Source organism: Buteo buteo, chromosome 5 (assembly GCF_964188355.1).
Source record: "Buteo buteo chromosome 5, bButBut1.hap1.1, whole genome shotgun sequence".
Classification (NCBI taxonomy): Eukaryota; Metazoa; Chordata; class Aves; order Accipitriformes; family Accipitridae; genus Buteo; species Buteo buteo.
In genome coordinates, this window is record NC_134175.1 from 18947748 (window position 1) to 19091037 (window position 143290).

The window sequence follows — 143290 nt, forward strand, 5'->3', positions numbered from 1 at the left end:
GAGGGCCACATTCGGTTTTCCCAAATTCTACTCCAGTCCTTGTGTCCAGCATTTTCCACTAGAAAAGCCTACAGCCAACCAATCAAAACACTATCACTTAGTTGCAATTTGGATGGCGTGAGTTTGGCCCTACATAACTTCCTCCAGGATGATCGCTGGGGGCCATAAGAACCCTTGGATGGAGTCTTAACGGGGAACTTATCCTGACTGATTTTTAGAAGGCAGTCTGAAAGGAGAAAATGAGGGCTCTACAAAACATGAGCTTATGCTGTTGTAGTGAATAGCAGGTTGTAGTAGTAACTGAAGGAGGTACTCACTAGGAAGGTGAGAATCATTCCAAATCGTCTGGGGGAACATGCCTGTCTTCACAATTATTATTCCTTAGATAATTAAACACATGGAAATTGGCTGTGGGATTCACTGTTTGGAATAAAATGGTTCAGTTCTTTAACATTTTGTGTAGGTGCCTAGACTTGGAGATTTAAAGGAAGGCATCAACAGAAGTATTTCATTAACTAATTTGAGACATGAGATTCATTCTTGTGATTCAGCTTTGTTAGGTACAGCCATTTAATTAGTAAAATTACATAATTATGCTCTGATTTATCAAATTAACAAATGCAAGATGCATTCAATTCAAGGTTTATTACTTTCTCTAAAATGCACAGGCCAAAGACAGGACATAAGGGAACAAGACAGCTGGACAAGTAGGAAAGGACGGGGGAAGAAAGAAAATTCAAGACTGTACCTGCCAGTGTGGACACAATCTGATCGCCAGTGGCACCAGCAGGAAGTAGAAGGCAAATAGGAAGAAAGCAAAAGAAAAAAAAAATGAGGCTTTGGCACACAGGAAGACAGAACTGAGAAAGAGACTAAATCCAGCGACTGACCAACAGGCTGGGTGCCAGGCACTTCTGGATTCTGATCTTAGATTAATTGCTGACTCACCATGTGGCCATGAACAAATGACTCCACCTTGTATGTTTCAGTTTCTCATAAGCAGGGTGATATTTATCTACTAGTCTCACGGAATGTTGTAAAGATAATTAATAAATGTTTGGAAAGTACTTTGAAGATGAAAGGCCAAATTCACAGTAATGGCTAGGAGGGCATCGAACTGACTTGCTCATTCCTTTTCAGCAAACCCAGTCTATACTTACAGAATGCATGCAAAAAAAAAATGCCAGCATGGATTTGTTACTGCTGTCTACTCTCTCCTCTACCTATTTTCACCTATGATTACACTCTATATTTAGCTAATGTTTGATTCAAGCAAATCATATGTGTACAACTATTTATCAACTAAAGTTAATCACATGCCCACCTGATTTGTCAGATTAGATTCCAAGACTAAATGGTGTGTAGAGGGCTATCTTTTATCATGTATCTACAGAAGCATCTGATATAAACACTTTTTCAAATACAAATAATAATAGCTGCTAAGTTATAAAAAAGTGACAAATACATTTAGCATTGGTCATCAGCTTTCTTAAGTTGGGACCATTTTTAAGGTCTATTTTTGTTCCTTAGCATCAAAGTACACTGTTGATGGTGGGTGTTCATTAGAATTTTATATTATTAAAATATATTTTAAAAAATCACCACAAATTATAGGATACATTTTTTATTTCATCTAATGTCAAAAGCCTACTACACCTTAGGCAGCTTTGTGTTTATTTGGTCACAATCAGACCAGAAGCAGACTAGTATTCTGGGCTGGCAAAATTCTGGTTACTTACTTTCCCTAATGACTCCTCTACTGAACGCTGAGCTCTTTCAGGAAGGCAAAACAGTCTTAGCTGTTAGGCCATTAGTGTCTTATGGGTGCCAAAATTCAACTGTAATTTCTATCCAACTTAATATGCCTGTCCTTTCTATGAGTCTATTTAAAGTTTTGCATGTCAGGCTTTATATATGCAACTATCTATGAAATCACAACTTAACCTAATTTGGTAATGTTGAGTAACAGAAGAAAGCTCAGTTGAGAAAGTTCACTAGCCATCCCTAAATGAAGTTTACTCGTAAACTATTCAAACAAATTATTTAACAAATATTTTTGAACTATATATTTAGTTTGCTGCCAATTAAAATTTGCTGTGTTTGGGTCAGATACTGCCACTGACTTAAATAAATTATGATGACCTAATACAGCAATAGAAAAGACTGCTATTCAGTGTGAATTAGTACATTAAATACCAGACATGCCATAATAATCAAGTGATTAGCCCACTTCTGCTTCTCCTGTACCTCATCAGTGAGTAAACCATTTTTTCCATCTAAGGAGAACAAAAAAACCTGCTGAAAGACCGAAATACTGTTAAACGCTGAGACAAAATTTGCTTTTATGGCCTAATACATTTTTAGTTTTGGGCAACCAAGTGAAAAATAATTTATCATCTCTGCAAGGTAGGAAGCATGAGTGTGTCCTTTATTTGCCAAACAAAAAGAAAACTGGGTTGTCCAGCCCATTTTCAAGTGGGAACACAATCAAACACACACATAGGTTTTGTAAAAAAAGACAGCAAGTTGTAATTATTTAGCAAGCAAAATAACAGCTAGTTTAAAAACAAACACAGGCTGTGTCTCCAAACCATAGCACACGATGGCTAGTTTTCAAGAACACCATGTATAACATCACTTGAGAAGTTGCAAAAAGTGACATTACATCTAAATATTCACATCTGAATATGAAAGAAAAACAACAATATTTTCATGGCTTGAGTGCCTTAACTGAAAATTGGATGGAACCACCAATAATTCACTTCTTGCTTTCTCCCTACTGAAACCAAAATGAAATGATATAGCCGCTTGCTAATCAGTAATCTTGAATTCATCCTGCTTTGGGCTTTGTCACTGATACAGGGTGCACCTATACTGCAGTCTCTAATACCAATCTAGTTATGGCAGCACTGAGTTGAGCAGAAGCTACACAGTCTGTCTAGGAAACGGGGCACATGCTCAGTTAGTCCATGTCAAGCTTTATGCTGCATACCTACTGGTACTGATACTGAACTCATATCACACATGCTATTAACTCCAGGAAAAACATACCAATAGTGTGTCATATTTTCCTTTATGCTTTATCAGCAGCTTGATAGCTGTAGAGTGACAATCCACTGGTCCAAGTCTATTTTTGGTTCTATCACAGGTCTTTCGTGTATTCCTAAACAAGTGCACATTTTCTCTCAGTTTCCTGTGCTACAAAGAGAGACAGATTTTCTAAAGTCTTCTAAAATTTGTGGATGAATAGTGTCCTGCACAGTGAATTCAGGGTGCTGTCATATAGTCATGTCTAGTTTTATATCCTCCAATTTCCTCATCTACAGATGAGGATTATTTTATGTGTTATCATTAACGGGTCACTGAGAGGTTAAATTCATGAATGTCGGTCAAGTATTCTAGAAACCTGAAAACGGAGGCAGTATTCAAAGAATATTATTATTAGTTTCACCACATGCATATTACATAAAGCTTAACTCTACTGAGAGGCCAGGGAGCAGGAGACAGGGAACAGTGATGTTATTGTGCCCAGAGTGATATTAGAACAATGACCATTATAAGCTGATGATACTTTATCAACTGAACAGAACAATGACCAAGGCTTAGCACCCAGTACTAAATTAGTCGTGACGTTATAAATCAGAGAGATCATAAAAATGAGGTCAGTTCTCTGGGCTTATTGTGTTGGCTATTTGCTGAGCATTGTTTGCATAGAAAAAACATGTAGTTCAGTTTGCAGATCTACTGTACTAAAAAATGAGAAACTCAAAAGGCCTAAAACTCAGCTGAAGCTCCTCCCCCACTGGTACCAGTCAGGTTGATTTGTGGCAGGATGCTAAGCACTTTTAAAAATCCCAGTGGAAAGTGTGCAGTTTGCAGGATTCACGTGTCATGATTTGTGCTTTGGGAGGAAAGTCACACTGCTAACACCTAAAACATATGTTTACACACTGTCCACAGTACTGGGTGCTCCTCAGGAAACAAAGCAGTTGGCCAAAGCTAAGTATTGGGGCTACCACTATGTTTTTCCTCACCTACTTGATTACTATATACATGTATATATTATACTAGATGTTTGGGTAATTCGACCACCATTTCATATATATATATATATATATATATATAAATATAGCTAACAGCACTGGACTTGTCACACTGAAAACTATTGACCAGCTAATATCCAGTGTATCTAACCTTACTATAGTTCTCCCAAGGAAAGAAGATCCTTACACAGTCAGTGAAGAGGTGCTGAAGTTCAGATAGATATCACCTTCCTTGAAGGTCTTCAGAGCCCTCTCACCACTGCATGCCTTCCCAACATGTTTACCACATGCTTTCTGATGTGAAACAGGTTTTTGGTGACCAATCTGCACAAGAATTGTGGGATAAAGTACAGCTGTTACAGCTGTGACTGAGCAGCATACAGCAAAGAATGTAGCTGCAGGAGCAAAGAATGCTTGTCTGTTGAACAGAGGGACACGAGGGGAAGCAGAATTAGTAGAAGTAAAATCTGAAATGTAAGATGTGATTCATTTATTTTAGGTGTTAGAGAAAACATGGGAATTACAGAATGGCTGGAGCAAAAGGATGAAAGTGGTTTAACTGGCCAGGTCAAAAAGTTTATTCTATCGCAAACAGTGTGATAAAAGCATGAAAGGTAGGAAAACAGGTTAATTGATCACATACAGTACTATTATCAACATGAAAGAGGTAAGGAAATTAACTTCAGTAGTTGAGCACACTAAAGAAAACAAGACTTCCTGCAAATATAATAAATATGGTGCACACTGTCCTTGTCCTCTCCTCTATCCAGTGTAACTTCATGGAAGTTAAACAGAAATTCCATTGCAGCCATGGGGACAACTGATCAGTAAAATCTTTGGACTGGAGTCTGGGGCAGATCAGTGCATATGGGAAATGGGGTTTAGGTAGCCTTCTACACCAATGCAGGTCATCTAACAGAAGCAGATGTGAGCAGCCTCACTGGAAAGAAGGGCAATCAATTAAAGGAAGATGTTGCAGGTAAATATCAGGCCAGATTGTGGCAGGTTTTATGGGACTTGTGAGATGCTAGACACCTTCAAGCTTTTATTCATCACAAAGATTTGAATAATAGGACAATTCAGGTTGGAAAGGACCTCAGAAGGTCTCTTGTCTAATCTGCTCCAAGCAAGGTCAGCTATGAGATCAGGTTACTCAAAGCTTTATCAGGTTACTCAAAGCTTTATCCAATCTGGTCTTGAAAACCTCCAGGGTTGGACACCGCAAAACCTCTCTGGACAACCTGTTCCACTGCTTCCCTGTCCTCATCTGCATCTTCTTTTATCTCATCTGAGAAATTAATTAATGCTTCCAGTTGCCAAATATCTCCTGTATCTGTTCCAGCTTCATCCGCATTGATATTGACACCCTGGAATTGCTTTTATTCTGCTAAGGAAGTATAACTAGCTTAATTTTTTTTTTTTACAGAGTTCATACAGTATGAGCTGTGGCAATGTGACAAGAATAAAATACATGGGAGATGATGCTGTGCTATAAACTTCAGAAAAACCACCTTTGTTCAGGGGATTGTAAAGCATTAGCAGATGGCACTGCCATGTAGAATCATAGAATCATTTAGGTTGAAAAAGACCTTCGAGATCATTGAATCCAACCATCATCCATGCCCACTAAACCATGTTCTGGAGTACCCTGTCTACTCACTTTTTGAATATCTCCAGGGATGGTGACTCAACCACTTCCCTGGGCAGCCTATCCCAATGTCTGACAAACCTCTCAGTAAATTAATTTTTCCTAATATCCAACCTAAACCTCCCCTGCTGCAACTTGAGGCCATTTCCTCTTGTCCTATCTCCAGCCACCTGACAGAAGAGACCAGCACACACCTCACTACAACCTCCTTTCAGGTAGTTGTAGAGAGCTTTAAGGTCTCCCCTCAGCCTCCTTTTCTCCAGACTAAACAGCCCCAGCTCCCTCAGCCGCTCCTCATCAGACTTGTGCTCCAGGCCCCTCACCAACTTGGTTGCCCTCCTCTGAACACGCTCCAGCACCTCCATGTCTTTCCTGTAGTGAGGGGCCCAAAACTGAACACGGTACTTGAGGAGCAGCCTCACCAGTGCCGAGTACAGGGGAACAACCACCTCCCTGCTCCTGCTGGCCACACTATTTCTGATACAGGCCAGGATAACGTTGGCCCTCTTGGCCACCTGGGCACACTGCTGGCTCATATCCAGTCGGCTGTCAACCAGCACCCCCAGGTCCTTTTCTGCCGGGCAGCTTTCCAGCCACTCTTCCCCAAGCCTGTAGCGGTGCATGGGGTTGCTGTGACCGAAGTGCAGGACCCGGCACTTGGCCTTGTTGAACTTCATACGATTGGCCTCGGCCCATCGATCCAGCCTGTCCAGATCTCTCTGTAGAGCCTCCCTACCCTCAAGCAGATCGACCCTGCCTCCCAACTTGGTGTCGTCGGCAAACTTGCTGAGGGTGCACTCAATCCTCTCATCCAAATCATCAATAAAGATATTAAACAGAACAGGGCCCAACACCGAGCCCTGGGGAACACCACTAGTGACCCATTGCCAAGTGGATTTAACCCCATTCACCACAGTTATGAACAGTCTCAGGGTATATTTAAATTCTGTAGGCTAAAAGGCTCTAGTGTAGTGATTTTGGGAGCTCCCATCCGACTTCAGTGCAAGCTGAAAACATTCTCACTGTCATCAGAACACAGACTTCAGTCCCTAGGGATGTTTTATGAAAGAAGTGAAGCAGCTGTGCAAGCATTCCTGCCAAAATAATCAGCAAACCAGTAACTAACAGTAACTAGAGTAAGTGGCTGTATATTTTGCACCCTGAGAACCGCAGGCAAAGTGAGAGCAACAGCTGTGGAAGACGTAGTTGGGGAAATAGAAAAGGACAGCAGGATACTCCATGATACAGATTTTTATTTATTCTGAGGTATGCATGTGTGCCTTCTGAGACAGGGGCCAGGATGCTCACCTCAGAGAATTAACACTCAGCAACGTTGTTTGTGTCCCAGACAAAGCAATGATAAATGTTCTTCCCACACCTATGCACAGAGGTGTGGCACTCTGGTCTTTCATCAAATCTCTATTTGCAGCAAAACAGCTTGCTAGATAAAGCTACCGCATAGTAAGAGCCTTTCATAATGCACACTCTAAACCTGCCTAGGTTACCCAGGAAATTTCCTCCAATTAATAATCCTTCATGTCTGAAGATGGCTTTTTTGGATAAATCTGTAGAGAGTGCAATGTGCTCAAGGGCAGAATATTGGCCTAATTACACCACACTCCCTCCTCAGACAAAATGCAAAATTTTCAGTCAGGATGTTGCAGCTGTTCCACCACTGTGCACAGTGATATCACACAATAATTCAGGCCAGGAAACGGAAATTAATTCATAGTAATGCAGAGCTGGTGATGATTTTTAAAAATTCTCAGAGGTGAAGTTTTATTTCACAATAAAATGTCAAGAAAATAAATACATGAAGCAATGGCACCAAAGTCAAGCAGGAAGCCTGCTTAATAACTTTCAAATATGAAGGACTAAAAGTACAGTCTAACATAAAATTACAGTAACACATGGAACAAGTAAAAATATCCTCAGCCTACTTACCTCAACTGCTGAGTTTACAAAAAATATTTAGCCTGCTATTGGATCATAAAGAAGCTGCTCCATAGTCAGTAAGAACTACTTGATCCAAGCATGCACCACACTCTGATGAGAAATAAACTATTAAGAATTAAATAATGAAATGCTGCTAAATAATTTTTCTATGCATGAGGTCAGTAGTATTTGAAAACAACTGCCACCTATTCTGATAATCAGAAACTGACAGACACATTTAAACCCTTGCAAAAAGACCTATTTACTATCTACAGCTATATTATAAAGTCTTTTAAAGATGAACTAGTTACAAAATTATTAAAAATGAATCATATTAATGCCTAAGCAGAATTCCCTTTTGTTGTATCTTTCAGTAAAAACTGTAGCAAATGCTTCAATGGACGAACAAAAAAACCATTCTAATGCTAAAGTGCAAATAACTTCAGCGAATCCAGTTATTTTTAATTAATTATGCTAATTAGCATAGTAAAAACCTCAACATTGAAGATGATAACCAAAGGCTAGCATTGCCAACTACCTATCTTCCCGTACAAGAAGACAACTCAAACTACACTGGCATTTGTGAAATTGTTTTATTACTTAACAGCTAGTAGCAGTTAGGTATAGCACAAGATACTGTGCCATTTTGTTGTTGTTGTTGACTTCTTAAAAGGAACATTTGCTACTGGAGCATAAGATCTATTGTATTCATCTAAGTGTCTGACATTCTGGCCTTGCTCTGACCAACAGCCAGTACTACAGAGCAGATTTCAGTAGATGTGCAATTCACTGTTGCATTTGGACAATCTAGTGCAGAAGGATACTTAAGGGCTTAAACCAATTCCTTTCTGACACCCACTTATATACTGAAGCATGAGATTTGGTTCTCCTTGTTCTGCTGTATCCTATGACAAAATATATTATCAATGGTCACAAAATTAGTCTATTTAAAAAAAAACAAATCAGCATTTTAAACTAGGAATTTCTGTGGCATTACATTTCACCCACCAACTGGGTGCAACATGAATATTTTCAGTTCTAAATATATTACAATGCCACCACCCATCCTTGCTTTTCTGTTATAAAACTAAAGAGACAACAATCCCTACTATTTGGATGTCTCATTCAACCATTTTTCCAGTTCTAACCAATACAATTGTAAATAAATTCTCTCACATGTCAACCATATAGTACCAGTGAAGTGTTAGATCAGAAAGATAATTAACGTCAACACTGTTAGCAATCATCTTGCTAATCATCTAGCAAGTATTTCCTCATTGTTGTTCTGTGTAGGGCCAGACATGTAGGCAGAATAGATGGCGCAACCTGTCATTAGAAGCTCTCCTGGGAAGAGGCTGAATACTGCAAACCTTCTCCTCCCCCACTCCCCCAAATCACTTCCCTATCTACATGTTAGAACAGAAAATCTTTGCCATCAACATCCTCAGCTTTGTCTTTAGCATCAGAATATGAGACACACTCACAACTTTGCAATGGCTAGAAACTGAATTGTCCAGTAAGTAGAGTCAAATCTTCATCAGCCACGTGCATGAGGTAGCCATGTGTTCTGCCTTGTCAAACAAAAATACCTTCAGTTTTGAAAATCTAAAAGCAGCTTGAATAAGACTGAATATAGTATCAAGATAATAGATTGAGGTATATATTGAATACGGAGTATGTTTATCAAGATAAATACGAAGATCTTCTGCATGGTTTTGGAATGGAGTAGTGCCTGAAAGAAAATAGTAAACTGCAGTGATCTTAGATGTATATTTAGGTCTGATTCATTACATGTGACATGGAAGCTGCCTCCTTTGCTGTTCCATTTCCACTAGTGTTTTAATTCACCTGAGTTTAGGCTTTAATGACTTCTGTAAACTTGAAAAAAATATTAGTTGGGTTATCCATGATGATTTAAAAATCCTTTTCAAAACAGGATCTAGCAAACTCAGAGGTCATCAAACCTAAGAGAAAATTTATCAGTAGGCAATGCAGATCAAAAGTGGAGTAAGAACAGCATCTATTAAGGTATAAAACTAATTAAAATTCTTCCTGTTCTCCTTAAGTGTTTTGGTTTTTTTTTCTGTTTGGGTTTTTTTTAAGTGTTTAGTATCACCTAACTTCCTTCTTTAACTTCTAATTAATTGTTAAATATTTCAAACAATGTTGGTTCACTAAAAATCCAGACTCTTTTCGTGAGTAACGTCTAGATTCTTCATCCCGGGAACAACTATTCTTGTCACTTAGGGCTTCATCCTGAAATGAGTTTATGCTCTAGGATAAGTCTGACCTTGTCACCTACACAAAGCACCAATTATTCCCATATATTCCACTACCCATACAATGTTTTCCAAATAGTTTACTGTAGTTTTGCTTTTTATACATAACATATCAACAGAATCTAATCAAGTCCAAACTTAATTCTGAAACTAGCATAGGTTTCAACACAAGAGCTTGCTAAAACCTGTGGGCACTTTTCTACAGATTCCTAGTGATTTATACCTGGACCTAACTGAAAAGTCACAAAAATCTAGAACTATTTAAGCAGGGAAGCTTTTTTACAAACCAATTCAGCATCTGCGTTGCATCATCATCTCTGCTTTGCCACCTAAAGAGTCTCCTAATCTCTTCTTAGTGTATAATTTTAATACACAGTTCTCGACTTCCAAACTCTTTTCTCTAAGATGATTCAGCCCTTGCCAATTTTTTCACATTATTCTTGTTTGATTTTCACTAACAATTTCTTAAACTTTTCTGTCTACACTTCCAATATTTTATCTCTGCTTCACTCTTTCCTAGGAATGACACTAACTTGGAAATTATTCTTCTTTAGACTTTAACTACAAACTCCAACACCATACATATGTATGAAACAGAATTCTACAATATAAAGAATTGCTACTAACAATAATTAGAATATCTAGGATGATTATCTAATACAGTATGCTTATGTGCATATATATAAACTTGTATTTCTGTACTCACACAAACTTGCACACACTTAAATTTATACGAATGAGACATGAAGTTCCATTAAAGCTAATAGAAATCCTCCAGCAACAAGACTTCCAAGACTGTGTTGCTTATATTCCCTACAGAAAGAATGCAGTGACTCAAATAGTTCTTTACCAGCTAAGTGTTGCTCATCTGGCTTTGTAATCGACAGTCATTTGATTCAAATTACCTACAAGAGGAAGGCAGCAGAATTTGGGTTTGTGGACTACTATTCATTTAAACAAGTAAGATGCAGATTACATGTCCAAGTTCTTATATAATAAGATGATCATGTCTTTTATTACAGTTAAAAATATCAAATATGATTGCAAACTAAAAATAAATCCATTTTCCAATTATTACTCAGAACAAGAAATGCTTTTTATTCCCCAATATCATGTATGAACAAAATTTTTCAATTTTTCAGTCATACAAATATGTATTTTGTTCTCCAAGGTGTTAGCTGTTTTATTAAAAAAATAAAGGTAGAGGAAGCATACAGTCTGCAGGAGTCTATTCTAGTGCATGACTGAAAATAAGCATGGCAAGTCTCCAGGCAACACTTTGTGTAAAGACACAGTAAACAAATAAGTGTAAGTTACATGCACAGTAACTGAATGCTAGAGCCTTCATTTCTTATCCAAAAACATTTTGAATGGTTCTATGTACTGTTAAGGAGCTGTTGCACCCATTTCAGTAGCAGACAATCCATGAGGACTTATTTAACAGAGGATTAAAAGTCAATTAAATACTTCAGATAAAAAGTAAAATGCAAAAAGAGTAATAATAATCTTCCTCTGATTTTTTAAAAATATCATTACCTCCTTCTAGTTAATGTAATTTTTAATTAGATATCTTAATGTAATTTCTGCAGTAGCTGTTTAACTAATAGAGTAAAACTGATAGTTCTAAGGGCTGGCTACAAGGCCTTTTCAGCAGGTTATTTGCCAAACCTGTCCATTCTGCTTTAATTCTGCTGAATACTTAACAGTTGTGACAAACTTATCACTTAAACTCTGCTCACCAATAAGCCAGGCACAGCCTGTGACACTACTGTTCAGGGGCTTGGGTGTCTTTTTTTTTTCCCCACTGGGACAGATACCTCAAGAGTCCTTGCAGTGCGACTGTCAACATCTTAACCATACTCTTTATGCCTAAGGATTGCTTTAAATTTTGAACTGCCTTTTGAGTTTTGAACACTGTTCCTAAGAGGATTTTGACCACACTTACAGACTACAACACATGAAGTCTGAACAATTCTTCAAGAGGAAGTAGCACAGTCTTGTGCATTCTACACAGCAATAAATGAGGGACTAAATTGTAATGCTGACATTGACATGAACAGTGAGAATGGGGCAGATCAATTTACCACAGTCTCCTATTTAACCTATGTTATGCAGAAATTACAATAGTCTCCAGCAGCCATTTTGGGGATTAATTACTTACCGCTTACTACTTTCTGCATACTATAAACATGCATTATTACTGCAATATAATTTCGTTTGCAGATTGTTACTGAAAGAAAATGTGGCTTGCTTTTCCTTTTTACCATGCACTTGTGCTAGAAAACCGTAGTTCTCCTAGTGTAATAAGCTAAAAGAAGCAAAGTAACTTTTATTCCTTAAAAATTCCTCCCAAATCCTCAGCTGTCCACCTGTAACAACTGAGAAACAAGTTCCCAAGAGATTCTGTTACACACTGGGCTTGCTTTCTCTACTCTGAGAAAGTACACACCCAACTTCTCCTTGATCAGCAAACGGTAGGAGATAAATCCATCTCATCTTGTTAAAGGTGGCAGCATTATTTCAAAAGACAAAAGAACTTCTGCCACATAGATCACATTTTTTAGTGCAATCAGCATTTGAAACAATTTTTTTTTCTTGTTTATACTTCTTTGCATGTTCTTTCCTGGGTTTCATTTATCAAATAGAGATGGAGACAGCCTATAGAGCTAGATGGACCTTTGACCTGAGTGCCTGCAGCCACTTGTGTATCATCTTATGTTCTAACCTACTTTTCTTTTTGCCCACAGAGTGCCATGTATCAGAAGTAGCAGAATTTTCATCATACCAATTTGATCCTGTAATTCAGAGGTAAGTATACTGACATACTTTTATGACTGAGGTAACTTTATTGACTATTTTTGGTTCATTACAAGGAAGAGCCATATCCATATAACATACACATAGTCCCCACTAGAAAAATCTACCACATTCCTCAAATACCTATTTTCAGCTTCCATATCATGGACTGAAATTTATTATCTCCCTGATAATTTTTCAAGATTTCACTGAGGATGGAAACCAGCTGAGAAGGCTAAGAAGATACAAATCAAGTGAAAAACAGTTTCCAGTTTTCCCTTCTTTTGAGAGAACCTTCATCCTTTTGGACTGGAATAATTCTAGAAATTTATGTTCCTTCATCACAATTCATTGTCATGCCTCTTTTTTTGTTCTGGTCCGAAGAGAATCAAATATAGTCATATCTTGTTCACGTTACTCGCAATTCTACCAAGAAAGGGTAGCTCCATAGTTTAGTTTCATACGCTACTACTGCTAGGCCACTCTAAATTTTCCTCCTTGATGCCTATGTAAACTGATACTGACATTACTGTCACCTGCAACCTATTGAGACCAAAAGCAAAATTTGGCAAAGGTTATTTATGCTAAATGCAGTATTCTTATTTCTGACTTCCACTGCTATCCAAGGTCACTACTTCTGAGTATGTCTGTTAAGTTACACTGATACCTTCATATTTTTAAAAGGTTTTAAAAGTTTACTCCAACAGCATTAACTAAACTTACAATGTGTATAGGCTGAGATTTTAACTTACAGCATTCTAATGTTAGTTTGGGGTGGGATTTTTTTTCCAGACAGCTACCTTAGTGTCTTGATTTCAGAAGTGCTAAATACCAGTATCTTTCATTAAAGAAATGTTGGAATATTTATAAAGATGATAGGTTACTCAAACATTCAGTGCTGCAAAATTATATTATTTATCTAGGCTACCTCACTCACGTATGCTCATGTATGTCACTAGCAGGAAGACCTTTTTTAAGCTTTCTATTACCTAAGCTACTGTTAAATTCTGAGCCATGGTCAATGTTTTGCTAAATATCCACCAGTTAAAATACACGCCAGGAATTATGTAACAATGCCTCTCCCTCCCTTGTGGTTATTCCTGCTCCAAATGACGAACTATTGTATTAAAAAATCAGCACTGTGAAGACTAGGAACTCAGTCAACATTACTGCATTTCAAGTAACTGTATCAGCTACAGATAATACTATTAACATTCAAAGCCTACCAACATTTACGTTGCTGGTTTCTTAGCTTCTAGTGGTTCTGCCTTGGAAGAGAAGGAAACCTTTTGAGGGCTATTATACTATCTAAAAGATGAGTTTCTTGCACATCACAGTAGTTATAGTCCTTTTGTACTACTATACATCCTTCTTCCTTAATTGTAACAGCTGTAATTACTCCAAAAATTGTGGTAAGAGTGGGAAAGAGTATAGGATCAGTGATGGTGTTTCACAGGAGGATAGTTGGGGAGAACAGTTAAATCTCAGTGACGTTTAGACTTTACTAAGATGACAATCATAGTAATGCATAGGACACAGCAACTTGCAACTAGTGAATTTTGCCTTTCTTCAGGCTTTACATCAACATGACAAATGGAAGATGCTTTTGTCCTGTGATATTCCAAAATAAATGTTTCATGGGATCTATTCTGTTAGCTTTTCTGTCAGAGCTCACAAATAAGTGAAGCCCAACAAACTGTCTGATAACATGGCCTCTGGCACTTTAGAATTTGAAAACCTAAGAGTTTCCTTTCAGTTAACTCCCCTCTCCAAACCTGGAAAAACTACATTTTCTCTCCTTGGTGTCCAAGTGGCTATATTTGCTCACTAGCAAGCACTAAGTCCAAATGTCTGTAGCAATGAGAACAAAGGGACAAAACGCACTTGAGAGCAACACATTTAATAAATCAATCTAGGTAAGATCCTAATCCAACTGGGTGTCTTAAAACAAACAGCCTTACCTTCACTCTTGCCTCAGAGAGCCTTGCAAAGGTATTAGGCATTTCCCCCTTTCCCCAGGCTACTCAGACATGTTCTGGTCTGCCCAAACTCACACTTAGGCAGGTCCATTTTGTATCTATGAGAACATGCTTTAGGGGACTGTAATCTCTCTCACCCAAAATGATCAAGTCCCTGATTCTATGAGACCCGTATTAGAGTAACACAAGCAGGCTGCTACTTCTGTACCTTCAGCCCATCCTGCTCAGGCCTGCCTACTCCTTCAAAGCAATCTAATCGGTGTGCTTTATCTTCAAGAAAATATCAGTTGTACATAGTATTAAACACAGTACTTACTGTCAGGGAGGCACTCCCAACAGGAAATAGAAGTAAGCACATAATTATCCCTCTAGTCTTCTCCCAGCTTCCTAGCTCAGCTTGCAAAGAGCAGGCTTACTGGGCAGGCTGACTCTTCACTCAGAGTGTATTTGGTGCAGTTGACTTTTCCTTTTCTCATTAGGCAGAAATATTAGCACTGATCTGATTTTGCATCAGGATGCCCCAATCCAAGGTAATGCAAATGAGGCATAGGTCCATCCAGTGTTCATGAGCAGTTCTAAGCCACTCATACACCTGCTCCTTAGTGGCATCAATGGAAGGGCTTCCATCTTCCAGCCACCAGGCTTCCAGCTTCATACTGCAAACAAAATGTTTGTTGTTGTAAGACAGAGCACTTGATTTTTTTAAGATCCCTGAACATTCACTGCTCCAAATGTGTATGTGGAAATCTGATCCCATATTCAAACTAGACTGTTGCTATAGTAAACCTGTGTGTTGGTTATTCAAAGCATGTGAGGGACTGCAGTGCCAGGTTATGTTACTCTGTAACAAAAGAGAGTTAATAAACAAGAGACAACCCCAAATCTCTTAGTTCTACCCTTCTAAGTCAAACTACCACTCACATGAACTTCTCAACTCTTTTAAACTCTAGGCAAAGTGCACAACAAGGTGCTCTGCACTAAGGAAGGAAAGATCATGAGAATTAAAGGTCAAACTGTGCTCTCAGCTACAGCAACGTAAGAGAGAGAGGCCCCTGTATTAATTAGAGTTACTTCAGTTTTACACTGAAGAACACAGAGTGGACTTGGGAGTAGTCTATTTTTAAACCTTCTTTTATTTAAATCATCAGACAAAAGACTATGCTGGGAGTATTTTACAAACAAGCTGCTTGGTTCAGCACTTTTAGAAGCTTTAAGGAATGCAATCAGATTGTAAAAACTAATAATAGACTGAAGCTATTCAAGTTCTCAACTATTTTCACAATAGCCTTAAAATCTTCCACGTGAAAGTGATGAAATTCTGCTTTTAATTTGAAAATTAACAATTTTATGCATCTGACCTGTGCAGAAGTTTTGTGCGAAGGAGTTCAGAGATTGCTGTAAGAATGTATCAGAAGTAAAAACTTAAAAAACTGACTGTACTTCAAGCTCATAAAAGTGCTCAGGCTTCTTGTTTCGTTTGCAATAATAGGACTTTTAAGGTGGAACAATTAGAGAGTTTGCAAGGTTTCTTGTGCAATTGATAATCTAGATACTTAACCTAAGGACACAAACCACAACTTTACATAGATTCCAGTACACAGATCCAGATCCCTGGTTGTATAAACTAACCTAACTCCCTTCAAATCCTAATGTCTCAATCAAATTAGCAGAAGGTTTACCATAAAGCAAACCCAAATAATTTCAACAATTTGAATTTTCTTAGACTGGTATGAGTTAGAAAGTTATTAAAAGATAGGTTCAACAGAGAAGTTAATGTAGAGATCAATGTTACATCTCAGAACTACGTTACAATGTCTAAATACAAAATAACCCAGGATCAGAATTGAAATTGTTCCCAAAAAGACAAAAAAACATAAATGCAAATACCCTCTGACCATGGTCTCCCCCTTCTAGAGACCTCATCCACTTGTCTTAATCCCAGGTCCATTTTTTCTTTGACTACCTCTGGATTCACCAAACAGCCAGCGCAGTTTTGGCTTGCTCTCTTGTGGCCAACGTAAGACCTGCAATTGTCCTGGTACTGTTCACTTCCAAGGACCTTCACAAGTGTTTTTTCTAAGGCATGACAAGTTTCTTCAGATTACAGTCACTTACAGCTGAACCTATTAAATGACTCGAGTTTGAACCCACAATCATGTTATCGTGGCTTAACAAGTTACCAAGCATCAGCTCAGATACAGAACTGAGTACATGCAGATTACTAGCCCACAGCAAAGCACAGAAATGTGGCACTGCTAAGCCCCAAAGGCACTATCAGTGCTGCCTTGTACCTCTCACATCTGTAAAATCATCTGACACAAGTGTACTGCCAACATCTTCAAAAAAGGTCTTCAAGACTGATAGTGGTTTTCAGAAGGATGGCCTAACATTTTCAGCATGCTTTTAACAACAGTCTGTCAGCACTTGAGCTTGGTTATTTGAGGGTACTGTTTTGGTCAGGTGTTCGGTAACACAGGATGGCAACTTCAAATATTTTCTGGCATCAGTAACCACTGCCTGTTTTGTAACTGTTTGCATTGCTTGTTAGGTAGTATGTGGTATTTTGTACATTTTTAAAGATCCCAGATGCTGAAAAGGTGAGGACTTTAAAAGACGGTGAAATATTCCTTGATCTTTATTAATATTGTGTCAGGCATTATTAATCTCCCCAAAATAGTTTTATGGTATAAATAGTTCAGAGCACCAGAGCTGGCACGAGAGAAGTGCACAGACACAAGCAGGTTGACCAGAGATGTATCACCGAACTACATCGCCCACTTAGTTGTCAGCCAGGTCAGCTCCTCAGTCACCTCCCACCTCTCATGAAGAACAGCGCAAGCACATCGCAAACAACGGAACTACAGCAGCCCTGAAATAAGGCTGAATTAAGATGTCACAGTTCTGCACGGGGAGAAGAAAGATGCCGACCTTTTCCGTTGTTAAGTTTTAAACACAGCTGCTCTTATTGCAGGTACAAATGTGTGTAATTTCAGGAGTAATGATGTCACAGGAATCCATTCATTTTAAAAAGGACTTATCAAAAGCGCATTCCATATCAGTAGAAGAATCAGCAATTCATGGTAAGACCAGAAGTTGAAAACATTCCACATTCGCTATTATGCCTCAAGACCATTATCATCACTCTTACAAACCAACTGATGAAACATGCTCAGGAACAGAGTGATGAATTTTTGATTAATAAACATTAACTGTATTTATTACTGAACATGAAAAGGATCATTAGTACAGGAATTATACTTTGACTATTGGGTTATTTGATCATCAACCTTTGTAACATATCAACAGCAAATAAAATACTCAGGCAGCAAAGGTTGGGAGGTAGTCAGATTAAGCAAATTACTCCATGGAACAAGAGTCATAAACTACAAAGCACACTGAGCAATAGCACCAAAACTGTTGTATGTGTCCCAGGCATTTGTATTCCTTCTAGAATTTGAAGGACAAGCCCCAGAACCTCTCCAACCCCTAGGGAACATTTCCCCAGCAGCTTCAGTTAATCTGCTTTGGGACTGCCAGAATCACGTAAGCACTGGTACACTGCAGAGAAAGCTGGATCAGCTGCCTCACCTGTCTCACCACACACTCAATCCCACAAGTGTGCTGATGCAAGGGTGGAGGCAGAAGTGTGTTGGTTGAAGGTGGAAGGAAGAGCAAGACGGCCCTTTAATGGAAGTGTAGTCTCAGATTCTCTTTCTGTTAAAGGCAAATAAGCATAACATTTGCAAGTTACTGTACTATTAAATATTCTTATAGCCAAATTGCCTTTTTTCGTGCTTCTATTAGGAACCAAAATCCTTATTGTCCCTATACCACTGCCAAAAATTCCAATCAACGTCACGGATATTCCAACCAAGCTTATGGGTACCACCAAAACAAGGTGTAATCTTGCTCACAAGCTCCAAGCATTATCAAAATACGTAATACGTATGATTATATGAGTCACAAATCACAAAGCAGCAAAAGTCAACACTTCTACCTCACCTATTAAAGTAGCAGATATGTCAAATAATTCATGAAGATTTGCACAATATTTGTAGTGCAGTCAGTAGCATAAGAACTGGTAGGATTTTATGAGACTTCTATCCCAACTGAGCTATCGGTAGTAGTCTCTAAGTTTGGAATGGCTCTTGAGTCTTTAGAATAATTACACAACAATATTTAAAAAGAGGGGAAGGGATAACACGAGACAAAAAAAATAACTGTAATGTTCCTACGTCAACTACTTTGACAAAGTCTCACCCAAACTCCCCACTGATATCCACTAATACTCATGAATAAATATATGATCTATTTTCCATGAAAATCAGCAGACTTCCAATTTCCTGCAATACGCAGTTCATTCACCAATCAACTCAGTGATCAGAGCATGTAATTCCTTTCATAAGTCAAACTCTACCTCAAATTAATTTTTTTCTTCCTCATTGGTGCTACCAGAAGACATTTTCAAAATCTTCTTGTCACAGTAATTGGCTCCTTTTACCATTTCTCAGCCAATTTATTCATGACAGCAAATCACAGTAATATTATTTGTCCTTGCGCTATCATCATCCTGCCGCTTAAACAACTTCTTCCCTGACATATTTATAAAGACGGGAAGACAGATGCATCACTGCCACGTATTGACAGTAGACTGGAAGAGACAGAGAAAGATTAAGACCATCCTACCAAAGAGGAAAACGTATAATCTTAATATCCGTAAATACTCTAGAATTCCTCTCTCCTCTGGAATTCCTTTATTTAAAGGTATTTCAGAGCAAGCTGCCTGACTCGGGCCCACCACCCCACCAAACAGTTCCGAGGCAAAGCGCTTCCTCTTCTTTTTCATTTGGTTTTTTTTTTTCTTTTTTTCCCCTTCACGCTCTACACGGCCCCGTCGTCTCCAGCCCTCGCTTCACCTTGGCCCTGCCAATGCTCTGACGGACGAGCAGACGGCTCACCGCCAGCGCATGACTCCCGGGAACTCTTTCCCTGGGCCGGGACGTCGCCCGCTGCCCGTGCGGAGGGCAGGCCGCTACCGGGAGGACCCGACCCCCCCCCCCCCCCACCACCAGCGGCAGCCGCCTCAGGTGCGACGGCGACGGCGACGGCCCCGCCGCACCCGCTCGCGCCTGCCGGTTGGCGCGTGCTCAGTTGCGCCTGCCGATTGGCGCTCCGCGTCGGCCCCGCCGCACGCATGCGCGCGCGCCGCCGCCTGGGCCGCCCCCGTCGCCGGTAGCCGCTGCCGTGACCGGGTTTGTGCGCGTGGTCCCCGGCGGGGCGCGCGCTGGGGGGAGGGGGATGTCGGGCCGCGCGCCGCGGCAGGAGGAGGGGGAGAGCGCGAAGCTGCGCCGCAAGGAGGAGCTGAGCCGGAGGGTGAGCCGAGGCGGCCTGCTGCCGGGAGAGGGAGGGGGCCGCGGTGCGGCTAACGGCGGCGCCTGAGTCCGCGGCCCCGTGTCGTCGTCCCCGCCCCCGGTATCCCCGCGGCGCTCTCGGCTGCGTGGAGCGGGCTGAGGCACATCCGGGGCCGTGCTGCCGACGGGTGGGGGGGCGGCGGCGGCCCCGCGAAGCCTGTAACCTCGGGCGTGATCAGCGTGAGGAAGCGGAGGGTGCGTCCTGTCGGGAAGCTGGGGCTCCTGTGGTACGGGGTTTGCGTTGTAGGGCTCGGAGGAGAGCCTCTGTCGTGTAGCCAGTTCTTGTCGGCGCCGCTGTTAGCTCTCTTGTCAGATTGGGGTTTTGGGGTTCTTATTGCTCCAAGTTGAGCTCGAAATGTCAGGTGAGTCGCAGTGAGGTTTTTCTCTGTAGTAGTATCTGCTTCAGCTGTATCTACCCAAAAAGTCCCAAAGGATTTCAGTCACAGAGGCTGGCACTCCTCATAAATCTGCTCTGGTTTCCCTGGTGCCAATAGCTTTGTTTAGTGTGAAATCTCTCAAGTCCTAGGGAACTGCTTTCCCTCAAAAAATGACATATGGCCGTATTGGGTGAAGTCAGTGGTATCTTTGATTGCCTGGGAAGCTGTAAAGCTAGAACATAAAAGCATTGCAGGTTGTAATTTCTGTTGCGCTAAAGTGGCTGGTTTAGTCTGTAGCAACAGATGACACTGCTGGAATTGTAAATACAAGACATTGATGTAGCTGCTGGAAAAGTTGTCTTTTCTGTAGGCCACGTTCAGTTTGGCTAACCTAGCTCTGTGGCAGCTTTCTGCTGTTGTACCAATTCTAGGAGACACAAAAGAAGAATGAAGAAAACCATATTGTTTGTTTCTAACAAAAAGCATTAAGTGCCTGATGACCAGATTTTGTTCTATTTTTAGCTTTTATGATGGTCCTCCTGATTATTCTTTGGCATTTGTAGCTGCTGCTGTAAAAGCAAATGGCAATACCTGCCACTTCTGCCAGTGCAGTTGACCAGAGTGGTAAATCCCACTAAGGAAGGTCGTGCAAAACTCCGGAGCAATAGAAAGGCCTCTGTTGCTCTTAATACAGTTTTAGGGGTCTTGGGGTTTTAGTGGTTTCATTTTGAATCTGGAGAATACCTGTAATATAAAGTATTGTAGATATTATGTTAAATTTTGTTTTCTAAAGTTATTTGATGTTTTATTAGTTGTGTGCATGTTTTCTTTTCTTCTGGGGGAAAAATGTGGTCTCTGGTTATAAATAGCTAGAGGTACTCTGGCTTCTCAGTGGTGATTGCTTTTGAGGGTAGGAGAAAATATCAATCCATGCAAGATAACCTGTTTTTAGAACAGTTAAGTGTTTCATTTTTATATCTACTTCCACTTTGTCTTTAACGGTCCATTCAGAGAACAGCAACTATAAATGCATGTAGCTGTCTTAAAATATCAGTGTGTTCACCACCAGGATTACAATACAGTAGTTTATTTTTAATTATTAAATTGAAGTGCATCTTTTGCCTTTCAGATTAAAGAGCAGAAGGTTGTAGTTGATGAGCTTTCTAATTTGAAGAAGAACCGGGTAAGTATTTACAAATTTGCTTTTGACTATGTAATTTTAGCATCAGAGAAATAAGCATAGAGACAAAAGGGGAAGCAAAATCAGAGCACGCTGTCTTTTCATTTAATATGGATTTTAATACAGACGTGGTCTGCTATTCTCAGAATAATTTGTCCTCCAAATTATTTGATTATGTACACTTGTGCAGTGTAATACAGTACCTTGTGGGGTTTTTTTGCCTCTTTATGTTTTATCAGAGTTACTTCATTAAGATGTTTGAGTTGATCAGGAGACTTTATGAAGTATTCTTACTTTCCATGTGTATGTGTTTTAAAATAGAATGTGATCCCTCATGTGTGAGGAAAAGAGAAAAGCAGAATAGTCATTGGTTGACCATGAAATGTTTTTGGTGGTACAACATTAGAATGTTGGTGTTGTCAAGGCAGAAGTTATCCTTCTGTCATAAAAGTGAAGGGGTATCTTGGTGGACCTACATCAGCTTTTGTTGCAGTGTGGTTGCCACACTTTGTTGCTTTGACTTAATGCAGTGTTGGTTTTGTTTTACAGAAAGTTTATAGGCAGCAACCCAATAGCAACATATTCTTCCTTGTAGACCGAACAGAAACGCTATCTCAATGCAAAAGTAAGTTTGCAGTGTAAAAGTTGATCAAGTAGTTAACTATTTAAAAGCCATATTTGTAGCTGTTAATGATTTCAAAGGTATATTAAAATTAAAACCTGTCAACTGTGTATCAAATACAAAGTAGACTTCAGACAGTGCTTGTTTTTCTGGATTGGATAAATATAAAAGTGTTTCCACTTGATACATGGATGTGATAAAAGAGCAAGTGCTGAAGGTGTAGGAAGAGGGAGAACATCTGCCCAACAAAGGAGTCGCTATTCTCAGTGCCCTTTGGGAAGCTGTACAGCACTTTGTCCCTTAAAAAAAACCCAAACAAAAAAAAGTCTAAAAACTGCATGGGATGAGTGGGAAGACAATGACAAATTAAACTGGAGGTTAAGATAGAAATCTTTAGGTAGTTGAAAGAATGGATGTGTGAGATTATAAAGATAGGAGAACGGATGATAAAGAGACTTGATGATGGAACGAATGTTAGAAATGTATAAATTTAGAAGTATAAATTTATTTTCTGCAATGAACAATTGCTACTTTCATTTTCTTTCCTTTGATTTGAGTTAATAGTGTTGACCCTTTAATTGACAGTTCACTCTTCTTATCATTACAAATGTGTAAATCATATTGATTATATAGGCAACAGTTGGCCATTCCCCTAATTCTTATACTTGTAGGGTAGCTTTCTTTGCGAGGAAAAAAAAATCATAATCTTTGTATAATTAAAGAGGAATAAGCTACAGTGCGGTATAGTATTGATGTAACACAAACATAGCACTTTTGTTACTTAGCGTTTCATGTTTATCTCTTTAATTGAACAAGTGGCTGGAGTTGCTCATTTCTTACATATGCTCTTAAACTTACCTATTCATAAATTCACTCATAAACTTACTAGTTTATGAAACTGATTATTTGTGTATTTTTCTCTTACACAGATACATTAGATGAATTAAAGAAGGCACATCAGGAGATGGAAAATTCAGAAAAGGCTAAAATCAAGAAATAGTCCATCTGAATTCAAAGTCACAATGTGTGGTATTTGTTGCGTTGTTACCTTGTGTAGCCAGCATGCTATTCATGATTTCTTTAACAAAGACATACTCTGCCGTCTTAGAAGAAGAGGACCAGACAGTAGCCAACAGTTGATAAAAACTGTGTCAGATCTCTCTTATGAGTGTCTGTTTTCTGGCCATGTACTTCACTTGAGAGGACTGGTGACTCCTCAACCTCTGGAAGATGCCAATAACAATATTTTTCTTTGGAATGGGGAAATTTTCAATGGCGTGCATGTAGGAGATCTAGAGAATGACACCGAAGTAGTGTTTCATCACCTTGCCTTGTGCAGTAGTGAAGCGGACATTTTGTCACTCTTTTCATCACTTCGGGGTCCGTGGTCTTTTATTTATTATCAAGCTTCTAGACACAGTTTATGGTTTGGTAGAGATTATTTTGGTCGTCGTAGTTTGCTTTGGCAATTCAGTAATGAGGTTGACAGTGCTTTCTGTCTCACATCTGTAAGTGTTTATTCTGAATCAGGTAACCAATGGCAAGAAGTCCCAGCATCTGGAATTTTCAAAATTGATCTCAGAGCTTGTGCAACTACTAAATCTTTGTCTTTAACATTATTTCCTTGGAAGTACAGCTGCACAGAGAAAACAGCAGAAGAAATATTCCTTAATGTTCTGGACCAAGTTTCAAAAGACTTACCGAACCACATACATCTTGTGATGAATGAATCAAAACTATGTCTCAGAGCACCAGTTATCCCCTTAAATAAAACAATTTCTGAAGCTTTAGGTGAATGTCCAGGCACTAATACTAGCAACATTATCCATGCAGTTTCTGTAGAAACCCTTCAAGGATTTCTTGCAGAGGAACCCAAGAAAAAATTAGTCTGTCAGTTTATTGATGTTTTAAATGAAGCGGTGAAGAGACGGGTTTTATCTCTCTTTAGAGATGAAGATCAGAAAACAAGAGAAGTTCCAAGCATGTCTAATAGGAAAGCACATGTTGCGGTGCTCTTCTCTGGTGGCATTGATTCTATGGTTATTGCAGCCCTTGCTGATAAACATGTGCCTTTGGAAGAACCAATTGATCTTCTCAATGTAGCCTTCATGATAAAAGAACAAGCTAAGCAAAAGGGCACTGCTAAAAAACATACCAACCAGGAAGTAAAGCTTGATTTGCTTTGTCCTCAAGAAAGTTGTCAAGATCTTGATGCTAAAAATGGTGCTCATTTATCTTGCTTTGATGTTCCTGACAGAATCACTGGTAGGGCAGGACTGAAAGAATTAGAAGCCATTAACCCTTCAAGAACCTGGAACTTTGTAGAAATTAATGTTACACTAGAGGAATTGAAAAAAATGAGACAACAATGCATTAATCACTTAATTTATCCACTGGATACAGTTTTGGATGACAGCATTGGCTGTGCACTTTGGTTTGCTTCCAGAGGGGAGGGTTTTATTAGTAACCAAGGAGAACTGAAACCATATAAAAGTCCTGCAAAGGTACTGATTTTATTGTTTTCTGCCTTATGTTTGACCTGTGAATGTAAAACCAGTTCTGTTTCAGAAATCAGCAGGGTTCTTTAATACTCACAAGGCTTCTGAAATTCAGTGGCAGAATGTAGAATATTCTGTAATTATAATCTTTGTTTAATTCTGGAGTTAAAAACTGCATTCAGTTCTTTTGTCATGTAATGTGTATGGCTTTTCATTGAGCTTGAATAAGCAACAATATGACTAGGAAAAAAATAATAACCATCATCTAGCATTTTTGGTGTTTGAACTCCAGTAGTGGGTAACAGCTATTCAGTCCAAACTGAATAGGTTAACAAATTTAGAGATAAATGTTAATGAATTATTAAGTAGTATTGTTTTGTGCCAGCATCCCATCCCTTGTAAAAGTACTAGCTTCTTATTTAGGCAGGCTACTTATGTGACAAAATAGCAAATAATAATGGCAGAAAAGATGACCACTTGGAATTTTTTGTAATTAGAGTATGATTGAAGGGCAGAACTAAAAAAAGTCATTCTTTCCTTTTTTGTAACTTATTTTGATGTATGTAGTATTAAGTAAAATCTTCTTACTAACTAGATGATTTTCTTGGGAATTTGATTCTTAAATTCCCATTTCTCGCTTCCCAATTTCCTGATGGGTTGTGTAGGGAAGAATACGCTATTTTAGTTTCAGGAGTTTGCAGTCCACTGCTGCCTTTGCTTTTTGAGGCTCCTGTTACTTTACTACTAATTGCTAGATCCTAAAACCACAAAAAACCAACAAAAAAACCTCCAACAAATGCAATAGTTTGCTTAAAAACTACTACTGTAGAACACAGTTGATTTAGTTGACTGATCTACTTAAGGATGTACATCTCAGATTTGCAAAACATACAAATTCATCTTAGGTCCAGAATATGTTGAAATGAGTCATGAGTTAATAAAACATAAAGCGAAAGTGTCATTTTCCCATCTGTTACTTACTACTGTGCACAGGTAAAAAATTAGTTGATCACTAGCTGGTGTCACACCCTGGTGGTAAAACACACTTGACTATTTATGTTAAGAGACTTCCACTTTTATAGTGAATTGCTGTTGAAGGCACAGTAATGGACCAGATATAGTAGTGGTTTTTTCTCTTCGTAACATTTTATGTACTTATTGAGTAGACAGAACAATATGAGACGTTTTTACTTTGTGTAATGCAGTTGTTACCAAGCCAGTAGCTGGTAAAGGAATAGTAATCTGGGTGTACATTTAGATAACTATTTAGAACATACCACATGATCTTTGGCAACAATTTTTTGATAAAGGCTGGTGTTTAACAAATGCTGTTTATTGTAACAGAAACTAACAAAGACATTCTTCAAAGATACTGGTGTATTGTGATGCATACATTATTTTGGTGTTTTTTCCTTGCATCGGTAGAAATGTTTGTAATTTAGGTCTGATTGTGAACCTATTTCAAGTTTCCAGTGACTTTATTTGGAACTGTTTCAGGCTCTGTAAATGTGTAAGGCATATCCCATCATGATAGGTAATGTATTGAGAATATGTCTATTAAAGTTATACTCCTTAAAATGTAGTTAAACGTCTATAAGATCTGTTACATATTATTAGCTTGTATAGATACTAAGAAAAATTTCTTTTATTCTGCTTTCTTAGGTTGTGCTTACAGGAATTGGAGCAGATGAACAGCTTGCTGGGTATTCTCGACATCGTGTTTGCTTCAAAAAATATGGCTTAGAAGGTCTGAATAAAGAACTTGAAGTGGACTTAGATCGCATTTCTTCTAGAAATCTTGGTAGAGATGACAGGATTATTGGTGATCATGGGAAAGAAGCCAGGTACTATTGTTTTAACATGAAGCAAAACTGGTTTTGCCAGTTAGATTCTGATTTTAACACTAACAGAAAGCTTAATTGAAACTTCCGTGCATTTTACTGTCTCAAGTTCTGTTGCAGTTTCATTATGTGTACTGTGTTGTGGGGTTTTTTGTTTTTTTAAAAAGTGGTCTGTAGTACCGTGGAAGAGTTACTTAAGGAAATTTAGCAACTTGAACATTGGATTTCTATCTAGAAGATTTAAGAAGCAGCAACAGATGTTGAAATAGGCAAAATCAAGTTGGTTTTATGATTTTAAGTGGAACAGTCATCTGTGCAACTTTGAAGTGTTCTGGTGTGGTTATTTGGGGAGTGACTTTTGGAAAATGACAACATAACATAGAAGCCACGCATTCCTGTCCATGCAGTAAAGGCATGATCAATATCCACTGCATTTCCTGGTTGTTAAGTCAGAGTAGTTAAAGAATCATTTGATTTGTGCTTACTTCCTCCATGCTACCACCAACTTGCAAAACATTCTTTAGGTGTAGCAGAGGCCACTCACGTGCATAAAAGGTCTTTTCGTGTTATCTTTGAGCCAGTGTTTTTCCAAACCTGTTCTTAGTTGCACATTTTCAGTTTAGCAAAAAAACAGTTGCAGTGGTGGACAGGCAATGCTGCTAATCATGCATGTGGTTAGATATGAACGCCTGGAATTTGGAATGTTGTCAGAATTTGTTGTGTAAATATTTTTGTTTCAAAATTACAGTGTAGCTTCATACAGTATTTTTAAATACTTAGAAGTTATCTTGAGAAGTGTTACTTTAAAATTTGTCTTGCTCTTCCATTGTATTTTCTGATTTTTCTTAACTTTTGTATGAACTCAACATTTCTGATGCTTGTTCTTACTCTTTTCTTTGCCTGACTTTTGAAAACTTTCAGGCTTATGAGTTTAACAGGATATATTATGTTTCCTTTCTCCAAGACAGTGTAACTGCTTTGGAGACTTGCCTCTGTACTGTGACACTAACATCTAAGGTACATCTATATTTAGGAATTGATACAGACTTTTAAGTCTTTGCATGTGGTAAAGGGGAAAACCAAGATTATTTGTATGAGGTTTTTAAAGGGTCTTTCCCCATGTATATCTTCCTTTCAGGTTTCCTTTTCTTGATGAAGATGTTGTTTCATTCCTCAATTCTCTGCCCATCTCAGAAAAAGCTGACTTGACTTTACCTCGAGGAATTGGTGAGAAGTTGATTCTGCGCCTTGCTGCTAAGGAGTTTGGCCTTACAGCCTCGACTATTTTGCCAAAAAGGGCTGTACAGTTTGGATCTCGGATTGCAAAACTAGAGAGGAACAGCGAAAAAGCATCTGACACATGCAGCAGACTGAAGTTATTTTCAGTAGATGAATAATAAAGCTACATATTGAGATGTTGCATTTATTCTGTATGTAAATTCAGTAAATCTTTGGAGTTTTTTTAGAATATTTGGTCTGGTTTTTTACACATTATTATTATTAATCGTCAAAGTAATACATGTAGGCTCACTTATCCTCGGTGGGGAAGGGAATACTGGGCTCTGGGGAAGAGTGAATAGCCAAAGGTTGGCTTTCCCACCCTTCCTAATCAATATCAGTGTCACAAAAAGCGTATTGAATCTGTCCAGTCTGTCACGCATATTGAATTCAGTACAGTAGATTTTCCTCTGTTGTAGAACAGGGCTGGTCTTGCAGCTATGCTTTAGGAGAGGGTTCAGGTTATGGTTTTAGAAGGGAGGGTGCGGTGAGGAGCTGGTCTGGGTTGCCAGAGCCAAAAAGAGCCGAGGGTCTCTGGCCTTGTCGCCTCTTGGAGATCTGCCCTCCAAGCATCATGCTTGCCCTTTCGTTACTTCAGAAATGGGACACCCCACACACACCCTGGGTGCTTTGGGGCCATCCTGTGCAGCCTCCCAGCCCTTGGCCAGTTCTGCAGGGCTGGTTGGTTGGTGGTCCCCAGCCTCAGGCTCCCTCGGCTCCCAGAGAAACTGGGAAACTCCCTCCAGACAGTTCTTCATCCCTCATTGGCTCCCTAGCTTGCTGACTGTCCTTTAGCTTTAGCTCTGCTACTTTTGCTTCTAAATTTGCAAAGCATCCATTGTTTACTTCAAGGAAGATCTCTTTTGAATAAAACAAAATAAAGATCTCCAAAAAAAAAAAAAAAAAGGCAGGCTGGGTGAGTATGTGGATACAATCATGGGGTTGAAATAAAAATATGAATGGAATTCCTCTGAAGAGAAGCTTGTCTTTCTAATTGTATATGGAAGGATTGCAAAGTTAATGTAAGAAAAACTGGATGCGTGCTCCAGTGTTTTTGGTAAGGTTGGAGCTTAGTATTCAACATGCTACCTTACAGTTGGTTTTTACGTATGTCCAATTAAGTAGAGAAAGGAAAAGTCCTACCAGAAAAAAGCGTAATATAAAGCATAATATAATGTATCTATTCCTACAAAGTATCTCTAGGGGTGTAAGTAGATTTTTTCAAAGTAATTTGTCAAGTCTGTGAAGAAATACTTATTAAAAAACCTTAAATTTCAGACTGCTTCAAAGCGCTGGCAGATTTCTTACTGGTGCTCTGAGGAAAACTGACTCCCTAGTACCTTACCCTGGGGTGTTTGCAAGAGTTCTTACATCATGTTCCAAAGCAGGTGGAGACTGGACCAAGAGGAACACTAGGCTGATGAAATGTGACATTGTTTATTGTTATCTCTGTATTAGTGTTGGAGTGATTCTAGAAGTTATGTGTCACGTAGGACCCTAAGCAAAAAGTTGTGCTTTTTGTACCCAGGCAAATCATTTATTTGCCAAACTGAGGCCTCATATTTAGAGAAACATGAGAAATAATTTTGGAAGGCTTCTAAATAATTTTAGGTAGTAGTTTTAAAAAGAAACCGTATCATTTGGTGTTGGCAATTTTTTCCATTTATCCAGTTATTCTTGAGAAATTAATTTATCGTTGTTATTTATAGTACACTTACTATTATTTATGGAGTTTCTTGACCAAATGTTTGGTTCCATAGGGGGGAGAAATTAAAGTACTTGATGTATTGAAGTCACGTTCTATAACATTTTGGAGCAACCTACAGGAATGTTACTGTCTTTTAATCTTGTCCTTAAGAATTTTATTCTTTTCTTGCAAATACTAGTACAGTTCTTTATTAAATAATATTCCCTCTCTTTCTTTATTTGCTAGCCTCTCTAAGTTTTGTATTTTAGAAACTGGAGAATATTCTTGAAGAATGCTCAGCCTTGACAGATGTTCCCCAGAGCTGAATAAACTGATGAGGCAACCTGCTTGTCAAACTTGGTAGCACAGAAAAATGCTAGTGCCTTGTTTGTGAAGTCTGACAGAAGTAGCAAGAATTAATTACTACAGTGTCCTCTAGTTGGTTGGCTTCAAAAGATGACATACAGTGCTCAGTAGAGCTTCCCAGTGAGAGGCTGCTGGGCCAGCTAAAAAACCCCATGTACCCCGACAGCAACTTTGCTAGCACTGATGCATTCAGATATGCCCTTGTATTATTAAGAAGTCCATCAGATTTTGTGAGAATTGGCTGTTGGAATCTGCTGTTTAAACCTGTCATCAGTTCAGATGCAAATTACCGTCGCAGCACTTCTTGTCAGGTTCCTCCAGCTGATAAATTGGACTAATTTTGATCAGTTTTGACTACATGGTAGAAGTTTGGGGCATGCATACTCAGGGAAATGTGTCTTAGAGTTTTGGTGCTTTGAAATGAACATTGATACAGATGGGAAATCTCAAACAGATGGAAATATTTTTTGAGTATTGTTCAGGAGGTAAGTAAAAAAACATTCCTATTAAAAAAACACCTAATATTGCATGTAGTTGATACGTGGCATTCCTAAAAGCTGGGATCATTACTTGAAAAACTATAGATCATTGGCTGTCACGCAAAATTATAAGCTGATATGAATTACTGTAAATTAACACATTTCCAAAAGACCTCAGCTTCCACTGTGATACTTAAGTGATTGGTCAGGTTTTCAGAAGTCTTCAGTTCTTGGAAGCTCTCTCTAAGAATAACAAGAGCTCTAGGCTTATGAATTCTTCAAAATACATCTCTAAAGATAGATGCTTCCCCCCCCAGCATTTTAAATAGTTTTATTTATATTATTTGTCAAATCTGTGTAATTAAGATTTAAAATTAGTTGCCTTGCTATATAATAAATAAGGTGGTGTTAGAGACTAAAGAATCTTTTGACTTTCTAACTTACATAGAACTAATAATTCCCAACATATTAATAAAAGTACTGCCAGGTTAGAGATGCAACAGCGAAGTGCATCTGACAAATACATTTTAAAAAATTAATAATGTTTACATTTAGATGGTACAAACCTATTTTTATGGCAGGCAACGATAGTGTTCTGAAGTGTTTCATTTGATCTTGTAGATTTTTGTACTCATTCCTATTTTGCAGGTCTAATTGATATTTCCACTAAACATGATTATGGGGAACCTATGATGAAAATACGAATGAAGATCCAACTTACAACCCAAACAATACAGGTGGAAAAAAAAAATCTTTATGCTATATGCTGGTAATCTGCTATTTAAATTGACAGTTGGCACTACACAAGTTGAGCTACGTGAAAATATATTTAGGTTTGATGCAGTGAATAGGTTCACCAATGTGATAAGATCAACAGAGGCCTATTAAGACACAATAACATACCAGACTGCAGCAGAGGTTAGCTCTTCAGCAAAAGCTTCTGAAGAAACAATTGGAAAAAATCATAGCTATCTGCAGGAATATAGAGTACCTCAAGTTAATGACCTCTGATTTCATTTTTACTGGGGTTTAGAAAGAAGATGGAAATCCCAAATTTAGTAAACATCTTCAGCCATATTCAAGTAAGAAAACTGTAAATTTACTGATTTTTAAAATTCAAATTTGACATTGATATTTTTATATCATCCAGATATATTTTGTAGATTTTTTTATGTTTAAATGATAATATATTTATATCTTTTATATATTAAGTACTAAAATAACTTTAGTGTTTTAAGCTATTGTTGCGTTGCTACTTCTAAAGAAAAAAAACCAAACACTTTTTTTTTATCTTGTGGAGTTAAAACTGAAAGAGAACTACCTCTGTGCAGGTTTTTTGGACCAAATTTCAAATGTCAGCATTTTCACGATGCACAGAATGAGTATTTTTATGTCCATGGGGGAACTGATTTTGATGTTGGTACTCTGTCAATAAAGAATATTTCATTAGAGATCATGATTCTAGTCTGCTGTCTGTCTTGGAATGGATGCATCTGTATGTCTTTACAGCTAATAAACTATAAGAGAATATTGTACTTGGTTAAAATTAGCATCAGAGATAAGGAAAGAACATGCTTGCTCCAGGAGTTAATGTTTGTCTAGATTTACATTGTTGCTTGATTATCTATGTAGTTCTTATAGACCAGGCCAATACAGAGTTCAGTACTTAATTCTCAAGTGACTATGCTGTAAGAATATTTGTTGCTAATACTGAACTGTACAAGCTGGCACAAGATACCTTAATTGTAAGGGCAGCATAGCCTTTAGGTGGCATTTCTGGATGGCACAATAGCAGTCTGAAGAATGATCAAAACAGATTCACCTGAGAAGGTTTAAACTATTCCCTGAGGGATGCTTCTCATTAGACATTGGTTTAATTTGCTGTGATGCGTGCAAATGATCTGTATAAAGAGGCAAAGCACTATTAAACATGAAATCAAAATTGTACTTCAGCTTCCACGTTTGCCGATCATTGGTAAGGCTTCTGAAGCTGCAATTCTATTGGTCATTTTACTGATGTAAGCAGTTAGGTGTTGATGTAAACAATCCTTATGGCTGATTTAGTAACTGTTTTCTCGTAGGTCGCCTGTTGTGCATCAGGCTATATAAAGCTCAGTTTTTTGACATGGATATGCCAGGTAGAGAACATTATCCCATTCCAGTGACGGAATTTGATGGTAAGAGGTAAGGGATGTGCACAGTAATACAGATACTGTAGTAAAGTCTTTAAAATAATACAGGTCCTTTCTGATTTCAGATTGGCATTTACTTAACTGAAATTGTTCAGTATACTATGAAGGTTTGAGAGGAATAAAGATTCTTGTAGCTTAAGAAAATGTATTTTGATTCCAGTTTTGATTATTTTTTTTAAACAAATTAAATGACACTTATTATCAAATACTAGTTAAAGTTCTGTACGTACAGTACTGTTGCTGGCAACATACAAGCTTGCTGGCTAAGTATTCTGCAACCATTTATTTTGTATAATGCAGTTACTTTTTCTGCAAATAATGAAATGAAAGTTCTGTAGAAACAAATGAAAAACATCATTGTTCATCAAAACAAAAACTTGGGGTTTTTGATGCTTTAAATTCAAGCATGAGGAAAATATCCTTACAAAAGCATTATAAAACCAAGGTTTAAACTGTAAACAAGCAGAGACACTGGTGGGATGTTTTTTAATTCCCTTGAGTGCTGTAAAACTTAAAATGTCCTATAGGAGGCAGCGGTTTTATTAGTTCATGTAAGAAAACTGCTCCTCTTGCTATAGATATGTTAAATTCCAAGTAAAAATTTTCCATTGTACTAACTACTCTAAAACTTACTCAAATGTATTTCATGAAGATAGAATTTCAAGATTAAATTATTTTTAGGTTTAAAATCTTACCAGTTGTTGACTGTTATGGTTACTGAATATACTTTAAAAATAAAATGACTCCTGAAGTGATATAAAATTATTACATTCTATGGGTTTTAGTAATATCCAGAAGGTTAACATGCAGTGAGGATAAGGTGTATATATTGTGTACATTATACCAGTGTGGGGCTGCAAGGCATCTCCAGAAGTCATCTAGTTTATAGCCTTGTTGAGTGAAGAATGAAGTATTTGCAGAGCAGTCTAAGTTATTTTAATACGTAACATGCAGTGATTGAGGAACCTGTTTCAATAGGTAACATACTCCATTACTTCCCTTCCTTTAAAATAGAAAGCTTTTCCTAATAGTTTTTTAAGCATTTTCTGCAAATTAAGCTAAATACTTTAATCCTTCCTGCAATGAAGAGCAACTGAACACTGGTTTTATGACACATTTTAATAGACTGAGAGTTCTTCAGTATTATCACCTTCATTGTTTTAGTTAGCCTGTGACTGCAGCAGAAAAACCCAGCCCTGTATTTTTCTCTTATGTGTTATTCCTATAATAAAGACCAAGCATAAATAAAGACTCTCTTAGCACTGTACTGTTGATTCATATTAGATTTGATTCCATTACAGTCCTACAAATCTATCTCATTATTCCTAGTTGGTGTATTGTATTTGTTTGTCTTTAAGTGTACTAGTCTACTGAATTTTATTTTTTTTTTTAAAACCAAAGATCCTTGTATTTTGAAGTAGGCATTCATAAGTGTTAGCAGTTCCTTTCAAAACAGTATAAGCCGCAATTTCACCACTTCCTTTTGTGCTTTCAATTTTCAAGCACAGTTTAAAATAAATGTAAAGAATGAGACATTGAAGCCACCCTTTCAAGACCTTGTGTGCTCCATAATCACAGTTCATCAAAAGGCCATTAGTAACTACTCACTGAGCACAGATTTTGAACCAATGGTGTAATCTGTTTTATTTCATTTACTGAGATCGGCCAGCAAATTGTCATGATAGCATTTCTAATCCCTTGTTACAAGACATCTCCATTTAAATATTTCAAAAAGTCTTTAATAGAATTACTTGGGGCATTGTTCCCATTTACTTGTTTTGGAAGATCTTTTAAGTATTTTTTTTCAATTTAAAAAAAAAATCATTTTTGCTCTATAAACTCCCACTTAATTGAGATAAACATAATAGTGACCCATTAACTTGTGTGTAGTATCACACAAGAAAGTTTCCGTGGTGTTAGAATCAAGCTCTTGGTCCAAACAACAGTAGTTTTGGGAGGCCTGGGATATACGGGAACCATTGTACCTCCAGTTCATAAGGCTGTGACCCTGAGGGGATATATGTATTGGATTTTATCAGCATTTACTCTATCATCTCAGAACACAGCTATATAGGGATTTCTTCCTCCTCTGTGTTCAGAAACTTTGGAAGCAGGGAGAGACTTCTGAGCAGCAAGACTGACTGGCTCGTTGGTCCCAAGTATGGTAGGACCAGCACTAAAAACTGGGATAACAGACAGATCAGTTATGATCTGGAGGGAAAAAAGGTTTTGCTCACTGTTATATTCACAAATTCCAGTCTTTCACCTATGTTGGAATCAGTCAGACAGATGTATAAACACACTGCTGGATAGGGCATATGAAATGTGATAGTTAAATTTATTAAATGGTATATTACTTTACCAAGAAGATAAAACTACTTAATGATATAAATTACTTTACTAAAAGATAGATTACTTGTAGTTGAAATCCCATGAAAATGAGACTCCAGAAATACTATGTAATAAAATGTAAATACTATGTACTGTTCCAATGCTTTCTGTTCAATGAAGGATCTTAAAGTTCTTCCAAAAATTTACTGGGAGAAAAGATAATGCACGTACCTTGTTAATTTGTTACATCTTGCCCTTGAGTTGAAAAAAATTTAAAAAGCAGGCAACTTACTCATCTGCTTGTAACTGTCCCACAAATCCCAATTACTTGTTTGTATTTAAATGGAGGCAATTTTAAACATACACATTATGAACTAGAAAACTGCTATCGAAGAGGTACTTAATACTTGAAGTGTTTATTCCAGTAAATACCACTGCAATGAATAATAATGTCTAACTATCAAAAGGCAAGGTCAAATAACCCATTATTCACATCAAAACTCAGAATTTGCATCTTAATAGCTCACTTAAGCTAATCACAGTGTTATTGACCTGCTTATAAAAAAAAAAAAAAAAGGGGAGAAAATTAAAAGGCACTAGCCCTATACCCCAAAATTTTAATTTTGTATAAGTAAGAATAGGCTTCTCACACAAGTAGCAGAAAACTAGGTACTGTTGAAATTCAGTTGTACTGGTACAGCTAACACATTGAGGTCTTGAAAATCTGTGCGCTCTTGTGTTTACTTTCTGTAACTTTTCAAGCATGGAAGGTATGAATTTTTTTTAACATGTAGTGTAAATTCTAAACCTTATATGAATTATATTGTTAAATTATAATATGGCATATATAATCGGGTTTCTATATTTATAAGTTATAAAGTGTAAACAATGGATATATTTTCATTTGCATAAGTTTATATTTATTAGAAAGTACACTTTTAATTATTTTTTTTATTGTTCTAATACCTAGAACTTAAGACAGTTGTGGAACAGTAACTGGAATAATTTTGGTGGTATGACACAGCATTTCTCTGAGGTGATTTTCAACACTTGTAAACTAAGTACTGTCAGTAAATGCAACAGCATTGAAACAGTTTTTATTGAACAATTTATAGTTGCATTTACTTTACCAAGTTACTTTTTAAGATACTAACCATCATATCTTTTTTAAGTTTTGGCACCTTGATGGAATCTTCTTCAACTCTTTTTGAAATATCAATTCCAAGGGGAGCTCTAGAAAATAATAAAATGATGTATTTGTTTAAAATAAATAACATTATTGCTGTATCACACACGTGCAAATTCACAGACCTTTTTTACAACGAGCATGGGAGTCAGAGTATTTTTAGATTCCCCGCACTGTTAGAACGTGTGACCATTAAAATGGTCCATCTGAAGCTGTACCTAGGAGCACCTTTACAATGAGGAAATGTTTGCATTTGTAGCCATTCCAAACTCAGGAAACACAGCTCTGATTTTAAAGCCAGCTTCTGGGGATGTGATTTATTTAGATTCTGATTTTAGTTGATAATTCATTTTACATCTCACTGATGAATGCAGGACACAATAGAGATTCACAGATATCTCCTTCTGTGATAATCTTAAAGAATGTATAGTCTACAGCAAATAAAATTTAGTAATTTATTCACTGAGATTATATAAAGCAAGATATTTTTGCAGAAGAGTACTTTATAGTTTTTCATGTGAAAATTATTTTTTTTTTTTTTTTTTGTCCTGAGACTTTCCAAGTCTGTTTTCCTGGAAATGGAAAGGGGAAAAACATGAAAAAAATTTCATGTTTAAGACCAGCTGGTACTTTTGAAATACTAGAATTTTGTTTGGCCTTAAGCCTAGGATCTACTTAAATCTGTAGAACAAGCCTTACCTAAGAAGTCATTAAAAAAAATAAAAAATAATCAGTATTATCAGTAAAAAAACCCAGTATATATGTCAAATTCTTTTTTTAGAGTGATTGCTCATTATGAACCCACAGTTTGACTTGGGAGCATTTTGACCTATGTCTAGAGTGACTGAGAAGCTAAAGGGAGCGTATTACAGCTTAACTTGCTCCAGTTTTCCCATACCACAATGGTAATAGGAAAATAAATAGAACTGTTATGATGTACAGTAATTTAAGTTTCTGAGCCAAAAACACCATAACTGTCAGACACAATCATTTATATTTCAGAACTACATTGAAAAGGAAGTGCTGGTAACTTTTAAAGCTCATGTGCACTGCAAAGACACTCCTCATCAGCTTCTGCTACGCTTTTTAGCCTACACATCCTTCCACTTTCATTGACCGTAGTGAATAAGTGAAGGAATAGGCTGTGAATGAATCAAGTCACTTACTTTGGTTCATAGCGGATGCCATCAGTACTATGTAGAACACCAAGTCCTGCACGTAACCTTTCAACGCCGTTCCTAAGGAAGAAAGCAATTATATAAAATGTATGTCATAACTATCTGAATATGTGTATGTGGTTCAGTCACCATAAACAGAAGTTCTTGACTCCAGTGTCAGCTTTTAAAGAACATTATAGAAACACATGAAAAGAGACAACTCTTACCATGCAATCATGACACCATTATCAGTGCACAGTCTTGGTGGAGGACACAGAAAAGCAAAATCATTTGCATCTGCCAAAGTCTGTAGACCTTTTCGGATGTACTGATTACTTGCAACTCCTCCTGATACAACCTGACAGCAGTTTCAAAAAGAAAAAAGGCATTAACTCAGAAGTACCGACAAGTCACACTCAACTAACGTCTTATTTAAAAAAAGGTTATCAGATGAAGTTCTGAAGACCGCAATAAAGCATTTTAAGATTAAAACATACTTTTAAGATGAAAACATACCAGAAAAAGAATATGGTAAGCGAACTTATTATGCTAAAAGAGATGCCTGAATAAAAGCATATTATAATTACAACAGCTGTCAAGTATTGGGGAGCACTAGGTCAAATTATGTGGCCTGAATTGTTATGGAAGGTCAGATTAGACAGGAAGAAAATCTCTTCTAGCTTAAAACCAAACTATGAAAGACTTTATTGTAAATATTTACATGACTATTACTTTAACCCTGGTATTTTAATAATGTAATAGATACTGACATCTTCCTCACCTGTTAAGGGAAAAAGTACAACAAGGCATCTGCATCTTCAAATGATGTTATACAGTCAAGTACAAAAAGGAAAAAAAAAAGTATACGCACCAAAGTTGCATTTTTTGATGATAATATGCTATTTTTTATGCAGAACAGCATGGCTCGATATGTCCGCTGGATAATATGAACAGCCACTGCATGCTGTACAGCAGCAGCAATATCCTTAACACAGGATAGGATCTCACCTTCTTGAATACCTATGAAAATGTATGATCAAATGGGTTTTCCTGAGTATAGGTCATCAAAAACATGGTTTGTATCTGACTTTGCTTAAAAATACCTTCTTCTTTTTCTTTTTGTATAATGGCTTTATTGGCAAGGTTCTGAAGTCCAGAAAAAGAAAAATCACAGTTACGATACTGTTGCATGGGAAGTCTGAACGTGTATTGTTGCCAGTCTCCAGTTTGAGCCAAGTGCTCTATTGCCTTCCCCCCAGCCATGCTGTGGCACTCTGGGTGCTTTCTTAAAGAGAGTCTTCTTGCTACCTAAAGAGAAAATAAACAAGGCTTGGAATAGAGAGCTAAATTAATACCTCCTGTAACTGCATCACTCTATTGTAGTCCGTGGAGTAAAACTGGACACCACAAAATCCAATCCAACGTGAAATTACGAACAGGGCACAATAAGGATAAGATATACATCAGTTGGATATTTTTTTTTTTCTGGAGTAATTAGAAATGCAATTCTAGAACAATTTGGGCAAACAAGGATCAACAAATTTAGCAGCAAACATTAATTACCCAATTTTTCTGCTATAGGAAACACACACACAGACTGCCATACTGTATTGCGCAATAAACAGGAACAAAGTTGATTTCAACTTTCGACAATCCCCTTTCTGACTCCACTCACTCCCCCACTTTTATAATTAATACACACAAATACTGTTTAAAAACTCTGCTTGTGTTTGAGAACAAAACAGTAAGTGACCAATTTTACAGATTTACTTGGTGACCCAGAAAACTTAGATTCTGAAAGCAAACCAGACTTTTCTTACCACAAAAAACCTGGTAAGAAATGTTTTAACATGTATTGTTTTAAACCTGACAGTATCCTTTCAAATACCACAATCAATCTTCTCTAATTCATACAGCTCGTTTGTATAACAGGTGTCAATGAAACTTCCAACGTCAGTTTTGGTTATGTTGTCTGTTTGCTAAAAATATAATTAATTTACTTATGTTACAGCTGATGCTATACATAGACTTTTAACAGCCTCGTGTGTCTTACACCTATGGTATTTCAAAATAGAAAAAAAAAAAGTTAAATAAAGCTTACACTGCACTGTATTACTGTCCTTGGGCTGATGATACTACCACCATTATGTAGTATAACTGCAATAAAAAGAAGAAAAAACTAGATTCACTGATGTAAGGAAGTATTACCTTATCCAGCATGTCACCTGGTGCTATATCTATGGACTGTCCAAGCAGAAGGAAATCTGAAACTCCCCGTGCTACTGCCAAGATGCAGTGGCCTCCAGAGAGTAAAAGAACTAAGAAGGGAAATTCCACGTGATGTGTTAGTCTGACGGTCAGTGCGTGAGCCTCCATGTGATGAATGGGTATGAACGGCTTCTGGTACTCGTTCACCAAGTTCAAGCTGTACTGCAGCCCCACTTCCAGGCTTAGTGCAAGTCCTGGTTTTATTGTAGTTGCAATAGCTGCAAGTTCATGTACAGAAACTCCACTGACACCAAGTGCTTCTTTTACTACTTGCTCGATGTTTTCTCTGTGAAGTTGCTGTGCCACCACAGGAATTATTCCACCTGCTCTAGCAAAAACAAAGAATTACAATACATTTGTATTTCATAACAGATAGAATGGCATAAAAACAGATTTCAAACACCTCTTAACTTTGCTGTGTCCTGCCTGTTTCCTTAGTACATTCTCAAATGCCTTCCTTAGCATAAAGGGCATCTATGCCCTGAAGAGAGCATAACTGTCACTGGGAGGTCAGAAAAGGATGTAACTTGCCCTTTTTTGGTACATGTACCTCTTAAATGTACCTCAACGCTGTTCCAAAAGGACATCTGTAACTTAATATCCACAACCCCCACTTGTCAGTTCACATACTTAGCCACCAATGCCTATATTTGATTAAAATAAAATTGAGACATTTGGTGGTTTTATCAGTACTAATGATTTCATCTTTTAATTCAAGCTTGGTCAGTAATCTGTCTCTTTTTGAAAGAAATTAACTGGAGGAAACTTGTTAAATGCACAGCATTTCTTCCTCCACCCTTAGGAATATCTCAAGCAGAACGTGTCATGGCCCAAGGGACAGGTCTTTACGCCTACCCGCTTCTTACTGAGTTTTCCGAAGAAGGCTTTTATATGGATGATAGTACAAGTAAGAATAACAATAAAATCATTATTAGGGTGAAAGCTCCGGGAGAAGTATATTCTTACTGTAAATGGACTTCCTTCTGACAGTGCAGCGCTTCTCCCAGAACATTGCCGGCATCGTCCACCACGGCAGCGCCGGTGTCGTCACAGCTCGTCTCTATTCCCAGAACTAGTTTCCGAAGATGCTGTTTTCCAGAGCGAGCAGAGCTGCTTCTCAGCCACGCTGCTCGGCCGTGTTTAACGGATTTCAAAAGGCTTTTGGCAACGCTGTTCATCGTAAAAAATCTACCTGGTGGTTATCTCTGGAAAAGAACTGTGCAGTTTATTATTACAGGAGGGTTTTCAAACACACACTCTGGTCCCGTTTTCTGAGGAGGCGGCGTTACTTTTAAAGTTACGAATGACCACAGCTGATAAATTTAAGGCCCCGAGGGAAAAAAAGGTCATTTAAGAGTCGGGAGCGAACGTCTTTGCTTCACCTCGGCGGTGCTTCGAGAGCGCTCCCCACCCACGCCGCTGCTCGCTGCGTGCGGCCGGCGCTTCCCGCAGTCCCGAGGGCGCGACACAAACCACAGAGCAGACCCCTCGCCCGCAGCGGAACCGCGGCGTGGGTTAGCCCCTCGCCGCCCGCCGCGCACGGCCCGCCGCCCCGCTCTCCGGGGCTTTGCCCGGCCGCGGCCTCTTTGCCGTTTCACGGCCAGAGGCTCACCTCCCTCCTCGACGGGCCCGGCCGCGCGGGCGGCGGGCAAAGCCGGCAGGCGCGGCCCGGCTGCGGCCCCGCGGCTGCGGCCCCGCGGCTGCGGCGGGCCGGCGGCGCCCACCCCCCGCGGGCCGCCCCGCGGCTGCGGCGGGCCGGCGGCGCCCACCCCCCGCGGGCCGCCCCGCCGGGCACTCGCGCCCTACCCTCCGGCCGCGGGCTATCGCCCCCTGACGCCCCCCGCCCTCCCCTTTTGCCGGCGGCACGTTCCCGCCCCGCCGGCGGACGCTGCCAGCCGGCGCTGGGCCTGGGGCCCGCCCGCCTGCCCGCCCGCCTTCCTATCCCGCGGCGGCGCCCACCGGCGGGAGGCGGCGCCGCCGCCGCGCACGGTGCCGTCCCGGCTCAGGCAGCGGAGCTCTCCCGCCCACCGGCGGGCCACGGGGCGCGGCTCCCCCGGGGCCGGCGCAGGCGCGGAGCGGGGCGGGGCGAGCTGCCCGGCCGTAGGGGAGGCCCTGCGCCCCCGCCTCCCCGGAAGGGCGAGAAGCAGAGGCAGCCGTGCGAGGGCGAGTGATGCCGATTCCGCAGGTCAAGAGCTTCGCCCAGCCGCCGCAAGGCAGCCCCGCCCCGTCCGCCGCGGTCCCGGCGCTGCCCGAGGCGCCTCGCCTCGCCTCGCCACCCCCCCCCCGCCCGCGTCGCGACATTCCGTCCGTGCCTTGAAGTCCTGGTCCCCTGTACGCGGGACCGGGATTTTCAAAGGGCCAGCGCAGCCGCGTGGCCGTCGTTACGTGAAAATCAACCAGTTAACCACGTTCTGCACAAATAAAGAATTACTTCCCAGTGCTAAAAAAAGAAATCGTAACTCATTACTTTTTTCTTTTCCTTTATCAAGAAAGCAAACAGCCAGAAAATTCTCTTAGGAAGAAAAGAAGTATGCCACTGTGGGCTTTTTTTCTTTTTTTTTGCTTTGCCTTTTTATTTTTTTTTTCCAGCTCACCAGCTGTTGCTGCAACCAAAGTGTAAATCAAGTCTTAAATGGAGTCTTCTGTTAAATCTGAGCTGGTTTTGGCTGGCAGGCTTCAAAATTAATCCTTTTTCCAAGACAGAGAAATAAGTGCTCAGAGCTCTAGATGTACCTCCTTCACTCTCGATCCAGACCTGGTAATCTACAAGATTGCTCCGTACTACATGGTACACCTAAAACACAGCATTCCTCCACATTTCTAAGACATGCAAATTATCCACACCTTTTTCTGCAAAAGCATACAGTTAGTCCATGTGATTTGCCTATTCACCTACTTCTAGCTCGGCTTCTATCCTAAATTACGACCTATACAGACCTTCTCTTCTGTGTTCTGACACCTGCTCTACAATGGAGCTGTTTCTCCTACAACAGCAGCAACCCTTTCCCCCACCATTAGAGGCCTCTCAACTACTGAAAAATAACCCATCAGCCAAATATCAGAGAAAACAGTAAAAAATCCACACCTTAAGAGACATTTCAATTTTTCAGGATGCCCCTTTTACACACAGAAAAGTCAGTATCCTGGTGAGCAAAATGAAATAAACACAACAGTGGCAACTTGTAAAAGCATACATAAACTGAGCTATCAAGTTGATGTAGAAATCCCCTGAGCTGACAGTTAAGGACTTTCTTCAGTCTTTGTGACAAAAAAAAAAATAAAAAAATCACAAGAACAGATAAGGCATGAATAACACCATCAGTTTATGCTAGCTGTCACAGTATTTACTGTGAGACAAACTTTTACAATGCAATAACAAGCACAACCACCTACAATCCACACAGCAGAAACTAGCTACTTTCACTTAACCTAAGAATGCGGCCTCACCAGTCCTTAGCATCAAGGACCCTGGATTTATATGTAAAGTTACCATTTGCATTATGGTTGGCTGGGTGTTTGAGAAACACTGCTCCCCGTTTCAGCTGTTACTCGCACCTTCTTTACAAGTCACTTGCATCAGCCAGGCATATATACAGTCTTAGCGGGGATTATGCTTTAGAGCTGGGCCTGCCCAGTTCTTCATGGAAATCTTTCTTATAGAGGTTTCCAATTCACATTTAAGTATTTGAAGTCATCTTATAAATTCAACTTTCATCCCAGATGCTGCTGCAGGAAGTAGGAACTGTATCTCAGATGTAAAAGCATCTCTCATTGAATACGATTAGATACATGGCACAGCGGACTACTCATTTCCTTCACCTGGGGAGCAGCAGTAGCCATGTCGGGGTGGTCAGCATCAAACCTTCTGCTTAATATTTATTGATGCCAAAGATTCGAACACCATGCAACTGTGGCAGCTTGGGGATAAGCACGGTCAGGAGAGAGGTGGTGTTGAGGATAAAGTGTGTTGGATCATACTTTGTGTAGAAACTCGCCAGGAAGTACCTGCAGGAGGAAAGGGAGCAAGCTTAGCTGATGACACCCTGGACTGAAAAATAAACAAACAAAGCATAATTGAAAGAAGTGCTTTAGTAATCAGTAGTATTTTACTGGGTAACAACCGATCTATTCCTGTATTAAATATCTCACGTGAGGTTCAAGAATATCTGCAGCAAAATTACGGACTAAGTCTTTTCTTCCCATACTTCTCAAGGTGCTAAAAAGCAACTCTCAGCTAGTATTTGCCTCCAACATTCTCCCTGCCCTTCAAGTTCTCTGACTTCTGCAACTACAGGCCTGATTTATGATAGAGGTTTTAAATAGTGTAAGATCTGTTACCAAAACACTTGCAGTTCTGCTACACTAGCAAGCTCAGTGACAAAGCATTTGACATTTTTCAGTGCAAAAATAATTTATGCTGAACACATCTGTGACTGGTGTGATTTTAAAATGCTTCCCGTCTGGCAGATGTTTCCAGCACATTCTTCTTTTAAGCTAGTCCACAACCTGTTCAACTGCAACAATAAGGAAATGTGCCTCAGAAAATCCAATTCACTACCGACTTCTTTACGCTTTGAGCCAATAATTTCATCTCGTTCCTTGCAAAAACTAGTCACAGAAATGAGGCTATCAGATTGTTTGGTTTTGTCCCAGCAAAACGGAGACGTGTGCTCAGCTACTTATGCATTACTAGTGCATTAAGAGAACTATACACAAGTGTTATGAATACAAAATTCCCACTGGAAAGCGGGAAGCAATCTTTGAAGAGGATTTTTTTTGAGGAGTTATATATATATTTTTTCAGTTTCTATCCTTTGTGAACCAATGTTCTAAACCCGATGCCAGATCTTCCCTTTGCCCCCTGCCATGCAAGTGGACAACGTCCTTTAGGGAAAAACAGAAAGCCTTTTTGGAGTTGGATATTAATACGTATCCGATTTCCTTTAGTTACACAACCATACTTTGGCTAACAGAGACAGGCAGTGTAGAATTTCTAACCTATTTACGTAACTAGTGTAAACAGAAGACAATCCGTACAAAGCAAAACCAACATGCAAAATCCTGGACCCCACTCAGTGACAACTGCCACACTCCTCCTAACTCACAAGTTGCAAAATGGTTAATATATGCTGTCATGTGCTAAAGGCAAATAGTTTCGATTTTCAGTATTTATGACTTCACAATCTCTTAAAGAACTTCAAGAGTTAATAGTAAGTTTTCCTCACAACGTTTCTAATCTTTAAAACCTGCCCCACTGTTTACAAACTTCGACTTCAGTATGTGAACTGGAGTGTCAAAAGCTGCAGGAAGAAAGATTGTTGATTATATGACCTGTAAATATGTACTCCCTACCTCTGTGATGTAGTAACAAACAAGCAAAAAAAAAGAAAGAAAATGCTTTTAGAATGTAAATTGCATCTCATTTTGTTGCAGCTTTTGAAGTCATGGTTTTGTGATTCAATTAATCCATAATACAGTTTTGAACTCACAGAATTATAGGAGAGATTGTGAAGAATTTTCTTGAAGATGTAAACTGTACTCCATAATCCAGTTGTTCCCAGTGTGTTAGTAGCCTAGCTTTCCCCTGATCAGGTGTTTCAAAAGGAGTTCCCTTCACTGCATGCAAAAACACATACATTCCCTGGGGAAAATAAAAAGTGAATACAGTGGCACTTTTAGCTGTATTTTTTAATAACTGTTACATTGTTCAATGCATTGTAAAAAAAAAGAGAGCAAATGAATCCTCACCCAGAAGAGCTGCTAGCCTGTAATGACAAATTATCGAAGACAAAGGAAGAGACAAGATTTTGATTTTGCCCAAGGTTGTGCAGTCAGTGGCACAGTCAGAATTAAAGCCAAAGTCTATGTGACATCCAATCCACTGCCTTCCACATTAGATGGCAAAAATTGCATGAAATCAACACAATTTTAACAAGCACTGTAACAAGTTTAGGGCTGCTGATTTATATTACCACTTTCCTGACACAGTGTCAATTAAGTTATGAGGTAGAGTCTGCACAAAGCAAAAATCTATCTGTGAATACTGGCAATATTACAAGAACTTTTGAAAGCTTTCTCAGCCCCCCAGCAGCTTCAAATAGTTAGAGGCTGACTATCAGCAATCTGTTGAACACCATCTGTCCATCTCTTTGCTGCTGTCCTTCACCACACTGGACTTTCTTTGTGATTGTTTCTGTTTGATGGGAGCATGCCATGTCTGGCCTGTTCTGAAAGATCAATTCAGGCCCATTGATTTCAGATAGGACTGCCTGCCCTCTTCCAGTTGTAACACACATTTGCTTTCTATCAAAGAGAGCACAGCAACTCCAATCAAGAGTCTCTATCAGAAGATATCAAAGACTTCCTTTTCTTTCTTTCAGGTTCTTATGCACATACAGAAATTGTTATAGAAAGCTTTATGTAGAAAAATCACATTTCTTCCAAATTCTTATAAAGGAGGTGAAATTTGAGCAAGTCACTTCACATCGTCTTCTACTTTTTTTTGGAACAGCCCCCTGACCGGAGGCCTATTAACCTGAGAGAATTAATTTGCTTAATTAATTCTTCAATTCATGATGTTTGCAGCGTCTCAGTTTTAATAACTTAACCAAAAAGGCACTTTTAGGACAGATCCAAATGCTTACTATATATTTTGTTTCGCACTGGTGTTTGCAGAAAGGACCACCAAAAATGCTTTCAAGGTCAGCTAAGTAGTTTTCCATTAGTGGAAATCCAAGATTTTTTTGTTTGTCAAACCTTTCAAGGATTTGTTTCCAAAAAAAGTACCATTTAAATGCTGAAATATCCAAAACTGCAGTTTATACTCATCTTCTAGTGTTTCACTAGTAAACTACTTGCCAGCGCATGCTCTCATCCCTGTCGTCATTATAGCTATTTGCAATGAATTTGGTAAGGCATTTGGGAAATATTCAGTAATACTTGTCTCTGCCAACATCTTCCAAAGTCAGGCATGTCTGATGCTGTCCAGGATAACGTAAAAAATGCTTTTATCATGCTTACAATCCCACTATTAGTTTTAAACCTATCTACAAAAATAAAAAGCTCGAATTAAAAAGATTATTTTTTTTAACAGGATTAAAGAGGCTATTATCCAACCTCAGTCTTAAAAGTGAACTATCATTTTCCTAAATAAGGAAGAAGCTATCTTCTTCTCAAGACTATTTGCTGTTAATCTTAGAAAGCTGAGTTAGCAAACCTCAAGTATGATGTAAATTGCTGGATTATGGCCCTCTTTTCTCTAAGCTTGGCAGGACCAGTACACATAAGTGCATTACTTTAAACGATTACAACAAAAATTATAGTATTCTGGGGAGAGGAGGCAGAAAGATTCTTAAGGTCTTCAGTTTCCAAATCCTTTTGCATACAAAAGTCATCATGCAAATCACAACCCACTGAATAACAAATGGTTTCGGGGCTTGGGTCAAGGTAGTCCAGTTTTTCCCACTGCTTTCAAGTAAGATTTTTCTTATGTCATGTGTAGTGACAAAGTTGTATGCTGAAGTCATTCTAAGCTAAAATGTATCTAGCTTGACCAGAAATCAAAGCAAGAAGAACAGAGATGTTTCTGTCCACGGAAACAGGTAAAGTGCTGAAATTAAACATTTTGGGATACTAACAGATTTATGTAGAAACGTTAGTAGATAATATCCAAGAATTAAAAATGTAATATATTTTTATGGATTCAGCACAGCTCTCTAGTAATATAAAAACCACTGTAAAAGTCAGTTGGCATGACGATTTTATGTTTGCAAGATTCTAGCTTAATTAAATGCCTTTTAAAAGAACACATAAACTACGTAAGGAGTATTTCAGGTCTTTTGTGCTTAAACCCAAAGTGATCACGTATCACTCCTCCTCCCAAAACCAGCCAACTCATTTAATAGTGGATAAGCCAAGTAGAGGTGGTGTTTTGGCTAGTTGGATTTCATTATCCGTACAGCCTGGCTATTTTTCTCTATGAACAAGTTTTAAAATTTTGTTACAAGACAGGGTACTTACCAGGTTGTGAATCACATTTGTTAAAGTCCAGGCAACAGGGACACTAAAGAAAGGAATGCTGAGCAAGACAATGTGCAGCATGCCGACTCCGAGCGCATATGTCAGCCACATTCCACGACTGTTCATCACCCGCGTGTTTGGATTTACCTCACTGTGGGCAACTCCTACGTTCATTTTTCCCCTATAAAACAGATCTGTCTGAAGATTGAGACTACTGTTACAGAGAAGTAGTTAACATATGCAATTTTCAAATTTGGGAAAAGGCTGTTTTAAATAAGCAGGTCTGGAAGGAACACAGTAAGCCAAGGTGTACCTCAAGATTTTCAAAGTATGGTTTATAGAGAAGTCAGTACAAAGGGGCTGTTAGGAACTATTTGTTTAAAAAAAAGCCCAAACAAAGAAAACCCACAGGCCTGCTACAGAAGGGATATTTAAAAAAAATAGTAAGCTGTGCTGTTAGAAGCTGAAGTTGCAAACCTGTAAGTAACCAAGCTTTGTAACTGTTGTCCTCTAAATTCTTTTCTCCATCCACGACAACATCTGCAGTTCTTCTCCACAATTTTCCTCTTGTTTCTTGTTCATGTAACGGCTAGTGAAGAATTCTGTGTATACCAATTGCCCAGCCACCTACTGCTAGAAAGAACGAACAGGGACTAATTTATGCCTGTTTTTTTTGCAGCAGAGTGCAGATTTCAGATTTTCCTCCTCTCCCCATCTGTTAGTTTTCAGAAAGACATTTCAATCTTTCAAATCTGGCTGAAATTAGCCAACGGGTTCAAAAGTTTTCTAAGTGACAGACGTACACAGAACAATTTCATAACATTGATTTCTTCAGGAGATTGACAGAAGTTACTGGAAGTGACACTCTCGTCCTGTTGTACTAAAATTTGTAATGATAATTAAAAAAACCCATTGTGTACTTTATACTCATGTGATCTGTGAGACTATTTATATTCATTTATGGGACTGGGATGGAGACTTTTTAACTTCCTTCTGAATCAGTCTACAAAAGCATCATTTAACCAGCAAGAATAGCTTGCTTTCGGGAGGAATCTTGCTTCTTTTACTTGCTTGGTGCTGTAGAGCACTGTAATACCCAACTATCTTGCGGTATTAACAGTAGGCTGTAAAATAAAAACAGGTGCGAAGAAGCTGAAACTGAACGGGAGCGATGCCGATTTTAACCAATACTTATTGCAAAGTATTTCCAAACGTGTACGTGCAGGGAACACGGTACCCGAGACGGATGAAGCGAGACTCTTCCTCCCTCCCCGGGATGCAGCACTGCCGGTAAGCCAGTCTCTAGACACACACCTTGAGATAATCTACCCTCCCTTCCTATTTTTTCCCCCCACGTTTCTCCACTAATCAGATGGGGACCTCCTCCCGGTTCGCTGTACCCCTGCCTCCCCTCTCTCCTCGCCAGGAGCCCAGCCGCTCGAAAGCAGCGGGACGCCGTGCCCGCAGACCCGGCGCGCAGGTCACCCCCCTCACAGGAGCCGGGGCCTCCCCGCAGAGCCGCCTCCCTTCCCGGCCACGCACCCTGCGGGCTCCCCGGCCGAGCCCCCTCTCGCCGCCCCGGCCCGCCCGGCCCCGCCGCTCGCCTCAGGGCCCGGCCCGGCCCGGCCCGCCAGCAGCCGCCGAGCGCCCCGGGGCCTGCTCGCAAGCACCGGCGCGCAGGCGGTAGCGGCGGCCCAGCCCGCCGTCCCGTCCTCCGCCTCCCGGGCGCGGCCCCACCTTTCCGCAGACCCGCCGGCCCAAGAGCCGCCGGCCGGAGCCGCCGAGGAGCAGGAGCGGAGCGCGGGCCGCCGGCCGCAGGTAGAGCCCGCCGGCCGCCCCGTGGGCAGGGCTGCTGGCGAGGGGAGGGGCCGCGCCTGGGCCGGGCCGCCCGCACCGCCCACGGGAGCGGGAGAGGCAGCGGCAGCGGGAGAGGCAGCGGCGGCGCGGACGCGCAGGTAGCGCGGCCCCGGGGCCCTGCGGGGGGCGGGCGCCCGGGAAGGGCGGAGGGGCCAGGGGCGGCGCGGGGCGGCTGCCCGCCTGCCGCCCGCCTGCTGCGGGAAACGCCGCCGCCTCCCCGGAGGCCCCGGCCGGGGCGGGGACGCCGCTTCCCCCGGGCAGCTGGCGGCACCGCGGCGGGAACCGCTGCCGCCCCGGGCTGCGCGGTAGGCCCGGGCCCGGGCCTGGGCTTGGGCCCGAGCCCGGGCCCGGCGCGGCGTCCCCCTGTGCGGCGCCAGGTCCTGCCGAGGAGCGAGGCCTGCTGGCTGGGGCGGGAGCCGCGCGTCCCTGGCGGCGGCGACTGCTGCCCTCCCCTCGCCTGGCCGAGGGGCGCGGCGACGCTGCTGTTGGCGCGGCACCCCCAGCTTTTCTTGACGGAAAGCTGAACCGGGGACTGGGGGCTGTTCGTGCGGTTTTAGGGAAGCTCGAGGGTGACCGTCCGCAGGTTCTATCTGCAGCCTTTCTCCCCCCCCCCCCCCCCCCCCCCCGCTTTTTTTTGTTTTTCTTCTCGTAAACTGAAGAATTACCTGAGTACGTGTGCTGGTGGACTCCTGAGAAAGGTGGCTGTTGGAGTTTGGGTTTGGGTGCTGCTCCAGAAATCTGTGAGGCCGCAACCATGAAGTTTAAGGAGCTTTGGTTCGCAGTTTACCTGATGGCGTGCAGTGTTACAGCTGTTCAGAGGGCCCCCGTCGCTGGGGTGTCTGACTTCATTCAGAGGGGTCAAAGGATTGCATCGGTGATGGTGCTCAAACACAGAAAATACTGTGCCTTCCCACGGAGCACGGACTGTAATATGTCCAGTCAGTGAGGAGTTATAGTAGCAAGGTGTCTTGAGCTGAAATACCTATCTTTAGCTAAAAGTAATCAAGGGCTGGATGCATTTCCATAGGTAGCAAGTACCAGAGGTCCCTCCCTCCCAGCAGGTGCCCCTGAGATGTGGCCAGCATGGCTGGCTGTATGGCCATGCGTGTCCTCCCTCTGCTATCCAGCAAGCAGCCAGCGGTCCTGCGTGGGCTGGTTTGGGCCCAGGGAAAGGGAGGGCACACCGGGAGCTAGTTCCTCTCCCAAACCGCCTGCATCAGTCACACCTCATAGAAAATTTGTCTTTGGGTTCTGCAACATTTCTGTTTTAAGACCCTCCCTTGTCTCAATTAGTGTCTTTTGATGAAGATACTCAGCTCTGATCTGGCACTTGTCATTAGTAAATCATGAAGCACTTGACATGGGAGTCCTGTATAATGCGTGAGGAAACTTGCCTTCCCGAATGCATGTACATGATTAATATTGGTTTGTCTTCAACAATACACGTCTTCCCATGCTCCTCTTCATTTCCAGTTTGTTTGGTGGAAAACTGATTTGTCAGGTCTTTTTATCACATCTGAAAGGCAAACTCCCTTTGGGAGTAAACAACAAGTATAAAGAGAAAACCTCTTTGTTGCTGTTCTTAGAATTAATGCTGCTTTCTCTTTGAAACACTGTACCTTCCCCCCCCCCCCCCCCCCCAAGTAACTATGTTTTTGCTTTGTCGTTTATGTTTAAAGACTGGCAGTCTTTAGAAGGATATTGCGGCGGCAAAGTGTCCTGTAGTTGTTGTATCAACTGCATATACCCTGCAGGATAGTGTTGCCCTGGGGTGCTGGCCGTAGTCCCTTGCTGTGTCCTGAGTCTTGTCAGGAGGAAATCTGGGTTTGCTCCATTCCTCCACACATGCTCATATCCTTGGGACGGATGCTGAGTGTGTGATCTGTGTTCTCCAGCAGATAGCTTGGACTGAATCAATGGGGAAGGCAGGACTGCCGGGATTGTTTGTCTTTCAATGTAAATAACATTATGTAACATAATCCAGTAAAGACTGTGGAGAGAAGAAACCCACGCTTTGAACCATTCTTGAGGTGCAAAGAGCTGTCTAGCAATGCTCTTTTTCCTCCCTTTCTCATATGCATGAAAAACTGTTGAGTTCTTTGCGTCTGGCTACAAGGATTGACAGATTTTTCCTGGAGATTGGTTAACTATGTCTACAGTACTTGGGTATACTTGGGTACTTAAACAGAAAGGCATGCAAAAATTTACAGATCCACTTACAGTCTCTTCATGGTAGACTGTCTCTATAATGCAGCAGGAATTTTATAGCCCTTTTTAAGTTTTTCAGTGATTAAAAAAAAAATCTCCATTGGCTTATAGTATGAGGCATCTCCATTTTCAAGTGGAAGATACAGAGACACAGAAATAAACTGACCTGCCTGAGGGCACACTGTAAGTCAGATCAGAAAGACAAGGTTGTAATTCAGAAGTTTTTTGAGTTGAAGTTTTTTGAGTTTTGAATACAACTTCTGCCTCAGCACCACTGTGCTTCCTCCCCACTTCTTTCCCACCTCCAAAACGGTTACCTTCCAGTTGTATTTCTTTGATGAATCATACACACAACACAGCAGTGCTGAGCTCAGAAATTTTAAATGTAGGCAGGGAAAAATTATGTGAGGAGTTTGTAAAAAAAAAAAAAAAAAAAAAAATCCCCAACAAAAAAACAAACAAACAAACCCAAAACAACAAAACAAAAACCAAACACAAAAAAAACCCCAAAATGTTGGGTGTTTGGTTGGTTTTTTTTTTTTGCATCAGTGCTGGAATTAAACTTGATGCTGGGTAAATATCCTAGCTGAAGACATTTCTGACTAGCACTCTGCATTACCATCTGGTCCGTCTACTCTGTTGTCATTGCAAAATCACAACCACATGTTATAGTAATTTAGAGGAGATGATGATATAAGTGTGAGATAATACACTGTTATGCTCAGTATACCTGAATTCTGAATTCTTGAAGTTTTTTATTAGAAATTTAATTTACTTAAATTAGTGTTTTTTAGTCTAGACCTGTGTTCTGTTTCTCCCACAAGTCAAACTCCCACTGACTACAGAGGAAGTGGGGCCCTTCTGTATCTTGAAATTTTACTCGTCAGCCGTAGTGTTATGTTTCACCTACATTTAAAAGTTGTTATGAAACAATAACTTAGAAATGTGTATTTGTAATGTGTCTTTCACATTCTTTTTCTGTTATCTTTCTATGCAGTTTCTCTGAATCTTATTGCACTATGAAACAGCTGTCGGCAGAGATTATTCGTCTCCTTTCAAGTTCTCAGGTGATTACATCAGTTGTCAGCGTGGTGAAGGAGCTGATAGAAAATTCCTTGGATGCCAATGCCACAAATATTGATATTAAACTGGTAAGTTCTCTTTCTTTCTCTTAAAAAGAATTGGATGTGAAATAAGATGCAAGGAAAGTTGTTCCGCTGCAAATGTATTTTTTAGCCTGTCATGGTTTGGGAAATGGAAGGGTATTAGTAGTATTTGTAGATATATATTTTAACTTCAAATAAAAATGGTCCAAAATCAGTTTCCATTAACGTTTTTGAGGCCCCACTGAAACAGTAGGGCATATTTGTGCTTCTGAGTGTATCTTAGGGAAAAACTGTCAACTTCTTTAATATTTCTTTTCCTACTTACAAATTACTTTTTCTGATTAATAGCTTGTTTTAAAAGGTGTTAGACTTTGTTTCACTGCTAGACTGGCATATTTAATGCTCATTACAAAATACTGTCAGGAAGGTGAAGATGGAAACAATGGAAAAGGTCAATGGCCATGCTAGATGTTTTTGTAATATAAATTACTACATGGTCCCTAATTAGCATGGTGAGCTCTGGCTACTTCTAACATTTTGTTTTTATAAGATATTAAAAAAAAGTTGGCATATCACTCAAGGATACTTTCTGAAAATAGAAAATATTGCTTATAATAAAGAACCTGTGCTTTTTTTCCCCAAATTGGGTAAAATGGCTAACTGATCAGCTTCTCTTGCTGCCATGAGCATTTCTTGTTTTGCAGTATTTTGTCAACAGCTGCGTAGTAGCAGTATCTCCTACTTAGTAAGAACGTGTGTTGTTATAGTCTGTATAAATGGCTGTATCCAGAATTGCATCCAATTTCCTTTCCTGAAAATAACAGTGAATGTATAAGCTATTCTTGAATTAAGTCTTAGATAAATGCTTTTAATTAGGTGGGCAATTCAATTCCTGCTTGTGTCTTTGTCCATGTCACTGCTACCTTCTGAATGAGTCTCAAGTGTTTTCCATCTGAGTATGGTTTCCTGCAGATTCCAGGGAACATGCTTATTTGTTATTTGCCCTAAGTGAGCTGAAGATACTCTGTCTTCACAATGGTCTGTGATGATCTCTGTCTTCTCAATATTTAGACTGCATAGTATCTTGCTTCATGAGTAACTCCAAAGTGAGTAGTGTGTACATAGTTCTGGGGGTGAGGGTATCGGAATCAGATCCTGTGAGCCGATCAAGAACTGCAAGAAATCAACAGAAGGTTTTGGAGCATTCAAAAATTGTTAGAACAAACCTTGTCTCTTTTACTGGAGTGCCAATGTATAGCCATGCAGATAGCCAGAGGAGAAAGCCCTCTAGTCATCATGGGTTTCACAGTGCAATAACCAGCTGTTTCCATAGTGAGAGGTCCAAAATCGATTAAAAAGAACATTTTCAACCATTTCCAGTGCATGAGTCATCTGCTCTGCTGTTATATTCTTTGTCAGTTCAGCCCAATCCAAATCACTGTATTTCTCAAACAAACAAACCAACCTGGCTTTACACAGGTTGTCAGTGAGTAAATGAGATTTGCTGATTGTTCTTCTGTAGGTACTAGCGGAAAAGAGAAAACCTGCACTTTGTACAGCTGTACACAGTAATACTGTAAAATAGTGGATTTCTTCTGGGATTTTTTGTGATAAGAATATTTTTATATCAAAATACTATTTTCTGTGCGTGAAATTTAAATAAGGTCGACCACATAATAGAGCTTAACAACCACATTAACTCTGGATTAGTTCAAAAGCATAATAGAGAACAGAAACTTTGAAATTTCATTTTACAGCTTGATGGTTTTTGCCTGAAACTGGCAACATTTTAATTGTTTTAATCTTTTTCAGATGGATTAGGAAGGCTAGCTGATTCATTCAGACTTGTTACCCAGCTTGCCTGAACAAAGACAGGAATGACTTTTTTGGAGACAGATAGGAGTTAACCTGCAGGTGGAATGGTTCTCAGGTAGAAACCATGGCAGTTGTCAGTTGTAGTGGGAAGGTTTGACTAGTGTTATACTCTTGTTAACTTCTTGGTTGACCAAACTCCAATAGGTGATGTTATTGAGCATCTTTGCACTGTGTATGACCTAGCTTTTACACAGCACTGGGGAAAACATCAGCTTATACTGTAGTTTTAGATAATGTGATATTACTTTAATTACAATTAAAAGCAAGTAATTTGATTAGAAACTGAACTGTGGCCTTTCTATAAGGTGTTGAGAGGTATCTATTTATTAATTTGAACCTCAGCTTTATTGCTTTTAGAAATGTAAACATGCTAGAGCTTGCCTTGTTAACAGTGGGGTCAACTGCCTCTGTGGCATGGCTGTGTGTTAAGCATCTGTAGAATGATGGTTTTATTCTTGACATGATGTCCTGCCTTCAGGTTAAAAGAATACTAAAAACCATTGATGCAGCAATATAATTGCTTGTATATGGATAAAGAAACTCCATGGGCATCAGTCTGTCAGTTTCCCTGACTGATCTCTAACAACAGGAATTTATGAGAATAATCTGCACAGTCTGACTGAGACCTGCATATTTTAATTAACAGAGAAGATGAGCAACAGCCTGTGTTAGTAGTTGGAGCAAAGTTGGGGTTCAGGAAGGATGAATTTTAGCTACAGGTTTGCTACTATTATATGAAATGGCTGTTGTAAAAGGCAGACACTCGTTTCTATAACTTTTTTCCAATGCATGAAGTGGGAGCTTTAATCCTTAGAACCTTCTCATAGCAAGTTTAGCTTAAGGTGAGGTTCTGCTGTACACCTGCTCCATCTCATCTCCTGGAAAGCAAAGTCCTATATCATCTGCACGGCATTGTTAGACATTTCTACCTCTCATGATCTGTTCGTCTTGCTAATGCAAAAGAAAAGTAACCCGGCAATCAAAGTGGATTATTTGTGCCAGTTTAATAAGCTGAATTGACCTTAGAGTTCTTATGAGTAACAGAGCTGTAGCTGAAACAAAGATGGGACCATGCAGTCATTAGTGAAAGAGGAGGGAGTTGAACCATATGGTTTGGCATCAGTGATCTGGTAGGGCAACTTAACTTCTCATGAGAAGACGACCTCAGTAGTATTTAGGTTGTGTAGCTTGGTGGAAGGTGTTACAGAATACAAAGTTTTAAGCATTGTAAAATTTTAAGTAAAATGTGTGCAAGTGAAAATGAATAATATTAGAAAAGAAATAGAGAATCATTCATGTAACATTTTGATGCAAGTTGAAGGAGATAAATCTCACTTTTCCTAAGCAGTTAAGTGGTCTGGAAGTAAAAATTAGAATAGAAAATAGGTGTTCATTGGAAAATGCTCAAATTCTTTGTTAGTGCATACGGCAGTGGGGTAGAAGGTTTCCCATTTATATCTCCTTATGTGTTTTTATGTTCAGTTGAAGTGTATTGCTTAGGTTCTGTTCTGCTTCCCAGTAGGAGGTTGACTCAAATATTAGCGAAAGCATTGTTTTTCACCCAAAGATAGCTTTAGCACCATTCACTAATATGGAAAGTGAAATGTACCCACATTTCTATTGTGTATCAGTTAAATAAGTTCTGTCCCTACTTCAGAGGCTTTTGGTGCTTCCTAATGCAGATTATGTGTGAATACAGGTATTATCTTTAGATCCATTCCATTTGGTTTTAATTGCATATTTTTTTTACTTCAAGAAATAACCCTGGGAGTACATTATATTTTTTGATAACTGTTTTCAGTATATGCCCAGATGGAACAATAAAATTAGTTCTGTTTAATCAGTCAGCTTTCTGTGAGCAACCATCACGTACTCTGTACAGCATCTGTGGTGGTAGCCATTCATTCAAGATGTTCATACTAAGCAAAAGCAGTTTTAAGGTTGCCTAGATGTATTACACACTATAGCACATTTTTCTGTATGTTATATCATAATCTTTTCAAAGAGCCAGGCATGCTACTGTAAAAGAAGTTTAGTTAGTGATTCTGCAGCTCTAATTACTTTCTCCTCCTGGCTTGTGATTCTTTTGGGTGCAATTTACATGTGCAGATTTTAATGTGGCTGGAAGGAAGCATTTGTTTGCTGCAACTATTTGAGATGTTATAGAACCTGAATTCCATCTTTCATTTAGCTCTCCTAAGTATATGGGTTTTCAGAGTTTTACCCTATTTATACTGGTGCTTATTGAAATTACATATTTAAATTGGAATTCTGTAAAATTGTGTTGCATGTATGTAAAGGTAAATCACAAAGATTGAACTTTGTTTCCTTGAAAGCTGTTTTTAAAAGAGCCTCTAGGAACCTTTATTTCTTTCTGTCAAGTATTGTACCTCTTCACAAGTTTTTTTATTTCTGTCCGCATTCATGCCTTGCCCCCATTAGAATGTCAGCATCTGTATATTGAGACACAATATAGAGACTGGAAAACTACTGAAGTAGTGGAATAACATAAATCAAGACTGAAATTGAAAACAATTCTAAGTGAGGGCCCACTGACTTTAATGGATGCAGGGCTGGATTTGTGGTGATTTCAAAAAAATTGATACCAAATAGGTAAGGGAGGTAAAAAGAGGTTAAAAAGTCTTTAGCTTTCCAGCTATAGATCTCTTTCTGAGCTTAGGTTTTGCAAATTTCATCATAGCTTAAAAAAATTTACTTAATTCCTGTTTTAATTTCACTGCATTTATATTAACATGCTGTTTCCAAACCACAGGGTATGAATTACATTATTTAATTAGAGAAACCATCACTATTATCCTAACATGTTGTATTTTTCTTTATTTTTCTTTTTTTTTTTTTTTTTTTTTAAACAGAGACATTAAATGGTTGCTCAGTTTCTCCAAATAAGCAAAACTCCCACTTCTATCTGGATGGCTAGAAGCTGTAACCTTAGCTGCTTCAAACTTGAGTCTTAGTTCATTTGGTTGTTTTAGTGCTCCATTATATTTTATTCTTTTTTTAGGAGAATTATGGGTTTAACAAAATAGAAGTAAGAGACAATGGCAATGGAATCAAGGTAGCTGATGTTCCAGTTATGGCAATTAAACACTACACCTCAAAAATAAGCTCCTCCGAGGACCTTGAAAGGTTGACAACATATGGTTTCCGTGGGGAAGCTTTGGGATCAATTTGCTGCATATCAGAGGTGAGCAGTTGCTGTAAGTGTGTCTAGTCTTTTGTGTTGTGATGTTTTTGTGTGTGTGTTTGTGAAAGTTTTATTAAAATATCAGTGCAAAGGCTTCAAATTGTTCCAGCAGCCTGGCAGGGATATGTCTTCCAAATAGTTTGGCTTGTGTATGCTGCCTTTCCCCCTGCTCCCCAGAAGTCATGTCATATGGTTAGGAAGCAGTACGGGTTTGTTAGTGTCAGTCCTGCCTTTCTCACAGCAGTGCTCTATTTATTTTCCTCAGTCAGAATAGGTCAGAGTTTGCTTAGTGTTTCCTTTTCTTTTGTATCAGGGTATAGATATGTGATTTCTTAGAACACTGGCTTATTCTCTTTAGTATTGTCAGCAAATATAATGTCAAAGAGTATAGCTGAGTTTGCTACTTGAATTAGGGTAAATCAAAATGAGGAACAGCAGATGGTAGCCAGGAGAAATAATTTCAGGGAACTGATGGCCCACATAGCTACCATTCCAGTAATGATTTCTGTCCTGATGTTATCTAGGTGATCAGCAGTCATGGGATCTTGCTGGGCTCCATATTGCTCCTTGACTTGTATATGACTGCAATTGCACAAACTTTGTTGTCCATATGAGTAAACAGGAACCTGCTCCCTGGCCTATTCGAGTCTGATCCATATGTTTGTGTTAAGAGGACTGACAGCGTACTGATATTTAGGATTTAACTTGTTGACTGAAAGTAAGTTTGTTCAGAACCATCTGAGAAGTGTTCAGGCTGTTAAGGAAAGGCACAGCATCTATCTGTTCCATTGTGCTCTGCCTTTCTGTATTCGTGCTGCGCCAAGGTCAAGTTTTGCATTCTTCTTTCTAAGTCTACCAAGGATTAGATCCTGCGAGAAGATGCTGATACCTGTGTCTGATTGGAACAGTCAACTGTCAAAGCCAGAAGAGATGTTAGAGTTTGACTCCTTGCTACCTTGGGCTACATTCACATTGCACTAAGCAGGAGTGGGTTATATGTTTGGATGGAGATTTCCAAAGATGCTTTCAAAAGTGTTGGCGTTTTGACAGATGATGACAGACCTCAATCATTGGTTCCTTCTAATGTGTCGTCAGAGCAGGATGCCATCTGTTCTGAGCTTTTAATCAGCTCTGTGGTACGTTTCATAAGAGATGGGAGGTGGCCTGAGTGTATTAAGTACTTTAATAGGTATTACTTTAATCCTTGAATCGGTAATTATGTTAATTAAACACTCCTGGCATTGATTGCATTCTGCCTACCCAAACTGCCCCCTGAAGTTTCAGTTAAGAGGTACTTCACTATTGGCCCTAAGTATGTCTTTAATATTGTTGTTTCCAATTAATCAATTACTGTTTTTTCTCTCCAGAGGCATGGCTGAACTCTAAATGATTCATATGAGACACTAAAATAAACCAAAATATCCTGAAGCTCTGTATGTGCAATAACCTTTGTGTCTTTTAGGCGGTTAAAGTGCAGTGGCTCTATTGTTCAAAATGTTGATACCTGAACTTAAGGAACTGTAGTTTTATTGAACTTCTGCTTTATGACTGGTCTTGCTAAAGCTGATCTGTGTATTGCCATAATAGCTTACGAAACATGCTACTACTGATTGCTAGATATGTTTGGGTGTGGAAAGGTACTGTTTGTTTGACAGTAGTTATTATGTTTGCGGAATCTCACATGAATTTAAGAAGTTGTCATAGTATACCTTCTCTCATGAAGGATGAAAATGCAAAATTATCAATTGATTTAGTTGTTTGTTTAACCTGTGTTAGAATAGAAGAGAGGAGTGTGTGTTGTAGGTAGTAGGGATTGCTATGCTTTGTGTATTAGTGTGATAGAAATGTGTGGCTTTTAGTTAAATGGATGGAAAAATAAGTAATAATGCAGAGTGTTTCTGTAAGAAACACCTGTAGAAAAAAGTTATAAACTAATTAAATGTAACTGTGTTGATTAAAATAATGCAATGGTAAGAGTGGTAGCAAAGCTTATCTAAGCTCATTCTGAACTTTGTGAATCCTTGATTAACATAAGTTTTTTAAATCACTCTTTTCAGGTTTTGATCACAACAAAGACAGCTGATGATGATTTCAGCACTCAGTATGCTTTGGATAGCAATGGGCATATAACTTCTAAAAAGCCTTCCCATCTTGGGCAAGGTAGGATATCATTGTTCTGGTGTTGTGCTGTGACAGAAGTATTTTATGTTTCTCTGAGGGTCTATTTGATGTTGAAATACCTGTTCTGTACTTGAAGGCTGAGTATGAAATCTTTGCAGCTATAAACATTTCTTGCCTTATGCCTGTTAACCGAGAATGTGTTATTATCGTTAGAAATAATATGTCTTGGAAGTTGCTTTAGATAGTAATTATAAACTAGTTTCTCCCTCTCTGACTCACTTCTTCAAGCTGACAGTGGAAATAAAAGCTATAAAAATTCAGTGCTCCAGGTCCAGGCAGACTTACTATATAAGTATGTGAAAGATTTGTTCAGGACCAAAATAATGTTTCTGTACACAGCAAAATCATTGTTTAAAGGAGTAAGAGTTGCCCTGCTGCTATATGAAGGAGTTGTTGGAAGCAGCATGGCTATAGGACCAGGCAAAGTCACAGTTCTTTCTAACTTGCAGGAAGGGTGTGTTGCTAGAAATCCTTCTGCATGCTTGTGTGAAAGATAAAAGGTTGCCCTCGTCTCAGAGGCAGCCTTGGTGGTTCAGATGTGGTGTAGGTTTGGGGTGGCATCTGCTCTACTTTGTGCTCTGCTCAGCTAATTGTTGCTCAGCAAGGAGGACTGTTAAGACCACACTGTGTCCTTGCATTCACACTCCAGCTGGTGTGTATTCCCAGAAGAGCAGTGCTCCTTTCTTGTGACAACAGAGAGCTCCTGAGGAAGCAGTTGCAGCTTTTCCATAAAGCTCAGCTTTTCCCAGCTGAGCCGCAGTGGCTGCTTGTCAATATTGGGCCCATAAGCTGCCCCCCAGCTGGCTGCAGTGCTCGTACAGCAACGGGGACCTGGCTGCCGACCCAGCTCCTGACCTCCTCAGTGCTAACTGGCTGCAGGGAGCCATTAAACCAAAAGAAGCTGCTGAGGGCTAGTCAGTGGGCAGATACTGAAGAAAGAGCTGAAGCTGAGAACTCTAATTTTAGCTAATTTTAACCAGGGACTCTTTTAGACTGTAGTATTTTCTATAGCCAGAAAGCCTGTGGGTTGCGTTGTCTTTTGTCAAAATTGTTGAATGATTGACTGAATTCTGTGACATATATTTAATATTTTGCAACATCCTTACGGGCTAGGAATTTATGTGATTGTGTTGGTTGATGAATATTCCTCCTCTTACTGTGTACTTTGCCTTGAACAGAGGTATCTGGCTCTTCAGATACTACCCTGAAGCAAATGCTTGTGAAGGGCCTTAATGGAGCACAGTGTTCCTTTGCCCCCAGATATGTCCGATTAGATTCTAGTCTGTTAATCACTTTACTAGTGAAAGTTAACTTAATATGCACTGAAAGAGTCTTCAGCTTTATTTAGTACTGATTCTCGCTATTGTCAGTGTGTACCAAAGAAAGCTTAATGCTGCAATTGTTACTCTAAAGGAGAGGAATTGCAGCTCTATCGGTACTTTTTGGGGAAGGATGACTGCTAATTTGGTATATTTCTTCTCATGCTAATATCTAATTTAGGGTTACTATGGTTTATTTTGTATGCAGTAGCATACAGACAGGTGTCTTCAAGTAAAAATGAAGTTTCCTCAGTATCCAGTCAGTGGCGTGCTTTCAGTGTAATTTCTACTTATTTTTTGTCACCTGCTTGCAGGTACTACAGTAACAGTCCTAAGGTTGTTTAAGAATCTTCCTGTAAGAAAGCAGTTTTACTCAACAAATAGAAAATGTAAAGAAGAACTGAAAAAAGTCCAAGACCTACTGACAGCATATGGCATCATAAAACCAGACCTGAGGATAACCTTAACACATAATAAGGTAACAGAGTTTTTCTCTATCAGCTATCTTAAATTAATCAGAAACTGATCCTTATGCTGTTCATGTAATACTTACAGAAAATACTTCATTCCTAGGAATTTTCTTTCATCATAGGTTTGTTTTTCTTCTTTCTTCCCTTCATAGGTGTGTATTTTATGATGGTTACAGATTTTGATCCTAAACTTCTAAAACTCAGGCTTGGATCTTTTTGGTCTGCTGCAACAGATGCCTTGGTTAGATATGTGAAGTATAAAAAATATTTTATATGCTAGTGGTATAAGAATGTTTTTACGTGCTAGTGGTTAGTAAAGATGTTGGTGGTCTGCAGAACAGAGAAGTGAGACCTTACTAGACCATGGGGCTTGATCAAGTGTTAACCTAAGCCAACTGAAAAAAACTCTCAAAACTTACTTGGTTAGGCTATTTATCTAGATAGACACTATAGCACATACAGGTAGCTTGCTGTATGCCGAGTCCTAAGAGCTCAATACATAATGATGGTTTTATTTAAAAAGACAAAAAAAATTCAAAACAATTTGCTACATTGGTGTAAGAGTAACAGTATAACAACAGGCTTGTAATTGAGCTAGTTGTTCTTTGTTTAGACTTGGGGGAACAAATTCAGAGGCTGCTTGGAGGCTACTTTGACTTCACAGCATACTCAACAGTAATTCTACAGCACAGATACAGAAATTACACACACAGCTACAGAAGTGACACACTGAGCAGTTCTCCTTTACCTGACCCCAATTTAACATAGCTAATTTTATTGGCTGCTTTTGACACCTCTGAGAGGAAAGTTATGCTAATGAATTTCCAAGTTGCCACAAAGTAGAGAGTGACATCTCGTGGCCAGATCCCACAGCAATTCTTTTTCTGTTCTAAAATAATTTTGTGTGTTGATCTTGTTATTTGGCCTCTTCTTTGAGCAATTTTGATCAGTTACTCTATCAACCAATCACTCACACTTCAGTTCCTTTTCAGTGGGAATGATGAATGACACCGTGCTTTTCTTGAAATGACAACAGACTGCCCATCACTTTCTGGAGTTGTATAATATGCTCTGATTATATTTATGTATGTATTTCTAAATATCAAAGTGTAGATACTGTGAAAAACAAAACCCAGCCTTGTGGCTACAGAATTAGTATTCCAAAGCTGAGAAAGTGTAGCTACTTTCAGTCTTACTTCATTGGGACTACAGAAAGTTTGAAACCAGAGATCTCAGGGGTGTGTACTTAGATTGTGTTAAGCTCCTTGACATATCTAGCAGTGGCTCACAGTATTGGTCTTAAATGTTGGTTAATAAAACTAATTTTGTCTTTTATTGGTGTTTGTTTTGCCCTCTCTCACAAGTAGCAAATGATTTTTTTAATGGTATTTTGATTTCATCCCCTTTGATTAGACTTTTACATTTCTTTATTGAATAGGCTGCCCAGGGAAGTGGTTGAGTCACCATCCCTGGAGGTATTTAAAAGCGTGTAGACAGGGTACTCCATAACATGGTTTAGTGGGCATGGATGATGGTTGGACTCGATGATCTTGAAGGTCTTTTCCAACCTAAATGATTCTATGATTCTATTCTATGATTCTGTGATTCTTGTTTTTCTTTTTTTCCTCTGCTTATTTTAATATAATGGCAATAATGTGCAAGAAGTTGGTCACATTTTTTTCACAATACTTACTGCAAAAATGGTGTGGAGAGCAGCATGATAGTAGCAATTGCACGTTTTTTGACTACCTATCTTATTAGCTTCAGAGGTAAATTCTTCAATATACAATGTGAGTAGGTAAAATAAATCAGTACAATTACTATCTGCAGGCAGTATTAGTCATTGTAATGACAGAGATGGTGCTGATTTTTTGGGCTCTTCATTTTGCACTGCCAGCCTGATCCTCATTTAATTTATTTAGGAAAAAAAAAGAAAACAAGAAAAAAACTGCTCAAATGTTTCAACACAAGAGGTCGCTCAGTAGCTATTGCTGAGCAGGGAAAATTAAAGGCTTAAGAAATCATACAGAAATTGTAGTGTGTCTCTGGGCATGTGTAAATGCTTTAAAATAGTCAGAAAATATTAAAAAACTTTGAATGCAGATTCCTGTGTTTCTACTGCTGTTGTCATTCCTTGCAAAATAAAAAAATACCTAGTGCATCATACCTTTTAAGAAATTTGATATTCTGAAATTCCAATGCATAACAACTTTCAGCAGATCTATGTGCATCCATTTTACCATATCACAGAACGTTAATATTTAGTTCTTTTACCTTCAGATGTTAAGTATTGTTTTCATTAAAATTATTAATTCAGCTCAGAAGGTGTTTTTTGCTATAGTATATCTGTGCTAGAATAATACTTTCTACTGAATAGTATTGTCTGTGATTTTTTTTTTTTTTTTTTTGCAGCGGCTGTTTTATTTCTGTTTGAAATGTACTAGGAGAAAGAAAGAATCAACTTCTTAGAATGGCTTTATTTTTCATGTAGTTCATAGATTATATATTAGTTTAAAAAATTGTATGTGCAGTTATTCAGAGGAGTTCCTAGAATCCCAAATTCTTGAGTCTGAGCCAATATTTTCTGTTGCAATGGAAGAAGATACACGTCCGGAGTAAGATCAGGTTCCAAGGCTTAAAAGAGCAAGAAGGTAGCAGAGATGAGGTATTACGGAAGGAGATGAGGAAAGACAGGTCGGAAGAATAGAAAGGGTAATAAGTGAAAAAAGTGTAAATAAAAGCGTATTTCAAAGAAATCTTCAAAATAAATGACAAAACCAGTACATTTAAAAAAACCCCAGTCTTTCAAGTCTTGTATTTTATAAGAAATTAAAGGACAATGAAAGACAGCATAGCCCTAGCTTTACTGAGGAAGAATGTTATGAGGCTGAGACTTTCATAGAAGTATCTGAGGTTAGGCATCAGAAAATGGTTGCCTAATCGATTCTAGCGGAAACTTGTTTTGGCAAGTTGGGCCTTTTATTGAGCTGTGAATGTATACGTGTTTTTAGGACGCACAATACATTGCATGTTTTATTTCCACCAGGTTTTTTTTAAAGGTGTATTTCTTGTGCTTCTGAATGACATTTCAAGAATTTTGTCTTGTTGTGCCACATTTTGTATGTGTTTTTGTTCAGAAAATATTACCATTAAGTGTCTGATTTCTTCTCTGTGAAGAACCATTATGCTCTTCCTGCCTTGGGTTTGTTTTTTAGTAAGTAAGAAAATAGATATCCTTTTATCAGTCATCCTAGGGTTCATTTATTGTGTACTCTCCATCAGTGGATTTCCAAGATAGGAAATACTCAATTGCTCTTTCTGCTCAGAATGTTTTGTTTGCATTAGCAATAAATAATGAATCACTTTGCAGATCAACCCTTGAAGTACTATTGCTATTTTGACAACTTGGATTAGCTAGTGCTCCTTCTTTTTATGAAGGTTTATCCTGCCAAGACATTCTTTGAATACTGATAATGTTGATCCTCTTGCCAGTATGGTTATGTTAGAAAGAGGTATTTTTCTTCTTTCATCACCATGTTCCTTGAAAGCATATTGAATAATGAGACAGCCAAATGGAAATAATTTACATGAGTATTCAGCAAGTTTATTTAAAGTTAACATTATCTGAAGGCATGCTAAGAACATTCCAAAGTCAGCTACCACTTAAACCGTGTCAAACTCTTCAGCCTGAAATGCCATGTTCTAGCCACCTATGAGCCCTGGCTGTATTTTACCTGAGGTGGTGTAGGGCTCTTCCCTGGAACAACAGTTTTCACACTCTTCACTGTTTAACACCAGTAGCCCTCAACTTAGTCTTACAAGCCACTGATGTTCAAATGCCTTTGTGTGTTGAAAAGCTGATGATACAGAATGCTTTAATTCTTTTCTAGTTGCCTTTCTTCCACAGACACCGAAATGAGAGAGGACACTCAGTAACTATACCTGTTTTAACCATTTCAGATATAATAAGGCTGAACAAATTATGGCAACAGGTGGTTTAGATGGTGCCTATCAGCAGTTCATACCATACACAACTGGTCCTATGTCTTTTGCAAAGCACAGGTGGGCCATATGTAGACTCAATAAATTTTCAGTTCCTGTTGAGGAAAAATCTGCATAAGGGAATATTTTTTTCCCAGAGTTTTTCACGCATAATATTTTGAAGCCTTGGTCACACACAGTTCTGCCTAGAACTATGTCTTGTTTGTTTCTTGAGAGTCATGGGTTGGAACTTCTGGATGCAAGAGATCCATTTTGAGGCTATTATTATAACTGTGGATGGTATTTTTCCCCAAACCCCCATTGTGGTTGGTGTAGACTTAAAGGATGCCATCTTCATTTATTTTTTTTCTTTACAGTAAGTCTCCTCTTACTTCCAAAGTTGGATAATTGCAACCTACAGTCTGTATCCGGTAGTCAAAAACCAGTTTGTTTTCTGTGTCCGAGTCCTCTGTAGTAAATGTGGGGGCTTTGAGACAAAGTAAGTATGTTGTGATAAATTTACCATTTTTAACAACGGGATTATACTTTGCATTCATTCATTGTGCTTCCAAACTCTAGTGTAGCTGCATGTTGAAAAGAAGTTTGCATTGAGCAGAAACAGCAGCACGTAAGGCTGCTCTGTTTAATGTAATGGTGATAAATTAAGTCCTTCCCTAATCTATGTGTCTTAAAATATAAAGAGGAATTATGATTAAGAATCTGCAGTGCTCTGCAGCCAACATGCTTTCATGCTAACCTGGAATATAGCTCAGTCTTTACTTCCATTCGTTGTTCAGTGGCTTTGCTGAGAAAGCCAAACAGAGAGTTAATTATGGTGTTTTTTTGTGCTGAGGACACCTGTCCACTAGGAAATTCGCTGAGACCCTCAACTCAATTTACATCAGCCAGAGAACAGCTGCCAGATGGTAACTACTTTTGGTCACTACCAACCTGGTTGAATTTGAACTGGTGACCTAGAGGTGAAATGCTTTATATCCTATTACTAATTCCTTGAGGTTTCCAGTTTCTCATCCATCACTTTTTTCAAATGACAGCACAGTATATGTATGAAATCTCAAAACAATTACTGTTTCACATATGCAGTGTGTGTTGCAGAATCTGAGATGTGCCTTTAGCTCTTGCAAGGCTTTCACACTCTGTACACTTAAAGTTTAACAGGAAAATGATGTTTTCAAAGCCGCCTGGGAGTTCTCCCTCTTCCTTATCAATGTACTTTGTCACAGTTAGGTATGCTATTTTTGTTAACCACTATTTTACAAAAGGCTTTAAATGTATTTAAATGAAATTTGCTGTGATGACGTACATCTTCTGAATGACAGTTTAGGATTAGAAACTGTGTTTTTTGACAGTAGTTTAATTGTTTGGGAGGTTTGGTTTTGGTGGGGTTTTTTTCCTTCTGCTATGGAGGTGGAATTTCTCTAAACACCTATAGCTGAATGTGTGTGATTAAAGCAGCCAAAAAACTCACAACTCTCTATAGTCTTTGTAATTCTTGAAAGGCTCTGAAGACATGTGTTACCAGATGAAGGTTCTTGATTCCTTGTAGTATCTGTTAGCTCCTCTCCTTACTTACCTCCCAGCTCCCAGATCCAAGCATTTCTCCACTGCATGATGCTCAAGAAAGCCTTTTCATTGAGAGGATGCTTTCATATCACAAAAGGGAAATCTGAGCAGGAAATATGTTGGAATTTGTAGGATGAACAGTGCTGTAGAACATTACTGTCTTTCAACAGATCCCCTTGATAGCTGTAATGTGTGATGCCCATGGGATAGACAGGTATGTCAACTGCAGCTGATGAAGGGAAAAATGGTGCCTTGATATTCTCTATTGCATACCTCCACTGGCAGTTGTCCCACCATCACTTATGAAAAGGATGGGACAACTGATTCCTTGGGGGCAAGTATGAAATATATGGGAAAAATAATTATGATTATTTAGATAGTTGCGTTCTTTCTTTTCAAGCTATATTGAAAAACTGCTGTGATTTCTGTTGTCAAGGAAAGATTATTCAAGAGCTCTTTTTTAGTAAAATAACTTACCATTGGTTTTAAAACAAGACACCAGTTATGGCATGGAGCTGATAAACAACATCAACACTTTTCAAGGCTGGGATTTTAAAGAATGTGGTTAAGACTTTATCTTGATCTCTTCTTGATCTTAGCTGATAGGCTTTCTTCCACTGCAGAGAGTGTGCCAGCCCTTGCAGCTAGGTGTCTGTGCATCACAAGCAAAAGAGGTTATACTTGTTGTACAGGGTAATGTCTTTTTGTTTCCCTTGGGCTCAATTCAAACTTTGGATATTGCTGCCTGGCTTTGTTCCTGGTTTTATACTCTCTTAACAGGTAGGCAGTGATGTTTTCCATTATGTTGGAGCCTAATAAACGATTAGGTTTTAAGTCAGGAAAGCTAAGGAACATGCTGACCCAGATAGTTAACTATCTGCAGTGAGATCTCTGGTGGCAGGGTGACAGGATTTTTGAAGCATCTAAAACATAATTAGAGAGACTATGAAATACAGCTCTCTCTTATAGAGCTAACTCATGTTACATTACCAACCTACAGTTCATGTACAGTGCTTGTTGTATGAGACTTTTACACCCTCAACCTTTATTACAGGATAAATAACACAACAATTATCACAAAACAAAAAAAGAAAATAGGTGGTTTCTGGGTAGTAAAAGTCCACTTTGTAAGGTAATACCATTAGGCAATAAGGTGAACAGGATGAATCTGTTTAACTTGTGGCATCATAGTTGCACTGAAGTAGCCACAGTCAGCAACAGCACCCAGTCCCCAGCTCTAATTAAGATTTTTGTATTCTCTGTGATTGCAAATCATTGTGGCTGCTGGTAGAAGGTCTAAAATATGAAGGATAGTTAGGGATGAGGAGTGGCTGCATTTTTTTCTCTGTCCTTCCTTGGTGTCTTTGAAGAGACAAATAATGAGCAGCTCTTATTCTCCTTAGTGCCATGTACTAGGGACCCCAGTGGGAAGAGGTTGCATGCTCTTTCTCCACTCTTCACACATTTTTCAAGGAATCCTTCTGGGCTACATGTATGCATCCTGAAATAACAGAGATGCCTGCTCCATGTGTGCACGTATGTTGTCATCTTCCACAAAAGTATGCATATGTCCTAGGGCTGGATAAGGGTGGAAAAATACATACACACAGAGACACACATACTTATCTTCTGTATATGTGCAATAGATTTTATATATGTTAAGACATTTTGTAAGGTCTAGATCATGTAATCCCCTTCAATGAAACAAGGAGGGAGGTGGGATATATTTGGCTAGCTCTAGCAAAACCTAAGATGGGCCATGTGTAATAATATATCTTTGAGTAGGCTGTTTCTGCAGTGTCATCATACTGACTAGAGTCAGATTCTTCCTTGGCTCACCCTGGACACCCGCTTTATATGACCTAGAAAAAAAATATGGGGGGTGTGTGTGTGTATTTTTAGCTAAACTAAAGGGTATAAGGAAGGTTAAAAAAATAGGATATTGCAGGAACCTCATGGAAACAGGCACTTTCTAAAATAAATGAAATGGAACAGGCATTGTTTCTTTGTGGATTTTTTTAAATGCCTGTTGATACATCTGGAGAGTCTAGAAAAATAATTTTCTTTAAATTACCAGCTATTCCTATGTTGTTGCTTCATACTGTGCAGTCAGGGCTAAAAATGAACGCACAATCTATTCTGTGTTTATACAGTACAGAAATTTAGGAGTTGCCTGGCCTCTTTAGTATGTAGGCTTGAATTTAACCTACAGTGGTAACTAGTTCCTAAAATTTTGTCTGTAGTTCTCAGTATTAATAGCTGGTAAATACATGACTAGTTAAAAAATACCCCCTGAACTTATTAACAGTATCTACTTTTAGCAATTTTGCATTTAATAAGTTCTCATTTTCCACAGCTTTCTTAAAACCACCTTACTGAAGTGATCTTTTCACAGTCCTGAGTATCAGCCATTCAGCAGGTCAAGCAGTGTAATAACCTTGCATTAATCAGCAGCTAAGATTTATATCTGTACCTGTGGCATCACACTAGTATAACCTAAAATAAACAGTATGATGTTTATGTTAGTCATGTAACAAGTGTCTTTCTCAGTTTGGTCACATGCATTTAATTTAAAATACATCCAGTAAAGAAAAAAATGGTTTGGCACTTTGTGTTTCCATTTTAAGTAATCAATTTTAAAATAGAAGCAGTACAGGATATGTTTTATAAGAGGAGCTGTAAAGAAGAGGACAAATTCTTTCATCACTCCAAAATGTCTTCGAGGAGGTTTACAGCAGGTGTAGAGGAGAGAGGCTGAGAGGCAGCATGCTTCGGGCAGCCCTAGACTGTCCTTTGCTGCTGCCTGCTGCCAAAGCACAGTGGAGACTCTCTCTGCCAGAGCTGTGGACACCCAGCCTGTGGCTCTGCTTGCTCCTTTCTCCTTCTCCCCTTTTTGTATTCGCTGCCCTCCCTGATGTAAATTGTCCTTTATGTTTGAGGGGTTCACGCTCGCTGTAGGATGACTGAGCTGTGAGCCAGCATGTACAAAGGGCTGTCAGGCTGATGTCTAGGGGGTGAGTTAGATTCAGGCAGGACTAAAAGGCCCCACTTCACAAACGCTGCAGAGTGTACGTGGAAATGGAAAATTAAAGATTTGGGGAATACTTTTAGGCTCAACAGTCTCAAAGTTTTACAATTCCACCTGTCCTGTAGGAAGGGAATATCATTTTACAGGAGCACCGTGTTCTTCCCTGGAATTCACCCCTCAAGGCCAGCAAATATTCCACTGGACAGGTGGAATTTTAAGGCTATGTATTGCATTTCTTGAGATGGGTGCTTGTGTATTCTTTGCTTGCTCACCATGCTTTCTCATGACATCCTGTACCAGAATACTGTGAACTCATTTTGAATTTATTGGACACCTAGCACCTATTTAAAACATCAATTTTATTTAGCACCGTAACATCAAATTTAAAATGCAACTTGCTGCATTTTTTTTCTTTTTGTGTTTGAATGTTGCACGTTGGAATACACTCAGTCAGCTAACAGTGACAGAAATAGATACGAAGTGGATCTCAATCTGGCTGTCTCAGTTGCCTAGAAGCAGAAAGCCAACTAAGCCAATTTTGTTGACACACAGCAATAAAAGTCAGCAGATTCAGAGTTAAATTTGTCACACTGTAGCATAGGACTTCTCATTAGTGAGAGACAAAATTTCGCTTCCCAAAGTAGCTAATACTTTCTGTATATGTAAGTGGACTTGACAGGTAACTTCTGATGCAAGTTGCAGTTCATACTGCCTTACTGCATTTATTAAATCTTTGCAATAGTATCGCAAGATATGTAGCTAATAGAGCAGATACCCTTTTATCCTTCTAACTTTTACAAAGTTTTCGTTAGACAAACAACTGCTTTCCTTATAAATACTTCCTTAGAAATTGCTCTTCTTTCTAATCAGCAGGCTTGTCATAGACCTAGAGTATCCAGATGAGAGCTATGAATGGACATTTAATAGCCTGATTTTACCAAAATGGCCTATCTCTTAAATACCATGAGCATTGCAGTGCCTACCTTCAAATGTTGACCACTATGCCAGGGACATGTCATAAACCCTCAATTTATATGCTCGGTGAAAACACAAAGCCTACTGCTATACAGCTGAGAGAAGTACTATTTTTATTGATTTGTTTCAGGTGCAGAAGTCCAGACTAGCCATGTAACATCCATAAATACAAGCTTTGCTTAATTTTCCAATCACTACGAGTCTAAGTAATATAATATGAGAAGTCATGCCAAAAAGTACCATATAGTGTGTGTTAACACCGAAAGTTGTGAATCTAAGAGCTTCAAAGTACAGAATGTTACATATACAGTATGTGTGCAGTTGCATATGCATGTTCATAGACATGACTTGAGTTCAACAAATATAATGTCAAAAATTTGACTCTGTGCCATTTGTTTCAGGCAGTTATTTGGCAGAAGACCAGGGTGTCAGATCACAAAATGGCCTGTATGTCAGTTCTGGGAACAGCCGTTATGGGCAGTATGGTACCTTTTCAACACTGCTGTGAAGATCCTGAGGTGAGTTTAAACTTCCTTCTCCCAAATCCACTTAAAGCCTGTCAATGAAGAGAGCTAAATCAATATTCAAAAAGGAGACTTTGCAACAGAGGGTATTATCTCCAAATTGATATCCAATTAATGCACTTGATTCTATTACTGTCCTCTCTGTAAAATTAATTGGTTTGGTGATTGAAAATCCACTCCAAGAATCATCTAGTCAGGACTCATGTGGCACTGATCAAATGGCAGTAAAAACAGTTGTGATGACAAATGCAGAATTGCTGATTGCTCAGAGCTGTCTAAGTTGGGATTCCTGGCCCACAGGCAGGTTGTGCTGTGATTAATATCTAAGCATTTGTATAGTTCTCATCCTCATGGCCTCTTAGCCTTATACTCTACAGAATATCCCCTCAATTTCAGTGAGGGGGCACCTGAGCAGCAAAAGAAACACGCACTTAGAAGTCAAGTTATGCAAAAGTTCCACTAAAGATATATTTCAAGGAAATACTAGTTAGTTTTCAAAAAAATTCAGTGCACTTGGCTTCCTTTGCCGTTGTTGAAATTGAGGGAGTTCCCTGTTATATTCTCCTTTGTCTAATACTTTCAAAAAAATTTTTAGTCTGCTTCCATTTTTGCTGGAGACGTTCTTATAAAGGGGAGTCTTGCTACTGCTGATCCTTCAAAGTTGCATTTTCCTGTATCTTGTAGTAATAAATCTTGACCAGTCACATAGATGAGATGAATCACCATCTGTAGAGTCACAGTGGCTATTAAACACAACTTACCATGCTACATTCAGCTACATTCAGCATGGTAAGTTGTGTTTAATAGCATTATTCAGACTTTAATGAAATCTGAATATATATATGTATTAAAGTTTAATAGCATTATTCAGACTTAAATCTTGAGTTTGACAGAATGCTTGTAGTATACATATGCAGGGAAATGAGGGGAAAAAAGCGAGGTTGCTTCTTGTAGTTTACAACGTTTTAGTTGCTTATGTCTGAACAGAACATCCATTCTTACCTGAATGCAGGTTGGATATGCCCCACAGGGCAAGTGCAGGGGACTCCGAAGGGAAGACATGGGGGTATTTAGAAGGGACTAGCTTGAAGGAGGCACTCAGGTTCTCACATTACCTCTCTGCTATATCATGAGGTATCCATATTCCTTGAATAGAAGTTGGGGAACATTCTATCTCTCTCTCTGTCTCTAAATAGTGTGTAAAATACCACGTGCATAATTTCTAGGTGTATAAGTGATCTATGCATATTGCTCACGCACAAATCTATGTTCAGAAACCATGGACGTTTCTAAATTAAGCAGCCAAACACTATGAAATGACAGAATTAAGGTTGCCTGTGCAACCTTTTCTTTCTCCCTTGTGTGCAGGTATTGGGATAGGTATTTAATGACAAGGCATATGCTGCTTTTTCCCTTCCCATTAGGTCCATGCCTCATTCAGTACTCAGACCAGAGGGTGGCTCTTTAATTCTTTTCCTTTCCTACTTGTTCGTTGTGTAGCTTCATACTCCTTTGCTGCAAAGCCTACTCTGAAGACAAAACTAATTTGGCTGTAAACAACTTTCTGTAACCTGTACCTTACTAACTGCAGAGTTAAAACTTCTGTAACAAGTGATCCAGGGCCTTCTTCAAAGCATCTCCATTATGAGCACCTGAATGAAACAAGAACACATTTCAAGCTGACTTCAAAGCATGCAAACTCAGGAGCTACTTGTGAAATAAAACAAAAACTAAGAAAATAAAGAATTGACACAATTTTTACTTGTACAAAACAGCATCTATGCTTTTCACATCCCATCTTGTAAATGAATGGATCTATTTTGGCTGAAAACTTTCACACAGGAAATGTTCCTAGTCTTTTCTTTTTCTGTGGAGGTTAAGTTTAGCAGATACATATGCCACTGGGAAAAAGGTAAGTCCTGAAGAAAGACATTCTACTGTCCACTTAACACAGATATATTTTAGTACGTATATAACTTGTTTTTTATTAAAATATTAATTTTGAAAACAGCTGATCTAATTTAAAAGCAAAAATTCTGTAATATTTTCCAGTCTGTAATTTTGTCTTTATATTTCATACACTTTCATATATGAAAAGTCTAATAATTAAGACTAGTTTAGAAATTGCTGCTAACTTTTAATGAGCATACTGATATTCTGTGTGGCTTTAAATAGTAACAGCAGTCAGCCATTTCTAAATCTGGAAGCTGCTTAAATGAGTTATTTAGAGACTTTCAGTTTTGCTTTAATGTTGTCTGTATATAAAAATATTGTTTGAAGTGAAAGACTTACACAAATATTTGGGAATTAGAAAAGGAGCTTGCAGCATAGAGGAGGAACATTCAGGGAGGATGTGCTAAGGCTGCAGAATAAAATCTAGGAGTGCTGCTTGTTGTTTTCTAATAATCATCCAACAGATATTTGACACCTCTTTAACTTGACCAGTGGTGTTTGGTTATGTGCGATGCTGCTGACCAGAACGCTCCAGCTTTAGCACAGAATGCTTATTACAAGGTCAAGAGGGAATAAGGGAGCACATGAGCAAATAGCTGGCGTGACGTAGATGAATGGGAAGGATAGGCCAAATCCCAGGGTTTTTAAATTCCATTTCAAATGCATGATAATTTGGATTTTAGTAAATACAAGTGGTTCTGCCAAGAGCAAAGCTAACGAGGTCTGATTTCTATGTTCAGTGATCCACCCTGCTACCAGAACATTCTCAAAACTTTCCTGTATCTCCAAAATCCCGATCCTCACGATGCACCAGTGTTCCTTCACCTTCTAGTTGGGGCAAGTGGCAGTGGGGCGATGTGTGGGGCAGTATGTGGGCTGGTCAGCACGTCAGTTCTTACATGCTGATGGATCCTGGCTTTTGAAAAATTACAATTGCCTTTTCCTCAGTAAGGTCATTATCATGAGGCTCTCCTCTCCAAACAGCTGTCAGTTATCACAGAAATTGTGGAAATATAATATCTTTTGGACTTCTGCTTCTTCATTGGATTGAATTCAAATCTGTTCAACAGTTTCCAAGTTGCTTGGTGTGGGAGAAGGGGAGGTGATGGGACAGGCAGCACAAGTCATCAGCCTCATGAAGACCTAAAAAACACTAAGCTAAAGAATCTCAGCAGAAAAATCTTAAAACTTGGAGTTAATCTTAGGTACTCGAATCATGTGGTTTTCTGAGGCTCCTTGGCAGTGTCGTGTGCTCACAGGTTCTGCTGCGGTCTGTGAATCATGGGTGCTCAGCACTCTTGAGAGTCAGATGATTTGGATACAGGTGGCGTAGGTAAATTTAGGTGCCCTGAATAAATGCCCTGTGACAGGCTATTTAAGGTGCCCTGAGTGTAGAACGGGAGGGATTGTGTGTTTTGGGCTTTCCCCGTAGGGGTAATTCACTGCTGCCTTCACCAGGTTGGGCAGCAGTGCATGCCTTTAGCTTTTACAGGGGTTAAGTTGGCAACCCTACAGTCAGCAAGCCTAAAGCTGGCTGGTGGTGTTCTCTGCAGCCCTCAGCTACAGACAGCAACCTGGTGCAACTGGCAGTTCAAATGGGAAATTTCTCAATAAATTGATCAAGAAAAATAGATGGGGATAGACCCATGCTTTTCAAACTTTTTTTTTAAAGTGCTTTTTTTGTATCATAACTTTCAAGAAGCAACGCATGCATTTGAATGACTTGGACTCCTGTACAATCCTGTGTTAATCTCTCACCTCATAAAAACCTTTTTGGGGTTCTTTTTTAAAGACTTTTGCACTTTATTTGTTCTATCATTGCAGATAAATCTTTCTGGATTTCTCCCAAAAGCTGAGTCAGACAGTTCTTTGACAAGCCTTTCAAGTTCAGAAAGGAGTTTCATTTTTATAAATAATCGTCCAGTTCATCAGAAAGAAATACTGAAGGTAACATGCTCTAGCTTTTTATTCAAGGAATAGAAATGTGACTTCTTTGAGGACAGAGACACCTATGCAATCTACAACCTTTTTCCCCACATAGAATAACTGGAGTATTACAGGTGAAGATACTAGTATTTACAACAGAAACCTCTTCCACAAGTCTGATGCTCCTGGTGCCTCAATTCTGTTCCATTTGCTGCAGTCACGACTACAGAGCCAGAGGTTATGTTTATGGCTGTTTAAAAAAAAAAAAAAAAAAAAAAAAAAAAAAAAACCAAAAAACAACAAACAAGTAATTTCAGATACTCTATGTGAAAGATCGAAATAGTTGATTCTTTCTTCATATTAGCCTGCAGAAACACACCTGTGCATTTTTCCATGAGGGAACTTTATGTGGTTTCTTGTAAGAGAATTCTTCTGAAATTAAAGTTTTGATTTTTTTTCCATTTCTTGCTGTGGGCTTATCAAGCAAATACGCATACTTTCCCTTTAAATTTGTGCATGCATTGGATAAAAATGAAAGTGATAGTGCAGCAGCATTGGCTACAGCTAGGCATTGTGTAGGCAGAATTTGATACTCTTGGGTTTCTCACACTACTGAACCTTGCAGCACCTCACTTGGAGCAGCCGTGCTGTTCTAATCCTTGCCCTCCCCAGAAAAGACAATCATGTTCATGCCAAAGTGTACATGAACGTTTTAAAGTGGAGATAACGAAGTAGTTTGCAGTTGGCAAGCAAAGCTTTGTAGATGTAAACTCTGAACTTGTGTTGGTACATTAAGTGCCAAATAAAGGTAATCCATATCCATGCAGTATTTGATGTGCCTTGTTCTTCTGGGAGTTCAAAGCTGAGCTTGAATCCCGTGACAGAGACAGCTTTTTAACCAGAGTGCAGAGGCCTAGATTCAAGGTGGGATGCAGAGCCCTATCATACAAAGTGAAAATATGTTGCCCTTCATTTAGGCTTGTTCTTGTAGTAGAGCAGGTGAGAGTCTGCCACTGCCTTTTTTTTTTCCTTTTTTTTTTGGTCCAGTGTTTTAATTGTTGGGGTTTTTTTGCCAGGTAAGTATAACAATACATCTGTAAGAATACATTTTGATGGGATTGGAAAACAAGCCATAGATCCCTTACTTTTATCTCCATGCTATGTATGGGGAAGAAGTGCTGGTGGACCTCTTATTACTACAATTGAGTGCCAGCTAAGGACAGACTGTGGAAATATTAAGGTTAAAATAACTTGAAAAATATTTCATTAAGTTTAATGTTATTTAAACAATATTTAAGAATTAAAAATTAATTAAAAAATTGAAATTTAATCTGCAGCAGCTCTTCATTTATATAAAGCTTTAAATTTTTTTTGTCTTATTAATGTATTCTTTTCTCCAGTATGGATGTCTGTTGAAGGATCCCTGATACTAGAGGGAAATGCAAGGATCTTTATTTGAGCCTTCTAGTTAATGAGACCAAAATTCTGAAACTACTAAATTATTTTGTAGTCTTTTGGAGGAGGTTTTGGAAGGATTATAGAGAAAATAGTAAGGGCAAGCAGAGTTTGAGAAAAGCTGTAGATTTCTAACTGGGTTAATAAAAGGAACAAACTGATCTTGTTCTGGGAAAAGGGCAGGTCTGTGGTGCAAGTGCTACTTTCTCAAACAGACTTTAGTTTGGCTGAAACACAGAGCAGCATAGTTGCATGCTATATAAGTAGATTTTCTTTAAAAAGCAAACAAGTAATAGTATTTGTGTTGACTGAGGAAGTAAGTATTGGAGTTGCAGTCCTATTTGGGCATATATCTTTTCTTCCAAGTGTGATCAATACATTCATTCAGAGGGTCAAATTAGCTACTATTAGTGTCTTGGAATTGGTTCCCCTTTTTTGTTATTTAGCTATGGAGACGTGGAAACCACCAATAACTGCCCTTTTGGTGATTATTCTGGCATACATGTATACCCACAGGGACCTTTTTAGCATTCCTTTAACTCCAGAAAAAAAACCCAACAAACTAGTTATGTTCATATAAAATCAAATTTTGTCTCTGTGCCTTTGTGTCTGTTTTATTGCCTTTACTAACATCTCTTTATTAAATCATTCTGTAGTTAATTCGACAGTACTACAGTCTGGTGATGCACAAGGACTGTACTCGTTTATATCCTGTTTTCTTTTTGAATATTACTGTACCTGCCTCTGCTGTGGATGTGAATTTAACACCTGATAAAACTCAAGTTTTACTGCATTATAAGGTAACTAAGGTTTTAATCTGTTTTTGAGTTGCCAACCTTCTACTTACGTAAGCATATGAAGGGCTTCTGGGGCTACTGAAATGTTTGAAGGTAAACAGTGCCACTGATTTACTGATATTTTTTTTTATTTATTTTATTTTTTGTTACATGATAGCTTGCCTTTATCACAGGACTGTTTTGTTTGAAAAGTATTGAACAGGCTAAGTGGAGGATTATTCAAAATTAATTTCCCAGTTGATTTCGAAGATCATTTTTACACTGTCAGATATATGTGTATCGCTTTGTTTTCAGATGGCTTGATAGTGGGAGAAGCTAAATGGAATTATGACGTGTGTCCCTACATAAATCTCATGCTTAACTTCATAATTACAATAAGAATCACTTTTTAAACACCACATATATTAAGGTGGGGGCTGGGGTGGGGGAGTTGATTTCTGAACAAAGCAATATTTTGCCATTATGTGGATAGATTATTGTTGGCATCACTTAAGTTTCAGGATATCATGTTTGTACTATCAGGACCTGAAATTTAGACCATATATGCCCATGTTTTAGAGGCTGTGTGGTGATAAATTTCCATAAAGTCACTCTCACTTATTAGTACTTCATACAAAAAACAGTGTCACAGAAATTAAGAAGACAGCGTAGGTAAGGTGGTTAGTCAAAGTGAATGTAGGTAGTCACACCAGTATGTTAATCCTCTTTTTCACTGAAAGTTTTTGTTTTGTATTTCTCTATGTTAATCTTGTAAATGTACTGCCTGTGAAGTGCCACTTGTGAGAATGCTGTGTTAATTTTCATACATCTGATCTAGTTTAAAATTTTCCTTTGGCATTAGAAAAAGGGTTGTTTTTTCTTTTTTCTTTTATTTTGTGGTTTGTTTTTTTTCTTTTTCGCTTCCATTGTTTGGTGCAAAGCTGTCTTGGAAGCATGCACCATAAAAGCACCTACACAAACATGCTTACATGAAATGGGATGTTGTTGGTGCACCTGTCTTGAGTATAAGCTTCTAATGCCACTTTAGGTGGGAGTAGCTTTACCTGATACTGGTTTAAGCATCAGTACCCTGTTATAAAGAAAGCAATTAATCAGTTTTGTGATAACCGGTGAAACAGAATAACTATCACAAAATATTTGAGGCTAAGGGTGTCCAGTTCAGAGTCTTTTTGAGTATGTGTGAACAACAGAAATGAAATAATCTGTCTAGATTTGTCTGAAAAATATTCTGAATAAGATCACTTTGCTTATTGTTCTATATTCTCAATATCTATCAGTTACATTTTCAGGTGTGCTTGTGTGTGTGGCTTTTCTGTTGGTTTTTGTTGGTTTTGGGTTTTGGGTTTGGTTTTTTTTTTCCCCAGGAATCTGTCTTACTTGCTGTTGAAAATGTGTTGAAATCGCTGTATGGGCCACTACCTGCTACCGTCCCTGGTGAAAGTAATAAACCAGATGTTACCTCAGAAGACATGTTTGTTCATAGAACAGAACCAACAGATGTGGTTGTTAATGAAATGGGACCATCTGGAAGTGATGATCTGGATGCTCATACTTCATTCCTTTCACTCAGCAGTGATGTGCAAAACTGTCAAGCAGGAAGAAACACAGAGATCTGCTTAAATCATCAGACATTTTGTGGTGATAATGTACGTAGTCACCTGGACAAAAAAGAGGTTTCTAAGAGTGATGCCTTTCTAGAGAGTTCCTTAAATTTAGTGTGTGAGGAGGAACAGAATGGACAGAATATGACTGATATTCAAAGTAACAGTGTTCCTGTGGACTCCAAATCTAAAAAAGCCGATGAGCATCTTTTGAGTTCTGATAATATTGATGAAATACAAAAAAATGAGGAAGCCTTAGTCCCTAAAGACTTACCTGAAATCTCTGCTGATAATTGGAGTATGGGAGGTGGATTTAAAAACCATCTAGGAGACAACCTGGAACCTGTTAAGATTTTGATTCCTGAAGTTGGGGGAACAATTAATAACCAAAATGAACATATTGGTGAACAAAGCAATGATCCACAAATCTCAAATCAAAGCGTAAAGAAAAGAAATGTGATAAGTGATAAATTTGGACATGTGACAGCTTATGACTTAATTAGTAGTAGAATAATAAGGAAACCAAAGTCTGCAATTGGATTTTTCACTCAAGAATGTCGTCCAAAATTGATAACTGATAATCCAAAGACCAGCATGGAGGACATCCTGCTGAAAATTGAAGAGCGGTGGAAGAATTTGAATGAAGAAGAAAAAAAGAAGTAAGTTTTCAGGCTGTGACTTGCTTCTAAATCTGGTAGTTACCAATGAGTCACCTGTAGTGAATTTAAAAAAAAATTTAGCTTCCCAGGTATTTATGAAAAAATAGAACAGAAAATTATTTTTGACTTTTCAAGATCAGCATCAGTATTGTGAGTTGTCATCTTTTGCTGTGTGCAGACGTGCACTGCTGATTTGAGTTACTCATTTTGCCACTGTGCCACGCAGCAGTTAGGTAGGGACGGTTTTGCTGAACTGTTAGTTAGAGAGAACAGACAAGAAAATGTACTGTTTGAATGCTGCACATTTCTGTTTTCTAAGGGCTTGCCTGTATGTTGTCACTCCTGATGCACTGTCATTGAAAACCAGCATGGTGAGGGATGAGGCACCGTATAGTTCCTCCAGAGCTTTTCCAGTGAACAGTTCTTTTTTATTGCTACAAAGTGAGAATTCTTATTCAGGATCTTTAGTACTTGAACATTTGGTAAACTCCTTTCCTCTAAATTTACTATGTATCCCAAGCCAGGCTACCTCAGAATTGTATTTGTAAAACCCAATCAAATGACACAAGGAATTTCTGTTTCCCCTAAACAGCTATTCCAGTGCTGGTTTAGAGAGTATAGTACAGTTTCAATTTTAATCTGTTTCAATCAAAACCAAATCTCTTTTTAGATTACAATCTGAATGGCTAAATTTCTTATTTTTCTAAAACAAATTGTTGCTCAGTTTTTGAAATCCATCTGCAAGTAAGGGAAATATTTTAGCCTAGTTTGGGGCGGGGGGGCTGTAGTTAGTTAAAATATTATGTGTATGTTGTTCTTTATGTGGAACTTAGATTATGGTAAAAGATGCATTAGAATAACAGAATTTGAGACTTTCTAAGACAGTTTAAAAAAAAAAGGAACACCAAACCTTCCACATCTTGTTTGTAATTTTATAAAATGTAAAACACTGTAGGGCATCACACAAATGAGGAAAGCAGAAGTAGTTCTTCAGGAGTTTTACATGTAGTGATTTAAATTCATATTGTGATTTGTAGCAAAAAGTTTGGGAAATTAAATTTTGGTTCTGAAGAACAAACTCATTAGCAGTGTTGTGAAAATGTGTTTTCTTCATGTTATGGAAGCAAGGAGAGGGATTTAAGAAAGACCACTGAAAAGGAAATTATATGAGCCAAAACAGTGTAATTTTAACACTAATGAGAGATTCAGTTAGGAGAATGGTAAGAAAGAGAAGCTATACCTATTGAGTTACTGTTAATATATTTGTTTTTTCCTTGACTTCGTGACTTTGTTTGAAAACATCTGCATTGTTCTGAATACCAGCTATATCAGAGTTAAGTAAAACCTTTTTATCTAGCTTCTGATTTACCTAATTTAAAACTCACTAAGCAAGCAACATGCCATGATCACAAAACCATACATGTGAGAAAGTGCTTTGTCCATCTCTGCATTAGCAGGAATACTAATGTAATAGTAGAAATCTACTCCAATTATATTCATGCTTTTAATGAAATGAAACAAAAGGTTCTGCCAGCTGTTTCAGAAAATTTTAATTTGCTCTGCTTTAGCTTTTGAGATTTCATGGTCGCTTTCCTGGTACAACTGTTATGTTTAAGAGTGTGCCTACAGATTAACTTTGTATTAGTTCAGGAAGGAGACCTCTCTGGTAATGAAATTTTCCTTATATGTAGGATTGAATGCAGGATATTATATATAGTATATATATTTCCCTTATATGTAGGATTGAATCCAGTGGACGTTGAAGTGAATGAAAATTTTACCACTAGTTGTATCTGCACATTTTAGCTTTGGTGTACCTCTATTCCACTTTTAATCTTTTAAAATTGCCTCAGAAAATCACAAAAATAGGAAGAGATACGTAGACATCCTTCCCTCCAAGGCAACAATCCAGAAGAACTGTTGTACGTCTGGCAGAGAACATAAGCCTTGCCTACCAGATACTCTGGATAAATTGGGCCACCTAGAGGTAACAACAAACGTATATACAACAGGGCAGCCAAAGTGCCACAGTTCTACTGAGCACACTATACCTCCAACTGAATGCAACCTTGCTGGCAAGACACCACTTTTCCTGGGTTCTAGTCCTCCATCCTTCTGTGATGAGGTCACGCATTTGTTGCAATGGGTGTGCTTGGCTTTAGCATCTCTGTTTCTCTCTGTGGCTCCTCCAGCAGGTCTAAATGAGTTTAAATCCCTTTTGGGAGCAATACAACCAACAGATGTCTCATAGTGACATAGGATAGCCTTTTCAAAACAAGCCAGCATTTATTACTCAACCGGAATGTAAAATTTTATGGTCTTTAGGTTATAATAGAAGAGGAAACCTTCCATGCATGTCCATGTTGGCAGCATTGCATATCCCCCTGCTTTGCAAAGCCAGGATTTAATTTCTTGCGCTCGCTCTGCTCTTACTTAATACAGCTTACATATGTTTCTGGCCTTAATATTTCTTGTATATCAGGCTCAGGTAGGAGTGGGAGAAGTCCCTCCAAGTGCCATGACAGTGGCTGCAGTAGTTATGCTGAAAGTGTAGGAAAGGTTCAGAGCTACACACACATTATCATGGGACTAACAAATTACCTTGTCAGCACTCCACAGTGATTCTTCATGAGTATATTCGTACCTTGGGGGAAACATAATTTCAGGTAGCATGGCCTTTGCTGTCTGTTGACAGGTAAGAGCGTGCACATAGACAGTCATTAGTGGCTAGTAGTAACTAGCTCATGTGTGGTAGCTTTTTATTGCCTGATAAACTTTCCATGCATCTCATGGCTTGTGTGTGTGTATGTATTATTTGCAACTATTTCACATTGGGGTAAATATGCTTGCTTAACAATTCCAGAAAAATTCTTTTTTACTGTATTTTAACCTTTTAGTTAACATGTTCTCTTTCATTTGGATGGAGGTCATTTGGTGGTACCATCTGGTCATTGGCCATCCGTCGTATCTCTAGCCAGCTCCATTCATATATTGCCAGATACTAATCATGAGTAATGGTATTAATAATTGGTATCAGTCCTTCCATACTGTTGCTTGTCCCCAGCATCTGTTCAGTCATAATAGTAGGTCCATATTGTCCACTCCTAGGAAACGGTGCTAGTCACCTGAAACCTATGCACTTCAGAAGCAAACTGAAAAGCTGATACAGGCAATTAAAAGGTTTTTTCATTTTCCTCTTCACAAAGCAGGGAAACACAGAAGTACTTGTGGTGATAGTTTGAGTTGATTTGGTTTCATTATGTGAGGAGACTGATGCTGAAATGTGTTACATTCAGAATGGGATGCCTCTGTATTCTGGACACATATGAATCTACACAAGAGGCCATTTCCAGTCAGAGTTTACTCTAAATAGTCAAATTCAGATTATTTGTCTTATAAGGTCTGAGAGACTTTATATTAAAAGGGTTTTGTTGTATGCTAAATATTTCATTTGGGTTTAAGATGCAAGGGGAAAATAATAAATCGTGGATCAAATTTTCTAGATAAATAAAAGCTGCATTTGAAACTAGACTTTATTCTAGTCTTCCACTCCCTACTTACACTCAGTTTTGCAAATTTCCTTGGCTTTAGGTTTAGTAACTTCAGGAAAGGATCCTGAATTTACAGTCTTGATTCACAAAGCAGAGAAGAAACTGTTCTTATAGCACTTGTTGATTATACTTGCCTCTGTGGAAGGATTTTTGAGAAGCCTGGTGTTTTCTTTGATTTTAAGCATATCACTGATAGAGTTATATATGAATTTGCAAAGCCCTCACAATCAAAGCTTGTAAGGCTAGAATTTTTCTCATGGTAGCCTAAAATGACAGGCAAGTTGAACTTTCTTTGCAAGTGCTTTTGTTTTGGATTATCAGTGTCCAGTTCTCTTTAGTTAAATATTCTCCTGCATTACAATTGGGTCTATTCAAAATAAAGTATTTATTGATCTGGTCAAAGCTATAAATGTATTTGGGATAAAAAAATTACTGTTCAAGTGACTTCGTTTTAAAAGGAGCAGATGTTTTTTATCTTAACGTTTAGTCCGTATTTTCTAGGACATGATTTATTGCAAGAAACTATTTAAACTGACTTTTTTAGTTAACTAAATATTGATACCATATGTGAATGCTAGCACATCATAATTAATTGCAAATGGTGACCCTTTTGTTGACCTTAATTTTCCAGCATGCATACACATAATTGAATCAAACTGTTCCAGCAAGTAGCAATAAATAAATATGACCAGCTAAAACACTTTTTTCCAATTCTTACATATGATAGTACTACTTTTTTTATTGAAGATTGGACTGGTTTGAATTACCTGCTAGAATTCAGAATATCAACTAAGGGCAAAAAGAGGGAGTTCAGCAAATCACTCCTTTGGCCTTCAGAAAAGTAAGATTCATATGCAGTAGGCAAGCACAAACCTGGCATCAATAAAAGTTTACCTATCTTCCTGACATTTGTAAACTCATTAAGGCTCCATTCAGGTTGTAGAGATTTAGTATGTAGTAATGTTTTAACCATTTAGACAGCATTTAGGAGTAGTTTGTTATCGAGTACTTTTTGAAAAAATCTGTAAGTTTGTTAATTACAGAATTCTGTGTTAATCGTACTATTCTGTGTTTTCATACTTTTTATTTATGTGGCTAACTTTAGGCCATTTGAAATCAAATGTACTTCTTTATATTCAGTAAAGCCTGAGGCTTATGAAGTTATTTAGGGTCCGAACTCTTACCTAACCACATGGACTCCCCTTGAAGTCTGCAGACTCTAGAAGCTTAAATGGCTTTGCGAATTGGGCTGGATGTGCCTGTGACAAAACTCCTTCTGGAACTATATATCTGATTGCAAATTATGGTTAAACACCGTCTTTGGGACTGAGGTCAAAAGAAACTTGTTGTAGCTCTTTGTATGATGCAGTCTACTCCTCCCCCTTCAGTAATTCAGGTTTTGCTGGATGTCATGGTGAAGGAAAATTTCCAACACATCATCTTCAAAGGGTAGTGGAGAGGCACAGTCCCCGATGTCCTTCCATCTCCATCATAGTGGAAAGCATATTGATGTGGCTACTTGAATGAATCATGGGAGTTGTTCTTGTCTGTTGAAATGGTTACCTTGCCTTTTGTTTTAGTATGTTAGGAGTTGGGGTTTGGGGTTTTTTATCTGATTATGCTACTGGTTTGTTTTCTCTTTTAAGTTACGAAATAAAAGCTGCTAAAGACCTGGAACGGTACAACAGAGAGGTCAAGAAAGCTATGGGACAGACAGCGCACCAACCAACAAAGGAGGCAGAAAAACAGAAACCCAAGCTGAAGATTTCCCCATCTGACCAGCAGAAGCTTGACAAGATATTTCATGCTCAAATTGAAAAGAAACAGAAACCTGAACAGCCTACGAAAATTGTGACAGTGCCTTTTTCTCTGAGTTCCTGTAGACATCAGCTTCAGAGACACGAGAAAAATGATTCAGATGAACACGAGCTTTTCTTGATCCGTCGTCAGAGTTTTCCTGATGTCTGGATATTTGCTACTGAAAAAAAGCTAATGATGCTGAATCCATATAGATTGGAAGAAGCACTGCTACGTAAAAGATTACTGATGAATCATAAGCTTCCAGTAGAGAAACTTGACAATCCAATTGTGTTAACGGACAGGTATAGTACAGTTGAAGAAAAAATTGTTTGTTATTTCAAGTATCATTTGATAATTATTTACAGTAAACTCTGGTAAGGCCCTGTTTGCTAATTCTGTGATTATTTGTACATTCGTCTATCTGTAAGAACAGATTTTTATGTTTTGTATGCTTTTACCTTAATAGTAATGAGCAAGTCTGGTCATACTCCAGTTGAAATAAGAAAATTTTGACCAGTTTCATTGGTAATGCAGCAAAGACAAGTTTCTTCCCCCAGAGGAAAATTAAATGCTCCACATTTTCACGACTTCACTCTAGCTTATTTTCCCCTATGGATCAGGGAATTGCTGATGTAATTATTATAGTATAAACTTGGTCACTCTTTAAGATACGCAAATAGTTGCAATTTTCTTTCTTTAAATTGGTTTTTGAGAATACTTTTAAAAATCTTGATCACTCCTCATCACTTACTACTTTTTTCTGTATTTTTCTCACAGTTTTAATTTTCACATTAGGGATTTTGATTTTTAACACTTTGGGAATATTTTGTTTTCCAGTCTTATTGGTGGATCTCAGTACATGGCTGCTCTTTATAAAATGCAGAAGGATTACCAGAGTTTCAGTGGATCAGGTTATTTGTCAGATCCAAGGCTTGTGGCAAATGGATTCCAGATAAAAGTAATCGAAGGTATGATGGGTTTAAAATCTTTTAGTTGTATTTGGGCTTGTTTCTTCTGATTTAATGAGTTAAATGATTATTAATGTAGATCATGTTATTCTACATCACTGTATCATTTAAAGCATTAACATCCTGCTTTCCTTAACATTGAGATTTTATTACTTGGCAAAGAAGGTACTCTTCTACATAGAACATTCAGTAATGGAAACTGATAACTGAACAGAAAACTTTAATAGTATTTCAAAGAATGCTCTGAAATCCACATTTTATTTTTTCGTCTTTTCTCAAAATGCTGGATGTAGACATCCTTAATTGCCATTCTGACAGAATTTAGATTAAACTGATGAGAATTCCTTAGTCCTGGCAGCTTCTTCCAAGGTGATACTTGCAGAAGCTTCTGCAAGTATGTGCCTTAGCTGTGACTACTCCTCTGCTGTTGAGCAGCTGAGGAGGTCCAGTAAGGAGCTGGATCTGGTTATTGACTTACTTTCATATCAGAGTTGTAACACAGAGCCCAAAGGGACCAGTAAGGAGAGGGTGACATGATCACGATTGCACCTTTCAACAGAGATTGATCTGAACTTTTTTTTGAGACAGCCTACTTTTCAATGCCTCTACATTGATCACAGAATAAATCTTTCATGTAAGGTCCTTTTACCTTAGCAAGAGAGATCAAATGTTTATACATTTTTCTGAAGAACAATTTATAAGGATGCTGTTGGAAACCCAGGGGCAACCCACCCAGGGTCGATTCTGCAGATCAGGATTTCTCTAGCAGAATTCCAAGAAAAGCAAATATCTTTGGGGGTAGTACCTAGGTCAGAGTAAAGATTCACTATAAGAGCTGTTAGAAATGCTATAGCTTCATGTGCTATAGCTTCATGGGGATGTTACAGATCCCCACATATGTACAGTGATGACAGATCTACTGTAACATATGGGATCTTTTAAGGGTAGGTACAAAAAAGGGATGGAGAGCAACTCCTTCACTCAGAGGCTGGCTCTTGGGAAGACCAGAGCCTAAGCTGTTTTCTTTAGTGAGTCATGCACAGCAGAACGAATGAAACTTCTTTCTGACTGGCTAAATCCCTACATAAACAACAAAAACTTTGTAGAAGAGGTGTTCATGGTAATAATCTTAAATTGAATGATTAGGGGAATAAAGCATCTATTGTAAGAGGCAGCTCTTAAAAGGTTTATTCAGTCTAGCAAATCAAAAGCTGAGGAGGTCTGGGATATGTCTGTGGACAAATGTGGGAGAAAGGGATTGTTGCTTAGCCTTTTTGCTCACATACCTTTCCCCCCCCCATCTCCTGATATTGGAAGTTTGCTCAAAATCTAATTAATATAAACTGGATGTGAATAAATTGAATGTGAAAATTTGAAGACAGTTTCTAGGCAACAATGGAGGAGAGTTGTTGACTGATCTAGTGGTACTAGAGATGGAAAACTAGTTTTAAGACAGCCTGATTAGTTTAAGAGCAGAATTGTACAATATAACAGCAAGGGACTCAACACAGTAACTGCGAGGTAGTAACAGTCTTCCAGTCCTGTGTTCCTAAGTATCTGAAATTAAGGAAGTAAAATCTTCTGAAAAAACTGTTCTTATTTGGTTTAGAGTTAGTGAAAGTAAAAGTGCTTTATATGCACTACACGAGTTGATGAACCATGGTCGTGGACTTGATCAGTACCGTACAGCTAGCCCATACAAAGAATGGGAATCTAATTCAGCTTTTTGTCCCAGCTGTATATTTTAACTACTTGAATGAAACGTTAATAACATCTGAGGCTTGTCACTCATGTTTATAAGCTTCTGCTGATGACATTATAGCAGTTATAGGTTCTGTTATTAGAAGAGCATACCATTGCAGATGAAGGTAGAAATACCAGCAAACAAATGGAATTTCTCCCAGCTTTTTTTCCAGCCAACCCAAGCATTTTTACTTAATACTTCATCAGTCCCTCCTTTTCATCCCTGAAATATGCCATCTTCTACAAATATGCTGCTATCTTCTACAAATCCTTATTAAAGCTGATTTTTAGAAACACAGCTATCAATTATTAACACTCCTTAGGTGTCCTTCTCTGGAAATTTCACTATGCAGTTTGAGGTTCGTTAGTTTATAGACTCTTGTAGCATAATCTTTCTGAAAGAGACCTGCAGACCAGGAGTGATTTGTTCCACTTACACTTGAGTTTTCTATAGGTTTTCTCAACTTTGAGAGAACAAGTTTGTCACATAAAACATTCTTCGCTATCCTTATAGAAGCATTTTGTTTGTTTGCTGTCTGAATTCAGTGTCTATTTTTGTGGTTTTTTGAAACTCAGACACAGCCTGGAAGGCGGGCATTCAGATGTTTTTAAACTTGAAGTTGAACTAGAAGAAAAGTTTTATTTCTTCAGGATATATTGTTAAATTTTTGGGACAGGGGTTGCCACTTTGGATGGTGGATGATAAAGTCATGGCTTGCTGTGGAGAGGCGTCCAGAATGCAAATATGCACTTAACCCACGGTAGCTGGAGGGTTTCACCTTAGCAGCAACCATAGAGGCACACCGGAACCCCATTCTTTGTGCACATACCTTTATAACTCCTTTTTTTCCAACTTTGGGGGTGAATTGGATCAGTCCTAGTATTTGCTGTTTCTCAACTGAACTATCAACTCTTTCCTGCTGTCAAGGTCCACTGGAGTATATTTGAAGGTCTATACTTTCCTTTGGGACTTCAACCCTGACACGGTCATATTACATGTCCCTTTCTGACTGCTGGTTGATTTCTTATTAATAGCCACTAGTGCATGGCTTCCTTTTTCATCCTGGGTTAAGAGTTTTATTTTCTGTAGTAGCAAATTTCCTTTTTCTGAAATAGACATCCTCTTTTATGTCACAAGCAAAGGTTCAGTTTCTTTAGCTTTGAATTTGAATGTGAAAGCGATATTTCTGGTAGTTTCTTCTTGCAAAATAGCAAACCTTTTTGTTGATCCATGCGGATAAGCCTGTGGTGCCATCAGAAGCTCTAAGATACCTTCCAAAACAAGAACAAAGGAAACTTAACTGCTTCAATTCGATGTTTAGCAGTTTTGGCTGCAGAGGAAGAGGCTTTCCTTGACCCATGGTGATCTCTGAAGAGGATTGTCAGTCTAGTAGGTTGCATTGATTATTTGTTTAAATCTCCACATATAATCTGCCAAAGGAGAAAAGAAGGACTCTGAGTATTGCTGCCCATTATCATACTCATGATACTCAGATATTGATTTGGAATGCAAGACCTCTTGCTTTGGTATTGAGCACTTTACTAGGACTGTTTCCTAGATGAGTGTAATGACTTGAATATAGGACCATAGATTCATTCCTTATTTCCTCTTGGTGTGAGGTGTGTTTTACAGGACTGACTATTTATTCAATAACAAGAAAATCTGAACAGCTGCCTTAATTTGGAAGGTGACTTTGGTAATTTCCTTGTTGCATTGGGCTTCCATCTCAACTGATCTTCATTAAAGATGCTTCTTTGCAGTTTAAATTCCTACCTTTTGGCAACTTATGGCACAGACAAACTTTTAATAAAGATTTTGGTTCTGATAATTTCTTAGTTGAAAAAAAACAAACCACCATGTAGCACTGTTTTTTCCTTATTTGGATGACTTGTCTGTAAGGGACAACTTCTCTCATAGGATTAAAAAAAAAACCAAAACATTAGTCTTGCACTAAATTTAGTAGGTCTTGGGATTAATACTAGGAAATTGAGTCTTATTCCCTCACAGTCTTGGAATTTGTAGGAATACAACTATACTCTTTAATGGCCAAGACCTTTTAGCTAGTGGGGTGGTTCTGAACTTTAATAACCTACCAGGAGTCTTTCTCACAGGCTTAGCATGACATGCCTTACTCTGAACCCCATCGCACCATGTGACACCAGATGCACTACTTGTAGTAGGTTTTTGTAAAGTCTAATTAGGCCTTTTCTTCCTAACAAGGACTCAGTTCCACATGGAGGTTTTTTCCTGTTCTGTCATTTTGGTAGGAAAACTGTTTGAACTTCTGGCAATGTTTTCCTTTTTCACAAATGCAACCTTTGGGTAGTTATTTTTACAAACCCACGCAAGTTTCAGGCCTTACTTGCCTATTGTTTTATTTGAGGATAAGTCTGTCCTTTTGAGTGCTCTCTTGCTGTAAGACAGGAATGTAATTTACCTTTGCTCTGTATTGTTCAAAGACTCTGTATGACTGCAGCCAAAGTTGTTCCAAGTATCCTGGATCTTGGATGTGCCCTATCTTCTTGTTTTCAGTAGGCTCAGATCTTTTGTAATGTCTCCTTGTTTCTCTTTATATTGATTGCTCAGCAGTCTAAGGAGTTTTCAACTAGATTTTTCTCTGGATAGCTGACGGTGAAAAACATGTTGTGAAATAGCTCAGAAAAAGCTTCTTGCTGTAAGTATGTCAGTTAGGCAAAATCAATGGTTTCTTTGTGGAACGTGCCAGTTGTTGTGATTTGCAAAGCTGTGACGCTAAGCTCCAGTCTGTCTTCCACTGCCCTCCCGCCCCCTCATGTTCTGGCCTTACTGAGGCTTGAAGTGATGCTACCTTTGGGACAGCAGTGTGTTTGCTTTTACTTAACTCAGTATTCTGGGATCTGCCAGGCCTTTGTTTGTTGGGTATAGCTTGCCATGACCCCTACATACAGAGAGGCATTTCAAGAAGTAAGATGGATTACTCTCCGTCCAGTTCTTCTTAAGATGTGTTTGTTATATGTACCTTCACTGCACATCTGTCTGCCTTTGTGAAAGTCTTGGAGAGAGATGTGAATTCTTGGCTGGAAAGAGACTGAGAGCAAGGAACATCTTACCTGGTTTTGTAACGACGGTGGGCCTTGGGCCATGCTCCAAGGCAGGCCTTTAGGGTACAATTGCCTGCTTGATAGAATATGTGTACCCAATGTACATATATACAAAGAATGTGCTTTCAAGGCCTCAAAGAGCAGTAATAAGTAAATAACCCACCTTCCTTGGTAATATAAACTGCCTCAGCTCTTGTAACCGACCAGTGGAAAATCATGCTGCTACTTAATTTCAGTTTGATTTTGACCATAGACTGGAAGATAGATAGTCCTATAGTATCACCTAATCTAGGTGGCATCTGGAAGAGAACAGTTTTTCCTGGCCATCAAGAAGGAATTATCCAAAGATGATTGTGAATGCTTTGTTTGGAAAGAGAAAGGGGAAATTTGTAGCAATGAGAAATCCACATTTTTAGTCAATTGAAAGCTAGTTTATTTGTTCATGGAAATGTTTTCCTTGGAAGTTGCAAAGCATTTTGTAGAAGCTACCATGGAAACTGCTTGAAGACTGCTGTTTGAATACTCAAACACTTTAACGTATATTTTGTCAAAAATTTCCAAGTACACTGAGGCTTGGACATCTGCTTATATCATCAAATGTTGCTGATATCGGAATTCCTGCAAAGACTTATAGATAAATATATGTTAATCAGCATGCAGTGGACATGCAATCAGCTTTGCAGTCTGAAGAATAGGCAGAAAAGGAGAATGACACACAAACAGAAATACCAAAGAAAACTTCTCTTAGCCAGGATTTGTATTGATTATTCTTATGTTAGACTCTTTAAAGCCCCCTTTGACTTTCAAATTAATGAACAGTATGGTGAAGTCAAATCTGGCTATCAAAATTTGCAGACAGGAAAATTGCTATTGGTAAAACTGAAGAGTATTGAGCATTAGCAGTCTCGATAGCAAGCATGTATGATTGGTTTACTGGATTTGCAAAAAAAAAAACAAAAACACACACAAAAAAAAAGTTTTGCAAATCCAGAACCTCACTGTCATCACATTTTAAGAGGAAACACTGGAAAAACAAATTTTCAAACTGAAAATCTTAACACTTGAAACTTAACAAAATTTTGTGTCCCATCTTTGGTAGCATATAGAGAGGTAATTCTTGAAGGTGGTCAAATAGACTAAGTTCTCATTTTAGAGAGAAAGCAGTATAATAAAATGGGTCTGGAACAGTTACTCAGATCTAGTCTTTCATTAAAGCAGAATTGGGATAAAATTGAAGATTGCTGAAGGAGATTAAAACCAGACTTTATCTTTTGCTCCTGTCTCTTACTGGCAGCTTTTCTCATGGGGAAATATTGGCGTAGTACATCATTTTATCTCACCTTTAATAACTGGCTAACTTTCAGATAAAAATTTTGCTTTAAGCTGAATCTGATCACAGGCTTACAGCAGTACATGAAAAATATGTCTGTTTTTGCTGGCCACGATTAGGGAAAGACAGCTTGAAAAAGAGAAGGAAGACAATGCTGGGTGAAAAAGGAAATAAAGTTTCAGATTTAAAGCAGTGTTAAATATGTAGCTGGAAGGAGGTTATGTGATTGGCAGTGGAGGGGGAGAGCTGTTCCCTGTATCAAAATTTGTACTCTGGTCAAAATATCTCTTGCCATGAAGCTTAAAAAGGCCCAACAGCATTATTTACCTGGTGACACACCCATATTTAGAAAAATTTTCAACCTGCACAGTCCTCCTGTCCATCTATGCTCTTATTTAATGACTGTCAAATAAGCAGTGCCTGGTCGTGGATAACAGTCTTGTTCTACTAGCTAACGAAAGTACATTGTGGTGACTTACATTGTATATATATTTTCTCTCTCTTCTGAGATCTTTCACATTGTTGTTTGGATTAAGAACATGAATGATCCCTTGTCACAGTTTATTAGTTTAATCTACTTTGTAGCAATCTATTTGTCTCTATCTTTTTTGACTTCGCAAAAACAATTGTGACTCAGGTTGAATGTAATTTATTCTACCTGGGGCCATTACACTAGAGTGGATTTATTTTCATTATGAATTAAATTCTTCCACACTCTCCTTGTGAAGCTCTTTACTTCGTAGACTTCTAGTGGAGAAAAAGGGAAGGTAGCCATGCGGGTTGGGTTGAGATTTCTGTGCACCCAGCATGAATGAGTTGGAGGAGCTTTGAAGGACTGCATAAGAATATGTGAGCCCGACCCCTAGAGAACTTGCTTCTGACTAGGAGCGGAAGAACAGTTAGCTGTGCAGTAGCCACTTCATTCAAATTTTTTGCAAGTAGTGTGAATAAGAAGTGAAATCTCTTACACCTCAAAGATTAGATAGATATTTTGTTGAGAAGGTTGTTTAAATGTTTCATTCATCATTCCTATTCAGAGTGGTACCCACTGCAGCAGTGATGTCATAAGAATGATAGTATCGAGTCTGTCACAAAGCCTTTAGTTATATGGGCTTGAGTTCTTTGTCTGCTATGGTAGGAGAAGAAAATGCTTTTTATTTCAGTAGAAGCTGAATTTGTTATGATAACATTTGAACTCTACAGATGTTTAAACCAATTACATGGGAAATAATGCCAACACACTGTTTTAATTTTTTTCAAACTAAATTGTCTTTTTTTACTAGCTTCTACTTTAATTTCATGTATGTTTAATTAAAGCAATGGAAGCTTTAATTAAAGCTATGCTGAAGACCGGGAATGCTGCAAAATGTTTTAAGCATTTAAACAGTGCCAGCTAGGATTTGACTTAAAATAAACTGAGACATTTGTGATGTGAATATGCACATATCATCATAATGGAAGTAAATGCTTTTCACTCCAAGAGAGGAGCAAAAAAAATTTCCTAATTGTATTGAATTTGTGAGACTAATTTACTAAGTGATTTTTATCAGTTTAATTTTCGCTGAATTGCTCCAGAATAGAAATCAAAACAGTGTATAAATTACTGTTTTGTTTTTGTATTTTCAGATGCTTCAGCTACAGAAAGTCATCTGGAGATAGAAGGGAAGGCGAATTGTCTGCCATATTATGGTATTTCTGATTTGAAAGAAATTCTGAATGCAGTAGTTAATGGAAATGCAAAGGAAGTATATGAATGTAGGCCTCTCAAAGTGATAAATTTCTTGGAGGTAAGACAGAAGTTTGCTTTTAAGTATTGGCCAGCTAAGCTTATAGTAAATCCTTAAACAGCTTGAAAATCTTTCTTCAGCTTTCTGTTTTAATTGATGTAGTTCTCTTCTAAACAGAAGTTACTTTTGTAAAGGAGAATGTCATATTCTCTCTGAGGTGTATGGGTTCTGCATTGCTTACCAAAATGATTCCATGAGGCATATCCAAAAACAGTTGTCCAATGTGATATAATACATGCTGAAAGCTGATGTTCACAAAGTGTTTCTGTATAGGCAGTTTTCAGACTAGAAATTTCTCCATGTTAGAATACAGAACTGCCATAAAATTGCTTTACAAAGTTTAGAAGGTAGTTGAATCCAGAATAATCATCAAGATTCAACTCCTTTATAAATAAATCTATGAAGAAGTTAGAAAATGATTTAAGGTAATAGTTTATGAAAAGTAGGCATTAATTGAAGCTTAATTCTCATGTAAACCTCAACAAGATGTACATCATGAAAATCAGAAGGTGCACCAGTTCCACTTAAAGAAGAAAAATTGCTATGATTCATTAAAAGAAAAGGCAAAGGTAGACAAATGGCAACTTTTTTTTGCCAGAAAAGCAAGCTGTCACTGGAATTAAGACACTGAAGTAAAAAATGAAGGCTCACATACAGTGAACCCCATATGCCTCTGCAAATGCTTGTGTTTAGTTAACATCAATAACTTCTGCAGTTAAAGGAAGCACATACTGACAACTACCATAGTCTTTGAAGTCCATTCTATTCAATGCAATAGTGACCAAGTTCTGCAGTGCGCTGACAGAGAGGAAACCATGTGTTCTTCACAAGCAGCCAGCATTATTAGTTGCCAGAAATACAGTACTTGAGTAAAAGAATCTTTAATCTGTTTTCTTACAGAAGATATTATGCAACAGTTGGAACTGGAAGGACTCTTGTTAATATTTGATATGCAAATAGATAAAATCATCCATCCAGAGATGATAATGGGCATGAAGTTTCAGACACTAATATATGGGCTACTAGTTAAAGCTGGAGTAACTATCAAATAGTAGTTTTCTATCACTTCTTGTCTAGATGTTTCACTAATGCTATCTTTAATCCCAGTTCTTAAGATCTCTGTTCAAAAAGGTTACCAAAATATATGTCAAGTCTCTTCTTACTTAACATTTACTAACATGCTTTCCTGAATCAGGCTACTTCAAAATGGGACCTAGGCATTTACACAGAATATGTGTTTTATCATTTAAACACTTATTACACAAATCTTTCCCTGTCTTTTTGGGGCAGTTAGTTTACAGCTGCCTTTGGAGCAAGTTATTCTGTTGTGTACTACTGAACCATTCTCAAGCACTCATGAAAGAAGCTGAAAGAAGAGATGAGTTAAGTGTTGAGAAAGGAATGGTTTGTAACTTGATTTGGAGGTGGAAGCTTTTCCTGTACTTAAAATACCCATCAGTCAGATTGAGTGGGATGGAGTTCGTTTACATAGAGATACACACACAAACGTGTGTATATATCTATATACAGATATATATATAGATATACAGACACATACATATAAAGGTATATATCAAGAGATTATCAAAGGAAGGCTTATTAAGAGCAAAGTTGATCCTGTGAGGAACTGTTAGAAAGAAGATACACGTGCAGCAGTAACAGTAGCTGGAAAATACATATTAACTAGGAAGTAATATGGCTTGCCATCATGAAAAAACCCACCTATAAATAAAAGTAAGCACTGAGGTTTTTGACCATTTGTGGGAGTAAACACTAGAAACACCATTCACTATTGTGTTCAGAATTGCAATTTATGATAAAAGTTTGATGTCTGCAGCATGTTTGCAACTTTTGCTGTCTTTTGGTAGACCCAGAAGAAGAGGGTAATGGTTAAAGCAGCAGCCTTCCTAGGTAGACAATAGTCCATAGTGATCTATTTTCCACTTGGAAGAGTGGGAGAAAATCCCAGACAAACAAAATTAGAAGATTCAGATTATAATGTTATGAACGCTGCTTCAGGCTTGTACAATGTAAAGGGAGATTGTATGCCACATCCGTTTCTGTCTAGGCAACTTTACTAAAGTACAGAAGAGACGGCAATGGCAGGAAGGCCCATCTTGGAGGAAGGAAACAAAAAACCTGACAACTTGGTTTTGAAGTTGCTTGATTCTTTGAGGATGGGTGCTTCAGTAATTCTGTTTAGCAGTCACTTCTGCTTTCTAGTATTGTGAGATGATGATGCAATAGACAATTGTTAATACAACATTAATCTAAAATTTCACTATAGTATTTTTAAAAGTTTGTTTAGCTGACTGTTTGACTTCATTTATGTTAGTTCTAAAGTTTGTGGTGTAGGATGTGTCTTGTGAACTGGTAAATATCTTCAGCTGATGCTGGTGCCAACGGGAAGCAAGATGTTCAGAAACACAAAGCATCTTGCAAAAGCGGACCCTAAAAGAAAAAGACAACATGACCAGCAGACTGACTGTGTGACTCCATTGTAGAAGTGTCATGAAATAACCAATAAGATATGTTTAGAGTTACATTTGGGTTTCTGGGATTCGGGATATTTTTCAGCAGAAAAAAGAAGAGTGACCTTTAAACAGTGAGTGCTTAATTCCTGCTTTCTGGTAGCCCCAGGTTAATGTGTTAAAAAGTGGTACTTTAAAACTATTGGGGTTTTGTTTTTGTTTTTCTTTTCCACAGGGAGAAGCAGTACGTTTAGCTCGGCAGCTGCCCTTCCATTTGTCAAGAGAAGATGTACAAAACACAATTTACAGGATGAAGCAACAGCTTGGAAAGGAAAATAAAGGCTGTGTTCATGGTCGTCCTTTTTTTCATCACTTAACAGATATTCCAGAAGTTGACAAGCAGAATTCCACAGAAATTATTCAGTAAATGGAACATTTTGTTTGGGATCATATTTCTCTTGCTTAATTTTGATCATTACTCTGTAATTTCAGCATGTTTTGTGCAAAGCTTTTGTATAATGACTTTTCATTATCATGTGCTTGCCTCCTAGAGACTTTTTTTTAACTTAAATTCAAATGCTGCTTGAAAACTGGAAATAAATACTGTAGAGAAACAATTCATCACTATTTTTTTTAAGAATTTATTAAAGAAATGTTCTCAACTGGTTTGATGCTCTTCTTACTGCTGCAGGTTTAGAAAATATCAGTATGCCAAAATTTTTTAGATGTGAAGTGGTTAGAAGTTGCTTTCATCGGAGCCTGACAAACTTTATTGTACTGACGACATGAGATGTTAATTTTCAAAGGAATGCCAGGTAGCTGTAGGTATTTAAATGTGGCATTGCCATATGCAGTTGTTATAGTTACATGTTTATAGTGATATATTTCTATTTGGAAACATTTAACTTGGCATAAATTAGTATTGAAGTCCTAGTGTCCAATCTCCAAAAAGCTTTTTTACACACTTGGAAAAGTGTGATTCTTAAATGTGTAGTACACTCTTAAAACTTTAGATCAACAAAAACTGGCTAATGACTTGAAAGATGAAGGGATGGAGCACAGGTTAGCACTGAAAGCAGATGCCAATATATGTGTGTTGGTACAATGCTATACACAAACTCTTTGGGGGTGGGAAACAAACTGTCCTCACTCAAGGAGAATATGGCATAACTAGGGCAAAGTCTGCCATATAAAGAGCTACTGATTCTGGTAAACTTGTTCATTCTCTTTCTACCAGAATGTTTACTCCTCTATCTCAAGTAGTAGCCTACTTCCATAAAGCTACCCAATTATGCCTTCTTTGCATAGCAGATGCAATGTCTCTGGAAGAGTATGTTGCAAAAGTTTCAAGAAAGATCACCTGAAAATTCTGTCCATCCCCGGTTGTTCTGTTGTTAGCAAATCTTGGCACTATGAAAATGTGGTGGTAAGACCTAGCTTTGTAGTGTTTCTGTGGCTGCTAGGTAAATGGTTGAAGGTTGCTGAAAGAGCTGAGTGCAAGCTAGTTCGTCGACAGCAATATTGGACTAGACAAGCAAATGTACAATCTGAAAATTTAAATTACTGATCTAGTGCTCTGTATCAAACAGTGCTGAACTGGTGAACTAAGTGAAGAAATCACATCACAGCAATACATGACAACTTATAAATTCTAAACTGGAAGGCAATGATTATGTTTTTATGCCATTGAAGTAAGTTTATCCTTTTCATAAAGAGCTGGGATGATCAGAGGGCACAAGCAGGATATCTTTCCAAACTTAACCAGTGAGCAAGGCACAAGATGAGAACGTCAGTGGAAAACTGGACACTTGTTGCCTGTAAATGTCACTCGGTGCAGAAGATGTGAATTTTTAGAATGGAAGTGAGAAGGTGGATGGAGACACAGGAAGGAGACGTGACTCTTGGCTCTGAGGGGGAAACAGGATCCCAGCCTTGCGGTGGATGCAGAAGGTTATAGTTTGTTTATTTTTATTCTTGTTTGGATACAAACTGTGAGAGTTTAGAGAGTAGCCATTACAGTGAGAAAAGCTAAAGGCAACCTGGAGAACTGAAATTTATCTCCAAACTAAGTTTGTCTGAACTTAAACGAATATGTGCGCCAGTTTTAGTCAGTTGCGAATATAACGTGTAGTCTTTAATGAGATGATTATTTGCTAGTTCTTTTCCAAAAGGTAAAGTAGCTGCATCCTAATTATACTCGAGCAAATGCTAGCATCTTTGGGAAGACTAGAGTCAACACCAAGTGCTTTCATATAACAGTACCATTGCACAGGACAAGTTGTTTAATAGGTATTCAGGCCCTAGTTTGAGGAGAAAAAGCGAGTGGTAAATTGGTACTCACAGGTGCCAAGGTGGGCTTAGTTGCTATGGTAGAAAATTAGCATCAAGAATTGCTGTGGGTGCGGGTGCACCAGGTTAGGCAGTTGGGAGTTGGGTCTTCCCTCCTTCCCTACTCCCCTCCCTCCTTCTCTCCTGGCTAGGTTTGCTGTCCTTCACCTCAGAGGGCTGCAGTGGATTTCTTCTTTAGGTACATGTATGTACAGTTTGTTTTCTGTTTCTCTGGGATATTGGGGGTTGTCTGTGTGGCTGGGTGCCAGTAGCGAGTGCTGTAGCACGGCTTCGGAGCTGTAAGTCTGGGTGTCTCCCCACCACAGTACTCATGGTTGGGAGTGCAAGTTGAAATTGTGAGGATACTGTGCTGGTGGGAGATGGCTTTAGAGAGGGTGAGTTTCTCCTTGCTTTATCCAGTGTGGATGGGAGGAAATGTTACTTTGTGTTTCTAGAGGTGCTCTTTCTTTTTCTAGAGATGCTTTTACTGATGCCTCTGGTGACGCATCCATTTTATGTTCCTTATTTAAACAGTAGAAGTACCCCATTTCTAGATTTACAAGTTTAAAAGAAGTCCAATGGTGCACTTGATTTAATCATTCCCAAAAAGGAAGGCACATCAACTTACTGCCGTTGCATCAGCACCTGGTGCCGCTCAGATGTGTCATTAGGTGACGAACCCCAGGAGGCTCTCTGGAGAGCGTGCACAGGCTGCCTGTCCTCGCAGTCCCCAGCTCTATGGGCTGTTTGAAAGGACAAGAAAACCTAAAATGTGTAATGATGAGTAGACTTCGTTACTGTTGTGCTTGACCTCTTACCTTGGAGGAAAAAGGAGTGGGGCAGGACCTGGCGCATGCATGTCCCAGCAGCAAGCAGACAGACTGCCATGTCGGTGTATCCCACACCTTGGACCCACGCAGCTCTTTCCACCACGAGTGGCCAAGTCGGGACATTTCGGGGGACTTCTAGTATTTGCACTGCCCTCTGCTGGCATTTTTATTTTCGTACAATTTTGGCCACTGAAAATGATGGGTAGGCAGGTCTGAGGACCATGAACGAGCACCATTCCTGCCTTCCTTTCAGCCAGCAGCAGGTCAAAGTGTTATTGCTTGTGATGCTTCTCATGGTGTGCACATTTGCCTTCCTAAAATATGCCTAGTGCAGGTAGCAGTGTTCCCTAAGTGATAATCAGGAGCTTTCCAGACTAAGGCATGATCTCGTAATAAAACTTACAAAACCTTTTGGTTGTACGTAGCTTTGTGTTTTTCAGAGGATCATTTGTACAGGTCAGTTTGGGCAGGTTCAGTTCTGGTGGTGTATTTGCAACTCCAGTGTCTGCCTTGGCCAAATTCTGAAAAGTTGCATATTATTTTAATAGAAAACCATTGAATATCAATTTTCTTTTTAAATACAGGAAAATCTTATTGAAAAAAGAATTCTTTTTCCTTGCATATAAATATGGGTATAAACATGCAATGGAGGTAGTGACTTTTACATGTTTCTTTTCTGAATGTACTAGGAAGCTTAATAATGAAGTTTCTGTTTCCTCTCAGTTAAGAAGTGTGTGTGTGTGAAGGGTTTTGGAGTATTTCTGGGGGGTTTTTTGTTCCTTTGGTATGAATAGTAGCAATTCAAATAATAGCAAAAACAGTAGAATGCTTGACTTATCTCAGGAGCATTTAGAAGTCATTGGCAACAGTAAAATCTGTATGATGTAATTTGTGATTTGTTAAAATGGATACTTCTTATGTATTTCCATATTCTAATATGGAATATTTAAAATATCTAGGAATAGAATCAATACTTCCAAGCAATACTCTATTTAGTTATACAAGCACCCATTCCTCGGTCTCAATTTATGCAATTGGTTTCATTCCTCCTCCTCCCCCCTTCCTCATATTTGTATTACTTTCATCAAAGTAAGCATCAAAGAGCAGCTTCTTAGGTTTTTGAAAGAGTTGTAATATTTGGTCTTCCGAGCTTGTTTTATCTTCTGTAAAGCAGGTCTAGTTTTGGTTTGGTTAGGGGGGTCTGGTTTGGTTTTGTTAAACTTATAATTCAAAATTTTTTTTTTGTCTGCAATAGCAGTATTGAAAGATTCTTGAATGTTTTCTTTCCTTTAACAGCATTTGACAGGCTGGGTTAGCAATTGAAAGAAACTTGAGGTACATCCATTTAATTTTGCAAATGGAAAGCTACCACAAGTAGCTTTTATTTTTTTTCTTCTCTCTAAGTATGGAGTATGATATCTGAAATTAAGGAGAGTATAAATGTGGAAATGTTAAATCTTTTGTTAATGGCTTCGAATTAAGCACACATTGTTGCAGATGATTTGGAGGACTTATTTAAAGTAAATATACAATTTCAAGCTCAATTATCATTCATAGTTTAACTGAACGTAGTGAGATATTAGGTCTGTGAATTTGATACAGTGTTACTTCATAATTACAATGCTTTTTTTACAGTAAATTTGATATAGAACAGTTGCTAAAGGAAAGCTGCTGAATAGTGTGACCAACCATTTTATGGGACACATCTGGTGCATTAGTTCAGGATGTGCACTGCAGAAGAACAGAGCCTTTTGCACAAAAAGAGAAGGAAGCTAACTCCACATGTATACGTTTTGTGAACATGCGGAGAGGTTAAACAATTACAAGTTAATTGTGTAAGCTAATAGGAGGGGTGTTCGTAATGTCATTTCAAAATAGCTAAGGAGGAAATGGAGGAGAATTATTGTTTTAAAATCTCAAATGAACAGTTTACACCTGTTAATGTTACATTTAGAACAGCTGTTTCTTTTATTATCAGTAAACAGATGCAGAAAGTAATGGAATGTTTTAAAGCAATATGTTAATCTTGTCTTCCACTACTGAACATTCTCACAATATCATGATTAAATATTAACTGTAATGCTGCTGTCATATGCAGTTACAGAATTCTTATTTTTTTAATCACTTTTGTATCTGAAGTTGTAAATGTTTATCCAGAGTTATTGTAGTCTTTCATCAACCCATCATAAGTCTTTTTGCACATCAGTAATTTTACTGATGATTTTATTGGGCTGAATTACTCAGCCAAAGGGACCCTGACTTCAGTTTTGCTGAAAAGTTATTTTGTAATTGTAATTTCCCCCTGAAATGAAACATGCTATATTTATAAGGGGAGAAAAAAATTGCTCTTGAGGACCCAGGCTAACCCACATTTTGTATGAACTCCATATGAAGTTGTTTGGTATGATAGGTGAAGCTTTGCCAGAGCATGCTCAGTTAGGTCCAGCACTGCATATTGGGATAGTACCAACGAGGTGGTACAGGAGAGGTTCTTGTTTAGTGCATGGAATTTTTTGTTTTATGACAATAATTTTGATCTTAGTTCATTTATTTTCTGTATGTCTTATGACAAATGTTTTGTGCTACTAAGGTTTTGAAATAAAGAACAGCTATGGTTCTGACAGCCTCTTTGAAAAAAATAAAACCCTCAAAACTGCAGATGCAATACCATGTGTACCTAGAAAAAAAACCACCAACTATTTAAAAACATTTAAAAATTAGTGCCTAAATTGACCTGAAGTTTTCTAGAAACCAGCACCTGCCACTCAGATGCTCAAAGGTGGCAGTAGTAGTTCTTCAACTAGAAAATATGTGTCTTGGTTTTAGAATTACAGTATCTGTAAATGTTCTTAAAAAATGTAGCATTTCAATGAAATAACGTGCGATTGTGGAGCATTACTAACTCAGCACTCCAAGAACGGAAGCGCAGAAGATTAATACTGTATAACTTGTTTGGCAGATTAGTTTTCAGGAAATGTAGAGACCAATGAATATGGCAGCTGCATTATTAAAATATTGTATTCAAGCCCAGGTCAAATTGTTCATTCATGCATGGAGTAACTCAGCATTAGTTGAATCATTACATTTTTTAGATATTTTAGATCACCAATATTTTTTGCTTCAGCACTTAAAATGCCTGTTTAATTTACAGTATTCACAAGGAGCAAACATTTTGACAGAGGAATGCTGTATGAAGCATTTATATGCGAGTGCTCACTTGTCAGGTCATTGCAGTAATAAAATGGCATTGGTAGAACTAAGGTTCTACCTTATTTCTAATGTCAGGACAGCCTATTTTTGGAGAAATTTAAAGAGGCTTAGTCAGGTAAAATTATCTTAGGTTGACATAAAATAACAAAGAGCTTATGTCTTTCCTTGTTCTTTTCTTGCCTGGTACTGTTTATGTTAGATAAATGAGAGAGAGTGTTCCTGATGAAAGGTAAGAGAATTTATTTTCTCAATTAAAAAAAAAGGGGGGGGGGCAAGAGGGATAAACCCTCTCATGTTCGTTAAGTAGCTTTAAAAAAAGTCCTGTCATCTCACTTCAGGAGAATGGAAAGGAAAATTCTTTTTTGAAATAGTTTGAGTTTATTTCATATAAAGTAGTTGTTGAAAGACAAATAGTTTCAGCTGGGAGGAGCAAATCTAGGTATGATTCTTGACAGTCTTGGCCAAAACTGACTAGTAGTAAATAGATTATTTCAAAGCAATGTGCTGTTGCATTTCTATTCTTCACTTAAGCAGGCAGAGTTTGACTGTTACTTAGTCAGTTAATATTCCTGACGTTCCCTGACAGCTTAGGTGTGTATAATTTAGAACAAGAGCCTGTTAATACTTACTAAGACACGTGAAACTATATACACGTAGTTCTAGAAAAACGTTCCCTCATCAGAAGGACTCATACAATTACTTCTCCCATAAGGTAGCCTCCTCCATTACAGAACATTTCCTTAATTGTTGCACTTAGAGCTTCACATTCAGTTTCAAAATCCCCTCTTTCAAAACTGCTTGCCCAAGATCCCATTGCCATTTAGGAGAGCCATACCTTTGAGCAACTGAAAATGCTGCCAGCTTCTTTAGGAAATGTGGATTTGAAATTCCAGTTTTCGTCTATGTCTGCAAATAAGTAAATGTGATTATGCATCAGCAGCAATAAAAGGGATACTGGCCTTTTAGAATAGTAGTATTTTATACTATTAGTGAGATTCACTGTAGAACCTGGAAACACTTAATAGTGTACCAACTGCTTATAGGTTATGGAGACTGAAGAAACAGCTCAATCGGCTTGAGCTGGATGCAGAGTTTACAGGGGGGAAAAACCCCAAACTCTGCAATTCAGCCAACATTGTTGCCTGTTTACTATGATGAGCACATACCTAATAGTTAATGGGTGGATGCAGTTTATTCTTGCCTAGTAATGAACTCCTTGTGGAGTCCTCAGGGCTGTATAATTTCTGACTCTATACTACTCAGAGTCATCAAAACTTATGCAGTTTTTCATTATTATTGTGTCCTGTTTCTTCTGAATTTGGATGCTTTATAGCAACAAAGTGTGTTGTTGAATTCTTTAATTAAGTAACGAAGGTTTCAAGCACCACTAGATTTTTTTCTTTTTGGAAAACCTGTATGGATGAAGAATTAGTAAGACTAAAATCAAGTCCATCTAAGGAAAGGCTGAAATGTTAAAATATATTGCAATAATAACTGTCTTGCCGGTTTTCTTCTGGTTGCCCGTCTAAGTCTTCTAACCATAGGTCAAAAATCTGGAGCAAGTATTTTGGCATAGCACAGTTTGTTGTAAGGAAGATTTAATAGCTTGTTATGTCCTACTTCTATAAACAGAAGTCATTTAGAGTTCAGCAGATATATTTAGAATCAGCATTTGTGCTGGTAGTTACAAGCTGAATAAAATAATCTTTGAAAAGCTCAATATACAGAAGGGAATATGCAAGTTCAAATTTACCTCACAACTAATTCTGTTTCAAGAGACTTGGGCATATTCACAAATACTAACCTGCAAAACTGGGAATCGCATTCACTATTTTATTTACAGATCTTTTTAATAATGAGTTGAAATGTTGAGTGCAAACTTTAATAGATTTAAGAGAGTTTCATGGTTACTGCTGTACACTAGGGTCTGCTCCTGCAGTCTTTACCCTGGCAAAACTCCCTAATCTTCATAGAGGAAGATTTCTCTGTCTCAAGGAGTGCAGTGTAAGGCCCAATAAAATGGACAGCCAGAAGCTCTGGAGAGGTCTTCTCTGCTTCAGGCTGGTTTGGGACTAAATATTAATAGTTTACATTGAGTGATTTGTAATCTCACCTGTGATTTGTTGACTTCAAGGTGTGCATAATATCTGAAAAACACAGGTGAAGTCAGTTTAAGATATGAGTTTTACAGCAAATAGTAAATTAAAACCATAGTGACCTTTTGGTCTTGCTGATCAAGTGCATAAAGATGTTCATCTGTTGGTCTGTACTAATCACAGTAACAGGGCTCTTGCTCAGGGGATAGCAGGCATGAGCAATACTCTTGTATACTTGTTCTTCTGCTGTGGTTTTTATTGAGGAAATTTTGCAATTAAAATGTTTATAGTCACACTTTGATGCAACGTTTGCATGTTCTGTTTTGGAAAAGATAGTAGTTCTTTTCTTTTGTGAAAAAGGGTTCACTCGGTGGTGCAAATAGACATCAGTGCCCTAGTTTAAATTTCAGTTGATATTTCTGCCCTGGTTGCTGGCACTGGCCACGTTGGTGTGAAGTCTGATAATTTCTACTGTACCATTTCTGGTACAGATATTGCCAAACACTCAGGAGTTTGAAAACTATTAATTAAAAGCATATTATATGTTGCACTTAAAAATCTTTTTCCTCCTGTATTTTAACACAAGAATAATCGTTGTCCTTTCTTCTATATTAAGTGTCCATGCTTTCAGCGTCACAAAAATTGTCACCCAATTGTGTGATCACCCCATCATTAAAGAAGTATCTTGCAAGGATTGTTTTGCAAGTAACTTAAACCCTTCATTTCATATTCTTATATCTAGACAGGACATTTTTCATTTTTTACCATGTTTGAATTTTGGTTGTTTCAATAAGCATCAGAGAAGTTTTCATGTAGGTGTATTTTTTTTAAATGTAATTTCTGAAGAGAGAAAACATGACTACTATTTTTTTTTCTTGTGTTAGAGATTATAAAATGATACTTCGCAGTGTTCATTGCTGTTCATCCAAGTGTCAGAAACGTGAAGTGGTAGTGAGAGTCATATTATGCCCCTTTGTGCCCTCATTAAACTGGCGTACTGAAAAGAGGACTGGCCATGTAGCTGGCTGTTAGCAAATCTGGGAACAGAACCTAACACGCTGATAGTGTTTCCCCACTTCAACTACATTGGAAGCCTACTTGTTGGGGAAAATGATAGGCTGGTACCAAATGATATATATGATGTGCAACACAAAAGATTTCCTGTTTTCAGTATATATGACGTGACCTGTGGGCTAACTGAAGAAAACATCACTGAGAAAGTGCTATATCTACATATACAAGTGTTCCTATTGATACGTTATTTTTCTAAGATTTTGCTGAGTAAAGCTATTTCCATACATAAGCGTTTTGGCCATCTGCAACTGCTTGTCAATGAGCCTGGTTTGAGAACACTGGTCGTAATTGTAACCTCAGGAATGTGTGACCAGCTCGCGGCCAGCTGTGCATGCCCTGACTTTTCCCAGGTGTTAAGATACATGGCCACTTTTGTTCACTTTAACCAATGGGGCAAAATACAGTCCTTGTTTTTCTCCACCTTGTATTAAACCTAAAAACTGCTGGGTTTTGTTATTTTTTTAATATGTCATAGCAAACAACTAGATGAAGTTATCCATGTTGTTTAATTATTAATTAATTAATGCAGTGCGCTGCATCTCTATGACAGTGTGTCATAGAGAAATAGAAAAATAGAGAAATACAAGAGAAATACTAAAAGGGTCCTCAGTATGCCGTGGTCTTGCTATAAATTAACAGTGCTGACCCTGCAAATTGCAAAAATGCTCTTTGTTGTTGTTGTTTGAAAAAGATTTTAGTTATGTTTCAATAGCATAGATATTTCTGCTGTTTAATCCTCTTCAGCCAGAGTGGGTTTAGCTACGTTTTCTAATCGGTTTTATTTTAATGATTCATTTCATGATCATAGGGACATTTACTAGCTGTCTTCTGCATGGGAGCCTAATTGGAACTACTCCTAAATCCAACCTGGAGCTGTCTGCATAGGGGGGGTTGTATTTTGTCTTTACCTGTGTAGCATTTTCTTTACTTGTGTAGCATTTTCTATATTCAAGGTGAGGCATAAATATCTTGAAAGCAATACATAGGAGTACAGGTCCCCTCCTTACAGGTGTTGGAGGGGGAGAACACTTCTAGTAATCATGAGGACAAAATTTCCTCCATGGCCTGTGACACTGTTAAGCAAAAAGCGAAAGCACGAGATTAACTTATGGACATGATAATTTGCACGGTGTGATTGTTATAAAGGAGTAAATCCACTTCTCAAGTCACTGCTGTTGGCTCTTATTCGCCAACAAGCTGACATGCTCTCCACGTAGTAGATATGGACAAGAAATGAGTTCGTAACTTAGACCGATTCTTTGTATGGTCAAAAAGACACACGTTATCCCTAAAAGTAACCTACCTATTTGGATCAATTTCCATGGAATGAACTCAGACCTTCAAGCAGAGCAGGTCAGTGTCTCCTGTAACAAGTTCATGAAGTATGCATTTCTGCCTTTTATGGTCTTTCAAAGACCTTGCACTGTTGGTTTTGGTGATCTTTGAATGTACTAAGGACACACAGATTCTAAACCAGCGCTGGGGTTTTCCTAAATGGTCAGAAGTCAGTGAGGGATGAGCACATGTGAAAACTTCGTATGCGCCTAAATGCTTTTCAAACTCTAGTTCTTAGGGACTCAGAAAAGCTCCTTTAATCTTCAAAGTCAGTGAAAAATTAGACTCCTAAACACTTGCTTAGCCCTTGAAAAATGTAGCAGAACTGTTTTGGGGGAGGAGGAGGGTATCACACCAATCCAGTGCTGAGAGCTGCTCAAACATAAACTTGTAGCAAGACAAGTTCTTTCCTTATGGCTGCAGTGATACTGAGCACTCTTGCATGACGGTCTTACATAAAAGTCTGAATGATGTGTTTTTTCAAGGGTGTTTTTGTAGTTAAAGTACTGGTCTGTGAATCCTCTTTACAAAGCAGGGACCGTCCACTCTTCACCAGAGCCCACAGGAGAGCTGATAAGACCTGGGATAAAACTGCATGCTCCAAGTAACTCATAAGTGATTTGTGCCTCTGACTGACATCTCTCCAGTGAAGACTCCCAGATATGTACCAGCGTTGTGAGATTCCTGTAACCACCGGTCTTCGGTATTTCCTGTGAAACTTAAACCTAATGTTCAAAATCTGCATCAGCACTGAACTATTCTGTCCTTTGTTTTCTGTTCGTCAAGGTGGCTTTTCTCATTAGCATAAATCACAAAGCTCCTGCAGCAGTAGCGTTGTCCGTATGATATACAGCATCTCTGTTGTGGCCAAGGGATATTTACAACCCAAAATGTTCTGCTTTGCTGGCTTTGGAGAGACTTTTCATTGTTTCTTCTTTCACAGTTTCCTGCATCCTAATGAGTAATTTGTGTTATAAGATGGAAAAAATAAGGGTCTTTAAGAGAAAATCATATAAAATACCATGATACTTTTATTATTTTTATGCATGTCTGATATGAACAAAATAAATTAGCCAAAGGCAAATAAAATGCACCCCTGTGGACATTCAGAAGTTTAAAAACAATGAAATAAAAATATCGGCAGTGCATTACATTAGACTATGGTAAAGAAGTTAAACGGTTCTGAATTGTGTGTAACCTAGTTGAAGAAATAAGATACTTCTGTGGGCTATGGATACATAACGTAAACAATTTCAAAGAGCGTTTGGCAGTCTCTTGGAATTTGCTCCAAATGCTTTCGGTTCAATGGGAGTGAAGAACTATGCTCCATTATAGCCTCACTTGATGTTTTATTTTGGAGGAAGGAAACTTGGAAGCAAGTCTACTTTTTTTTTTCATTGCTTAAAGATGACAACGGAAAAAAGATGAGCTGCATGCTCATATTGCTTCCTACCTCCTCATCTTTCATACTTTCATTGTTGCCTTTAACCTTCAGTCTTACTTAAGCAAAAAGAATTAAAATGCACACACATGTAGCTACTAACATAAGATACATTAATGAGTGTAATTGGTGACAACTGCTTGCTTCGTATATGAAAGAAACTGATCTGTAGAGATGCTTTAGTTTCCTGCTCTTTCTCAGAGGCTGCTCCTGGACAGGGAATAGGTGTTTCTGATGCTGTCTTCCTATCTGTGTATCTTTATAGTATTTCTTTGTTGTTATACCTGCTGAGATGACCTTGAGTGCTTTCTTTATGAGGACTTAGGACTCACAGGAGTAGGAAACATTTCCTTCCTGTACGGCTTTTGAAAGATCAGTAAGAATTGCTCTGATTCAGTGCAGCTTTCAATCACCTTGCCTTCTGCTGCATTTTCATCAGATATTGCAGACTAAGTAGTATTAATCTGCTTAGTAGTTGGGTGGAAACCGCAGGGAACGACTAGAAGTTGATTTTCCCCCGCTTCCTGTAGCGGCATATGAAACCAGTTCAGCAGAGCTGTTAGCCTTGCTCCTGAGGGCTAATATAAATTAAAGGTCCTGAGCACTAGGGGTTGTTAAAATTCTCATAGGGCTCTTTATAAGATGTTAACCCCCATGGTCTGGCCAGGCTCCAAACGGGGTAATTACATTCTTCCTACCTAAATTCCCCCTGCAATTGCAATTCGATGTGCTGGTATTCCTCACTTCCTCTCCTCTGCCATGCCCCGTGGAACAGTTGTTGCATTTCATCCCAGAGGTACTTGTTTTCAGTGACTGATGGAGTGATCTGTGTGTAGAGTCTATAAAGCATTTTAAGAGCCTTTTGGATGAAATATAATTTACGATGCTTAATTTTTTAATTATCTGCTGGTTAAAATGGACTAGGTTAATCTGAGCCCTGAATGCGTGTGAATTGTGTGCAGAGACCTGGAATGAGACAGTATCAACAGCTGTTCTCGTTCCCCATTGAACTTCTTCCCAGGGGCTCTTAGGTAGAAGAAGCAACAGACCAAACTAAAAAGATAGGAAGGCTTTCCTAAAGGGTTCATTACAAAATAGGAAGAATATGAACTATGTAGTAAGGCTAATGCGATTTTTGCCTCAGCTGAAGTACATATTGACGTGTATATGGGTACACACATATATATAAAATGTTCCTCTGCTTAGGGATTCTGTTGTAACCTTAAGAGCAGCATCTAAACACTTGTGTTCTTGAAGTTACTCTTTTCCTACCACTTCTTATGCTAGAAATGCCTTTTATTATAAAAACACTATAATTTTTATTAAAGATATTGCATACTAGTTGGAAGTAGACTACTTATCTATAAATTTACATGTTGCCTATAAGTAGAGAGATACAAAGTTAGTACTCAATGTTTAGCAAGGTAGTTAGGGAATATCTGTATGTGTCAAATACACAGAGACTTCAAATAGAGTGTTCTGTAAATATGGGGTTTGCTTATCATGTATCTGCAATAGGAATAGGATAAAGCAATGCTGGGGGACATCTTTGTGTTAGTTTAACATTAGTTTCTCTCTTCGCTTGGGGAGTGACTCATACTAAGCCTAGCTGTACTACATAGGAAATCTTTGTACAGATGCTAACCTGAATGAACTAAACTTTTATTTCCTGAGATCACTTAGTCTGGTCTGTTGTGTATGACAGGCCACTGCATTTCACTTGGTATTAGTGTCAAGCCTAAATATTTGTTTAGGTCAGATATTTCCCTCCTAGAACATCAGCACATAGGCTACAGGTAGAAACAAAAGATCACTGTTCGTCTGTGCAATAATGTCCTCACTAATTAAGTGAGATCTCTCGAGGTTATCTAAGCAGGTGAACTACTCACTATGCTGCAGGGAGAGTTGAAGATTTTGCAGGTGACTTGTCTGGTAGCACAAGAAATGTATTTCCAGTCCCAGATGGCAAAAATCAATATATGACCCTATGCAAGTGAATATGATGCACTACCTGAGCGGATTCTTAGTGTTACTTTCTGAGTCAGTACAGATCTCCGAGCATCTTGATCCCTGCATCAGCCAGTCGCTCTCTGATGCTTCTGAAGAAGGTTAAAAAAAGCAAAACCAACAAATCAAACTGAAAAAACCTCTTCTTTATGTAAATAAATAAATAAATAAATCTGTCTACTCTGATACAATAAGTTTGAAAGCCTGAAGCTTGAAATGTCCTTGCAAGGTCTTGTGTTTCAGTGAAAAACTGCACTATCATGAACATAAGAGATCTTTCTCTTTGACCTGTGATGAAAGCTGAAATAAATTTACTTAAATATTTGACACCAAATTTAGCTCAATGTGCTCTACTGCTTGTTGCTTAGAAAGGAGCTTATACTAACTACATAGCCAGATGTTAAAATGAGTTATGCCTATATAATCCCACTCAGTGTGGCTTTAATGGATTTTAACTTGGAATAGGAGATTTAGTTCTCTTGCATATGATCAATTTAGACATATTCTTACTTAAAAACAGTTTGTCATTTAGGATTGAAATAAGCTATTTGTATAGTTTTAGTACTGTAACCTTTAAGAATGTCCTTTAATTGCAATATATAATAGTAAATATTTGCATAAAATACAGCTGTGCTATGAAGCATTTCTCTTATGATCATTTATGGTTAACATTACCAATGCAGTTTAAAAATACGTATTACATATTACATTCATATTACAGAAGGAAATGTGTTCTTTTTAATTAGTTTATGTGTAAGTAAACATAAACAGCTTTATTCATACTGATGGTCTCTTAACAGGCACAAGAGCAATGTACTGTCTCTTGCCATCAACTCTCACATGCACTCATGTCTTCTAAGCATCCTAAAGTGTTTATATTCTTTTATTTGTTTGAGCTTTGGCAAATCGGCATCTTTTTACATTTTGTACTAGCTTCTGTGTCCATGAGACACAAATTCCTGGAAAATTTCATGCAGAAAAAAATCTATGTATTCTAATACTATAGGAATATTTCTTTTATCAAATAATATTTTTAGGTAAAGGTAGCCTGATAGAATAAGGCAGCAAAGGATTTATTTAAATGGAAGATGATTCATAGCTAGATGTCGTGGAGGTGCATACCCCATCATTTTGTGCATCTGTGATCTTTCTAGCTTTTCTAGTTTTGTATATTTTTTTCTTTACCTGACACTGTGGTGTAACTTTGTAAGTGTTTGTTTTCCATTAATGTAATTATCAAATTTAATTTTTCAGAAATTAGTATCAAAGAACAATGTATTAAATGTGTCTATATTTTGAATTCTTTTTAATTCTGATTTTCTATTCTTTCAGCAAATAGTGTCTGTTGTTTGTGCTCCCCACCCCGCCCAATCTTCTCCACTAAATTCTCTCCTTGGCTGGTTTTTTTGCTGCTGCTGCTTCTTGCATTGTCTCCCTCTGGAAAGGAGGAATGTGCTCTTTTCTTCTACTCATGCATGAATTTCTCACTGTCTCTTTCTTTTTTGTTACCCACAACTGTCTGGTTGGTTTTTTTTAAAGTCTCCATCTACAGCTTCTTTCCCCCCTAGCACTCACTGCTGTCATGAACAACTTTAATTTAATTAGAAATGCCTTTTGGTTCTATAAAATTCAATTTTATAGAACTTGGTAGAAGCTTTCATATCTAAGGTTGAAAGAATAAGGGTTTTTTCTATTTCACACAGTTTCCTACCTATTTCTTCTTTTTTTTTTCTCATTGATACCGTTTTTCTTCTTTCTCAAAACCGTCTCTTTAGCACTCCAAACTCAAAAATTCCCTTCTGTGGTTGCTTGTCATTAAAGACACAGTCTGATAATTAAATATTCTAAAATACGTGCAAAATTCAGTTCTGTGGATTTGCATTAAGCTTTTCTGGGGAAAAATAATTTTCAGTACTAGTGTCCTAGTCAATGTGGGAAACATACTTTAGAAATTTCAAAAAAAAGCATTAAAGCAATTTTTCTCAGAGCCCCAACCTTCTCATATTTAGGAGATTGTGTAGTCTACCCAGAAGAGTAGATTATTATTGCCATTCATTGGAGTGAAACCATAGCAGTATCTGTACATACTCAAAAATTCATCTTCGTTATGGGATGTTGTCTTTAATGACTGCTCTAAGTTACATTTTTTTACAACTATTATGTTAACTTGGTTGTGGAGACAGGTGGATATTTACAAAAAATTTCATTGTGCTCTTGGGGAATCAGCCATACCAGGAATATGCACTTTAACTGAAATTGAGATAAATAACTTGAGGGTGACTTACTTAAGTTTTGAAACAGTTAATGCTCTCTTAGGAGGAGATGAGGGGTAGATAAATGGTGAACAACTGGGAAGCTGGCTCTGAAGCACGTGCTCGTGAATTTGGACACCGACTAATCTGTTTTGGCTGTTGCTGGCACCGCAAATAACAGCATAATGCAAAACCTTCCTGTTTCTTCCCACTCTGTCATTTTAACTTTCCACCGAGGGCAAGCGGCAGAAGCGGGAGCAGCAGCTTGGCCAGGGCTTCTTGCGTGGCCAAGTCCACAGCCTCCCTCTCCACGCTGCGGCTCCTCTGGCTCTTGTGCTGATGGATGCATGGCAGAGCACAAGTTTGGGAGGTTCCCCCCCCCTTTGCCAGCCTGGAGTCAATCTGTGACATCAAATGAAGCATATGACTGGTGAAGGGGAGTCAGCTGCAGCCATATGGCTTGTGTGTGCCCAGGAGCAAAACTAGACACCTGTAACTGTTTTATGCTGTGCCATCTTCTGTGTTTGCCTTGGCAGAGTTACTGAAGAGAATTGCTAACGTGGAGATGTTGCCATTCAAGGTTATCTTCTGCTGTTTTCTTATTAACTTCTCACACTGTGAAGTGCTGTCAAATCTGGGGAGGGGGTTCTTCCTTTTAATGGTTTATAAAGATGATGATCAGTATGTGTGACTTCCTCAAAATGTTCTCATATTTAAGTTACTTTTGTTGGTTCCCTTAGAAACCCGGTCCTTTGCCTTGTCTTGGAGAGAAGTCATGCTCTTCAGAACTCATCACAAACTTAGTGACGTCAAGTAAAGTTTGCCTACCGTTTCATCATCTTGTTCAAATGTTATTCTAGCACTTTATCTCCTTTAGAATGTCTGTCTTTTTTCCTTAACCCAATCACCTAAATTTAACCTTAATTTTTTTTTTAAAGGCATCAATAAAATGGAATTTATCCTCTACTTGCTCCTCTCAGATGCCTCAATTGTCTGTTTTGCCTTAGCTTAGGTTGTAGATGTGTGGTAAATCACTTGGTTACTGAATTTTCTCTGTATGCTCTGTTTTCCTCCTGAAACACAACCGCGGTTTGTTGTTGAGGTGTGTATCTAAAGGATAATACCACCCTGCTCCTTGCATCTGCTTGGGCTTTCAGCTTACGTGTGGCTTCAAGACAGTGTGGAAAGTCTGTGACTAATGAAGAGTGTGTTGTAATGCCCTTGGACACCAAGAGTGGAAGGTATAATTTGAAATAAGTGGAAAATATGCAGAGAACCTATATACAGAATGTATAGTAATGTGCACTCCATTCTGGAAATATGAAATTTCTTGTGTTAGGATGATTTTGTGTGTGAGAGTCCTACAGATGTAAGGTTTGATTATTTGAAACAAAGCTGCCACCACCTGCCCTGTGGGTGCCCTCTTTGCTTTTGTATCTGAAGAACTAAAGATAAGTAGCTTCAACCACATCATCTTCTCCTCCTCCAAGCCACTTTTGCAGTATTTCATATTCTGGGCTGGAAAGAATGTTATGGGCTGCCTTGCCCTCAGGTCTGATCATCTCCTTAATGGTCCTGTTCTTCCCTCCGTGGGCTGTTCTGGCACCAAGTCCATTTTTAGCACCACTGTCTCTCTTGGCTCTATCGCATAAAGTATCTAAAGGAAATGTTCCCTGAACAGCTTCTCATCTTCCATTCAGCCTGGTGTTTTGGGTTGGGCTTTTTATGCCTTCTGATCAGTGTAGGTGTCCAACAGAGTCCCTGCTGTCTGTGTCCTTTCCAGACGCTTTGATGGCGCGCTGTCCTGTGCTCCCGATGGCTGCCCTCTGGGAAGCCACACTTCCATCAGAGGCTGGGAACTTGTAAGCAGCCTCATGTGTCTGTTGTGTCGTTGGACCCATGCTGAGAAACCACCTACCCAATACCGGGAATTTTAAATTAATATAGCCTTCTGCATAGCTATTGCTTCAGCTGGAAGAGATGATATGGAAAGGATCTTGTGGAAAGTCTCCCATATCCTATGTTGCAAGAAGATTTAGGTTATGTTCTCAAGTTGCAGTAAAAGGTTGTTTTAGACTCTCAGTGTAACCAAATGTTTTATCTTCTGTTTTTCCTCTCAAATCCCATGTTTTATTCTGAACCGTGCTAAATTTCACGCTCTCTATGTGAAAAGGTTTTTGTGGTTCAGTGTAGAGAAGAATGAGTTGTTTTCATTATTTCCTAGACCTTTTTCACACCCTTCATGTCTTTGTGCCTGCTCCATAAAAATAATAGGTTTTATCAATCCTGTCTTGATAAAGCCAGCCTTAATCGGTTTCAGACTCTTCTAACTATATTAAGACTAGCTATCAAATAACAAGGAACATATTAAAGCCCTGTTCCTCTGAGGCTCAGACAGTCCCTGCTGCTTCCCAAGGAACTACAGCAGTTCCTTGGTTTTTTCAGATATTGCTGTTTAGAGTTAGACTCATGCATTAATTTCCTTTACCTGTTGATGCAAAGCTGTAGAAAGGATTAGTTAGTCTGCAGAGTTAGTCTGCTCTCCTCACCCTTCAAATAGCACTTTCCTATCTTGAAGCTCAATGTAGAATACCTTTGAATCACATAGGTGAGACTCTGTGTGGGCAATTGCTTGGGGAATAAATTTCATGTATTCTGACATATGTATATGCCTTCAAAGTAAATTTATGTATAGTTACAATCATCCTCATTCTGACACATCCCCCTCACCCCCCACCATCCCAATTAGCTGAAGAAATATAGATTCAAAACTTTGAAGTCTAGGTTAAAATAACCAAACCCAACCAGACAGCCCTGCTGAAGTGCAGTCAAGGCTCTGCTACCCTTATAAAGCAGCAAGGAGGGCAAAAAAGGTACAGTCACACCTGATGGAAAACTTATTCCAAGAAAATCTGATTGCAGGCATATAGCAAATATGCAGCTTACGCAGATCTGTGTGGGCAAAACATTTTCCAAATCTATTCCTCTATAATTTTTTTTATCACATTCCTTAAGAACAGGAGACAGTCTGACAAATTAAGGGAAAACACATTGACCTTAGCCGGTAAGTGGTGACTGGAATTAATCAGAGTCTTGGTATGGTGAAATTCATACATTTTCCTTATGGTCCTATTTGCTTCTCAAATATCCTCCTATATTTTTTGGTTTTAGCAGTGATGTCAGTATCTTGGACAAAGTTCAGCAAAGGAACTATATTAGTTTTAAATTTTCCCAGTAGTTCCTTACATCATGTTATGGCTCCAAAATAACTAAGTATTGTCATCATGTTTGGTTTGTGCTTTTGATTTCAATTCCCAAGTTGTGTAACTCTTTCAAAATCATTCAAGCCTGATTCAAACTCCTGGAGCAACTGTAATACTGAAAATGGGAAGAGGGACTGGTCAATGTTTGTGTAAATGCTGTTGGCCTCTGTGCCTGTACTTGGAAGGATGCTTGTATATGTTATGAACCTGAGGAGTAAGATCAGTAGCAAATGACGATCTTCAGTGATGCAGTTTCTGTTGGAAAGGGGCATCTCAGAGAAGTTAGTTTACGTATGTTTGACGTAGGTTGGCAGACGTGTAGCTTCAAAGATCTTCGGGGAAATGTTGAATGAACACATAAGGATTTTTTTAAATCACAGAAGATTGGGTTTGTGTGGCAAGGTTTTAGTAGTGCAGGGGCTACAGGGGTGGCTTCTGTGAGAAGCTGCTAGAAGCTTAACCCATGTCCAACGGAGCCAATGCCAGCCAGCTCCAACACGGACCTGCTGCTGGCCAAGGCCGAGCCCATCAGCGACAGTGGTAGTGCTTCCAGGATAACAGATTTAAGAAGGGGGAAAAAACCTGTGCAACAGCAACTGCAGCCAGAGAGGAGAGTGAGAACATGTGGGAGAAACAACCCTGCAGACCCCAAGATCAGTGCAGAAGGAGGGGGAGGAGATGCTCCAGGTGCCGGAGCAGAGATTCCCCTGCAGCAGCCCATGGGGAAGACCCTGGTGAGGCAGGCTGTCCCCCTGCAGTCCGTGGAGGTCCACGGCGGAGCAGATCTCCACCTGCAGCCCGTGGAGGACCCCACACCAGAGCAGGTGGGTGCCCAAAGGAGGCTGTGACCCCGTGGGAAGCCTGCGCTGGAGCAGGCTCCTGGTGGGACCTGTGGCCCCGTGGAGAGAGGAGCCCACGGTGGAGCAGGTTTTCTGGCAGGGCTCGTGACCCCGTGGGGGAGCCACGCTGGAGCAGTGTGCTCCTGAAGGACTGCACGCTGTGGAGGGGACCCACGCTGGAGCAGTTGGTGAAGAACTGCAGCCCGTGGGAAGGACCCACATTGGAGAAGTTCATGGAGGACTGTCGCCCATGGGAGGGACCCCACGCTGGAGCAGGGAAGAGTGTGATGAGTCCTCCCTCTGAGGAGGAAGGAGGAGGAGAAAGAATGTGTGATGAACTGACCGCAACCCCCATTCCCCGTTCCCCTGTGCCGCTGCAGGGTGGGTAGGTAGAGAATCCAGGAGTGAAGTTGTGCCTGGGAAGAAGGGAGGGGTGAGGGGAAGGTGTTTTAAGATTTGGGTTTATTTCTCATTGCCCTACTCTGGTTTGATTGGTAATAAATTCGGTTAGTTTTCCCTAAGTTGAGTCTGTTTTGCCCGTGACAGTAACTGCTGAGTGATCTCTCCCTGTCCTTATCTTGACCCATAAGCCTTTATTTATTTTATATTTTCTATCCCCTATCCAGCTTTGAAGGGGGAGTGATAGAGTAGCTTTGGTGGACACCTGGCATCCAGCCAGGGTCAACCCACCACACTGATGCACGAAAATAAAATGTCAAGTGCCTTTGCATTTCCCTGTCATTTAGAAAGTAAAGATTTAACCTTGACTGTAAGAGGGCACTGAAGCAGTCATACAGAAAAGTGAGTCTGGCATGAATGTATTTAATGAGATGTAGAGTCAAGGTAATGATCAATAATGACTAAATACATTTGTAAACAGGTGCGAAACTCCCTCCCCACCCCACCCCCCCCCCCGCCTGGAGAGCTGCCACTGTTATGTGATAGCTTAATATTTCAGCTAGAACTACAGCTGGAAAGGCAATGATATAGAATGATTTTCATTATCCATTCTGTGCTGCTGAAATGAACACAGCCGTGTAAAATAATACCAAAATAAACTCATCAAATAGACTTTACAAAAAGGGGAGGTTTGGAGGAGGGGATTTTTGGTAAATGAGTGTACCTTTGTGGAAACCTTTCAAAAGAGCTCTGGGCTACTGATTGAGTTTTCAGGTAATTTCTTTAAACCCGTATCACTTGAAGTCCTGAGCTACAGCTATAAAAGACCTTACCCCTGAACTTGTCACTACTGCTGCTCTCTGATGTGGCAAGTGGCCTTTGAAAATGGACCACTCACCAGGCCAGTCTGATGCCAGCTCGTGATTGTTTTCCAGTATTACTGTTATAGCACTAGGACTCTGTTGTAGATGCTGCATACTGCAATCCCTAATCTAGGACAGTTAGTGACAGTTGCTAGACTAATGCTAATTAGAAAATTAACAGTAATTTGTTTGCAAACTGCATTTCTTGGCTTCACTATGTTCGTGCTACAGGTGCCTGGAAACATGTTCAATTTTGATGCAATCATAATGTTGACTTAGCTTCTTGCTGTCCCTGCCTTATGTTCAGAGCATCTATTTTTATTCATCTAACATCAATGTCTTATAAAAACCTGCGCAGCAAAGATTGTAATATTCTTGTGGATAAAGGAGAGCAAGAAAGCAGAAGCATCACTAGCTAACTGAAGATTATTATTTTTAATTCACTATAGCATGCATAAATGAACTTGAACAGGACCACTTCATTTAAAAGTCTAACTACAGAGAGGTTCTTAATAAATATTTCTTCTAGCCTTGGACTTTTGGACTTGGGAAATATATTAATGTGCCAGTACTAAATATATAACGTGGTTTAGCTTTCCACTAATGTGTTTGCTTTCCCAGCTGTTTCTAAATGTTTGGTTCAACATATAACAGTGTGAACATAATCAGACGTAAACATAGTCTTTTTAATGCTGTATATTATGTTACATTGTTTCTGAGTTGTATTTCACATTGAATAGTATAACATCAGTATTAAGAAAGCAGGATGCCAAAACAGACAGTACTGACCAATTATCCAGGTATTTAGAAAACTCTAGTTAATTTTGTAAAGACAAATTTGTCCAAATATCTTATGTTAATAGTAGATATAATTTATTACCCTGGAAAATCCATTCTGTATTTTAAATTAGATTATTGCTGGATTCAGAAGGATGAAAACCACTGCTGAAGTGTATCAGATTATTCATGGCCCATAGGGGAACTGTGTGCTATGAAAAAGCAGGTGTCTCCTTTCACTAGGAAGGCTTTCCATTACAGGAACAGGATTCAGAGTAACACATGGAAGCCTGTAGGATCCTAAAAATCTCTGCTTCCTGCTACTCTACATAATTTTTCAACAACCTGCTGGCAAGATGAGGCAAAATCATGTTTACAGGAGTTTTGGACTTACATAGCAAAACTGCAATCTTTTTCAAGTCATTTTATTTTGGGAGACTGCAGCTTTTTGGTGATAGTTTAAAAATTTGTGGCTTGGGGTTTGGGTTTTTTTTTTTTTAATGTCACTTCTTCATTAATGCACAGGGTGTAGTGACAAAACCATGCAAACTTCTTATAAGTTAACCATATTTAAGTAATTTCTGTACCTATCCAGTCCGTGAAGCCTGGGAGGTGTTACGGTGGTGGTAACCTTGTGGGGGAAGCTGTAGGAGTCTCTCAATTTCCCAACCGTATGCTGCCCAGAACAGAGGAGTTCCCTGGGTCATGGCATTTCCAGAGTAACCATGGTAGATAGTATACAAAGAAAAGCTAAAAGCAGCAGGTCACTGTTGAGAGTCCATTGGAGCTCAACATAAAACAAATTGCGGGTGTCTTTAGGGAAAGGCAAGAATTACCAAAAACTGCATTAACGCCCTGAAGGAAGGCTAAGAAGCTGGCAACCATACAAAAAATGCCTTGTGTTGCATGGCTGTTCTTTGTGTAGGTGACGGGGATGACCATGATGTGTTATGCATCCTTGTCCCATCAAGGAATGATTCACATTTTCTACATATTTTTCCCTTTCTTCTGTATGTTACATTTGAGAGGAGTGATTCTTCCACAATTAAAGTGTGTTTTGTCCTAAAAACAAGTGTCCACCTGCAGAGGTTATTCTGGAATAGCTCTTCGCTAATGTTTTATTCTGAAGTACCGTTTGCGGTTTGTCTTCTTGATGAGTAGCACTAAGTCTCTGCTCTTAGTAGGCCACTTGCGCCAGTGTTCTTGAAGCAATGGGGGGTGCGGGGGTGTTTATCACATGATAGTTTTTTAGCGCTAGGGATGGAAATTGAATTTTCAATTGAATATAGATAGTGATCACTTGGTGACAAACAGCTTCAGAAAAACAGACAGATTGTAAAATGTTTGGTGCTTTATGTTATGAGATTAGGTGTCGACAGCATTCCTTTGAGGTGATGTGAAGTCTCAGAGAAAACACCCTGGCAAGTTTTTGTCAAAATCACAAAGGAGTGTTCAGAGATAGTGAAAATTCTGGGGGAATCTTTGCACTGGTATGCTCAGAGAAGATGTTTTGCTTGGAGGTGAAGTATTGGGCTTGCCCCAGTCGTGATTTAGCTCAGGTTACTTGATTTGAAATTGAACTTCCACAGACAGGGTCCCCATTGCACACCAATACTTTGCCCCTACAGGATAGGTACGCTATTGTAAACTATGCTGATGTGGAGGGAGGAGAAAAAAAAAAAAAGAAATGTTTTAGACAGGGTATTGCAGTTTCCTACTGCTCTTGGAGCCAATTCACCTTCTGGAATAGTACTTCCAAACGCAAATATTGTATTTCCATTATTGGTGTATCCTCACTGAAATGCTTAAAGTATTCCAAGTTTCTCATTCAGTTCTGTGATGGGGAATTTCTTTTTTCTCAAAGGCATCCAGTGGTGTGGGATCCTCCTGCTATAGTGGTGTGTACATTCAGCAGGGAACCTGAGTTAATCAAGGAGTATAGAGCTAGTCAAAGCTAGCCAATCTTAAATATGCTGTGAAGTGCATGTTAAAGGTTGGAAAACTTATTTCATTTTTATTTTTTTAGAGTTTTCATCATTTTGCAGTATTAAGAAGTTATATAGCATATCTTGTGGTATTGCACATATTTTCCTAAGATGTTTAAGTCACTGTGCTGTATTTGACAGCTACTTTGCTCTGAGATTTTCACATATGTGCACATAGCTACTGTCATACCAGCTTTAAGAGCTGTATGCATTTCTTGATTTTTTTTTTTTTTTTTTAGTACCAATATTTTAATACATTCTGGAAGGATGATTTTTTGTTGCCTGTCCTCCACTGTCTTGAAGATAAGAAGGCTCGCTAGTAGTTGGGGTTTGCTGACGCTGCTTAATGATTCTCCAATCCGTTCAAAGTAACTTTTCTCAATCTTCCTTTATATTGCTGCTTCATTTTACCATGTACCAATAGGAATGGGAATGTTTTGGGATGTAGTTAATTAGGATAAAATCTTCTGTATGCACAAATACTTTCTTTAGTTTTAGGAGTGATTACTGACTTGCCTGTTGCAGGGCAAGAGGAGATGCAGTTATCCTGGGAAACCTATCAAGCATATCACCAGAAACTGCAGGAAGATGAGAAGCTATTTGTGTCCCCCCAGAGTGTCACAGTCACCCAAAAAGATCAAGTCTGGAGCATGTATTAGCTTTTAACCTACCTTTCACCATCCTATGTTTTCAAATGTTTATACAATTTAATCTTGAAGGTAGACTTTTGCATAGTTTTGTTTTAAAAGTTAGCTGTGAATCAAAGTGTGAATTAGAGTAACGCAAAGGATGCTGCTTCTAATTTCTTAACGCTACTGATGGGGTTAAGAACAGCTACCGTAGCCAGAGGTACATTTCTAGACCTCAGCATTTCATGCAGGGTATTCCCGTAAGAGGAATGGAAAATCTTCAATAAGACTATTTCAGTGACTGTGCTGTTGCCATAGGATTGTCATAAATTCATTGTGAAATCTTCAGAGAAGCCATTCTACAGTTCATTTTTTCATTAAGGTTATTTTCATTAGTACCATCTTGTGATGACAATATGTATTTGTAACTACATGATGCACTTAGAAAGGGTGGACTTTCTAAATAAGTAATTTACAAATATTCTATATTTGAATCAAAATCTAGGTATTCAGTGGTTTTAGTTTTCAACAGGGAAATTATTAGCTTAATTGCTGGTAAAAAGAATAATACTGTTAAGTCATCTGTGAATTATTTGAAATTATGTATCTCTTTCTTCATACGGTACTTCCTGTGGCTCTACTATCACTAGTACAGATCATGAAGTCTGCTTTTAGCATCTGGCAATAGTCTGGAGTTTTTGAACAGTGGCAGAGAAGATAACAGGGTATCCCTTTGGTCAGAGTGCACATGTAATCCAGTCTGTGGCAATGGGAGTTCATGCTCACAACAATATGAAAAATATATCCTTGAAATATGCAACTAATTATGTTTATGATTAAGGAGTAATGATTCTACTATATGATACACAGTTTTAGAGCAAATGTGAGTCACGAGTGACAAATATACATCGTCATCATTTTCTTACAATACTTAACTGTAAGATGAGTCTTTCTATTTTTTTTTTTTATTATTTATGTAGCACTATTCAGGGTAATGGGAACATGAGTTCATTATTCTTCCGGTTTTAAAGCAAGCCCTGCACCGATGAGTGAGGCTGTGCATTAGCTGAGGAAAATCTGTAGTTCTTGAGGGGTGCTTGGTCAACAATCTCAGATTAGGGTTGCTTAGTGCGTTGAACAACACAAGGGTGAAACCGACAGAATTGTGCACTCTAAGAATAATTTAATATAAATTATAGCCTGCTCTGCATTGAACTTCTGAGCAGGAATGAAATTGTAGAATTATGCTGAAGTTGAAGTTTCGTGCTAAAGCCACTTCCCCACCCAGAGGTTTACGTGCAGCCAGACTTCCCTTTAATCCCAAATATGTGAAATATAAAAAAGCATTTAAAATATCCAGCTAGAAATTTCAACTTTGAACAGCCAAATTCCACTATCTTACTGACAGGGAGAGTGAGTGAAACTTCATTTTTTTTGTTAACAGGTGTACCCAAAGTCAAAGGAAAGCTGGGTAAGAATGGGTATACAAAGAACTCAAACCAGAAATCTAGACTCCTGGTTTCTGAATAGCAGGTCAAATAAATGTTTATGTGTTTCTATCCAACTGCCTGTGTAGCTTTCTTGGTATTCCCAACTAAATTCCAGGGATGAAATACATTTATTCGTAGTAATCTTTGTAGTGCACTAAAGCAAGCCACCATAATGGCAATACGCTCTTACATTCTTTCCATGTGTATAGAATAAAGATTACTTGAGTATTTTAGCACAACTGAAATCTGGAATTGAAGACTTACATCTCATGAAATAATGGTCATGAAATTCAGATTCCACTCTGTGATTCTGTCATTGAGTCCAAAGGGGTTTTAGTCATTGTTTTACTGTTTGCTTAAATACGACGATCTGGACAGACAAAGGAAAGAATCTTTCTGTGGTTTTTGGTTTTTGGGGTTTTTTTTAATAATGTCAATAACTCTTCAAGTTATTCATGCTGGCCAAGCATCATTAGTAAAGGTCAAATGTTTAAAAAAAAATCATTAAACAACATAATTAAACTTAAAAAGTTTCACTGGAAGAGTTTCAATTTTTTTTTTTTTTACAAAAAAAAAATTACAAAACATTCTTTACTGTCTGAAGCCCATGCAGCTCACAGAGTGGGGGATTTTTTGGAAGTCTCATGACCTGGACCACCAATGAATGGTGAGAGAAGACTTAAAAATTAACTGGAACAAAGGGTGTGAAAATATTATTCCTCCTCCTACCTGGTGAAAAAGTCTATACCATTCTCTCCTTGCCCCACGTAATATATAATTACTTATTCCACGTTAGGTAGTAGTGCTTTAGTAGAATTACCCCATAGCTTGAGCGTGCATTCATCCAGGAGAAAAGAAACACAGAATTTAGAAGGCTTCCCATATGTTTAAAAAAAAGAAACACACACACAAAACAAACAACAACAACAAAAAAAACCCACAAAAAACAACCGCTCCCCCCCACCCAAAAAAACAGAACAAAAAAAATGTCCAAACCAAAACAAACAAAAAAAACCAACAGCAGGCACAACACAGTTAGGTAAAAGGGAAGGAGAACCAAAAGAATTTTGCGTTACGTAGTTGTACCTTTGTAGGACAGATTTGATGTTAGGGATAACAAGACTTAGGCAGTTTTGGGTCCTGACACAGAAATGTAGATGCTTGTGAGTGGCACCTATGTGTTAGACTTAACTATCTAAAATGTCTGTTTTGGATTTACTCTTTTAATGTTGTCAGGTTGTCAAGGTTTGGATTGAAAAGGGGATTTTCAGGGATGTCTTTTGGAAAATATTAATTCACTGTATCCTTCTCCTGTAGTTTACAGTAGAGAGAGAATATTAATGCTAAGAGGCTTTTGAAGATGCTGATCCAATATGTCACCTTCTCAAGTCCTAGAGAAAAAGTTACCAAGTTACTTACTGTCCAAAAGATCATCCTGTTTGAGATAGTATTTCTCTGATTTTAGAGAAACAACAATAATTTTAGGTGTAAGATGGAGATGGGTTATCTCATTAATTTATTATACTTTTTTTCACATGACCTTCTGGGTATTATCTATAGGGTATTTGAAAGCTTATATTTTGTGTAGAATGTAAAATGTGTTATTCTGTTAAATACAAGAAGTTTAAAGCCGAATGCCTCAGCACAGTAGGAGCACTGGTGGAACAGGGGCTTCTCAGATGCAGAATACATTTATTTTTCTGTCGTCATTTCAGTAATAATCAAAAACATTGGCAATTCAAGGTACCTGACTCTTATTTCTGTGTTAATGCCACACCACCTTGATTTTTGCCAGGGTTTCACAAGCTTTTAGGAAATCAAGGGTTGATGAAGTTTTGCTTTGCTTTGTGGGTTGTTTTGGTTTTTTTTTCGGGGGGGGGTGTGCTTTTGTTATGATAAGTATTCAGCTCTTACAGAAGAAAATTTGGCCTTGGCTATAAGTGCCTACATAATCTTTGGTAACCCTGGAAACATTTACTGAAATTCTGTTAAGTGAAGTGTATCTAATTGTACTATGGTTACAGATCGAATGCAAAATAAAAGGTCTGATGGTGGTAAAGGTTATAGAGGCAACAGAGTGAAGTGCAAGAGGTGCTTTCATGGAATGACAGCTGTCTGATTTGGCTTTCTGTTATCATCACATCATACTTATATGGGTGGATGGGAACTGCTCTAGACATGAAAACTTCATGCTTTGGCTCAAGAAAGGGACAGAAGGTCATTCTTGAAATGATTCCATTTGAGCTTATCAGTTTCTATTTCAATTTTTCCATTTCATGCTTGTTTCAAGTTGTTTAGCACTCTTGAACAGGTGAAGCACATAGAAGAGATGAGGACAGGCTGAGAGAGCTGGAGTTGTTCAGCCTGGAGAAGAGAAGGCTCTGGGCAGACCTTACTGCGGCCTTTCAGTGCTTAAAGGGGGCTTATAAGAAAGATGGGGACAGACTTTTTACTAGGGCCTGTCGTGATAGGACAAGGGGTGATGGTTTTAAACTAAAAGAGGGTAGATTCAGACTAGATACAAGGAAGAAATTTGTTACAATGAGGGTGGTAAAGCACTGGAACAAGTTGCCCAGGGAGGTGGTGAATACCACATCCCTGGAAACATTCAAGGTCAGGCTGGACGGGGCTCTGAGCAACCTGATCTAGCTGAAGACGTCCCTGCTCATTGTAGGGGAGCTGGACTAGATGACCTTTAAAGGTCCCTTCCAACCCACATTATTGTATGATAAGACAATACTCTGAAAGAAAAGGTTTTAAGTCCTTTCACTGACTGAACATCAGTTCTGCCTCCATGAGTTTGCAAGAAACAACCCAGAAAAGTTGCAGCTACTAACAGCAAAGAAATAGCCTTCCAAACATTGACATCAAGTTTATTATGTGGTTATTTTCTCTTTCTATTGTCCATGCTGATAGTAGTAACTCATATCAAATAGAAATGTCCCTTTCTGCACGCCAGGTGGGACCATTGCCAGGTTCTGTGGAGGTTGTCCTCTGGGTCAGAGTTCTCCTGGGCCCCTTCACCTTTCAGGGCAGCTTTCCACCATGATCCCACCTGCTGCCAACTGAAACAAGCCAGAAGCCCAGGGCTGCTGTTCTATTATTTTGCCTTCCTCCCTCATTTCCCTTGCCCTACTGTCTCATAGTCATGACAACACTGTTACCCTCAGTCATCACGTTCCTATCCAGGTGTGAGTAGCAGAGGCAGTAGAAAGTCTCTCCCATGCAGCCCATCCCACACCCATCTCCAACATCCTCCAGAAATCTCTAGGATTGCTGCTGTCCTGCTGTGTTGCCCTTCCAGCAGATGCTGGCGTGGTTGAAGTCCCCATGTTAACCTGTGACCATGAATTTTCATCTAGTTCTTTAAAGGAGGCTTCCTCGTTTCTTGATTAGGTGTTCCATAACAGACACCCACCATGGTGTCTTCCTCGTTGGGAGACATCTCTTTGATCCCAATGGCTCTGCAAATACTTGGAGAATCCTAATTCCTCCTGCATGTTTCCTGCTATGCATGAGGATGTGTATGGGCACTGGAGATGGACCTGATGGCTTTGCAGCTTGCTCGGGGACAGTACCACCCATCCGTCCATGCGTACTTCCTCTATTCCCGCACTCACTAGGGGCTTGGACTCTGCCCCTCAAATAACCTGTTTAAAACTCCGCTCACTAGTTTGCGAGCCTGCTGGCAAAGGTGCTCTTGGCCACTTTGTCAGATAGATCCTACCTCTCCCCAGCAGTGCTCACCCTCAAAGAGGGTCCTGTCACCACAGAAACCAAAGCCTTGCCTGCAACCAGCTGTGCAGCCAGCTGCTGAGCCTCAGTAATAGCAAAGGAGGCTTCTACAGCACTCTTGCTACTTCTCCCTGTCAGAAGAGAGCCTTGTTCTGCCTATATAAGCCTCATACAAATGCAATTGTCGTTAACTGTTTAAATGAAACTTTAATACTTTTTTTTAATAAACCACGTATGACTTGGTGTCACTTCTAGAACCATGCAGAAACTATGTAGGTCAAGTATGTATGGGGAAGTCAGGTCCTCATCTGCACATGGTGGCACATTTGGGAGCGAAGCTGGCTTTTCTGACCTGGCTTCCTTGCTGCTAAAGTACTAACCATGTTGTCTTGCCTTAGATAGGAGCCTTATACAACAGGGATAGTTCTGTCTCTCTGTGGACAAGTAGAAAGAACTAAACCATGAGGCTTGTGGAGTGGTGTTAGGTAAGCCCAGGTTGATTTAACCTCACCAGCTCTAGCAAGAGCAGCTCAAGTGCTGACTTGCAGGCGTACATCCAACTCTTTGCCACTGCAGCTTGACTATTGCGCTTGCATCGAGTAGATTATGCTTAGCGCAGTTATGTCTGTCTAGTCTGTAACTGCATATTCTACTTTCAAGAAGCTTTACATTTTTGTTGTGAAAGTACGGTATCGGGTATGGTTACAAGAGCTCAATCTCAACTGAAAAAGCATTCCACCCTGCCTGTTATTGTGATGGGCAGGATCTAATATGGATAACTTACGAACTGTGGCATAAGCAAGCTGTGGGCGTACTGGAGGTGTTGGTGTTTGCTGTAAGCTGGTGGAGAAGGTGTTGCTAAATCTCTGATTGAGATCCATTGTAATGCTGCCAAGGAACAATTGGCTTCCAAACCACAATTAGGGTCCGTGGAAGCAGATCTGGAAAAGCCTCCTGAAAGCTGCATGGCCGAAGCTGAGTAATCGCATTTTGTTCTAAGATTCTTCTTAATCACAGTTGAGAGAAATTTGTGGAACCAATTTTTGGTTGGTTTTCAGCTAAAGATCTGAAGTTCAGCCATGTAGAATCTAAACAAGAGACACCGAGGATTGTGTTGTACCTTCTATAGACATAATTTGTTTTGAGATCCACTCGAAACCAGAAAAAAAGAAAGAGAATTGTCATATGTGGTTATGTGGTAGTAACAATTAATGAAGCTCTAGTCAGATGAGGTCTTGTACAAGTGTGGTGGGAGATTTAAAGAAGTGGGAGGTCATAGACAGCTACAGACTTCTGAAGCATTTTGTAAAGGCCAGTGGTCTTCACACAAGTACACAGATAAAAGTAAGGTAACAGGAGCATCACTGTCGCCAGAAAAAAATGGTGGTAAAAGGCACAGGTCAGTGTAGGATCTGTTACCAGACCAATACCTTGCTGTCTGAAATCTGTTTTTAAGATGGAAAAGGTCTTTTACTGAAAAACATCTTTTTTAAATTTTTAAAAAATGTTTCTAGGACTCCTATTTTTGAATATAAATAAGTAAATGAATCCTTTCAGAAGTTTTTAATGAGGATAAAGTACTAAAAAGCTAGGGGGGGTTCTGGATATTTTTTCCTTGGAATCTGAAAATCTCAATGCACTTTTTTAACTTTACAGTGAATGTTTTCATGAACAAAGAAGGAGCTTTAAAAAAAGAAGGAAAAAGAGAGTTTTAATAGCAGGTAAAATTTTTGATGAGCAGAGAAACCTAAGATGATAGTCGCCTTTGGGCTTGTTATTTTGTGGCAACTAGAGCTGGAGTCTAGATCTGAGTTGCTTGATAAGGAAAGTTGAGACAGTTGTTTGGGAACAAGAAGGGTAAGATGCTCATAGAAATCAGAAGATAATTCTGTGAGGATGCTTTAATAGTATTTCCAGTTTTAGTAAGATATTTGAAAACTAAAATTAAAAGACATCACTACAAAAGAGTAGATTAATGAATAAGCCACAAGTTATACATGAAAGCTAACAAATAAAAGGTGAGGCAAGTATCCTGAGAATATTTCAGAGACAACACAGTGGCCTCAAAAGAGAATATTTTGGGCAGCTGCCTTCTCTATCTCCCTAGGAAAATCATACAATCATTTAGGTTGGAAAAGACCTTCAAGATCATCGAGTCCAACCATCATCCATGCCCACTAAACCATGTTATGGAGTACCCTGTCTACTCGCTTTTTGAATACCTCCAGGGATGGTGACTCAACCACTTCCCTGGGCAGCCTATCCCAATGTCTGACAACCCTCTCAGTAAAGAATTTTTTCCTAATATCCAACCTAAACCTCCCCTGCTGCAACTTGAGGCCATTTCCTCTCGTCCTATCTCCAGCCACCTGACAGGAGAGACCAACACCCACCTCACCACAACCCCCTTTCAGGTAGTTGTAGAGACCTTTAAGGTCTCCCCTCAGCCTCCTTTTCTCCAGACTAAACAGCCCCAGCTCCCTCAGCCGCTCCTCATAACACTTGTGCTCCAGGTCCCTCACCAACTTGGTTGCCCTTCTCTGGACACGCTCCAGCAACTCAGTGTCCTTCCTGTAGTGAGGGGCCCAAAACTGAACACAGTACTTGAGGAGCAGCCTCACCAGTGCCGAGTACAGGGGAACAATCACCTCCCTGCTCCTGCTGGCCACACTATTTCTGATACAAGCCAGGATGTCGTTGGCCTTCTTGGCCACCTGGGCACACTGCTGGCTCATATCCAGCCGGCTGTCAACCAGCACCCCCAGGTCCTTTTCTGCCGGGCAGCTTTCCAGCCACTCTTCCCCAAGCCTGTAGCGCTGCATGGGGTTGCTGTGACCGAAGTGCAGGACCCGGCACTTGGCCTTGTTGAACTTCATACGATTGGCCTTGGCCCATCGATCCAGCCTGTCCAGATCTCTCTGTAGAGCCTCCCTACCCTCAAGCAGATCGACCCTGCCTCCCAAGTTGGCGTCATCTGCAAACTTGCTGAGGGTGCACTCAATCCCCTCCTCCAAATCACTGATAAAGTTATTAAACAGAATATTAAACAAAATGGCATAACCATAAATGGGATGTACTGTCTGAATGGGTGCCAGGTAACAACTACCTCTGGAGAAAAAACAAACAAACAAAACCAGATTAAATAAAGTTTATTAATTTGATTTATCGAGTTTGTTGGCAACTGCTGGTATATAGCATTGTGCTGACTCAAATCCATGAGATCTGACTGCAGGTCAGTGTATAGAATTTTGATGCTGTGGCCGCTTATTGTGATGTGACTTTAGAGGAATGCTTCTGCACTGGGGAAAAGCCCAATTTTAATGGGCTTTGGAATTTGGAATTTTGGAATAATTCCTGTCTAGAAGGAGAATACTCAGTTAAGACAAAGCGATGCTGCTGTTAGTTGGAGTAACCCATGCTCTTTGGTACCCCTGGGCATACAATGATCGTTACTGGAATCCTATGGGATTTGTTGTTCCACACTGCGATGGGTGAACAACACAACTGAACAGAAACCACTGGCCAGCTAGTCAGGTGAAGCTTCAGCCTATTGTGGTAGGTGTCACCTATAGCAGCGAAGCAACGGGCTTTCCCCCCCCCCCCCGGACAAGCACCTAGGCTGCGCTGTTCCACATGGCAGCAGCATACAGTAGGTAGCTGAGCTCAGCCTGAAGGCATGTGTTTGACATGCCTCCCGCTCCTCCGACCACCTGGCACTGTGTGCGAGGCGAAGCTGCAACCTGATGCTACAATGCGTGACAGCCAGGTGTTCAGTTTTGCTGTTTCATATGTCAGCGTTACCAAACTCGACGAATACCAGTGTGAGAAATGATGGTGAAAATGTTAGTAGGAGAGCAGGTTGCTGTTTGACTAAAATCAGAGTAAACCTCTAATTCAAAGGTACAGATGCTAAAGCATAAAGCAAGTCTTTGCTCTGCATGGTCCTGTGTATGATGCTTAAGAAAGAGCATTATTTCAGAGTGCTTTATGGCACCGAATTTGCAGTGCTATCTTCCTAATACTATGGCTTGGTTGGGAAGGTAATTGCTCCCCTCCTAGGTGAAAAAACAGTGAGGAAAAAGAAGTTTTGACTGTATTTCTGCAGGAAGAGTCAATGAATTGAATAATCGTATCTGCAAGCTATTAACCAAGTCATGTGTAATTATATTTTGGATTGCTACATATTCAGATTATGATGAAACAGATTATGATTAAGTTAGATTTGCTTTTGTATTGGGTTTGCCTAGCAAGGTTTTCACTGCGGAGGGGCTACAGGGGTGGCTTCTGTGAGAAGCTGCTAGAAGCTTAACCCATGTCCAACAGAGCCAATGCCAGCCAGCTCCAACACGGACCTGCTGCTGGCCAAGGCCGAGCCCATCAGCGACAGTGGTAGTGCTTCCAGGATAACAGATTTAAGAAGGGGGAAAAAACCTGTGCAACAGCAACTGCAGCCAGAGAGGAGAGTGAGAACATGTGGGAGAAACAACCCTGCAGACCCCAAGATCAGTGCAGAAGGAGGGGGAGGAGATGCTCCAGGTGCCGGAGCAGAGATTCCCCTGCAGCAGCCCATGGGGAAGACCCTGGTGAGGCAGGCTGTCCCCCTGCAGTCCGTGGAGGTCCACGGCGGAGCAGATCTCCACCTGCAGCCCGTGGAGGACCCCACACCAGAGCAGGTGGGTGCCCAAAGGAGGCTGTGACCCCGTGGGAAGCCCGCGCTGGAGCAGGCTCCTGGTGGGACCTGTGGCCCCGTGGAGAGAGGAGCCCACGGTGGAGCAGGTTTTCTGGCAGGGCTCGTGACCCCGTGGGGGAGCCACGCTGGAGCAGTGTGCTCCTGAAGGACTGCACGCTGTGGAGGGGACCCACGCTGGAGCAGTTGGTGAAGAACTGCAGCCCGTGGGAAGGACCCACATTGGAGAAGTTCATGGAGGACTGTCGCCCATGGGAGGGACCCCACGCTGGAGCAGGGAAGAGTGTGATGAGTCCTCCCTCTGAGGAGGAAGGAGGAGGAGAAAGAATGTGTGATGAACTGACCGCAACCCCCATTCCCCGTTCCCCTGTGCCGCTGCAGGGTGGGTAGGTAGAGAATCCAGGAGTGAAGTTGTGCCTGGGAAGAAGGGAGGGGTGAGGGGAAGGTGTTTTAAGATTTGGGTTTATTTCTCATTGCCCTACTCTGGTTTGATTGGTAATAAATTCGGTTAGTTTTCCCCAAGTTGAGTCTGTTTTGCCCGTGACAGTAACTGCTGAGTGATCTCTCCCTGTCCTTATCTTGACCCATAAGCCTTTATTTATTTTATATTTTCTCCCCCTTGTCCTGTTGAGAAGAGGGAGAGAGAGAGCTGCTTTGGTGGGCACCTGGCATCCAGCCAAGGTCAATGCAGCTCAGCTTTAAAACATGTTCTAATTTTGGCAAAGGACAGACCTTTTCAGTTTAAGTATTCTTATGGTAGAGGAAGTCAAAGTTTAGCAAATGCCTCCAATATCATCCTGAATTTGGGAAGCTAAAATCTTTCTTGCTGTCTTGGGTACATCCCATCAAATGATTTAACTCCTTTAAATCTCAATTTTTATATATGCTCAGTTCCTTGAAATACATAGAAGCGGACCATTCTTTGCACAACTGCTTTACAATGATTGTTACATCTTACATGATTTCAGTATATTGTTCTGTCTCTGCAGTTGTCTCCCAAAATGCCTTTTTTAAGTTTTGTGGAAGCTGCCTACCAGGTAATGCCTCCATAATGCTTTCCCAGATACTCTTTCCATACCATCATAGTCTTTAAGGGCTCTTGTTAATTTTACTTGTGAAACATGGAACATAAGGTGCATTCCCTGCCAAAACCTAGGTTATTATGTTTTTATAACCAGAGAACCTAACCAGATCTCACCCAAAGGTCATGCAGCATTCATCAGGAGTAACGGAAAAGACAGCGCTGAGCCAGGGCTTGTCCTTCTGCCTTTCCACAGGCAGGATTCATTTGAGCCGAATATTTTCAGCCCTTCAGGCTTTACTTTTACAGACTCAAGGTAGTATGATAAATAGAACGGAAAAGCAACAGGTTTGAAATTAAACTTGATCATTGACTTGTAAGTGAAAGACATTTCTATAGGGACAAAAGGTAAGAGCTTTTAGGGTCACTGGTTAATTTGGATGCATAATTCGACTTAAAGCACAAATAGCCTCTAGGTTAAGAACTGATGCATCACAGGTTGACTCATGGACACTAAGCTATTTTATTTTCTCTGGAAACTGCTATTTTGAAAGCATGCATAGTGTGAATTATGTCCATTTCTGAAGAAAAGGAACAGTCCTTCCTGTAGCCTCAGAAAGCCTTAGCGGTCAAGGCTGGTGAAACTCAGCCAGATTTACACCCAAAATGCTGCAAAGCTCATTGCTGATCTTGCCACCACATCTACAGAGGGGTTCAAAGCTCATTGCCATCTATACTTCTGGAGTACTGAAAAACAGACAGTAGAATACCCACTGTAATAGTTCTTCATACCTCAAGTTCACCCTGTCCAACCAGTAAAGAGAATGATGCTGCTTAATTTGTCAGTACATCTAGTAATTAATTGCAGTAGTTTACCATTGAATGAACTGTATGTTTGCAGTTCTCCATTGGTTTTTTCCCCACAAGATTGCTTCAGCAGATGCTGGCACTATCACTTATCTTTTGATTATTTAGAAATTGCTAAGAGTGAACAGAGCTGTACTTCTTCCCTATTCAAATTCAGAAGTTGGCCTGTAGCCCTAACTTCTTCCTTTGGATCTCATCAGGGCTTTTATAAACTACACAGGGGAGAGAATTGGTGCTTCAGTGTTTCCAGAGCTTGTTAACATCTTATTTTTATGGATTCAACCATGCTACACATGCATTTCAAGGGAGAGTTACAGTCTTACTGCTTGCAGGGGAAGATTGCATAGAGAAGCAGGTGCAGTCGCATTAGTAATTTACCGAGTGGTTCTTTGCCATGTGTCTTGGTATTAAATCAATGTGTAGATATCGTTGTTGGGATGAAGCTGAAGTGCAAGCACACAGCTAACTTGGGTCAGTTAAAACAGATAACTAAGGTTCTTCATGACATTTTTGCTGAATTGCATAGGTGCAATGTTGTTTTGAAATAAACTTGTCACATAAAGCTTCTTATTAGTGCCTTCCATAACCTACTATTTCCTAACTTTTTAAAATTATCATTCACTACATTTGGTTATTAAGTTTGTCCATCCAGTACCTCACATTATACTACCCTGCTTTGTCTTGCTGTAACTTTAATGAAATGTAACTGCCTGTACTGAACTGTCCAAGCCTAGTCTCAGGCTGATTTCTTTTTTAAGACATTTAGCCAAAAGAGCTCGTTCGCATCCAAGAATGAGTCAACTCAATAATCTCCCTGATTAAAAAAGAAACCACCCCAAAAACCCTACAAAAAAACCCGAAACACCAATGAACAACCATAAAAACCAAACAGACTCTACAGACTTGAGGAAAAGCTACCTAAAGCTATGAATGGATTTGGCCTTTAGTTGTTCCTTTGAAATCTGCTCATATTTAGCAAAACAGTACATCTGTGAAAAATTGCAGTTCACATATGCTTAGTGGTGATGACTTCTGTGTCAGCTGTTAAATTCCCCAAAGGCTCCATTCGAGCATATTGGAAGCTTTCCCCCACAAGCCGCAGCGTTCCACAGAAGCAGGATGCGTTGGATCTGGCTAAGGGGCAGGGGGGCAATACTGCGGCGGGGGCTGTTCCCCCTGCAGAGGGGAACGTGGGGCAGAGCGCGGAGCGTGCTGTGAGATGGGGATGGACATGGGCTGGGCTGGGCTGGGCTGGGAGGCGCTGGCAAAAACGGGAGGGGAGGCGCTACTTGAACCACGGTGTAACTGGAACTGTGGCACCGGGTGAGAGGCAGGGGTAGAACAGCACTGGCAAAGGACTGGCTCGTGTTGGGAGGGGAGGAGCTGGGCAGTAGAGCCAGCAGGAAGAGCTAATGCAAAATTGAGACGGGGGACTGCCCCGTCGCAGGTGTGCACACGCATCTTGGGGCACGTGAACGCTGCCTTGGAAAGCTGGATTCTACCTCCGTCATTCCTATAGGGTTCTTAAGATGTCAGGCGAGGAAATGAGGCTGTTTATTTCTCAGAAATTATCCCTTGTTGCATATTTCTGGCTTTCTGGGTACCCAGCTTAACAGTGAGATTTGAGTTCTTGACACACAAAGCACTTACGGATGCTGCTGAAGTCTCTCGGACCTGACCCTTGCAAATAGAAGGACGTAACCATAAGAACTGAATGAATGCTTGACATCTCAAATTGATTGTCAATAAACACATTCATTATGAATCATTCAGCAGCTAGAATCAACAAGACCAAAGCACAGTGCATGTTCCTTGAGTAGCCACTTGTATGTGAGGTCAATACTAAAAACATGGGAGCCAGGACTGCTCTACAACAATTTCAAGCTTGGCAAGATATGAAGGACACATGCTGCATAAAATTTCAATGGAATAAAATTTATCTGAACAACCACATGGAACACTGGTTGGAGTAGATGCTTTTGGGAACTCATATTCTTTCTTTTCTCAATTTTGGTTAATTTTTCTTTTCACTGATAGCAAAAAAAAATTCCATCACTTGTGCACTGCATTTGTGCAGGATACAGTTATTACTAGGCAGCCAATGATGTCACTTATGTGGGGGTAACTGAATTTGCATTAGCTTTAGTTTAGCTATCATGAGTAAAAATAGTCATGCAGGTGTTGTATCAGGACTTCAGTGCAGCCTGGGAATACATTCTGTTTGCTCTCAGCTCCAGAATCCATGCTGCCACATCTCTGTGGCTGTTGTTATATGAACTGACCCAAATAAAGCTAGTGAAGGTCTAACTACCTGGTATACAGTGGAAGTTTGAAGTCTCGGAACAGTTTATGGGGCTTTTGGTATGCCTCGTGCAGAGAGATATATTGGTAGTTCAAATGAGCAGGGACTGTCTGGTGCCTGAATGTCACGAGTTAAAAACTGAAGGGCAAAAAGCTGGTCTCCTTTAAAACTAGCAGAAGTTTTGCTATTAACTTCAACAAACCTAGGATTTCTCCCTTAATTCTGTAAGCTTGGGTTTTGGCCGAGAAGGAATTGCGTTGTACTTTTACTTCTTGTGGCTTCAGCAAGACTCCATATTCTAAGCGTTTTTAAATTATCTTTTATTTGCTCTGGTTGTGTTTTGTGGGAAACTAAATTGAAAGTGTATTTAAGGGCCCCAGAGACCTGCTCGGATGAGCTCCATCGGGAGAAGTTGAACATCTGCTTGATGCTCGGACACAGCTTTAGCAGAACTCCTAAGCATTCAAAAGAAATTGTAGAAAATCTGTTTGCTTTTAAGTTTCAAACCTCATCATTCAAACTTTAAATTTTAATGTCCTTACATACAAATAAAAAAAAGTAGAAAACTCAATACAAAATATTTACCACTTAGGCAGAAAATGTATAAAAGGGGGAGGGAAAGAAAATCAAGCATTTTTGCAATTTTAGGGTGGTTTTACACAAAGGAAACTGAATTCCGGAATATAACAAAAATGTGTATCATACTAACATGAAGATATTTTAACAATGATTTCGTTGCCTTAACAAACACCTGTTTTATCAGATGTGTTTCACATGTGAAATGAAATGGACTTATAGTAAATAGAATTTTTAATTTCAATTAACAATTTTTTAGCCTAAGGAAAATGTACAGAATTTGTGTGGAAATCCATGTACTATGTTTACTCAAATAAAGATAATACTTTGCTGCAAATTTTTAAATATAATAAAATGCATTTAATAGCAATCTTTTGTGGTATTATCATTATTTATGGACATAACATTCAAAGTATGGAAATTCAGTTGTGGATCAAAATGACCATAAAAACAGTAACACAAAGAACCTTATAAACATGTCAACACTCATCATTTATCACAGATGGCCCATACCAATGTAAAAAACATATAAAATGTAGTATAATTCTCAACATATGGTTTACTTTGTTGCATTGTTCCTACATGTCATTTGTGTTAAAATCCAGGAAATTATATTACGACGAGAATATTGGTTTTTGTTTATTAAACTAAATTACAGGTTAAAGTCATTCTTTTCCTGCAATGAACATATACCAACAGTGATTAAAAAATAAACATTTATTTACAAAATATTGATGCATACATATTACACAAGTCAGTTATATCAAAGTGGTTTTTTAAACAATATCTGTAGCAACCAACTATTTGCATTGGTTTATCATAGTGCAAACGGTAATGTTGCAAAGGCAGGTTATAATGTGGGATTACGATTTGAACATTAAGACTTGTCTGCTGCCTTTTGTTTTACCACGTCTAGAAAACTATTCCCTTTCATTTAAAAAATACCTATTTCTTGCGAATGTTGAATAGTGTACCTGAGGATAGGGCAAATGTGTTATTAGTCTAAATTCTTTCACTTAGATAACTATCTTTCTATTTACTCAGCCTGCTTATGTAGCACCATTGCCTTTGATTACTAACATACTAATAAGAGAAAGGAATGGAAACACGCTAAATACACTATGCCATCCCTAATTTCAGGATTTGTCCATTTATGTGGAGTTTCATCTGGTACATTTCACAATTCTGCACTATATATTCAAGTGTTTAAGGATGATTCTGGTAGTATTGTGTAGCAGTGTATATGTTGACCAGTATATATTTTCCTGTAAATACAATATTAAGTGAAGCTGTGAAGAAATGGACTTAAAAGCCCGCTCCTTCCGTCCTCAGATGAGAAGGAGCTTGCTTTTGATTACCAACATGTATTGAAACCTGCGTATAACTTTGTATCTGAATGACTGAATATTGATTCCCTCGCAATGAAAGAACTTCATGTGTTAAATCCAGTGATTTTGATTGTAGCTTTTCTGTTTCACTGGCTCAAAGCCAGCCGTTAGATAACTATATCGTCCTTTAGTTCACGTTCTGTAGCTGGTGCTGCACTAAATCTGTACGATAGCCTATCATACAGCATATAGGATGTCGGCAATGCCTAGCGTACGTAACTTCACAGTTTCAAAGACTGGTGAGGGGCTATAACTTTTTTTTTTTTTTGGTAGCTTCCACAATTTACGAAGCAGTGGATCTCACAATGATCTCATGAGCACCCGCAGCGATCTACAACCATGGCCGGTATCTTGCCGTATATTATTTGTTCTTTCCCGTTGAAGTACAGCATGTTTATGGGGGACATCTTGGTGGGTGTGCAGCAAGGGCCTGCCGAACCTCTGGGGTTTGCTTGGTGTACGAGGTGAGTGTGCGGGTATTTTTGTAAAAATACAAATTCGCATTCTCCAGAGCAGTAATTGGCTTTGTATCTTTTAGGTGCGATAATCCAGTCCCATCCAAAAGCTTCAAAATCCACTGTCAGCGGGTAGCGACAACACCGGGATTCTGTCGAGTGCTCGTCACAGTCGAGGCCAAAATCTCTGCGGGACCGTTTTGGTGTGTCTGTAACTCTGACCTCTAAAAATGGGTTCTGTGAGGAGAGGAGAAGGAATCAGAAGCATTACTGAGGTAAGCCTAAGTTCAGTAAAACCATGCAAATATATAATATTTCAGACATTGATGTATTGTATCAAGTCAGTATTTTCAAATAATATTTGCAAGCATTTCTGAAGTTACACCCTTTGGAGAACTCTGTCCTCCTCCAAATCTCCACTACATTTGAGGTCTGCTCAAGGATTATTCCTCTGTTTCACACCGAGGACCAGCATTTCCTGAAATCACCATCATCTTGGTGCTAGCATCATTTCTGTTAACTGCTAAAAGAACATTTGAGAAATCTTGAGGATGCTGGATTTTTACTTTTGCTGTGGGGTTTGTTTGTTTTAAAACTGATAATAAGAGCTACTTTTTTGCCATAGAAGAACTCCAAAAACTTTTAAAGGGCAGGACCAACTGGTGTTGGTCTCCTTTTTGTGAGTCTTTCTGAAATTCCCTCCATTAAAATCCTGTTCAGTTCAGGCTTTCTGGATATCAAGGAAGGCTTCTTGTCCAGACCAAGGAGGACAAAATTCACTCTGTAATTGCTATTGCTCTTGAATGACTGCAGTGGCAGTAGAAATGAATGCTTCACCTGCTAGGACAGGTTACTTGTACTTCACAGCCAAATTCAGCCTCTGCCAGAGGGCTGAATTTGCCATACTGAATTTGGAGGGGCAGCTAATATTTTGACTCCTGAAAGAGTCCTGTAGCCAGGAATGTACTTTTGGCAGGCCTCTGAGCCACGTGCCTCCTACTGAAGGTGTGTTTCCACAGTCACCAACTGAGAATAGAAAGAAATTGCAACCTTTACAATCACGAGTTTGAAAAAGCTCCCAATGTTTCCTCCCTTCCACACACTGATTTCAGCCCCGTGTGTCGGTTTGGCACTGACCGGGCTGTCCCATGAAGGAAGAGGTTCCTTAGGAGTAAATAACAGCCCAGCTAACATTATTAGGCAGGTTTGTGCCTTCCCAGATACCCGCCTTTATGGCTGCAAGTTGTCCAGCTGCTGGAGACACTCCTCCCAAAGGTAAAGGATATGGGGAGGGGCTTGGTGAGAGGAGCATCCCTGTACTGGGAGCTGCTGGAGAGGAGCTGGAGGGAAGAGAAGAGAAATTTCCTCTCCCGTTATCAGCCATGCATCCAACCCTGCACTGCTGTTGAACCGGTTTGTTTTTACAGATGATGATAACCATGGGTTATCCGCATGTGTGAAAACACAGGGCTGGGTATTTGAACGGAGGGAAGTGGTGAGGACGTTCCTTATCATGATATCCAGCTGGCCAGTTCCAAGTATGGGAGATCCACTTGTCTAATGGATCTACAATTAAAGATATCACAGCATTTTTCCTTTAAGTTCTTTTAACTGCATTATACTTAAATGAGGTTAAATGTTGCATATCTACATAAACAGATTGATCTACTGCATAGCGGTAAAAGTAAAATGATATTCTTTATTCAAAAGGAGGGAATTCTTGGTTGTGATTGTTTCACCTGTGATAGGTTCAGGAGTTTTTAGAAGTCACGGATGATTAGTGATTTGCAGAAACAAATAGTGAGGAAAATGCTGTAGTTTAACTGGTACACTTCAGATTTAATTTGTTTATCTATACTTACAGAAAGAAACCAGGTAGTTATTTTATACCCTTTCTCATCGTTATGACCCATTTATTGTATCAAGCAGAATTTCTCTATTCAAACATTTCTAATAGGTGGAATGATGCGCTCTATCACATACTGAAAGGTACACAACATTATGAAGAAGATTTGTTCTCATATTCATAAACATAGATAATTATTGCTGTTGTTAATCGAAAATATATGCATACAGAATAGGGAGAAACTCCCTCATGGTTTGAATGGAAAAAAACTTTCTAAGCACTATCACAGGCAGCTTTCCTATCGATGAAATAACCCGGCTATTCTTTTTAGCTTTACTGCTTATTATACAGTATTTGCTCTCAAATTTGAAAACAACGTTACTTTTGATAGTTCCATCCATCAGTAATTACCAAAACATTTTCCAGTTAATGCCTCTCAACATCTTACTGAAGTACCACAATTTCTCTCAATTTTTCACATAGGGAAATGGAGGCACAGGAATGCTATTGATTTTAACATGATCAGAGAGCAAAGAAAGAAAGAATTGGCTATACAGAACTCTTATCTTCCATTCCCTAAACAATACTTCCATTTTATCCTTAAAACACAACTTAAATGCTTCCCAATATAATGCAAGATATTTAAATGGGATTTTTCTAAATAAACTTACCAATCCATCTTCACCTGGTCCTGGGAAAGTTACAGCAAGATCTCGTCCATTCTCATCAAAAGCTTTTATTTCGATGCCTAAATTGGATTCAGGCTGTTTGAGCCAATTTTGCATCACTGTCTTCACATCAATACTCTGCCAAATACCAGTGCCTGGGTTCATGTCAAGTTTCAAAGATCGAATTCCAGTATATCTTGTACCGTCTTTCATGGGTTTAATAAGTCTCAGGATCTGCACAAACACTGTTGTAGGTTTTTGGACTTGCCTCAAGTATATCCACAATTGTGCCTTTACTACTTTGTTATATTGTATTTTAGAGCTAAACTTAAAGAAGCAACATTTTGGTTTTCCCTCCATTTGTACAAGAAAATCAGCTATAAATGAATGGAAAGAACAGATTACTGAACAGGGAACAAGAAGAAATATGCATATATAAACCCGATTTATTTTCTTTTCCAGACCGTGTAGGAAGTCTTACAATATGTTATAAACAGTATCAGTAACAAAGTGGATTTAATTTAATTCATTTTCTGTGGTTTACGCTCTACAGCAAATTTAATGGATGCAGAGGTGTATTCAGGCTGAAACTCGGAAATGATGGGCAATCACGGGAAACACACACTGTGGAGGACCTTTGCGGTCCTCGGCGTGCTCAGGGCTCTGACCAGTCGTACCAGTGCTGTGGGCTGACGTGTACAGCTGCAAAATAGCCTCTTTCCCAAAAAAAACTACCTGGGGAGAGGGCACAGCCTATTCCACTTCACAGTGACTACTACCAACTTGCTTCTGCTAGTCACCTCCCAAGGACCTTCATAAAGCATGCAGAACAGCAACTTTGCATAAGCTGGCTCAACATGTATGTGGTGATCCAGCTACTTCTGATTTATTAAATAGCCTTAGTGTGCTACACATCGTACGAACGGAGGCGGCCATGGGCAAACTACATGAACACTTACATTTCTTTTCTCAGTGGAAAAACAAATCATTAAAAGAGTGTTAATCTAAGGATCATTTCGTTTTGATTTGAACAATATTATAGGAAAGTCATGTGCAGCACTGCGTTCCTTCTTCCTGTAGCCTACGATGCAGCTGTCATACCTAGTCATAGCAATATCTTTCCATGCCAGGATAAAATGGGTAATACTAATCTTAAGTGGTGCAGGGCTTTGACATTCATAAATCTCACCACTTAAGATACCTGTCTCTTTAGTGCATTTAAAATAGTTCAAGGGCTTTTTATAAGAAGTAGGAAATGAACTCAGATCAATGAAGTACAATGACTTTTCTTTAGTCATTGTAGTTATGTAACAGTTTAATTAAAAATAGTTATAAAGCCTTGGGCATGATAGGCTGGAATAAAACTGCTGGCAGACCTCAACTTTGTGATAAGGCTGCAGTAATAGATTGCTGTTAAGTACACATCTTATTAATTTATAAGTTAAAAAATTTTACAGATAAAGTTGCTTTTTCATCGATGCGCACATTTTTAGCTTGCTAGAGCAGCGGATACATTATTCTAGTATGTGTATTTTAACGGCTAACATGCCTTATATGTCCTGTCATCTTTTTCCTTTTTGACATCATATTCGTAAGTGTTATTTAAAAAAACAGCTGCCATAGCCAAATACTTTAGCTGATGAAGAACATAAGATACTATAGTATTAGCCGTGCAAAAGATACTTGATAGGAGCCATAGCAGATGTTTAGCACTCAGAAGATAACTCAGAATCTGCTCATTCAGTAAATGCCTTCATTCTTCCTTGGCACGACTACTGGAGCTGATTGCTATAGCCTGGACATTTTAACATTTAAATCTGTTACACACATATTTGCTTTAAATACATAGTTTTCACTCAGAGGTGGGTGGTGCTAGTTTATGGGATCAGCAAAGAAGCAAGAATTTAACTCTATACTTGC

General features: G+C 39.0%; 6 protein-coding genes across 13 annotated transcripts in view; 3 read left to right on the forward strand and 3 right to left on the reverse strand.

Annotated features, from left to right (window-relative positions):
• The first annotated feature begins 19922 nt into the window (after nt 1–19922).
• On the forward strand, nt 19923–23401 carry ASDURF (ASNSD1 upstream open reading frame). The gene is made up of 4 exons (XM_075027980.1): nt 19923–20053; nt 21598–21651; nt 22198–22273; nt 23200–23401. Exons 1-4 carry the CDS (start codon nt 19979–19981, stop codon nt 23268–23270), a joined length of 276 nt encoding a protein of 91 aa, XP_074884081.1. The 5' UTR covers nt 19923–19978; the 3' UTR covers nt 23271–23401.
• On the forward strand, nt 23293–28077 carry ASNSD1 (asparagine synthetase domain containing 1). Its single transcript, XM_075027979.1, has 3 exons — nt 23293–24774; nt 26431–26612; nt 27748–28077. Exons 1-3 carry the CDS (start codon nt 23293–23295, stop codon nt 28004–28006), a joined length of 1923 nt encoding a protein of 640 aa, XP_074884080.1. The 3' UTR covers nt 28007–28077.
• A 7037-nt stretch (nt 28078–35114) lies between these two features.
• OSGEPL1 (O-sialoglycoprotein endopeptidase like 1) lies at nt 35115–41328 on the reverse strand. Of its 2 annotated transcripts, XM_075027983.1 has the most exons (8): nt 41166–41328; nt 40520–40769; nt 39494–39881; nt 38389–38593; nt 38157–38305; nt 37513–37643; nt 37295–37366; nt 35115–36175 (listed from the first exon to the last, which is right to left on the reverse strand). In XM_075027983.1, exons 2-8 carry the CDS (start codon nt 40729–40731, stop codon nt 36064–36066), a joined length of 1269 nt encoding a protein of 422 aa, XP_074884084.1. In that variant the 5' UTR covers nt 40732–40769; nt 41166–41328; the 3' UTR covers nt 35115–36063. The 2 variants fall into 2 exon arrangements, with proteins under 2 accessions (XP_074884084.1, XP_074884085.1); XM_075027984.1 differs by having other exon boundaries at nt 35116–36175; nt 39494–39876; nt 40520–41322.
• Nucleotides 41329–42063: 735 nt separating this feature from the next.
• Nucleotides 42064–50110, reverse strand: ORMDL1 (ORMDL sphingolipid biosynthesis regulator 1). 5 transcript variants are annotated; one of them, XM_075027987.1, is made up of 5 exons: nt 50095–50110; nt 48050–48205; nt 47573–47766; nt 45043–45194; nt 42064–43558 (listed from the first exon to the last, which is right to left on the reverse strand). In XM_075027987.1, the coding sequence occupies exons 3-5, from the start codon at nt 47744–47746 to the stop codon at nt 43423–43425; spliced, it is 462 nt and encodes a 153-aa protein (XP_074884088.1). In that variant the 5' UTR covers nt 47747–47766; nt 48050–48205; nt 50095–50110; the 3' UTR covers nt 42064–43422. The 5 variants fall into 5 exon arrangements, with proteins under 5 accessions (XP_074884088.1, XP_074884090.1, XP_074884086.1 ...); XM_075027989.1 differs by lacking the exon at nt 50095–50110 and adding an exon at nt 49310–49446 and having other exon boundaries at nt 47573–47753; nt 48050–48202; XM_075027985.1 differs by lacking the exon at nt 50095–50110 and adding an exon at nt 49310–49446 and having other exon boundaries at nt 48050–48202.
• Nucleotides 49269–97683, forward strand: PMS1 (PMS1 homolog 1, mismatch repair system component). 2 transcript variants are annotated; one of them, XM_075027982.1, is made up of 13 exons: nt 49269–49390; nt 52635–52788; nt 57641–57823; nt 59881–59983; nt 61638–61801; nt 71763–71879; nt 75663–75785; nt 77876–78019; nt 79381–80276; nt 85474–85929; nt 86465–86595; nt 94376–94536; nt 97243–97683. In XM_075027982.1, the coding sequence occupies exons 2-13, from the start codon at nt 52657–52659 to the stop codon at nt 97432–97434; spliced, it is 2802 nt and encodes a 933-aa protein (XP_074884083.1). In that variant the 5' UTR covers nt 49269–49390; nt 52635–52656; the 3' UTR covers nt 97435–97683. The 2 variants fall into 2 exon arrangements, with proteins under 2 accessions (XP_074884083.1, XP_074884082.1); XM_075027981.1 differs by lacking the exon at nt 49269–49390 and adding an exon at nt 49392–49527.
• A 40032-nt stretch (nt 97684–137715) lies between these two features.
• Nucleotides 137716–143290, reverse strand: part of MSTN (myostatin) — a 6450-nt gene continuing 875 nt past the window's right edge. The window contains exons 2-3 of one of the 2 annotated variants that reach the window (XM_075028006.1): nt 141374–141615; nt 137716–139093 (exon numbers count right to left, since the gene is read on the reverse strand). In XM_075028006.1, coding sequence (XP_074884107.1) covers nt 138713–139093; nt 141374–141615 — 623 coding nt within the window. In that variant the 3' untranslated portion in view covers nt 137716–138712. Of the gene's footprint in view, nt 139094–141373; nt 141748–143290 lie in introns of both variants that reach the window. The other variant, XM_075028005.1, reaches the window with a different exon arrangement.

Excerpts from the sequence above, each read along its gene's own strand:
- ASDURF (XM_075027980.1), top strand. The coding sequence starts at position 19,979 with ATGTCGGGCCGCGCGCCGCGGCAGGAGGAGGGGGAGAGCGCGAAGCTG. Across the intron at positions 20,054-21,597 it reads AGGAGGAGCTGAGCCGGAGG|ATTAAAGAGCAGAAGGTTGT; the intron begins GTGAGCCGAGGC and ends TTTGCCTTTCAG. Across the intron at positions 21,652-22,197 it reads CTAATTTGAAGAAGAACCGG|AAAGTTTATAGGCAGCAACC; the intron begins GTAAGTATTTAC and ends TTTGTTTTACAG.
- PMS1 (XM_075027982.1), top strand. The coding sequence starts at position 52,657 with ATGAAACAGCTGTCGGCAGAGATTATTCGTCTCCTTTCAAGTTCTCAG. Across the intron at positions 57,824-59,880 it reads CAATTTGCTGCATATCAGAG|GTTTTGATCACAACAAAGAC; the intron begins GTGAGCAGTTGC and ends CACTCTTTTCAG. Across the intron at positions 86,596-94,375 it reads CCAGATAAAAGTAATCGAAG|ATGCTTCAGCTACAGAAAGT; the intron begins GTATGATGGGTT and ends TTGTATTTTCAG.
- ASNSD1 (XM_075027979.1), top strand. The coding sequence starts at position 23,293 with ATGTGTGGTATTTGTTGCGTTGTTACCTTGTGTAGCCAGCATGCTATT. Across the intron at positions 24,775-26,430 it reads CATATAAAAGTCCTGCAAAG|GTTGTGCTTACAGGAATTGG; the intron begins GTACTGATTTTA and ends CTGCTTTCTTAG. Across the intron at positions 26,613-27,747 it reads GATCATGGGAAAGAAGCCAG|GTTTCCTTTTCTTGATGAAG; the intron begins GTACTATTGTTT and ends TCTTCCTTTCAG.
- OSGEPL1 (XM_075027983.1), bottom strand. The coding sequence starts at position 40,731 with ATGAACAGCGTTGCCAAAAGCCTTTTGAAATCCGTTAAACACGGCCGA. Across the intron at positions 38,306-38,388 it reads ACAAAAAGAAAAAGAAGAAG|GTATTCAAGAAGGTGAGATC; the intron begins GTATTTTTAAGC and ends ACATTTTCATAG. Across the intron at positions 36,176-37,294 it reads GGCATCCGCTATGAACCAAA|AGCTCCCCTTGGAATTGATA; the intron begins GTAAGTGACTTG and ends ATTATTTTCTAG.
- ORMDL1 (XM_075027987.1), bottom strand. The coding sequence starts at position 47,746 with ATGAACGTAGGAGTTGCCCACAGTGAGGTAAATCCAAACACGCGGGTG. Across the intron at positions 45,195-47,572 it reads CAAATGTGATTCACAACCTG|GGAATGTATGTGTTTTTGCA; the intron begins GTAAGTACCCTG and ends TATTTTCCCCAG. Across the intron at positions 43,559-45,042 it reads ACAATCTCTCCTATAATTCT|GTACTTCCTGGCGAGTTTCT; the intron begins GTGAGTTCAAAA and ends TTCCTCCTGCAG.